General features: G+C 34.5%; 8 protein-coding genes across 13 annotated transcripts; 4 read left to right on the forward strand and 4 right to left on the reverse strand.

The window, feature by feature from the left end:
* The first annotated feature begins 20,959 nt into the window (after positions 1 to 20,959).
* LOC109003604 (HIPL1 protein-like) lies at positions 20,960 to 24,462 on the forward strand. The gene is made up of 7 exons (XM_018981816.2): positions 20,960 to 21,097; positions 21,196 to 21,353; positions 22,017 to 22,799; positions 22,909 to 23,125; positions 23,275 to 23,453; positions 23,573 to 23,799; positions 23,965 to 24,462. The coding sequence occupies exons 1-7, from the start codon at positions 21,001 to 21,003 to the stop codon at positions 24,371 to 24,373; spliced, it is 2,070 nt and encodes a 689-aa protein (XP_018837361.2). The 5' UTR covers positions 20,960 to 21,000; the 3' UTR covers positions 24,374 to 24,462.
* Positions 24,463 to 24,727: 265 nt separating this feature from the next.
* On the reverse strand, positions 24,728 to 29,373 carry LOC109003603 (pentatricopeptide repeat-containing protein At1g05670, mitochondrial). 2 transcript variants are annotated; one of them, XM_018981813.2, is made up of 2 exons: positions 26,520 to 29,373; positions 24,728 to 25,345 (listed from the first exon to the last, which is right to left on the reverse strand). In XM_018981813.2, the coding sequence occupies exon 1, from the start codon at positions 28,900 to 28,902 to the stop codon at positions 26,647 to 26,649; it is 2,256 nt and encodes a 751-aa protein (XP_018837358.1). In that variant the 5' UTR covers positions 28,903 to 29,373; the 3' UTR covers positions 24,728 to 25,345; positions 26,520 to 26,646. The 2 variants fall into 2 exon arrangements, with proteins under 2 accessions (XP_018837358.1, XP_018837357.1); XM_018981812.2 differs by having other exon boundaries at positions 24,729 to 25,351.
* A 26,671-nt stretch (positions 29,374 to 56,044) lies between these two features.
* On the forward strand, positions 56,045 to 57,440 carry LOC108980896. The gene is made up of 2 exons (XM_018951940.2): positions 56,045 to 57,055; positions 57,163 to 57,440. Exons 1-2 carry the CDS (start codon positions 56,170 to 56,172, stop codon positions 57,213 to 57,215), a joined length of 939 nt encoding a protein of 312 aa, XP_018807485.2. The 5' UTR covers positions 56,045 to 56,169; the 3' UTR covers positions 57,216 to 57,440.
* Positions 57,441 to 64,119: 6,679 nt separating this feature from the next.
* LOC118344201 lies at positions 64,120 to 64,991 on the forward strand. The gene is made up of 3 exons (XM_035684316.1): positions 64,120 to 64,160; positions 64,283 to 64,355; positions 64,458 to 64,991. Exons 1-3 carry the CDS (start codon positions 64,120 to 64,122, stop codon positions 64,989 to 64,991), a joined length of 648 nt encoding a protein of 215 aa, XP_035540209.1.
* A 3,936-nt stretch (positions 64,992 to 68,927) lies between these two features.
* Positions 68,928 to 72,885, reverse strand: LOC108980895 (hydroxyproline O-galactosyltransferase GALT4-like). The gene is made up of 7 exons (XM_018951939.2): positions 71,806 to 72,885; positions 71,428 to 71,660; positions 71,054 to 71,344; positions 70,857 to 70,985; positions 70,592 to 70,765; positions 69,514 to 69,621; positions 68,928 to 69,430 (listed from the first exon to the last, which is right to left on the reverse strand). The coding sequence occupies exons 1-7, from the start codon at positions 72,635 to 72,637 to the stop codon at positions 69,221 to 69,223; spliced, it is 1,977 nt and encodes a 658-aa protein (XP_018807484.1). The 5' UTR covers positions 72,638 to 72,885; the 3' UTR covers positions 68,928 to 69,220.
* Positions 72,728 to 77,131, reverse strand: LOC118344202. Its single transcript, XM_035684318.1, has 3 exons — positions 75,349 to 77,131; positions 75,187 to 75,232; positions 72,728 to 72,788 (listed from the first exon to the last, which is right to left on the reverse strand). The coding sequence occupies exons 1-3, from the start codon at positions 77,129 to 77,131 to the stop codon at positions 72,728 to 72,730; spliced, it is 1,890 nt and encodes a 629-aa protein (XP_035540211.1).
* Positions 77,132 to 102,047: 24,916 nt separating this feature from the next.
* Positions 102,048 to 104,529, forward strand: LOC108989403 (glycerol-3-phosphate acyltransferase RAM2-like). Its single transcript, XM_018962979.2, has 2 exons — positions 102,048 to 102,659; positions 103,630 to 104,529. Exons 1-2 carry the CDS (start codon positions 102,048 to 102,050, stop codon positions 104,527 to 104,529), a joined length of 1,512 nt encoding a protein of 503 aa, XP_018818524.1.
* A 6,446-nt stretch (positions 104,530 to 110,975) lies between these two features.
* On the reverse strand, positions 110,976 to 118,901 carry LOC108989402. Of its 5 annotated transcripts, none has more exons than XM_035684846.1 (10): positions 118,644 to 118,901; positions 118,098 to 118,313; positions 115,975 to 116,058; positions 115,353 to 115,835; positions 114,809 to 114,944; positions 114,404 to 114,566; positions 113,147 to 113,275; positions 112,606 to 112,800; positions 111,948 to 112,070; positions 110,976 to 111,812 (listed from the first exon to the last, which is right to left on the reverse strand). In XM_035684846.1, exons 2-10 carry the CDS (start codon positions 118,285 to 118,287, stop codon positions 111,714 to 111,716), a joined length of 1,602 nt encoding a protein of 533 aa, XP_035540739.1. In that variant the 5' UTR covers positions 118,288 to 118,313; positions 118,644 to 118,901; the 3' UTR covers positions 110,976 to 111,713. The 5 variants fall into 5 exon arrangements, with proteins under 5 accessions (XP_035540739.1, XP_035540738.1, XP_035540737.1 ...); XM_035684845.1 differs by lacking the exon at positions 118,644 to 118,901 and adding an exon at positions 118,416 to 118,517; XM_035684844.1 differs by lacking the exon at positions 118,644 to 118,901 and adding an exon at positions 118,416 to 118,507 and having other exon boundaries at positions 118,098 to 118,335.
* Positions 118,902 to 144,179: the final 25,278 nt, after the last annotated feature.

Consider the following 144,179-nt stretch of genomic DNA (forward strand, 5'->3'; position numbering starts at 1 on the left):
CAAAGTACAGTTTGTTTTTTAAACGACTAATTAGTTAGTTTACTCAAAAACCGAACATATTAATTTATCCTTAAAGCAAAAAACCTACCGATAGATTATTTTAGCTCAATGTTAACTCCCAAAGAAGTCACCTAAGAAAGTCTATACCACCTAAGAAACTGCACATAACGTGCAGTAAATAGAAACTATTAAGTATCAATTATCTCAAATTTTCTCAGCTATTAAACAGAAAAGAACAAAACATTATTAAACAGATTTTTGTATTCGAGAATGCTAAGAAGGAAGTTTGGAGACTGTGTGGTCAAAGAAAAAATAGTTGTTTGGACCCATCGTTGAAATGAAAATACTTCCAAGAAAATCCTTATAGAACATGATAAAATATTTTTAATTTACTATAAGCATTCCTGTACACCATAGAAAAATACACATGTTACATTATTTGTCGTATGTATATTCAGTTTTACCCAAAAAAAAAAAAAAAGAATTGAGTATTATTTATTAATAACAAATAATTAGATATTTTTTAAACATATATTATTTTTTTAAAGTGATTTGATTTTTAAATTTTTTTTTTCTTCACTGTCTGTTTCGCCCGATCCATCAGCATGGCTCTGTTTCGTTCAGCCCAGCCTGGCGCCGCTGTGCGCCGGCCAGCCTCACCGCCACCATCGCCGAGTGCCTCTCAAGCCGAAGACCAACCGGGGCGCCACCGATGTCCCCCACGCGCAGCCCAATGTGTCCGCCGCGGAAACCCATCCGAAATGGGTTTATCCCATTTCTCTCAACCGGCACCGCCGTACGTGGCCACCTACCGTCACGAACACCACAGGGGACTCCCCCTCACGCAGGCGAATAATCCAACCACCACTGATGCCCCCCACGCGCAGCCTTATGTGTCCCCCTCGGAAACCCATCCGAAATGGGTTTCTCCCATTTCTCTCAACCCGCGCAGCCGTACGCGGCCACCCAGGCCACCGCACGTCGACCACTTCACACCGGCGTCCACCACTTCACACCGGCGACAATATCTACCAGACCCAGCCACCACGCACACGGGCATTCGCACACACACGACAACTCTCTCTCTTCCTCTCTTCAAGCCAAAAAGAAATGAAGAAGAAACGAAGAAGAAACAAAACAGAGTGCGAAGTGCTGTGAAAAAAAACAAATCTCAAACAGCAAGGAAAAAAAACAGAGATGCAAAAATAAATCGAAAAAACAAAACAGAGATTGAAGAGAATTGCATATGCATACTAACGGTGAGAACAAATCTCAAATAGCACGGAATTTTTTTTTCTTCCTCCAGTTGATTCTGAAAATTGTTCTGCAGATGGTGGAAAAGCAAGAGACGTCGCATTTCATCTCTTGTATGAAGAGGCCAGATATTTGAACTGTCGCACCACGAAAAAGATCAATGCTAAAATGTTTCTAACTCAATGAAGAAGAGTAAAATCCTGACTAAAAAGAAAGAAATTTCGTTGAAGCCAACAAGAAAATAAAAAGAGGACGCTGGACAGAGATAGGAGGAGAAGAACTATTCATTACTGTAGATCTTATACATGCTTTTAAGTATAGGCAGGATATAATTTTTTTAAAGAAAGAGTCAGAATCATATATTCAATTAATTTAATTGAAAAGACACTTCTAGAGACTCGAACTAATACCTCCCTTCTCAAGGGAGGCGCTGGCGCCGGCCACTAGGCTAGGCGCGCGCGCGCGCGCACACATATATATATATATATATATACACAATCACTAGAAGGATATCTTGCAGATTGCTCATCAACATATATGAGAACCTCCTATCATGCAACAACTAGCTGCATTAAGTAACCAAGATTAGTCAATTAAGTATCTCTTGTATTGGCAATTACCATGCCTCTTCCAACACGAGTGAACCTACATCTTCCTTTGATTGGTCCAACCAAAATAATAAAGGGTGGTGCTACTCCCACATAGGGAATCCACTGAAACATTCAACGAATAGGCAATTTTGTTTTTATCTTTTTTTTTTTCAAATATTTTTTAAATTTATTAAAAATTTTAAAAAAAGAAATAAAAATTATAAATTTATTAAAAAATATTTACTTAATAATTAAGTAAAAAAAATTAAAAAAGAGAATTGGTGGCCACCATCGATGACCACCATCTGTGGGTTTAGTATTTCCCAATAATAAATCTTGTGAGTCCTCTTGCAATGAAACCTGCCAAATATGTGGAAAGAAGGGCCAAGTTGCTCTTAAATATTGGAACCAATTCAATCATGCTTACCAACCCGATGATGTCCCTCAAACCTAGCTATTATGACCCTTGAGAACACTTCCCATGACAACAGGTGGAGAAAACATGTGTCATTAATGGAAGGTCAGTGGAAAAAACAGGAGGTTGAGGCATGAAGGGTTCGATTCAAATCTGGAACAATATTATTGGAAGAAAAATGTTCAACCATAAAAATTATTTTGGATAAATAAAAACTAGGTTAAGGAAAAATGTGAAAAATCTATTTTCTCATGAGAACTTGATGGGTAAGGACATCATTTTTAAAAAAACAAATTCAGAATTTTCAAATTTTTAGAAAATCTCATGTGGCAAAAATTTCAAAGCTAGCATCGTAACTCTACAACACTAGCTTGTCTGGATCCGAGCAGCTCTAATTATTCATCCCTCTACAATTTCAATTAAGAAAACATTTTCTAGGTATACTGGTTATTGTGATCCTTTTTAATGATACCAAAAGGAGGAGAAGTTTAAAATCGAATACTATCTTATTTATGTTTTTGATATATGAATATCTGCTAATACTTGATTTGTTTTAACTTTTCTTGAACATTAATATATATATATATATATATTTATATATATATAATATGCAGGGAGTTAAGTTTATCTATATTTATTGCTAGAAAAACAAACGCACATTCTTAGAGGGAGTTTAAGCATTAGTGCATATATCAGAATTCTACTATAAGTGTTTATCATCATAAAAAATGAAGAGATTGTTGAATCCAAGACTTGAAGCATCATATAACTCTGTCACTTATGAATTTTGGTGACAATAAAGGAGTTCAACCATAAATGAGTCTCAAGTTATCAACATAATGAAGTCTTGAAGATCAAGGATAACAACAAATCAAGCATGAATAAGAAAGGGAACAAGTTTACAAATGAAGCTCTAAGAGTATTTTTGTACATCTCTTTCAAAATTTGAAAAATGGTTAAGACTCAAAAATATTTTTAATATATTCATGAAAAATCATTTTGCATTTTTTACATGTGCAAGACATGATTAAAAGTTTAAAATTTGAAGTACGATTGATTGTGATTTTTCAACACGTGCATAATATGATTACAAGTTTGAGATTTGAAAGATAATTGATTGTTACTTTTCAACATCAACAAATCAAGTATGAGCAATAAATGGAATAAGCTTACAAATGAAACTTTAAGAGTATTTTTGTACATCTCTTTCAAAATTTAAAAAGGGTTAAGGCTAAAATATATTTTTAATATATTCATGAAAAATCATTTTGTATTTTTCACATGTGTATGACATGATTAAAAGTTTAAAATTTATGTATGATTAATTGTCATTTTTCAACAGGTGCATAATATGATTAAAATTTTGATATTTGAAAAATGATTGATTGTTATTTTCAAAATGTGCATGATATGATTAAAAGTTTGAAATTTGGAATTTGAAAAATGATTGATTGAGAGTTTTCACATGTGCATGATATGTTTGAAATTTGAAAAATGATTGATTTTCATTTTTCACATGTGCATAATATGTTTGAAATTTGAAAATTTGAAATATGATTGATTATCATTTTTCACACGTGCATGATATTTTTGAAAGTTTGAAATTTTTAAAGGAAGTCTCACATGTCTATTAATTGCTCATTTGAGATCTTCAAAATCACACGTCAACTACAAGTTTTACAACGGTCATTCATCAAAAGTTTTCAATCTCTCTTTTCTAAAATTTGAGCCATAACACTTGTTCATTTTGAGAGAGATATAGCTTGTGTTATACTTTTTTCATTTTACTTATTGAGGAGTGTACTCTAAAAATCTACTCACCATCAGCTTTTGAATATATAAAAAAATGGTATGTGTAACCCTTGTGAGTGTGGTAGGAGTTCTACATAGAGAATAACTGAATCACTATTTAGAATGTGATCAAGTGTAGAATATGTTCTACGCAAATTCTTTGAAGTAGTGTTGCTCATTAGTATAATGGATTTCTATATCCACCTAAAAGAGGTTGAATAATGAATTTGGGAATCTTCAGGTGTAGCTTGAGGTAAGGATGTAGGCAATAGAGCTAAACCTTATTAACATATTGAGTTTGCAACTTTGTATCTCTCTCACCCTTACTCTATATATTTACTATTGTTTAATATTTTTTCATATTTTATAGTGTATTTGATTTATGATTGTTATTTTTTTTTAAAAGAACCTAATTTACCCCCTCTTGGATTAGTCATCTGAGCAACATGTGTAAAAGAAGCACTTGTGACATGAGACAAAGGTTGTGTTTTTATGTAGGGGTGGTTTAGGCTTGGATGAGTATGTGGTGTTGGTGGCAGGAGACTTTGTAAGGCATCGTGGGATTGGAGGTGGTGACTGCAAAATAAGGGCTATGAATGTGGCTGTTGGGGGCGATTTCCATGGTTTATTGTGGGGGAGGTCTTGGGCAATGATAGGGTGGTTACTTCCAGCAATGGGTGGCTTGTGGTGGGCTGGGTGTGAGGGAGATATTGTCGTGTGGTGCTTCATGATTGGATCGACGTGCATGGCATTGTTTTGCCATGGAGATGGCCAAGGAAGAGAATGACGAGAGGGCATGAATATTTTCAAATTTAATCCTTAAGGGCAAGGATGCTCTTGACGAGAGGGGGAATGGTAGGACCCCATGTTTTGTGGCCCATGGCCAAGCCACTAGCCATGTCAGCCGCATGCCAGCAGCCTTGCCAACAATGTCAGCCATGCCATGCCATGGGCCAGCCTAGCCCACCCATGAGCTCATGCATGCCATGGGTCAACTTGGCCCATGCCAACTATGTTATTGCTTATTGTTTATTTTAATTTAATTATTTATTTTTCAAGGGACCTATTGGGGGTTTCCAAGTTGTAATCTTTATAAATAGTACCCTTAGTCTTTGCATTTACATCTTTTGGCAAATTCTCATTGTGGGCAGATTATTTTGTTCTTGAGATCACCCTTCGGTGCTAGGCACTTGGGCTCTTTGGGGTGCAATAGGTGAATCTCCTAAGAGAGGATCACATCTTGCAATTCGTGAATATGTGTGATTCAATTTATCTTGTTTCTTTTCATCTTTAGGGTGCAATTCGTGAATCCCTAAGGATCTGTTAATCTTATAAGTGTTTTCCATTCCATCTCTTGTCTTCCATTTTCTGTCCTTTAATCTTATTAGTTTATGTGCATTATTCTTGTTGTGTTCTTGAGAATTACTTGGGTTGTTCTTGAGGCATTCTCGTGTTGTTCGGCCACAACCCATTCCATTCAACCATTTGATCTTTCCCCACTACTTAAGTCGACCACTATAGTGTTTTCCTTAGTCCACTTGCCATAAATTGCTTTGCCGCCCATCTCCATAAAAACCCTAGCCATATTTCCCACTTATCATTCTCAACCATTAGTGGTGCCTACTTTCCATAAGTGAACCATTCCCATAATTGCTCTTCATCCTTCACAAACCTTGACCTAACCGAAACCCTAATTGCCTCCCATCTTTCCATTCCTTCTCTTACCATATTCAGCCACCATAAGTCTATCCTCCATCAAACCCTAACCGTCCACCTCAAGCCCTATTAGGTAACTTATTTCTTTTAGGAGTCTTGACTTCCTCACATTCAAATTCAAATCCCATTTCAAATCCCTTAATTTAAGGAATTGACAATCACATTCAATCCCTTAAATCACTTTTCTTAAAATCTCTCTAGTCAACTATTGACTCGCCATCCTAGTTCAAATTCGAATTCCCCTCCTCCATCAAAGATTCCCTTCATCTTGCAAACCTTCCATATCCATTTGCAAATCTAGCCAACCTTCCAAAGACCACGTCAATCCTAATCCTACCATACCCATTTCGGCAACCCTAGTTGCCTTATACCTAAAACCCTAACTTTCCACTCTTTCACCTCATTCCCAAACCTTAGCATCATCCTAAATTCCAACCCTAAGCCAACTCTTCACAATCTCGAAATCAACCCTAGCCACCCCACAAAACCCTAGCTACACTTCACTATACTAACCCTAATTACCATCCAAGTGGCCCAAACACCAAGGGCTCCCTTCTAGCCGTTCACATTGCCTCAAACACTCATAATCATCACTTAGATCATCAAAAACCTTAATCTCGCCTCACTCATCCAACCCTAGCCCATCATCTTGGCGCCACACTCAAGGACAAGTCCCAAACAGCCCACATTGATTTGCCCTCCCTAAACACTTAGCCTACCCAATACATCATCATTTTCATCATTCCATCACCAAACACCAACCCTTTGTGGCAGGCCAAGCAAGTTGGCAAGGTCACTCGTTCATCATCCTCACCAAGACAAGCTCGTGGTCCTTAGTATTAGGGACAAGACTGGGATCCCTAACACTTGGGTAGTGGTTGGCAACAACAATCTTAGGCCGAAGATGGTGATTATGTCGTGTGGTCCATGTGTTTGGTAGGAGGGAAAGCTGTCCATGAATGTGTATACATATCACATATGTGTGTGTGTCTGTATATATGTATGTATGTATTTATTTTTTTTGGAAACCCTAGTGCGCTTGAAGAAGAAGGCATGGGCTTGGAGTTTTAAAAAAATGGATCTGGGGTCATGGGTTTGGTTCCATTTTATGGGCTTAACATATGGGTCTTAGGGTCTTATTTTGTGGGCTTAGAGACTTAACAATCATAACGAGGCGATCTTAAATTTTAAAAGGAGTCTAACTTATTCAGTAGATAAGTTTTGAGCTTTTAAAGAAATTCTTCATCTAGAACTTAGTAAATATGGGTTCGCTTGCTCTATAAATATTAAGAGGGCTTTAAATACATCACTAGGCCTGATAAAATTCCATAATCTATTTTGGATCAGCGAATTATTTGAAATTTTCCAATAACCCTCAATTGGGTTTACTATAAATATTAGCCTATTAATACTATCCAAAATCTATTAAGAAATAGTTTACTCATTATTTTCACACCATACATGATTTTTTTATTTTTTTCCCTTAACAAATGTGCGGTATCTAGATGATGAGTAGAAAAACTCAATTAGTTTAGTAGGAATAAAATTTAAAAAAGTTAAAAAAATATAACATATTTGGTGTGTAGTTTATGATGATGTGTAGTAAAATCTATCTACTAAACCTTAATAGACCTTAAATAAACTTTTGGGGCCTATGAGCTTAATTAAAATTCCTAGTCAACCTTAATGAATTGTAGCTTGCCAACTTATCTAAAACCATCCATTAAATCTAATTTAAGTCCAATAGAATTATCCTTATTTTCCTAATAACATTGGATTGGGTTGTTACTTCTCTTGTGGCCCAAATTTCCATCTTTCTTTTCTTAACTTTATATTTCGGTTTTTTCTTGTAATGACTTCAACTACATTGAATATTTGAGGGTGTTTCATGTTTGTTGGGCCCTCATTTTTTTTTTTTTACCTTGGTTATTGCTTTTTAAATATCCATCGTCCTTAAGAAAAATAAAAGAAAAGAAAAAGCACTCCCACATATTGCTCTTTGGCCATAACTAAACCATAGTAAATCAAAGCAAGGACATGACTCTATCTCTCACATGCCCCTCTCCTGAACCCCCTTTCCCTCTCACTTTCAACTAAAATTTTGAGCTCTCCCCTACATGCCGAAAAACAGACAATTTTACTTGAAACACAAAATATATGATGAATGTCCTTTATATGATGAATGTATTTTTTATTTGGTAATTTAAGTAAAAATAGTCATATTTTGGCTATTGATTCATGGGCTAATGCTAAAACAATAATTTTCTCTTTATGATAACAGATGGTAATCAAGTCTGTAATTGGTATGAAGCAGTGCTATAAACTACACTCTCATCTCATTAAGTATAATGTGATACTTTTATTATTATCTTTAAATGATCTTTTATTTTTTTAACAAAAATATAAAATTAATGAACAATATCATCTTATGAGATAAAAAGTATTAAGTAAGAAGTAATATAGAATTTTTTTAATTAGTGATCACTATAAAAGTAGACAATAGGAGCAAAAAACAAAAAAAAAAAGTTGTAAAAATGATGTTATCATTTATATTGCACTCTGGCCATGCGTAACAATCAGCTCTTTTAGAAAGACAAGTTCTAACTTCTCTCTAGAAAAGCCAAATCCCTTTGATAGCTCTCGCCGGAGAGGAGGCTCTCAATTTCCTTCTCATTTTCCTTTTCATTTCCACTATCTATGTGTGAATAAGCTTTCATGGTAGTTTTTTTTTTTTTTAGGTCTATTGCATTCCGCCCACCATTAATCGACATGCGCTCCACCAAGCCACTTTACAATCGCCGATCTACTAGAACGACGCCAAATTGCGTGCAAAAAATGTCGCCCGCCCCGACAACTCCACCAGCTACCCTTGCTGTACTAGCAGGTTCCCTACCTTCCGATCTTTCAGATCAGCCCCACCTCACTTCCAAACCACCGACGCGTGGTCCACACGCGCCACTACTAGTGCGTGGAAAGACTGTTGCTCTGCCGCATATATGTCCTTCCGATGCGGGCTTTCTAATATATTATCATTTTTCCTAACCGATGATCTTGAAAAAAAGACTACGAATCTCTCTAAAAAATATCCCAAGACAACTGACTGCAGTGCATCTACTTACACAGCTTCTAGCGATGGCTTACCAACAAATTATCTTTTAAGATGAAGCTCTCTTTGTAGGGCATGGGTGGAGCCAAAAAAATTGATCCCAAAATCTATTTTACTTTTCTTTTATTCATCACTTTTATACTATGATTATTGTATTGAAGTATTTGTTGAGAATCCCACCTCCTTATCGTATATCATCTTTTTTAATATTGAATGAAATCTTCTTTAAAAAAAAAAAAAACAGTCCCTAGATTTGGAAGAATCGGATCAAATCCTCACCTGTACTTCGTGGATGGAACGTATCATAATGTTCGACAAAACCTAATCAAAATTAATGGAGCCCACTTCCGGGGAATTATCAAGAACTTGTTGGCCCTACAATGGTGTGACAGTTAGGGGTGATATCGGTCTAGTCCGGTCCGATCTTGGACAATTTTGTAGACTGGACCGGACCTATTTGGTCCAAGAATTCTCCACCCTAGACCGGACCGAGTCACATATAGGACCGGTCAGGTCCAGGGTTGGTCCAGTCGGTCTGGACTCTCCTAAGATGGGCCATTCAGCCCATCTAAATCTGATTTTTTTTTTGGCCAAATTTGAATTATTTTCGGCCCATTTCAAATTTTATAGTTTTTTTAGCTAAAATTACTAAAAAAACTTATCTTGAAAAATACAATGATAAAAAAAAAACTAATCTATTTAAAAAAAAAAAAAAAAAAAAAAAAATACAAAACTTATTACAAATTACAAATTATAAATTATAATCCAAAACTTAATAACTTTAAGTACTTAACATATAACGGGTAATTTACAGAGCTTTGAAAGACCAAAATATTAGAACAAGGTTGAAAGTTCACATCAACAAAACTGCATTCCAAAGCTTTAATCCCAATTGACTGCATAATGTGGAAATTTTTAGTAATCTTCAACTCAGGACTGGCCTATATTTCTGTCTGAAATTATGGCACTGCAATATATCAAGTAGGGCTGCAACAAAAAAAGAAAAAAAAAGTATCAAGTAGGGACCAAAATTCTAGCTGCTACATCCAAACTAGCATAATCAATAACATTGGTAGAATTTAGAGATTATAAGATCAATACATAAAGTGTAAACATATGATCTTATATTTCAGGTAAATTAATTTCTTTTACCATACAACTAAGGGTGTTTTTTTTTTTTTTTTTTATATATAATTAGATTTTTTGTAATTTATCTTCACTAATTTTTTAGACCAAAATGATTAATTAGCTAGAAGCAAGATATGAACCCAAACCCCATCCCTCTCTCTTTTTATTAATCTTTAATTTGCATAATTTCTTGTAAAATACCACATGAAGATCAGGAGTATCACATGAAGATCAGGACATAATTTCAGAGCCTAGCTTATCAACAATCTTCTTACCTCTTTAATCTTTAATCATCATTGGGTGTAGGACTAGTAGGCATTGAATTTGACCCCTCCACAGAATCAGCAAAGTTCGGGTCCCTAACAAGTTCTATCCATAAAATCTTAAAATAAAACAAGTTAAATAAAGTTACATAACATAGAAAATAAAACAAAATAAACTACAAAAGATATCAAACGTAATTTTATTACATATCCTTATCCAGCTGCTTCTCAAATTCCTCAACTTCATCCATTAATGTCCTAAGACTTATTGGAGTAGAAGAAGAACGAAACCAGTTTTGTGCACATATGAGACTCTCAATACTCATTGGATTTAAACTACTTCGGAAAGGGTCAAGTACATGACCCGCAGTGCTAAATGTAGATTCAGAGGCCACAGTAGACACCTGTATTGCAAGAATATCGCGTGCAACCTATGAAAGTACGCGATATCTAACTGAACTCACCTTCCACCAAATTAGAAGGTCAAAACTATCATCTTCATCCTCACATATTTCAATTAGATATATATCAACCTCTGACTTACTTTCCAAACTATCTTCTAACTGCAACTGTTGTTTAAATTCAGCCATCATTTTTGCCTTTCTACTAGCCACCTTGTCAGCTGAAGGAGCTACATCTTCATGTTGGGAACTTGTGCGCTGAGGAGAATGCCCTTCTTCATTTTCCTTGTATGCCTCATATATGCGGAAAAATGCATTTTTCACCTTCCAACTGAAATCAATTTTTTTTGCATGACCATGTGCATACATTTTTCCCAACCCAAAATCAAGATATCGCATCTTGTAGCGAGGATCAAGAAGAACACCAACATAGAGCAACATATTCTAATTTTTCAAGTTCTCCCAATACTTGTCAAACTTTATCTTCATATTTGTAGTCATTAATCCCACCACGGGGTTTCGTTCTTCACACTCCATGTTAATGGCATCTTTAATAATAACAAAATCCGAGAAAAAAATATTAAAAGTTACATATTCACCCCCTGAGAATTTTAAAGTTGCATAATGAAATAATGCAAGGAATCTTACAAACAACTGTACCTTCGCCCAATCGGATGCATTAGGAGGCTCTAACTTCTTTGACTTTCTCGTATTCACCACATGGTCTACATTTTCATCATCGACATCGTCATCATCATCATCTCTAATACTACTAAGGAAGCACGAATCTTCTTCCTCCAACCGATCAAAGGCCCTTTTAAATTTTGAAGCCCTCTCCAACATAAGATATGTGGAGTTCCACCTAGTTGGTACATCTAGGCAAACTTGGCATTTAGATTAAATATCTTCCAACCCCACACATTTATGAAATGTACTCCACTTTTGAGGAGAGGATTTAACATACTTCACAACTCCCCTCACCTTCGCAATAGACTCATCATATTCTTTTAATCCCTCACGAACGATTAAGTTCAAAATGTGGGCACAACATCGAACATGCAAGAATTCATGTTCCAAGATCGTGTCTCTCATATACTTTGTTTTTTTTTTCAAATAAGAAACAGCCCCATTATTAGAACTTGCATTATCAAGTGTGAGTGCAAGTATTTTTGGTCACCCCCAATCATGCAAACACATCGTATTTTTGGTCCCTCCAATCATGCAAACACATCTCTATGTCCTTACTAAGGGTATTACCCTTGTAATTTTCAACCAAACGAAAGGAAAGAATCCTTTTGTGTAACTTCCAGTCATCATCAATAAAGTGTGTTGTAAGACACATATAGTTTAGGTTTTGCACGGATGTCCATGTATCCGTGGTGAGAGAAACTCGCTGCCCTCGAATAGCATTTCTCAACTTTTATTTTTCTTTTAAAAACAAATTACCTTGGCAACCGTCATACGGGATGGAATCCCTACCCACTTAGGGCAAATCACAAGCATAAACTTACTGAAACCCTGCCCTTCAGCATGCCTAAAGGGCAACTCATCAAGAATAATCATCTCTGTTAAGGCTTATCGGCAAGCCTCAACACTAAATGCATTAGGCACAAGTCTCCCACTTCCACTTCCACTTCCACTTCCTCCCTCCACCTTCCAACCTAGAGTCGTCTGAGATTTATCCGTCTTCTTAAACGGACATTTCTTACATTGGTGCTCAATGTGATACTTCATATTTTTCGTACCATTGGTCTTCGTATCACATGCATACAAAGTACCACAATAATTACATGTAGCCCTAGGTTCACTTGGATCACCTTTTGGAATTTTTATAAAGTGATCCCAAACAAAAGACCTAACTCTACCTCTTTCTGACCTACCAACTGATTGATCACTTACATTGGATGAGGGTGGGGGTGGGAGTGGGGGCATGTTTGGTATTGACTCTTGCACATTATTTGTTGAAAACTTCATCTATAAAAAGGAGTTAGGACAAACAAGACAAAATGACAAAAGAATTAGAAAATAAACATTAAAATATAGTATTAAAGCCTTGTAAATTCACAGCAAGACCATAATGACTGGACAAATTAATCTGGGTTTTTTGATTTTTCTACAAATTAATGCATCTCAACTATATATATAATATATATGAGTATATGTATATGTATGTATATACTATACATACATATATGAGTATAACATGTATATATATATATATACTATAAAAAATTAAACTATCGTGTGTTTGTGTATGTGTGTATATATATATATATATATATTTTTTTTTGGACAATTTATTTTTGTAAACTTGGCTGTCACAGACTCACATCTAAAATCAAATAAATTAAAAATTACAAACTTCCATTGTGCTTCGAGTTCGAATAAAATACAACTACAAGTCTACAACCAGAAACTGAGTTACCACAATCGGCGATAAAAACCAAAATCACAATCGGCGATAAAAAGTTAAAAACCAAAATCAACACTGAAGCAACGCTGCAACACCATCAAAATTGAAAATAAAAGCCAGAGAGAGAGAGAGAGTACCAAAATATGCAAGTAACGCAACGGAGGGAGGTGTCTGACGGTCCGAGGGGCTGGAGGAGGGGAGGATGCGACAGAGAGGGGCTAGGGTTTTCCTTCCCACTTCGCAAAATCGCCTTTCAGGAGAGAGGGGGGCAAACTAAGGTATAGAGGAAGTGGGGGAAGGGGGTGGGGGGTGGGGAGGGGACCAAAGGTCCAAAAGTAATGTTGAAACGGCGCCGTTTGGATTGAAATTGGGCCCAAACGACGCCGTTTCAACAGACGGTTTATTAAAAAAACAACTCAGTGAAACAATACCATTTCACGCAACTCAGTTTCAAAATTCTCCCCCTCCTGGACTTAAATGGCGCCGTTTAAGTCTTGTTTTATACTAAACGGTGCCATTTTGGCTTCTTGGGCCTTGGCTTATTAGTTCTTAGTGTTTATTATTGTTTTATTATTTTATACAAAATTTGCTTTATACATTAATATTTGTAATTGCTTAATTTGCTTTATACTAAATAACTAATAACTATAGATTATACCAATATCAATAGTGATACTAATACATTAGTAATTTAATACATTAATATTAATAATACTAATTTAATACTATAAACTTATACATTAATATTAATAATACATTAATAATACTCATGATTCATACTGGTACATTAATATTAATAAAACATTAATAATTTAAGTTATATATATATATATATATATAATAGATTAATAGTATTAGTATTAGACTATTAGTATGTATATATTTTTTTAATACCATATTAGAGTCTAGAAGTAGAGTCTAGACTATTAATATAATACTTGTATTAGTATAAATATTAGTATTACACTATTACTATAAAATTATAAATATTACTATTAGTATAAAATTATAAATATTAGTATTAGTTAATAATTACTTAATGGTGAGTCACTGAGTTATATACTAATACTATATTATAGTGTTACTGTTACTACTGCATATAGACTTATAGTTTGTGTATATAATATATATATATTATAATGATATAGTGATACTATTACTAATACTATATATTATATAATAATACATTAATATTATAGACTTATAGTGATTAGTTATTATCAATCATGATTAATAATTTAATATAACTTATAACTATATAATAGACTAATAGTATTAGACTATTAGTAACATAGTATAGCTATATGTTAGTAATATACTAATATTAGTTACAGTGATTTAGTATAAGTTATAACTATATTAGTATAACTATAACTATTAACTATAGTCTTAGTCTATATTAGACTATTAGTATATATATATTTTTTTAATACCATATTGGAGTCTAGAAGTAGAGTCTAGACTCTTAATATAATACTTGTATTAACATAAATATTAGTATTACTATAAAATTATAAATATTACTATTAGTATAAAATTAAAAATATTAGTATTAGTTAATAATTACTTAATAGTGAGTTAGTGATATGATTAGGTTTATTGGTCAAATGAAAATTATATATTTAATATATATAAATTATATATATATATTTTAATTCGGTCTGGTCCGGTCCAAAAAACTACCGGACCGTGGACTGGACTGAATGTATTCAGTCCTACGAAATTCGGACAGGACCGGACCGGGACCACTCCCAGTCTAGTCAATTTTTCTGATCCGAATCGCCCGATTCTCACCCCTAGTGACAGTTACAACACAACCACCTACTCAGTTTAGGGGTTTTTAAAAAAACAAATGCATGTGATTCGGATAAAAAAAAAAAAACAAAAACAAATGCATGTATTTTAGAATGGAAAATGATTTATACATAACGTTTTTTATAATATTTTATATAATTATATTTTAAATTAAGGGTATTTTTGTAAAATATCTTATAAAAGTAACATAATTTTATAAAAATAATCTCATTTTATAATATTATTATATAATATATTATATAATGCATTGTATATACATCATTACTCTTTTACAAATAAGGTAAAAGAAATCACCCAATTTCCAAGAAAATTCCTTTAAATAAGGTATAAAATCACCCAGTTCAATTGGGCCAGTTGTATGGGCCGTTCCCTTCAAAGAAAAAACAAAGTACCCAATTTCCCAATTCCCCCGGACCCCCCCGCATCAAGTTCAATACTGATGGACCTAATTTCTTGGGCTACGTTATTCAACATTTCACACCTTATATCATATATATTTAATTTTAATTTTAATTTTATTAAAGTAATTAAATTAATTTATTTATCATATATTTATTATAAAAAAAATAAAAAATAAAAATAAAAAATATATAATATATAGTATGTGCTCCAAAAACAAAAACATTAACAAAGAGAATTAAAAGGGAAAAAGTTCTAAAACATCATTTGTCCAAAATGCATGTGCCAGACCGTATAAATTGTCATAATAACGTTAACGACGACGTTTATAAATCCTTGCAAAAAGTAAGTTATTATCGATCTGAATATCTATACATATATTTCCTTGCAATTAAACTTTGTCCATGCGGTATTTTTCACGCTCGTTTAACGATGGAAAATCGTTTCTATATATTTCTCTCGAAGCCAGGGACGAAATCAGGATTATATGTTTGGAGGGGCTGAATACTTTCAGATTAGCATAAATTGTTGAGTTGAGATTTTTTATAAACGCCATTCATAAATTGATAAAAAAAGAAAGAGTAAAATATAAGAAAGTAAAATATAATATTTTTATATTTTACAATTAAAAGAAGCTGAAAAATGAAAAATGAATTATGTTTTATATTTTTCTTAAAAATGTAACATACCCAATATTTTGAATACCGTATCAGACGACGTACCGGTCAAGATACTGGAATGAAATATTTCAATATCGATACTATTTCGTGTACTGTTTCGGAATAGTCGATATATGAATAAATTATATATATAAATATATATAAATTATATTCCAAAATAATAGTCTATATATAAATAAATTATATATAAATATATATATAAATTATAAATAGCCAAGTCTGAATTGGAGGTAAAAAAATAAGCTTGTAGTTTGAAAAAATGAAAAAAAAAAAAAATTTCAGGCCGAAATATATATGATACCAGTACCGGCCTAGTGGCCGGTACGACAAATACCAGCCATATGTTAAAATCCCTAGGAAAGTGGTCTCGGAACAAGCCTCGACACTGCCCTTGGAAGGCAAGGACAGCACCACGGCTAGCCTACACGCATGCCTTGGCTTGTGCCGTGACACGCACGGGGCGCCCAGCATGCATGCATGCCTTGGCCCACGCGTTGACACGTACGGGGCGCCCAGCATGCAGGCCAGCGAGGTTAGTGCCCGCATGCCCATGCGCGCGCCCCTGCGCGCGCGTCAACGCACTCCCCCGCACACGCCCACGCCTCAGCACACGCACATGTGCGCGGCCCTGCGCGCCCCCATGCTCATGAGCCTGCGCGCCCCACTGCGCACGCCCTTGCGCGCACGCCTCGTTCAAGCTCCTGCGCGCTCGCCCTCCTGCTCACGGCCCAACATGCGCCCCACGCCGCACACCAGCGAGGCTAGTGGCATGCCTCATGGCATGCCATCCAGCGCACGACTCCAGCCTGTGCCTTGCAGAGCAGGCCAATGGCATGCCCACCAGGCATGCCATCCAGCGCATGGCTCCAGCCCATACCTTGTAGTCCAGCGCCCATGCCACCAGCTTGGGCCATGCAGCACGCACACATGGCTCATCATCATCAGGCCTTGCATGGCACCAGGCCATGCCCATCAGCAAGTCTGTGCATGGCACCATGCCATGACCATCAGCAAACCATGTTGTGCCACCTAGCCATGGTCCAACCCGAAGATCACCATGCACCATTCTAGCCCACCATGGGCCATGCATGTCACGGCCAAGATAGGTCCATGGCATTATCTTATTTCTTTTTTATTTATTTAATTATTATTTATTTGCAAGAGACCTATTGGGGGTTTCCAAGTTGTAACTATTATAAATAGGACCCTTAGTATTCTCTTTTACATCTTTTGACAAATTCCTTTTGGACGGCTTTACTCTTGAGATCAAACAATTCGGTGCTTAACACTTGGGCTATTTGGGGTGCAATTCGTGAATCCCTAAGGAGAGAATCACACTTTGCAATTTGTGAATAAATGTGATTCAAGTTATCAATCTTATGAGTATTATTCATTCACTCTATTGTCTTCCATTTTCTTTCCATTGATACTATTATTTTATGTGTATTGCTTGTGAATTGTTCTTGAATTATTCTTGAGAATATATTGAGTTCTTCGGATTGTTCATTGGCAAAATCCATCATTTGCCCCATTTGATCCAACCAAATACTTAGTGTCGCCCACTATAGTGTTTGCCTTGGTCTACATTCCATACATAGTCTTGTCGCCACTTCATAAAACCCTAGCCAAATCCCCACTTCCATACACGGCATTCCCATATTTACCCCATTTCCATCCTTGTTTGCCCTAGTCGAACACCATCACATTTGAATACAAGTTCAATTCTCAGCCAACACCTGCCTTACTTGGATTAACCCTAGCCGCCCACCTCCCTTTCTATATTGGGATTCCTATAACTTAGGGACCCTAGTTGACCATATTCTCCCCCATAACCGGCCATCTCTTTCCTTATTGGATTTCCAAGATTTTAGGAATCCTTCCTAAAGTCTCCCAACCAATCAATCAATCTCTTCCTTGTTGCCGTCCACCCTAGCCGCCCAACATCTTGCCCTAACTCCTTCTTCCTTCATCCAACCCTAATCCTAAACCCTAGGTGGTGCCAACCCTAGTTTCATCTATTGCCGTGTGCCTCCATCACCCATTGCAACCCTCACACGCCAAGCTAAGTCTAAACACCTAATCTCATCCTACCAAATTACCACCTTGGTAACCTTTGTTCACGAACCAAGCAAGAGAGGAATGTGTTCTCGGTCATTACAAGAAGATCCTACGCACAGAGGTCATAGTGTTTAAAGACTTAACCGGGATCCCTAACACCATACCAACCGGTATGGTACAAGATTAAAAACACTGAACATACCACTATCTAATGAAGGTGGGGTTTTTCATTAAATATGGGCTATATTAAACTACTTCCTTCAAATTTTACAAAAATATGGGCTTTACATAATCCATTGAGAATGCTCTATAATTAACTAATTTCACTACCATACAATTCTCTAAAACTTTATTCATTTATTTATTTTTTCAAGAGAAATTTTTCTTAGAAAATACTAACTTGTCCTATAGTTTTGTCCATTCATTTTGACCTTTCATATATTTTATTTTTTTAAATTCTTTTTACTTAATAATTAAGAAAGTGACTTGTCATAAATTTGTATATTTTTTTAAATATTTTAAAAAAATTACACTAGCAGTATGCCCAGTGGTGGCCAAATAGCACTATCCAATTTTCTTTACTTAATTAGGTAATATAATTAATTTGCAATCATTTTAGAGCATTCTCATTGGCTTGGTCAAAGTCCAATGATAGCTAAACTTTAGCCAATATATGCCAAAAAACCACCACATTGGATTGGGCATATTTATAAAATTTTAGACTTCTGCTACAGTGATTATTCAAATATAGCTAACTACAATTGGTTCATCAAACATTAAAATATTAGTTTCTCACTCCAAGCAAACAAATTAAATTAATTAGAATATAATTAACATTTAACATTTAGAATATAATTATTATTAACATTTAATAAAACTTTTTTTAATATTAATTTAATTAGAATATAATTATTATTAACATTTAATAATACTTTTTTAAATATTAATTTAACTAAAATATAATTATTATTAACATTTAATTGGTAGAACTATAAAATGTGATAAAAATAAATTGAATTAATTAATTATTAAAATAATAATATTTTATTATTATATAGAAAGTGAATGGCTAATCCAATATGAGGATTGAATTTAAATGGAATAGGTAAATGCAAAAAAGTGTGATATTGGCTAAATTTTGAAGATACATTTGGCCAAACCAATGAGAATGCTCTTAGAGAGTGATAACGAATTGTACTGTGTACCTTAAAACACATTAATTAAACATCCGGAATGTTAGAAAACAATTTCCATCTCATTCCATCTTATTTTATTTTTAAACATCATTTAAATATAAAAATTTTCAAACTAATCAGTATAATTTTTTCAAACTTAAAAAAAAAAAAAAAAACATAAAAGTTTTTCAAATTCTAAAAGAAAAATTATATTCTAACAATTTTTTCACTTTATAATATTTTTTATTTAACTTTTTTTCTCATCTTTCTCAAAACTCAATAATTACTTAACTACACAATATTATTTACAAAATATCTTATTACTAGTTATAAAATTTTCAATCTCCCCTCATTCCCAAATATTCCGTCTGACCCCTTCATAATCATGATTTGCATACTTTTCTGGCCAACCCATGCAAGCTCTTTGTTGCAAACATTGAGCAAACTTTCCTTCCTTCTTAATTTATAGTGGTCAGCTCCAGGCCAGGCAGATTAAATAGCTCCTGCCTATTTACATGCACGTACGCCAAACGCATGAATTCCAGACAACAGAGAAGGAGATTATAAGGTTGACTTGGAATGATGTCCACGTCAGACAACTATTTACACAGGTGAAAAAAATCTCATTAAAAAAAAGTTTAAATAGGGGCTAATGCATGCAGGTACTGCGCAAGGCATTATTTATAGATAGCTTTTCCCTATTTTGATTTTTATAATTTACGCCTTAATTTATTCTAAATTGATTTAATTATACTGTCCCCACACATAATTCACATTACTATAAAAACTAGTTGATTGGAATATGATGCTCAAACCACTAATTTTAATGTTTGGAATTAATTTATACTATGGACAAACATTATAAATCAATCAATCATGAATTAAGATGCAGATCAGAAAATGATTTTGTAACTTATGGTCATGAACAATTTTAATAAACTCTTTAATTTTTTTTATGTGCGAATAAACTGTATGCGCATGCTTGTGTCTTATGATCATGCATGTTATTATATATAATCAGTGCGGTCTTTCGTTTTTCAGATAACATTATAAATTTTAACGTATCTCTGTGTGCTGGCGGGAGTGCATCTCTCCACCAAAAATGGCTTGGCTCTCTAGTGGACCAAGATAAAGAAACGAAAAGAAAAATCAGCAGTATCCTGTTGAAAATCACCACCATGCATCACTCCTTTGGTGGCCTTTTTCTTTAATATATATTATTTGCCTTTTCATTTTCTTAGTCCCTGTTCTTATTGTCTGATATCTTTCTAAGAGCCGGTTTGTATTGGGAGATGAGTTCATTATTATTTACAACTATTTCCAAATTATCTTAACTCATCTATCTAATCCAAACGACTCTGCTTTAACACACTACAGTTCCGTCCTGGCTTAGATTTTGACATTTGCAACTTCTTTCCTTTCCCAGATCAAATTTTAAAAGAAAAAAAGAAAGAAAAAGAAAGTGGGTTATGGTACTTATTCTCCATACTGTCCCTCATTTTCTTTTCTTAGTTTATAAATCTTCCTGTTAAAAGTAATGTGATTACCTTCATATTTTCTGTCCACGCCACCCATTTAGACAATCAAGTCAACTTAACTTTTGAATTGTTACTTAGTTTTGGTATTGATTCTGTCGAAATGATAACTACTAAAGTTAGTATATTTTGTCCTCTCTGATTCAATGTCAAATGATTAGTGACTGATCTTACTGTATATGTATCGTTAGAGGGTTGAAGAGAAGGGCTAGCTATTGCTGTTTCTCTTCTTGTTCCTTGTATTTTTTCAGTTTTGGGAGGATGGAAGACTCTGTGGCTGTGACAATCCTCATTTTGTTTGTTCACTTCCTACTGCTTAATTACCCTTCTTCTTCACTTCCATTATGCAGTGATTCAAGTATTCTCTCACTTCCGTTATGCGCGCGCACGTTTTAGTTTAATATCTGTTTTTGGGTTGTGTCGCTGAAAAGCTTTTCTTTGATTTAACTGGCGTAGGGGCACCTCACATTCTAAAGAGACCTCTGGTCTTTTGTCCTTACAATGGAAGTGTGTGCTGCGACTCAGCCAAAGACCTACAGTTGCAGAAGCAATTTCATGAAATGAATATCTCTGATCCTGGCTGTGCTACTCTTGTGAAATCAACTCTCTGTTCAGTAAGTCTTGTCGATCATGTTATAGTGATAGCTTCGTTTAAATTGTTCAAACTCGTTAAGGATTGGTTATAAACCCCAAAGACGTTTTCGATTTGTCAGGACGCTTAACATATGAAGTTGACGGACCATCTTATGACCAATTGTCCTTAGTTTTACATACGGTGAAATCAACTAACTTCATGCCGACATTATGTCTAACCTGTTGTAGAGGCTGTTCTGTACTGGTATGGGAGTGAAATTTGTCAAGGCGACTGCTTCTTGATGTCCTGAAATAAGTCGTGTATTTCCATGGATGTAAATTATGCTCAGGTTTACTTGATAATGCATATACCTTTGTTCCACATTCTTGCTTTGTTTCCTATCTGAATAGACGAAAATGGAATGTGGAAACAAAGAAATATAAAATGATTCATTGGCAATTTATGGGAAAAATGACCAACACATTTGTCTTATTATTTTAGTTGTCCTTGTCTAGAAGCTTTTGGATTTGTCCTAAATTATGTCTTAGAGATTGTGGGCATATAGGTATTTAAGTAATGTGGGTCATCTGCCTTATCAGCTGTCATTTTAAGTTCAATTATAAGTTCAGTATAGCATTGGATACAGTTCAAATGAGAAGATCATCCTAATAGTTGAAAGCTTATGGAATTTTATTATTTGCAGAGGTGTGATCAGTTCTCAGCTCAGCTATTTAAGGTTGAATCGGGACCTCAAGCAGTTCCTGTTCTTTGCAGCTCCACTCTATTGCTAAACTCATCCCTGTCAAACAAGGCACCAAGTAGCTTTTGCTCGACTGTCTGGGATGCATGTCAAAATGTGTCTATACTGAGTTCCCCTTTCGCCCCTTCACTACAAGGTAGGGGTGGGGCACCAGTGGATTCAAGTCCATCCAAACTAAACAAACTCTGGCAGTCAAAAAGTGTTTTCTGTGATGCATTTGGTGGTTCTTCTGACAATAAATCAATATGTTTCAATGGTGAACAAGTCTCACTTAAAAAAACTGAAACTGTGCTTCCACCAATGGGCATGTGTCTTGAGAAAATTGGAAATGGGTCTTACCTCAATATGGTTGCACATCCAGATGGGTCTAACAGTGCCTTCTTCTCTGACCAATCGGGCAAAATTTGGTTGGCCACCATACCTGAGCAAAGTTCAGGAGCTACTCTGGGGCTGGACATGTCCAGGCCCTTTATGGATTTGTCTGATAGAGTCTTCTCTGATAGTAGCTTTGGGATGATGGGTATGGCTTTTCATCCCAACTTTGCCCAAAATGGTCGTTTCTTTGCTTCATTCAATTGTGATAAGGTCAAAACACCAGGGTGTTCTGGAAGGTGTGCTTGTAACTCAGATGTAGACTGTGATCCTTCAAAGATAGGTTCTTCTAATGCAGCTCAGCCATGCCGGTATCATAAAGTTATTGCAGAGTTCACTGCTAATGGCACATCGGTACCTTTCTCAGTAGATATCTATACCTTTTCGGTTATTGCATCTCAGCCATGACAGTTGCTAGGCGTCTTTTGCTTATTGACGTACTTGTAAATTATATAACTCCCAGGGATACAGTGCCAGCCCAATAGAGGTGAGAAGGGTTTTTACACTGGGACTTCCGTTTGCATTCAATCACGCAGGCCAGATTCTATTTGGACCTGCAGATGGATATTTATATGTTATGATGGGAGACGGTGGAAAAGGAGGTGATCCTCATTATTTCTCACAAAACAAGAAATCCTTGCTTGGAAAGATTTTAAGGCTTGACATTGATAATTTACCAAGTGAGTAATAATGGCACATAAACTATTAGAATGTGTAGGTTGTTCTATCATCTATGCCCTTTTGTTAGATTATTCAGTAACCAATATAACGTAAATGTGTACATGTTTGTGTTTACCATCTTTCTGGTCTTGTTGCTATCTAATTACAGGCGCAGATGAAATAGGTTATCTAGGTCTCTGGGGAAACTACTCTGTCCCTCAAGATAATCCTTCTTCTGAAGACAAGGACTTGCAGCCTGAAATCTGGGCTCTAGGTTTAAGAAATCCATGGCGCTGTAGCTTTGACTCAGAAAGATCTCTGTACTTCGTCTGTGCAGATACTGGGCAGGTTTAGAGACCATATTACTTTTGAATATCAGTTAACACGCATTTTATCGCTTCCCTATTTTTTTTTTTTTGTTCTGAATGTAGAAGATTTGATGCTTATTTATTGTCAAAATGCCAAAGGATCATTATGAAGAGGTAGATATAATCACCAAGGGTGGAAACTACGGGTGGAGTGTCTTTGAAGGTCCTTTCCCCTATAACCCTCATCAGTCTCCGGCTAACTCTACCAATCCAATCTTCCCTGTGTTGGGTTACAATCACTCAGATGTAAATGATAATGAAGGATCTGCAGCAATATCTGGAGGGTATTTTTATCGTTCCTTGACTGATCCATGCATGTTTGGAAGGTGGGTAATTTAAGAAAGAACTCTTCCAGATTTCTATCTAAAACTAGTATTTACTGACATGATCTTCTAAAGAAGTAGAAGTGGAATAAAACTCCTTCGAAATATTTGTGTTAAGAGTTTTACAAACATTTGGTAACAATCTTTTAACTGTCATTGTATGTTCAGTTACCTGTATGCAGATTTGTATGGGAGTGCTATTTGGGCAGCTGCTGAAAGCCCTGCAAATAGTGGAAACTTTACTTCTAACATGATTCCTTTCAGTTGTGCTCATGACTCTCCAATCCATTGTAGCTCCATACCAGGAAACTCTCTACCTGCTCTGGGTTACATATACTCATTTGGGGAGGATAACAGGAAAGATATTTTTATTTTAGCCAGCAGTGGTGTATACAGAGTTGTTCGTCCAAGTCGCTGTAACTACACTTGCTCAAAGGAAAATGTCACTGCCATCATCTTACAGACTCCTTCAAGTGGAAACCAGTTGACTAACTTCCATTGGATGCTCTTTCTGTCTCTCTCTTTTCTAGGCTTTTTGTTGTCAACTGAAAGTTATGTTCTGATTGAGAGTTTGTGAGGGATAATTGCTGTAGTCTACAAAACTATGTCCATACCTAGTCTCAATTTAGAGATACCTATAACATTTATAATTTTCGAAGCAAGAAAGAGACCCTCATAATCCCCTAATCCCATAGTAATCCAGTCCAACTGTAGACCTCTCCATGATCTAGTTTTCCAATCTAAACTTTGTAGTAATGTTTAATTTTAAGCAGGAAATGTAAAGGCCATGCCCATCACCTTGATAATTGCACATGATTGGAGAAACATAGCCCTCACAGGATACTAAAAAGAAAAATATACCCGTGACAGAGGACACCACATTAATTAGTATACACGCCGCATAAGTTCGGGAAAGGATCATATATTCTAAAGAACTATAGATTGCTACTCCAGTGCAGCGGATCTGGACAAGGATTAATATCTCAAAAGTATAGCCAAAATTGATAAGAAGAAGACAATTATATCTAGTAACGATGTATCAATGAAAGTAAAAATGGAACTTGCATCACGTACAATATTATAAAAAAGACTATCTATAGACAATTGGATGATGTACTCAAAATGGAGTACAGAGCTTCTACAAGAAAAGGTGCTTTGCAATGCAGTGCCAGATTTTGTAGAGTTATTGGACATTCAAACAACGGTCTGGCTCGTTGTAAGACCAAGTTAATGCTCAAACACCAATAAAGAGGAGTATCGCAGCTCAGTTGATAAGACCTCTTTTGCAGCTGCCACAAACATTACTGAAACCTTTAAGTCAGAAGATCATAAAGCAAGGACAGATAAGGTGATGCAAATGACACTGATTGTGGTCGCTTTGAAACTACTAGTCAAACTCATCTGTTCTTGCTCAAAAAATTTTCCTTGAAGTGACCGTATTGTCATTAAACTAGTAATGCCTAAAAAACCTGGTCGAGCTTCTCTTGGCTAAATGCCCTCACAGTAGCTTTATCTGGTAACACCAACTCTTCCAACCAAACCAAGAGTCCTGCATCTATTCAAGTAAATTAAGATCAAGAGATTTAATGACACTAAACAAAAGTTAAAAAATGAAGCAAGCCCCATGCAAAGGTGAGAATAAGGAGTGAGAGTTATATTTGGGCTACCTTTCTTATTCTTCACTTCCATAAAAGAAAACTATCATTGGAAACAACCACATTGATATAGCCTGTCTATTACAACTAGATTCCACAATTTTGCGGCCAATAAACCCTCCAATTGATAGTTATATAGCTAGGTCATAAATATGTAGGTCACTTGGCTAGAAGTTGGGATGGTAACCATGTAAACAACCTGATATAGAAAGTAAAATTAATGCATAAAACTTCAATTGAAACAGTGCTTTGGCAATGCAAATTCATTCAAGATGGATTAGAAAACCCAAAAATGACGAAATTAAGATTGACATCAATGTCAAGATCAGTACAAAACTCTGCATTAGCATTTGGGAGGACTCCATCAAACCAAATTTATAAAGCAATTAAACTCAAGATCCTGCCCCTCCCACCACCAAGAAATAAATATCACAAGAGAAACATCCTTCCATATATTCTCATAGTTCATATAGTTATTGAATATTATAAGGAGAAATTACACCTCTCACCCACAAATTACCACACCTTTTTCTTTTGCACTCTAAACTACAAATGTTTTCACTTTGCACCCTACACTACAAATAGGTTTCATTTTGCACCCTCCATTCAAATCTGACCATTAAGATTGTGCGAGCTGGATAATTTTTCACTCATCTTAACAGTCAAATCTTAACAAAGGGTGAAAATTGAAAAATATAGGTAGTTTAGGGGCAAATTGAAACTTTTTGTAGCTTAGGGTGCAAAGTGAAAAATAAGTGATAGTTTGTGGGTCAAATAAAATGTGCACACGCCTATGCCCATGTGCACGACTGTTCATTTTTATCTGTTTGATATGGTTAAAATGTGGTCAGTTCACCCAATATGGGGATCTTTCCACCCAAGCCCAACTTGAAATAACAAGCTCTGATGCCAATCTTGCTTGATGAAATTATAGAAGTCACATCAATGTCATAATGTTCATAAATACATGATGTCACAGAATTTAATAGTTACTAAGGGCTAGTGCAGTACATATGCTACATGTGAAAGATAAAGAATCCCAATGAAGAGGCCAAACATAAAAATTACCATGATTCTGGGTAGATCTGGCTAGTATGTCATAGCATCCCACCAGGCAAGCTGATGCAAACATAAATTGACAGTCTATGTCTGCAAAAAATCATACCAAATAATAACCCAAAAAGTCCAGCTCCAGTTATGTCGTTTCATTTTTGGCCATACCCACTAGACATTTCTCTATTGCTTCATCACAGAGCTCAAGAGTGAATTCCATGTTCCCTTCTTCAAAGTTCATATCAACAAAAATGTTATATATTTCTCTCTCTGCAGTCAACCCGTGCTTTCTCATCTCTTCAAATAGTTCCCTAGCCTCCATAAATTTTTTCCTCTTATGAAAACCTCTGATAAGGGCATTGTAGGAACTAGCTGCAACATCAAATCCCTTCTCAACCATTTCTCTGTGCAAAAACCACGCCTCTTTCATGTTCCTAGCTTTGCAATGCCCTTTTATTAAAATGTTATAGGTGTTGTTATCAGGCATCACTCTTTGAGCACCCATGCTCTTATAAATCTCAGTCGTGGCACGCATATTATTTCTAATACAGTACTGCTTCATAAGACAATTAAAGGTGGTGGCATTTGGCATTATACCCTTCTCCAACATCCATTTTAGCAGCCTCTCACCATCTTCCAGCATTCCTGACATGCAAAACCCATTCATCAGCACATTGAATGTCACAACTGTAGGTTGAAGACCCCTATCCAGCATCTCGCGCAGGAGCTCATGTGCTTTAGCCATCTCCCCCATCTTACAGTAAGTATCCATGAGAGTAGTAAAAGTAAATGTATCAGGATGGAAGCCAGCCACCTCCATTTCTTTCATCAGATTTACTGCTTGTGCTAGGTTTCCTGCTTTACAGAGACCATTTATAATGGAGTTGTAAGTGTATATATTCAGTTGGAGGCCCTTTCCACTCATCTCATGAAGTAGCTCATTTGCAGTGTCTAACTCACCCCTTTTACAGAGGCCATCAGCAAGTGCAGTGTAAGTGACAATATTTGGAGTAAGCCCTCTCTGAACCATCTGGTTGTGAAGATCAAAGGCCTCTTTCATCTCACCTGCCTTGCAATAACCATCAATAAGTGTTGTGTAAGTAACTTCATCTGGTTCGAACCCTCTACTAATCATTTCACGGAAGAGCTTAACCGCTTCCATAATTTTTCCGGTCAGACAAAACCCATGGATAATAGCGGTGTACGTTATACTATCAGGAATAATTTTCCTTGTCCGCATTTCATCAAACAGTCTATATGCAGTCCGAACATTCCCCAATTTACAGAATCCACTGACAAGAGTTGTATAGACCACATTATCTGGAACAATTCCCTGCTTTATCATCTCCCTGAATACCTCCTCTGCTTCAACTAGTTTACCAGTCTTGCACAGAAGAAGTATTAAGCTGTTGTAGGTATAAGGGTTTGGCTTCAATCCCTTTATTTTCATTTCTTCTATGAGTTTCAGAACCTTTTGAAGTTCCCCAACATGACAATAACCACATATTATAGTACTATAACTCACTACGTCAGGCATACAGCCCCTCAACTCCATTTGAAGGAGTAACTTGTGGGCTTCTTTAATTTTCTCTAATTGACAAAGGGAATGAATTATGATATTATATGATGCAGCGTTCCAGCAAACACCCACTTCAGGATATTCATTAAAAACCTTTATAGCCATCTCAATCCCATCAGAATTTATTGATAGACGAGTAAGAAATAAATTACAAGAATCTGTGGAGACAACTAACCCAAAATTCAACAATTTTTCAAAAAATTTTCCTGCTTCATTGAACATCCCAGCTTCAACAAGGACTTGAAAGAATATATCAAATATATAGGGATCTGAACCCCAGTCCTTATAAGTGTATATCAATCTCTCAACAAATTGAGAGTATGACGAGCTAATATCTCGATTGGGTTTTGCCCAAAAATCACAAATAAGTGCATGGGCCTTTTTTAGATCCTTTGATGCCACAGCAATTTGAACAACAATACAAAGGGCTTCTAGTGTTGGGTCTCTCCGTAGGCATGCCCAGTCAAAAAAATCTAAAACCAATTTATAATCATTCTTAATGTTCATGAGAACCCAAATTAGGTGGTCAGGCCTCAACTTTGATTCATAAGGCTTTAGAATGTGGCGAAGAGGCTCAGAGCGGCGTAATTTTATAGCAGTTGAGATCTGATGGACAAATTCAGAGTCTCTGATGGTAGGTTTTTTGGGGGAATAATCAGGAAAAGGTCTGTTATCAGTTGAGCATAGTGTGGGGCATCCTTGGCTCAAACATCTTCTAAAACATAAGAGAGGAAAATAATTTGAAGCAATACCCAAGAGGGACTGATAAGAGACAAGTCGAAAACGATGGTCTGAGAAGGAGATGGAGCACTTGCTCATGTCTGTCAGAGAAACCCATCAAAACAAGTTTTGATAATCTCTTGTTGATGCTGCAGCAGCTCTCCTCCATGTAGAAGCCCTCCTCATCACTCCATCACCTGCATCAGTAACAACGATGAAACTCGAATCGGGATACATACGAACAATCCCGCTACAGACAGGCGAGTTTGCGCACGAAATTGCGCACGAAATTGCGCACGCCCCAGACACACCAACATGCAACAAATCTTCTTTAGAAAAAAGAAAATCGACTCTCTATTTGTTTGCCGAGGAAACCAAATCCCAGTCGAGATTATCTAGAAATTAGTTTTCAAAGACGAAAACAACAGAGAAACCAGTAGATTCAAAACATTCTTCAATTTCTGTTATGGCCTCTCTGTGAAGGTATGATGGTGATGGCAGAGAGGGGATGAGTATCGCCGCAGAAGACACAAGGGAGATGAAGTGATGAGCTCTGTCGTGTTAGGGACTTGAGAGAGTTAGAAGGGAACTCAAAATGCGCCGTTTGAAGGCACACTCAAGGGCATCGAAACGCATCGTTTGAGGGCTGGGGAAAGTGGCATAGCAAGAGGCTTGAAGTTAGGGATAAAAATATGTGACACGACCTGTTAATCAAATACGAACACGACATGATAAAAGCGAGTTAAGATCTAACCTTAAAGGATTCGAATCAAAACGGGTTGACCCGTTAAGACACGATTGCTTAACGGATTATAACAAGTCAACTCGTTTTGACCTGTTAAGAAAGTTAAAATTACAATTATACCCTTATACCTAAAATAAAATTATCAAGATTTTAATTTCGATATTTTTATTGTTTGGATTGTAATTTTGGACTTGTAGTTAGTTTTATATTTTTTTTATAGATATTATGATTTTAACATTTATATAAAATTATGTTAAACTTAACTATTAAACTTAACTCGGTCAAACATGTTAATTTTTGGTATGTTCAACCTATTTACATAAATGGATCAAAACGGATTGACACTATACAACCCGTTATGTTAACGGGTCGTGTTAGGGTTTGAGATTTTGACATAATAAGCTTAACAGGTCAGGTTAGGGTTGACCTATATAATATAATATACATGTCTTGACACGACACGAACACGATCCATTAACACGATTTGACACCCCTACTTAAAGTGCACCGTTTCATTTGGCGCAGACAGCTGGAAACACATCATTTCATCGTTAGTGAATAAAAGTTTCAGAACCTTGTCTTCCTTAGTTGTTATTGCATTTCTTGATGTTATTTTTAGCACACGTGTCTTTTTTTTATTGCTTTGGTTGTTATCCCTGCATGGATATGAAGAGGGGAGAAAAATTTAAGAGAGTATCAGATTATTATCATCTTGAGTTAAACTTTTTAGGAGGTTAAGAGATTCCCTCGAAGAACCCTAATATCATTACTTTTATTCCAGAAATTGTCATTGTCATTTTTACAAACAACTATCGTGCATTCATCCTTTCCAACATCAAAGATACAACGCATACCTAGATTCATTCCTATTTATAATATTCAACCAACAGAACTATAACAAGTGGTATCAAGAGACAAACAATTCTAATGGCTGAGAATACTAGATCTAAACAGCAACAACAGGACATGCTTGCTCACCATGAGCAGTGTATTCAAGAACTCAGAGAACAGATGCACCAAATGACAAACATGATGTGCACTATGCTTGCTACTCATAACCAAGTAGCTCACTAAGAGGCCCCTCTGGAAGGTGACCCAAAAATAGCTGAGCAGCATAGATAAGGCACTAGAGGAATTAAGCTGGATTTTCCTCACTTCAATGGTGAAGACCCAACTGGATGGATTTTTAAAGTCTCCCATTATTTTTCATTTTATCAAGCACCTCCTGCCCAAAGGTTTCTTATGGCCTCTTACCACATGGAAGGAGAGACACTAATTTGATACCAGGATGTAATGGACACGGGTTAGTTCACTTGCCGGCAGACTTTTACACAAGCTCTCCATATGCGCTTTGGTCTTCCAGCATACGATGATCCCATGGAGGCTCTCATCAGGCTGAAGCAGACTTCCAATGTTGCTGCGTACAAGGGTCAGTTTGAAGCCCTCTCAAACAGACTCAAAGGCTTTTCTGAGACACACAAGTTGAGTTGTTTCCTTAGTGGACTCAAGGATGAGATCCGCCTTCCCCTTCGAATGTTGAATCTAGTGAACCTCAACGCAACATTTGGCCTCGCAAAAATCCAGGAAGTATTTGGTTAGTACAAGAAAATCAGTGAAGCCATGGGTGGATAAAAATAGTTCCTCATTTCCTACTGGGGGACAGTGGTCAACCCTTTATAGCAGTTCATCACAAGCCCCAAATTCACCAAACCCCACTAGAAAAATATACTCGGGATAGATGGATGATAAGAGGAAGCGTGGGTTATGTTACTATTGAGACGAGAAGTGGAATCTAGCTCAAGTATGTAAGTCTCCCAAGATTTACTTTATGCATGGCAATGACCAGAACAGTAAAGAAAAAGAGGAAGAAGTGTTCTATGACTCTACAGACTTGGTGGACACGGCTCCATGCACAGTACAAGCCGACAACCCTGTTATTTCACTCAATGCCTTAACAGGTACTCCTTGCCCTAAAACCATGAGATTATGAGGAAACATTGGTACTGAGTCAGTGGTGATTTTAGTAGATTCAGGAAACACCCACAACTTCCTAGACCCAATAGTTGTTAAGAAAAATAAATTGCCAATGAATGGGGCAGTACAATTAAAGGTGCAAGCAACTAATGGTGATGTTGTAATGACAATGAGATCTTGTAGTAAGGAGGTCACTAGAATTCAGGGTGCTTGTTTTGGACCCTCATTTTATGTGTTAGCACTAGCAGGATGTGACGCTGTATTAGGGGTCCAATGGTTGAAAACACTAGGGCCAATTATGTGGGACTTTTCAAACTTGTACATGCAGTTCCAGGGGGCAATGGATCTGAAGAGCCTAAAATTAGAAGAGACATCTTTTGGTGATTGTCACAAGTTGTTTATGCACTCACTTTGTAAGGGTAATGGTCTACTCTTACAGTTAACTTCCCACTCGGCACTAGAGAATGAGGTGCAATGTTCTGCACTTGGAAGAGTTTTGGCTGATTTTAAACACGTATTTGAATAAGCAACTGGGTTGTCACCTAAGAGATCCCATGACCATAAGATTGTGTTGAAGGAAGGAACCAGCCCCATTTCTACATGGCCTTACCAATACCCGTATTATCAGAAGACAGAAATTGAGAAGATTGTATTGGACCTCCTCAAAACAAGTGTTAGTAGACCTAGCTCAAGTCCTTTCTCCTCACCTGTCCTATTGCTCTAAAAAGCCGATGGAAGTTGGCATTTATGTGTCAATTATAGGGCACTAAATCAGGAAACAGTAAAAGACAAGTTTTCTATTCCCATGATTGATGAACTACAAGATGAGTTATACAAGGCTGTGGTATTTATTAAGCTGGATCTTAGATCCGGATATCACCAAATAAGGGTGGTGCCTGAAGATGTTCCAAAGACGGCCTTCCGAACCCATGAGGGCCACTACGAGTTTTTGGTAATGCCTTTCGGGCTTACCAACGCGCATTCAACTTTTCAGGGGTTGATGAACACTATTTTTAGGCCATTTTTACGAAAATTCGTGATAGTTTTCTTTGACGACATCCTGGTGTACAACCGCAACATGGATCAACATGTTGGGCATCTGACACATGTTTTGAGTACCTTATATGTGCACAACTTGTTTGCTAAGCTGACTAAGTGTCACTTCGGGGTGGAAGAAATGGATTACTTAGATCATATTGTATCGGGACAAGGTGTAAGGGCTAACGATAAGAAAGTGACAGGAATGCTTGAATGGCCTATTCCCAAAAACAGTAAATCCTTAAGGGTTTTTTGGGCTTAACAGGTTACTATAGAAAATTTATCTTATAACAGCCCCTTTAACTGAACTGTCGAGGAAACATTCTTTTAAAGGGGATGCTAAAGCTACCAAGGCATTTCAGACACTCAAGGCTGTGGTGACCAGTCCACCCGTACTCAAACTACCAGATTTTACCCAAACTTTTTACGATTGAGTGCAATGCAAGTGGTTGTGGGGTTGAGGTTGTATTAATGCAAGGTGGACAACCCATTGCCTATTTGAGTAAGGCTTTGAAGGGAATAGTCTTTTCCCTTTCTACCTATGAGAAGGATCTGTTGGCACTTGTTACAGCAACCCAAAAGTGGCGACCCTATTTATTAGGCCAGACATTCATAGTTAAAACGAATCAACGGGCGCTAAAATTTCTACTTGAGCAAAAAGTTGGCACTATTACACAACAAATATGGGTCATTAAATTGATGGGCTATGACTTTCGTATTGAGTATAAAAAGGGAAAGGAGAACAAGGTGACCGATACCCTCTCTAGAAGGCATGAACTAGGTCTGAGTAGAAAGGTTTTTTGGCTCTTATAACCTTTCCAACTCCAGTTGGGATTGAGGAACTTAAGGTCACTTACACAGCCTCACAAGAGCTAAGGGAAATTATGCAGAAGCTTCAGAATAACCAGTAGGCGCCTAAAGGCTTTGCCCTCCAACAAGGGTTACTCTTAAAGAAAGAAAGAATTCTGATAGATGTCTAGACCCAATTTAAGGCAAAGGTCCTCAGCTTTATACACTTAAACCCACAGGCAGGTCATTTGGGGTGCCTAAAAACCTACCAAATGGCCAAGAGGGATTTCTTTTGGAGGGGTCTGAAAAAGGACATCAAGAGATTGGTTCGTGATTGTGATATTTGCCAAACCAACAAGATTGAGAATGTTTTACCTCCTGGCCTCCTCCAACCCCTTTCCATACCAACACAAGCATGGGAGGAGATTTCTCTAGACTTTATTGAAGGGTTGCCAGTGTCACAAGGGGCTAGTGTGATTCTTGTGGTGATTGACAGACTGACCAAATATGGTCACTTTGTTGCTTTAACCCACTCATACACAGCTACAACCGTGACCCAACTATTCCTAAAGGAATTGTTCAAATTGCATGATCTGCCTAAGGCTGTTGTCTCAGATCGTGACCCCATATTTCTAAGTTCTTTTTGGAAAGCCCTGCTTGAGTTGTAAGGTTCTACCTTAAAATACAGCTCAGCCTACCATCCTAAAACTGATGGCTAGACTGAGGCATTAAAGAAGACATTGGAGGGTTATTTACGTTGCTATACAAGGGCTAAGCTGCTACGTTTGGGTAGTGAGAATACCTGAGAATTGTTGAGAATGTTTGTGAATAATTATGAGTAGAGATTAAAGTGGGTTTGTGGGTTCCATTGAGAGTATTTTGAGTTGTTTGGATGTATGAAATATGTTGAGTTGTTGATTTTTGGATAGATAATTGAAAAATGTTTGGGTCCCATCAATGATTGATTTTTTTTAATGATGATTTTATTTATATATAATAGTGATAAATATTATAGTGATTTTATTTTTTATTTATATATAATAGTGATAAATATTATAGTGATTTTATTTTTTATTTATATATAACAGTGATAAATATTATAGTGATTTTATTTTTTATTTATATATAGCAGTGATAAATATTATAGTGATTTTATTTTTTATTTATATTTAATAGTGATAAATATTATAATGATTTTATTTTTTATTTATATATAATAGTGATAAATATTATAGAATGTTTGTGAATAATTATGAGTAGAGATTGAAGTTGGTTTGTGGGTCCCATTGAGAGTATTTGAGTTGTTTGGATGTATGAAGTATGTTGAGTTGTTGACTTTTGGATAGGTAATTGAAAAAGGTATGGGTCTCATCAATGATTGATTTTTTTAATAATGATTTTTTTATATATAATAGTGATAAATATTATAGTGGAGAGACTTTCGTACGAAGATGGTTCATTGTGTTTGGCATGTGAAGTATTTTCATAAGTACGAGAATATTTGAAAAGTGTTGAGAAGACTTTGCTACCCAAACGTAACAGGTTGGGTTCAGTGGTTGCCCATGGCTGAATGGTGGTATAACATCTCATATCACACATCAACCAAGATCTCTCCTTTTGAGGCCCTATATGGGTATTCCCCACTTAGACTTATCATCTATCTACCAAACACAACTGCTAATGAAGCAGTAGACAAACTCCTATCTATGCGTGATCAAATTAAGGCATTACTCAAGTAGAATCTAGAATCAACTCAACAAAGAATGAAAAGCTATGCAGAACGAAAAAGACTGAATGAGAATTTGTAGAGGGAGATTGGGTTTACCTTAGATTGCAACCCTATAGACAGAACTCCATCTCGGCTCGACATAACCTCAAGCTCTCGTTGAGGTTCTATGAACCCTTCCAAGTGACCCAACATGTTGGTAAGGTGGACTACAAGCTAGATCTGCCGCCCACTTCTCGAATCCATCCTGTGTTTCACGTTTCATGCCTGAAACGGAAACTGGATACTCAGATCTGCCCCATTCCCACATTGCCTCCTTTGAACTCCAACAGGGAGATATAGCCCGAGCCCGAGGCCATCGTGGATCACCGTCTTAAACGGCAAGGAAACCAAGCAATGACAGAGGTCTTGATCAAGTAGGTTGGAGTCTCTTCAAAGAATAATAGTTGGGAACTTTTATGGAGGTTGAATGAGCTTTACCCACACCTTGTGGGCAAGGTCCTTTGAGAGGGGAGGGGGGGGGGGGATTGTTATGGCCTCTTTGTGAAGGTATGGTGGTGATGGAAAAGTGGGGATGAGTATCGACGTAGAAGACGTAAGGGAGATGAAGTGATGAGGTCTGTCGTGTTAGAGGCTTGAAATAGTTAGAAGGGAACTCAAAACGCACAGTTTGAAGGCACACTCAAGGGCATCGAAACACATCTTTTGAAGGCTGAGGAAAGTGGCATAGCAGGAGGCTTGAAGTGCACCGTTTCACTTGGCGCAAACAGCTGGAAATGCACTGTTTCATCCTTAGTGAATAAAAGTTCCCGAACCTTGTATTCCTTAATTGTTATTGCATTTCTTTCTGTTGTTTACAGTACACGTGTCTTTCTTTCATTGCTTTGGTTGTTATCCCAACATGAATATGAAGATGAGAGAATAATATAAGAGAGTATTAGACTATAGTAGGCCTAGATATTTCAAAATCATTGCTCTTACCTCGAGAAACTTGCAATAATCAAATTTCCATTAAAGGAGAATTAGCTTTGATTTAATCACGGAGATTTACTTGGACGCTTTGAAAGATCTATACAGCACACCACACACACACACAGACGAGAGAGAGAGAGAGAGAGAGAGAGAGAGAGAAGATCATAATGAAGATGGCGACAATGGATCGAAGAACAGAACCCTAAGAAAGGATTTGTCTAATTCAAAATTTGAAACTTTTGGTAATTTCCTTTTTCTTTTTTACTTTGAATCCCAATACAGACAGGCGCGTTTGCGCACGAAGGAGGGTTAGAGATGGATGAGATCGAGGATAAGATGGTGGAGAGGCGAACGAATCGCATAGGTGATATGATCCTCTTAGGGCTATGGAAAAGGAGATCAAAACGCACTACACTCAGGTGTCTTCCACGCACCATTTCATTTTTAGAGGGGTTCATCCGCAAGTTCGTCCGACTAAATGATAGACTATTCCTTTTTTTTTTTTTTTATTGGCATTGGTTGTTTGAGAATAGCGTCCCGACTAATTTTGGAGGTGCACAAACTCCTCGATAAGGAGTTTTTTGCAAGTGCACCTGGGATAATTTAAGGAAAAAATTCTCGATCCAATTATCCCTAGAAATTTTTTGCACCTAAGAGGATTCGAATCTTGGACCTGGAGGAGCATACCGCCAAGACCAATTTGGTGGTTTTGCTTATATATAACTAGCAGTTATTCAACTATAAAAATTAATGAGCATCTCAAATATTAATATGATTGACTAGGCATTAGAAACCTCTGCCAAAAAAGGTGATTAAGTGAATTGATCCAACCACAAGCATGTGAAGAATCCACACAAAACTAAGGTAGTACTGTAGTTCCAAATGTAAAGACAACTAACAGTATAGACCACCAACCTGATAACTGATTGTCAAAATGCATTTCAAAAGAAATACACCAATTTTACAGGCCACATCCTACTACAATTAAGGCTGCAACCTCGCTTGTAGTTTTCAAATAAGGTTGCAAGATTCCAATAAAAAAAAAGAATATGACTTCATCGGATTTCCACAATATATTAAATCCACAACTATCAAACTTAGGTACACATATGACCTTTTCACTGAGATGGGTGAGAATATAGCACTAACAGGCATTCTATCGAACAGGGCTTCGCAATGCCAAACAACCAGAATAAGCCATCTGTAACCTTCAAAATACAAATGCCCACCAAATAAAAAAAGTAGCCCAAAAAATTCCTAGTCAATCAGACAAGGAGACTCCGGTATGGTATTTGTTAGAATATTTTTAAATATGGACTTCATTTGATTGCATATTTTATAAAACGGGTTAGACATATATATATATATATATATATAGCTCACAATGGTATTTTGTTTTAACCCATTAAGTTGAGTGATCATTTGGGATTTATTACACCTTAGTAATATATGATTATATCATATTTATATTATGGTATAATTACGTATGTAGGCCTGGAAACTCAATAGTCTTTATTTTGAAATTTTTATAGACCCATTTGAATTTGAGTTCTTAATGGGTGGACTCCATAAGTTTTCATTTATAAGAGGTTAGGTCCCTCCTCCTCTCCATATGTCTATTGGCTTGCCCCATTGATAGCTGATAATTTGTGAAGAGCAAAAGATCTGTCTGTTTGCATTCTCCAAACATGGTTTCCGCAAGTGCATTTTCATCATTTTCGTATTCTGTATTGCCATTTTAGATTTTGGTTTTTAACATGTATTTTTCGTGTATTTTACATTTAGTATCAGAGCCACCATGCTAGGATTAGAATCTTTCGTAAGAATGCGATGATGCTGTTTTCTTGTTATTTTTCGGTTTCCTTTTCTCTATACAAATCGATCGCTCAAAATCAAATTTGTGGGATTTATTTATTATAAATCTTCAAACTTTTTGGGCTTTTATTTTCTCTCCATTCCTTCCGCAGCCTTACTGTTATGGTTTCACCATTAATATATTTTTTTTTTCGGAACCATTTTGGCAAGAAAATCGTATTACATAATCGATTGATCAAACTCATATCAAAATCGGTTTTTGGAATGTTATTTACTTGTTTTAGATGTGTTTAATCGTTGTTTTGTTTCGGTTTTGAGTTTTTACAAAGCTAGGGTTCATACCCATTTCAAAATTTGATTAATCTTCACTAAATATAGATACCCATTGTTTTAAAACATCATATATGTATTTTTTGGGCACTATATATTGTTTTCCTCATATTAATTTTGTTTTTTGACCTAAAAATTGCAAGAAATTGAGAAAAACCCATTTGAAAACCCGTTGACCCGAAATGCAGACTCGCGACCCGCTTTTAGACCCGACTGGAGGTTGAAGATGAATTCATGCGTATAGTCCCGTGAACAGTATTTTTCCTCATTTTTTTTCCAGTATTTATGTACTCGCCCTATTAAATCTTTATATATTTTTTAAAAAATTTTTGTAACATCATAAGACACTGTTTTATATTTTTGAATATTATTTACACATTTTTCTATGGGCTATAGTGTACTGTATATTATGATAATTTTGTGATGAATAGTCAGTATCTTATATGATCTGTGCATATATGTACTCTCTCTCTTAACATGTTTTAGATGCATGTTAATTTTGTGACTTGTTATAAGTATTTTGTATATATATGCTTTCCAAGTTCATATTTAATTTTAGACATATCTGTTGTCTTTAGACATATCTGTTGTCTTATGTGCTTGATCTATTCACACTATTTAGTCTCACAATCATATTTGAACTCTAACTTTGATTGTATCAAGTTGATGATTATTATCAATTTGTGATTGTAATTCATGGGTATTCAGATTATCCTTATTTTTTCATTAAATAAAATTTTTGAAATATTAGTAGGTAGTAGCCGCCAAAGTGGCACACTCATTGATATTTAAAAAAAGAAAAGGATATCTTTGTTTTCTAATTTATTGCACATAATATTTTGTCCAAATGTGTTACTGTGTGTGACATTTTAGAAAATGGTGTGAACTAGTTAATGAGATTACATTAGTCTAGAAATTTCCTTCTGCCTAAAGGTGATGGTATTTTGAAACTGATGTGATTTTATTAATTAGTTTTGTGATATGTTTTAAGAGTACCTTATAGCATGTTGTTTAGTCAGCCAAAAGGTGACTTTACAATGATGCACCAAGGCTCTTACCGTAATGAAGCTCATATGGTTCCGAGCTTAATTATGGATTGTCTAATTAATAGCTCATATTAATTAGAAAAATTTGATATCATCCATTAACTGCATGCATTATGTTTGGATGGTAATTAAACAAAATGTACTATTTCATATTTTCCACAGTTTTGAGTGTCTCCTCTATTTCAAGTCAATTATTTGCTATTGAATCTTTGACTGTGAATAATTATGCGAGATGGAAACGAGACGTAGAAATTGCTCTTGGTCTTTTGGGATTGTATTTTGCCCTGGAGGAGCAACCTTCAAAACCTACTGATAAGAGCACTGCTGAATATGTGGCTGAATTTCAAAAGTGGGATAGGGCAAACAGACTTTGTTTAAAGATCATCAAATGTTCTATATCAGATTCCATTGTAGGAGCTATTCCGGACAATGATAATACTAAGCAATTTTTGGGTGCCATAGGACAAAGGTTTATTGAGTCCGATAAAGCTGAAACTGGTGACCTCATGGATAGACTGATGAGTATGAAATATGATGGTTCTAGTGAAGTTAGGGAGTACATTATGAAAATGATACATATATCTTCTAAACTAGAAGCCCTCAAAATTTCCATTGCTGAGCCTTTTTTGGTTTATCATGTTCTTAACAGTCTTCCTAGCCAGTTTAATCAGCTAAAGGTAGCTAACAATACTAAGCGAGATAAATTGGATTTAAATGATTTGATAGTAATATGTGCCCAAAAGGAGTGTAGGATGCGTCGTGAGACTATTGAAACTGTGCAATTAGTTTTCAACCACAACAGAACAAGGGGTCCTTTCATAATCATAAGTCTAAGTTCCATAAGGGAAATAAGTCACACCAAAATCAGCACAGTAAAAGGTTTGAAGGTCAGACTTCTGGTGGTCCTAAAGAAACTATGAAGAAAAATGATCAATGTAGGTTTTGTAAGAAGAATGGTTATTGGCAAAAGGATTGTTTTAAGTTTAAACCTTGGTTAGAGAAGAAGAAGAAGAACTCGATAAGTACCTCATTAGCCTTAGTTTGTTTTGAGTCTTCGTTAGTAGATGTGCCTTTAAATTCTTGGTGGATAGACTCAGGTGTAAGTATTCATATTGCGAATTCCTTGCAGGGGTTCGTAAGCAAACGGAGGCCAAGTAAGAATGAAGTGAGCTTATGCGTTGGGAATGGAGTTCAAGTGAAGGTCGAGTTTATAGGAGTAGTAAAGTTATCTTTGGAGTCTGGTTTTTCTCTTGTTTCGGAGAACACAGTTTTTGTACCGTCAATGAGACGGAATTTGATTTCTATATCAAAACTTGATGAATCTGGTTTTTCTTTTAAGTTTGACAATGGAAAAGTTGAATTGTTCTATGATTCTCGTTTGGTTGGAAATAGTTTTTTGTGTGATGGTTTATATAGAATGTCATTAGCTTTTTTTGGTGAAGTCTCTTGTGTTATCAATGTAGCGAAGAAAATGTCTTTAATCCGTGAATCATCTTCTATGTTGTGGCATAAGAGATTAGGACATATTTCAAAGTTAAGAATGAAGAGATTGGTAAAAGTTGAAATACTTCACTCTCTTGATTTTTCAGATTTTAATACATGTGTGGACTGTATAAGAGGAAAACTGACTAAATCCACAAGAAAGGGTTCTACTAGGAGTGATGGTATTTTGGACTTAATACATACTGACATTAGTGGACCTTTATCTTCTACCATATGTGGGAATAAGTACTTCATAACTTTTATTGATAATTTCTCACGCTATGGATATGTTTACCTGATTAATGATACTTGAGAAATTTAAGATATTCAAAATGAAAGTAGAAAATCAATGTGAGAAAAGTATTAAAATTATAAGATCTGACCGAGGCGGCGAGTATTATGGGAAGTATGATGAGTCTGGTCAAAACATGGGCAATTTTGCAAAATTTTTACAAGGGTGTGGAATAGTGCCTCAATACACCATGCCAGGAACGCCTGAGCAGAATGGTGTCTCTGAAAGACGAAATCGGACTCTAAAGAACATGTTTAGGAGTATGATGAGCATAACAAATTTGCTAGAATCTCTATGGGGTGAAGTTTTAAAAACTGCTATATATATTTTAACAGGGTTCCCAGTAAAACTTTTTCAAAAACTCTTTTTGAATAGTGGACAGGCCGTAAGCCAAGTTTGGCTCATTTCAGAGTTTGGGAATGTCCAGCTGAGGTTAGGATTTATAATCCTCTTGAAAAAAAACTAGACCCAAAATCTACTCTTGGTTATTTTATTGGGTACCCAGATAGATCAAAAGAATATAAGTTCTATTGTCCTAATCGTGGCACCAGAATTGTTGAGTCCATTACTGCAAAATTTTTGGAGGATGATGTTGGTGTCAGTGGGAGTTTTGTATTGAAGGACCTATTTCCTGATCCTAATCCAGTTGTTGTTCCAGTTCTTGTTATACAGGAAATAGCTGTTTCTCTGCCAATTGAGATTGTTAGTGAAGAACCTGAACAACAAGAAAAAATTCCAACAATGGTAGAGTCAGGTTCTGAGCCACAAGTCAGAAGATTTCAAAGAGAAAGAAGGTCTGCATTGCCTAATGATTACATTGTCTATTTGTTAGAAAGTGATTTTAATATTGGGCATGTAGTTGATCCTATTACTTTTAAGCAAGCCTTGACATGTCCTGAGTCAGATAAGTGGTTAAGTGTTATGGAAGATGAAATGAATTCTATGGAAAAGAATAGAGCCTGAGAACTTGTTGAACTTCCTCCAAATGCTAAAGCCATTGACAACAAATGGATTTTCAAAAGTAAATTAGACTCGAAAGGGAATGTTGAACGAAAGAAGTAAGATTAGTTGCAAAATGGTTCACTCAGCGGGAAGGCATTGACTATAATGAAACATTTTCACCAGTTTCGTCTAAAGATTCTTTTAGAATTATCCTTGCACTCGTGGCACACTATGATTTGGAGTTTCATCAGATGGATGTAAAGACATCATTTTTGAATGGAGATCTTTATGAAGAAATTTATATGAGACAACCTGAAGGTTTTGTTGAGAAGGGAAAAGAAAACTTGGTTTGTAAGTTAAATAAATCTTTATATGGCCTGAAGCAAGTATTTCGACAGTGGTATTTGAAGTTTGATGAGGTTGTAACTTCACTTGGTTTTGTTGAAAATGTAGTTGACCAATGTATATATCGCAAGACTAGTGGGAGAAACTTTATTTTTCTTATTCTGTACGTAGATGACATTTTGCTTGCCATCAGTGACTTGGGATTACTTCATGAAACAAAAAAAATGTTATCTGCTAATTTTGAGATGAAAGATCTAGGAGAAGCTTCTTTTGTGCTTGGCATTGAAATATGTCGTGATAGAGCTCGTGGTTTGTTGGGAGTTTCTCAAAAAGCTTATATACTGCGTGTATTGCAAAGATTTGAAATGCATAACTATGCACTTGGTGATGTACCCATCATAAAAGGAGATAAGTTTAACAAAACTCAATGTCCCAAGAATGAACTTGAAAGGGAATCTGTAAAGAACATACCATATGCTAGTGTTGTGGGGAGTTTGATGTATGCTCAAGTTTGCACTAGACCAGATATTGCCTATGCAGTTAGTGTTCTTAGCAAGTTTCAGTCGAATCCAGGGCAAGAGCATTGGAAAGTAGCTAAGAAAGTTATGAGATACTTGAAGAAAACTAAAGGTTACATGCTCACCTTCTAGCTTTCAAATCACCTTGAGGTGGTAGGCTACTCAAATTTTGATTTTGATGGATGTCAAGATGATTTGAAATTGACCTCAGGTTATATTTTTATGCTAGCTGGGGGTGCTATTTCTTGGAAGAGTGTTAAGCAAACTCTAGTGGCATCTTCTACTATGCAAGCTGAATTTGTGGCGTGTTATGGAGCTACTTTCCAAGCTGTTTGGTTAAGGAACTTTATTTCTGAACTGAAAGCTGTTGATTCCATCTCGAGGCCAATTACTATTTATTGTGATAATAGTGCAGCGGTATTCTTTTCAAAGAATAATAAAAGTTCTAATGGATCCAAGCACATTGACATCAAGTATTTGGTGGTCAGAGATAGAGTTAAGGAATGACAGACAAAGATATAGCATATTAATACAGAGGAAATGATTGCAGATCCTTTGACTAAGGGACTCACTCCTAACGTTTTTAAAACACATGTTACTAATATGGGTATTGTGGAAACTTTTGATGTTTTTGGTTAGTGAGAGTTACTTATGTAAAAAGAACTACGTTTTGGCTTGATCCCTTTACAGGGTACGTAGGCAACCCATTTGTTTTAGGGTGCAGCCCCTTTCCAATAAAAAATAAATCTCCCCTATTCATACACTAAGTTTTTAAGCATGCATTTGGTTTATGTCTTTTATTATAATATTATTATGATCTCGAGATATATGGACAAAAGACATAAGATGAGTCTCTTTTAGAGACATGTGGCTTCATTTTGAAGCCTTATGAGGACTGATATGAATTTGCACAGCTTTTGATCACATTGGTGCTAAGTTCATACTACATACTACCACATTGGTCGGAGGATGGGGATCCATGTCGACAAGGATATTAGCATTTGTAGCTGTGGAGTGGTCTTACATCGTTTAAGTGGTGTAACGAATTCCATGTTTGATGTTGATATTCTTGTTAGACTAGATCATGTTTTCTAAGGTGCTATCATTTGAGCTATGTATTTGTGTGGCCACCTATGTAGTCTAACCTGAGAGTCATTTTTCAAACAAGTTTTATTTTATAGCAATCAATGTTTGCCCAAGTGGGAGAATGTTAGAATATTTTTAAATATGGATTTCATTTGATTGCATATTTTATAAAACGAGTTAGACATATATATATATATATATATAGCTCACAATGGTATTTTGTTTTAACTCATTAAGTTGAGTGATCATTTGGGATTTATTGCACCTTAGTAATATAGAATTGTATCCTATTTATATTGTGGTATAATTACGTATGTAGGCCTAGAAACTCAAGGGTGTTTATTCTGAAATTTTTATAGACGCATTTGAATTTGAGTCCTTAATGGATGGATTCCATAAGTTTTCATTTATAAGAGGCTAGGTCCCTCCTCCTCTCCATATGTCCATTAGCTTGCCCCATTGATAGCTGATAATTTGTGAAGAGCAAGGAGGAGAAGATCTGTCTGTCTGCATTATCCAAACATGGCTTCCGCAGGTACATTTTCACCATTTTCGTATTCTGTATTGCCATTTTAGATTATGGTTTCTAGCATGTATTTTTCGTATGTTTTACAGTATTTCCATATGAACTTGTTTTCTAATGTAGAAACTGACATTTACAAAGCCAATAATTTAACAGAAAGTGGCACTCAATGTACAAATGAAGATGACAACGGAAACCCATTGACTACAAAGGCGCAACCAAACGATTGTACCATGAAACCAAGGAGTGGCAGGGATTTAAGATGTCCAATACTTGCTTCAGCAGGATGACATGGGAATGGGATATGCATTTGGCTTCTAACAACGGTCTCAAAGTCGGACGGAAACTTTCTGTAGCGGGCTGTTCGGAAGAATGCTATGAATATGTATACATTGGCGACGAAAAATCTTGTCCCAGTGTAAGATGTCCTTAAGCCGGATAAGTAGAGTTTTTACGAGTTTTCTTTTCTCTAGACGAAGAGATAAGGGTTTCAATGTTATAACGAAATATTTTAATATTAGTATATTTTAATGTACCGCTTTAAAATAATCATGAATAAATTAATTATATATAGAGAGATTATATTTCAAAATAAATGGAAAATCGTTTTAAAGGTATACATACATATATATGAAAAAATAGAAAAAATATTGGAAGCAGCCATTGTTGGGAACAACCATTTTTTGTACACCCTACGTGACATCATCTAAACCACATATCTGAAATTAGAGAGAGACGATGACAGAGAGCTGATGAGACAGTAGAGATTAGAGAGACATCGAGATGAGAGAGAGATCATCAGAGATGAGAGAGAGCGAAGATGAGAGAGAGAGTCGATGAGGGATGAGAGAGAGTCGAAGAAAGAGAGAGACGATGAGAGAGATCTGATGAATGAGAGAGAGTCGAGGAGAGAGAAAGCCGTCTGGTTCGTTTTGCACAAAAAAAAAATGAAAAGTAGTCACGTAGTGTGTGTAATGTATGCACAACTACAATAACTTTGTCGCACTACTCCTGAAAAAAATCAATAATACCAAATATATTGAGTATTTTGTAGACATTTCCGGTTTTTTCAAGGTGGTGGGTTGGGGCAAGGGGAAAAGGGGATGGGTGAAAATGGCCATGAAGTTACAATTGTGCCATTACTATTCTAAGTATTTACAAAACTGCCATTAGATTATTGCAAGCAAGGCCAAAATAAATTATAATGTTATAAATAGTGTAAAGTTTCCGTGCAAGGAATTTTTTTCTTTTGTTAATTAAGGAATTTTTGTTAATTTCCCGTAATCCCTTAACAGAGACACAAAGCTGGCTTCAAAATAAGAAATTAAGTTGATTACGAATCACGATATTGTTTTTAATTTTCTAAAAGCTTTAACTATAATTTAGTTTATGAAATTGGATATAATCAAAATAAGTAATTAAAATCTCGAGGAAACAAGTTCAAGTCATGTTTTAAAAGTTTTATCTCAAAACATATAAAAATATTTATTATTTATCTAGTTTGGAAATATGTAGAAATTTCAATTTTTTTAATTTTCTAGATTACCTTTATTTTTTAAAAATAGAATAAGTTTTTTTATTGAAAATTGTGCTAGGTCTAATATGAAGAAAAATACTACAGCTATAAAGAAATTTTATAAAAATAAACTTGTAAGTTAACGTAATTTCATGTGATAAATTAGATTGAATTTACAATAAAAATAATTTTACAATCTAACATAATATGTGAAAGAAGATCAGTTTGTGAATTTATTTTTATAAAAAAATTTGTTACTAAAGCATTTCTTAATATAAAATATGATAGTTTAAGAAATTAAACCGTCATATTTTAATATTTTTATTTCAACGTAATCATGCATTTTTAACCAAATAAGATTATGATTTAAAAAATAATTAAAAGAGTAAACCCTAAGAGAAAATAGAAATTCTCACGGAAAGGGAAACTATAAAAAGAGAGAGAGAACCAAGGCATATATATACAATCATTTTCACAATTTTTTATATAATTCTATTTTAAATAAGGGATATTTTTTATAAAATAATTTATAAAATAAATATTATTTTATAAAAATACTCTTAATTTAAAATATGGATATATAAAATATTTTAAAAATAATTGCACGCGTATCTTTAGTCTCTATTCTTATAACCATCATATGAACCAAACTCTTAGACCACTTAAAAATCTTTAACAAAATAAATAAATGTTCACGTTTTCATTTGATAAAAACGCATGAAGAGTAAACACAAACTACGAAAAAATCCAATATTTTTCATTAGATAATTGTGGTAAAGTGGATGAGGATGGTAGAGTGAGAGGAAAACTAGATGGAGAGACCAAGCTGACCAAACACAAACTGCGAAGTGCAATTTACAGCAGTGAGAGCATTTCCATCCGATTTTCTATAAAACATTTTAAATTTTAATTAAAATACACAATTCTTAAAATGTTATCCTAAATTAGTAAATTTTACTCATCTTTTAAAAATTTTATATATCTCATTTCCTATCATTTTTCTACTCTATTAAAATAACTTTTTTCTATTATTTTTTTATTAGTTTTTTCTCTCACGTCTATTTTTATTCTTAACTATTAACTCTTTTATCTTTTTCGCTTGTTTTCAAATATTACATTCTACTAATTTTGTAAATATTTTAAACGAATTTTTTCTCGGATACAATAATACTTTTTAAATTATTATAGTATTACGAATAATAATTTTTTTTTTGAATATGTGGATTTTCAATGTGATTATATTTTTGAATATATTTTTATCCGCATATATAACGGTAATATTTGATTTGCATTGCATAATTGTAATCATTTTTGTCATTTTATCTAATGGTAATATGTTTTCCCTTCCTTTAACAGTAACACACCTTTTCTGCGTGACATAACATTTTATGTCCTTCATCCGACAGAAAATGTTATCATTCTGCTAACGGTAACATTTATTGTCGTTTCTCCGAAGGTAAAATTTATTATCCTTTCTCCAACGGTAATATTTTTTGTCATTTTTCTAACGGTAACATTCTTTTGTCTTTTCTCTAACGATAATATTTTTTTTGTCCTATTGTAACGATAACTTTTTTTTTTTTGTATAAATAGGGTTTTTGGTTCCATTCACATTCTCATGAACCTAAGTGTGATTTCATCTTAAAGAAAAATTTTCAAATTCCGGCTTTATCTTCCACTCTCTTCATCAAATGCCTCATTCATTCTTACGTAAGTTGTTAGTTAACTTATCTTCTGAATATGAGTTGGGTGGTTGTTATTAATGACGATGACGGATCAACATCAAGGCATGGTGGCAATCGCCAACATCGTAAGTATATTTGGCGTGATTTTATTCAAGGGCACGAACAACTATTTCACTTTTCCAACGATATTTTATTTGCAACGGATAAATAAAAAACAAGATTTGCAACGACATTTTATTTATAACGGTATTTTATTTGTAACGGATAAATATCCTGCCAGATTTATCAGTGATCGAAATGATCTAAACTTTAGGAACATTCGAAGGAAAGGAATACGTTAAGAAAAATTACACACTGGATAAACTGCAAATTCATTCTCAATAACTGAAATACAAAATTGAAAAGAGGTAAAATACATCTATAATATTTTATTAATTCTACATGCAAGTAATACTATTCTCCCTTCACACTAGCCCCAAAACACAAATTTAATGTGCGAACAATAAAACTATATTATAATTACAGTTACTAAAAATGCCCATACACCTAGTCCAAAAGTTTAGTACATGTTGCTATAAGATTGCTTAGAATTTTCCAAAATAATTTGCAAAAACAAATAACCACAGCATCGTAATCATAATAATCAAATTGGTTTTCTCCAGTTTTCTCTTACACCTCTCTAAATCAATTTCTACTCAATGTCTACTAGTTTGGATCTCCATTAAGGCTTGTATCATATAAAGTTCGATTTTTAATCGATTAATTATCTTTTGGCCATATGTTGGTATTTCTGGATCCTACCAACATAAAAACTTGTAAGCATGCCCAGCCTGCACAATTGACAAGTATTGAAATCTATAAGCACAATAGGACCATAACAATTCAGCAAATAAGACCACCAACAAATGCAAAATTACCTCATAGTTTTGGCAACCAAAAAATGGGCGCCCTTCCTTATCCTCAGTATGAGCATTTCATCGACATGCTTTAATACCACAATAACATACTGGGTATTCATTTTGATGATAGTTTACTGAGCATGAGATATTGTTAGTGCTACTACTTGACCTAAGCATTGGGTAGTGTTATCTTTTGTTCTGCTTCAAGTTTGTAGACAAACAGTGAGCATTTGCATTGTCGACACTCAACTTGCTCTTGTGAAGCCCCCAAACAAACCCAAACCATTAACTCATACAAAGTGGCTCCGGAAAGGAATGGTAACACATAGGAAAAAAGCAACATGCCCGAATGATTGCAACAATTAGTTACCTTTGTGATTGGCCGTCATGGTTACCATACCATGGAGTATGTTAGAACTTTCCCGTGTTTCCACTTAACTTTGTTATCATCACAGCTGAGGGGATACACAACTAAAATCATACCAAACAAGAAAAGCATCCAAGGGAAATATACCTTTAATTGAATAGAAAACTCATCAAAGTAATATAACTTTCAAAAAACTAAACAACAATTATAAACATACAATAGTTGGTAGAAATGAGTGAGCAATATATGGATTAAAACAGAATGTGCGTGTGTCAAATAAATGAACATGCTATGAATAAATCCTAGTCACTTAAGAAACAAATAGTGATAGTAAAGAAACTTGCACAATGCTAACTAAATAAGAGCATTCACATCCGGTTCCATAAAAAATGTGTGTTCCATGAGGCTCAGAATGATTTTTTTTATTTATAGCGTGTGTAAGACAGGATCTCAACATCGAATGGCTGCAAAACCTTAAACCCTAGTTGCCTTTTGTGAAAACTATCATAAAATACTTGGTGGCTATCCGATTTAGGATTACCCTATCATATCAATCAGGCTCCATTAACACTTGTAAATTAACCCCCTCCCAAATATAAATTAGAACCATCACCACAGACTTACACTAGACATGCAACCCCCCCCCCCCCCAAAGAAATAGAAATAATTATTGATCAATATCAAACATTGCAAAGACCCAACAGAGGAAGAACCAAACACGAGAGAATGAGAGAAGCAATAATTATTGAGAAAGAAAACAACAAAGCAAAAGAATATTGGAGAAGAGAGAATTAAAACAACAAAGCAAAGGACATGGAAATCAGTATGAAAAGAAAGATAAAGATAATAAATGAAACATGCTATAAATGATAAAGGTGGAAATCATCATGAAAAGAAAGATCAATGTGATAAAGGACATGAAAATCAGCATAAAATATATGTTAAAACAAAATATAACAAAACCATATGCTAAGCAAAACCATATAACAAAGCTTGGATAACAGCAAAAAAGCACAAGTAAAAAAACTGTCATCAGAACAGGGTGTAATCCTCTAAAATAAGCACAAGTTGCAAGCCTCATCATTTTGGAAACCAACATAGCAATAGCAGTTTTAGTGCAAAAACGAATCTCATTGCAAAAACATATCTCAGTGCACAATAGCAATTTCAGTGCAAAAATAGATCTCAATCATGTCCATCGTCAAGGGATTTAAACTAAATGTGTAACGCCCCAATGGAAGGCCCAAACCACATGGCCTATACTCTAAAATGACTAGTCAATGATACAATTGGAGCCCCACTAGAATCTTATAAAGAGCAAGAACTTCTCCTTCCCAAGCAATGTGGGATCCCATACACCACCTACCCTTATCCATATCATATGGGGTATCACAAAATGAGATGGAAGCCTACCACCATTCAATGAAATTAAAGGAAAATGGTAATGAATAGATGTTTGGATGTGATTTCCATATTTTATTTTATTTTCTAAGCCTGAGGTTAAAAACTGCATTACCGGTTGAATATTCGAGCATATAGCAAGTTATCAATCAATCAGATAGAAAAGTAAAATATAATTGCAATAACATTGCAAACCAATAATTAAAATTTCTCTCATCAGTGCACAATTTCAAAAATAGTGCAAAACCAGAAATAATGCAACCCACAAATAACAAATGCTACTATAGAAAAAATGTAGCTTACAAATATCTCAGAGTAAAAAAAGATATGGATGGCAGAGTTAATTCACAAAGAACAAAGAAACCCACAAAGATCAGAGTTAATTCACAAATAACAAATAACAAATAAACCCTAGCTTCCAAAGATTAGAGAAACTCACAAATGCAGCTTCGGATGGCAAATAAAATTGGAGATCCAAAAAAGGCTAGGGTTTTGAGTTAGCAAGAACATATCTCAATGCAATGCAATATATAAAAAATCCAAATACATACAACCAACAATATCAATCTCGAAATACATACCCTTAAAAAAAAATCCAAATACATACAACCAAGAACATATCTCAGATGAAGCATACGGATTACTTTTGGATGTGTGTTAGATTTGTGTGAGAGAGAAGGACAGAGTCCAGCCATGAAGGATCCCGATTCTCATAAAGTGTAGCCATGGAGGAAGCCAAAATATAATGGAATGTGCAAGAGAGAATGGGGAATCCGGCCATGGAGGAAATCGAGAGTGAAGGATATGAGGACTTTAAAAAATTGCCAATTGAGAGGATGTTGTCGATGTGGCTGCGTTGCGAGGGAGGGACGATATGGACGAGGGCACCCAATCGTCGAGAGAGAAGAAGACGCGGGACCAATGATGGGCTAGGAACCAAAATCAAGATTGGGGATGTATAATGGTTTTCCAAATATGGAGAACCATTGTAGCACTCGAAAATCTCATCCCTAATTTAGGGATCCGGATGGAGGGAGGTTTTGAGTGCAAACCCTAAACTATCCCCCAAAATATAGAGATAAAGGTAGATGCGGAGCTGAATGAGAATGCTCTGAGATAGAGAGGCTGGCGGCGAGACCAATTGTTGAAATATACAAAATCATATAGAGGAATTGGAATTAAAATCCTTAGAAGCCAAACAAAGGGCGTCATCTACTGTTAGTTGACAGTTAAGTTAGTTACATGTAGATACATTAGTTGGCCAGATATTAAGCATTGGATAGTCACATTAGTGAATCTTAAGTGTATAAATAGAACCATTGTATAGCTTTTACATTCACGTTGTTAATGAGAAGAAATTCAGATCTCTTTCTTCAAGTCCTTTGTTTTCAGCTTTTAGCAATTTTACACTAATAGTGGGTAGAGATATTTTGAGTGGCAACACAAATAAATACCTATATGTATATGTATATATAGGTCTGTTATGTATAATCACTTTTACTTATTTTTTGTACACTCCACTGATGTGATTGGCTAAAACAATTATTTATATTTAAAAAAGTGACGTAACTAATCACATTAGTGGAATACACAAATGAATATGCAAAAATGACTATACATAGATTTTTTTGTGTGTATATATATATATACACATATATATCAAGCCTGTCTTGCTAGTTTTATTTATGTTATTTCAAGGCATTTTTACATCACATCACACATTATCCATCTGACATAATTTGATCTGTGAGATTTAAATTTTAAAATTTATTTTTTAAATCAAATTATGCCACGTGATAATTTATGGTGTAAAGACTTTCAAATAAAATTACTCTTTTATTTAAATTTTAAATTTCAATAATGTGAGTGAGTCATGTTTAATTCAAATACGGACTTATAATACTAAGAAAAATAATATTTACAAACCAATTTGAACGACATATCCTCCCATCTCTGACATAATGTGATTAGATTTGTAAAAGAAGTTTCAAATTAAATACTCTGGCAAGTCAAAACATGATATATATATATATATATATATATATATATATATATAAACAATTAAAGAATCGCCAGCTTTTAAATAGTATTACATGCATGAATAATAAGCACATTTATGCCAAATCAAAAAAGCTAGGAAGCAAATTAAGGTGGCTAATTAAAACCGACACCAAATAGAAGTCATTATTGCCCCCATCATGACCATATGTAAATCATGGATCGACATGTACGATTCACATGATCGATCATCTAACATGTAGAACCACTAGAAAATTAAAAGATTCTGATCTTGCTTCTGTGAATTAGGCAACGTGAATGGGATAATCAGACCAACATGGCGTGAATAAAATATTAGAAAAATTTTAATCATCATCCTTATATCACATATCACACACCACACATAAATTTTTTATTTTTTTATTTTTTCACTTACCAAATGTATGATCTATAGATGATTAGTAGATAAAATCAATTAGTTTATGAATAATACAATCAAAAACAAAATAAAAAATAAAAATAAAAATAAAAATAAAAATAAAAATAAATATAAATATAATACGCGGCGTACGAGTAGCAAAGCTCAAATATTAATGGAGGCAGCTCTTAGGCCCATGTTCCACACATAAAGAGGCTTGGTAGTAAGAGCATTTTTTAACAGTACTAGAATTTTTAATGTTTTCAAAATTTATCATAATTTCTTTCGTAAATATTATAAAAATATAAATCAATTTTCAATTTCAACTTTTCAACTATTTTATTTAATTATTATCTAATTATTACTCAAAATAGAAATCATATAATTTTTACAAACTTCAAAATAAAATACAAAAATCAATACAACTTTTACAAACTCCTAAACCAAAAATTATATTAAAAATTATACTTAAATATTTTTTAATTTTATAATAATTTTATTCAATTTTTTCTCTATCTTTTTTCAAAACTCAAATAAACATATTCACTCCAAGCATCCAAACATGTCCTAAATCTCTATGGGTTAAGGGAAGCTATAACTTATATAAGCTTGAAATCAATCGGAATTTTCTAACTTAAATAATAATTAAAAAAAAACATATAATAAGACTTGACAGGAAAATTTGGAATATGAATGTACCAAACTCAGTTAAAAGTATTTATCTGGGAAGCAGCTGGTAAGCTTCTTCCAACCAAGAGGAATATGTATAAAAGGAAAGTCACTGAAAACTCTCTTTACCCTATTTGTGCACTGTTTGAGGAGACAACCTGCCACACATTATGGAGTTGTAATGTAGCTGCTGATGTATTGACGCACTTGCTAAGCATGTTTCAGAAAAGTAAGAGTATCTCCATCTCATTCCTCATATCACTATTATCTCTAAATTATAGGAAAAAATTTAAAAAAAAATTCAAAAACTCCCTCCCATCCCATTCCTTATTTTAGGATTTTGATTTAGGAAATAAACAGTAGTTTCCTAAATATAGAGAACTACTATTCATCCCCTAAATCATTTTTTATTAATATTTTATTCAAATAAATAAAATAAATTTTTTTTTCAATCAACTACGTTTTCTCTTATACTCATATTTATTATACTTTTAAATAATATTTTTAAAAATAATTTAAATAATTACTAAAATATAAAAATAATAATTTTAAAAATATTATTAAACCCTTAAAAAATAATTTAAATTTTTGTTTAAAATATTCACTATAATAATAGTTCAAAACATAAGAAAAAATAGTAAGTAGTTAAGTTTGAAAATGGAAGTGAGAGAAAAAAGTTAGAAAGAAATAATAGAAGAATATTATTTTAATAGAATAGAGAAATGATAGGGAATGTGATGTAGAAGGTTTTTTAAAAATGAGTAAAATTTAGGATAAAATTATAGGGAGTGTCCTTTTTAGCTAATATTTAAGAAAAAATTTAAGGAATCGGATGTGAATGCTCTAAATGTACAGAGATGGCTTTTTCAGTATGGACGGTGCTACCTCAGCTCCTCCGCTAGATCTACTACCGTTAGATATAATTAATTTTTTTTATTACCTGTATTTTTTTACATTTTTAAATATATATTTTTTTAAAAAAATTACAATATTATTAAAAAATATTTTCTTAATCATTATATAAAAATAAAAATACAAAAATAAAATACAAAATTCCAATGGTAACACAGAGATGTAAAAACCAGTAGTGAGAATATTATTTTTCTTAATTTTTAGGATAGCATTACAGCCACCGCTAGTTCCTGCTAGTTATTTTGATTTTTTTTTTACTTGTATTTTGTTAACATTTTTAAATATTTTTTTTAAAAATTTATAATATCATTAAAAAAATATTTCCTTAATCACGAACTAAAAAAAAAAAACATGCCAACAATAGCTCCTAGCGGAAGCTGGGAGCGGTGGGACTAATATTATCCTTTTAGTATATGGGAGGAGATGGTGACAAGATTACAGAAAAATGAACTAGAGGAAGCAGCTGCATGTGTTTTCAGAAGGATTTGGTTCAGAAGAAACAAATTATGTATTTGAAGATAAGTTTGAAAGTTCCAGAGCTATTTTTAGTGGTGAAAAGAATGGCTTGGAAGAGTATCAGCTGGCACAAGTTATGGTAAGGGAGTAAATAAAGTTATCAGATGGCAAAAATTAGTTAACAGTTTTTTTTTTTAAAGCAAATTAGATGAGTAGTTATTAGGAATTGGGAAGAAGAGTCTGTTTGGTTAAAAGAGGATCGATCCGGAATTAATTAAGAAATGTATTCATCATTAAAAGCATTGTATGATCGACCTTTTGTCTGATGAATGAAGAATGCTTTGATTGAAAAAAAAAAAAGTGTATATATATATATATATATATATATATATCACATTATATATATATCTTCTGTTTCTGCTTTTCTTCTGCGGCCTTCTTCATCTTGAGATGCAATGTACCTTCCATGAAAAAGAAACCTACGGTTACCCTTGTTTTGAGCTGGGGTACTGGTGAGGGAATTATAGATTATAATTAAAAATCATTATCCAATTAAAATTAAAAATAAATAAAATACATATATAGTTTATGAGTAAATCTATTCTTCTTATCTTTTTTTATCATCCTCTCATGATGTGTGGTATAAGATTATAAATTTACAAATAAAATATAATAAATAATCTTTAATTACCTAATAACACATCATAAAATGATGAGTGAACGATAAAAATTAAAACAATGAATATCATTAGTTTATAAAATAAAATAACAATAATTAACCAGTTTAAAGTAAGAGCAAGAGTAGGCCATAAGTGTGAGATTCTCTTATATTTTTCTTTGGGTGTCATGTTACTCTCTTTGTTCGCGGTCTAGTAAAATATTTTCTTAATAAAAAATATAAACATACAACTTTTTTTATAATCTTGTTTATATAATTATATTTTAAATGAAAAGTATTTATATAAATAATTTATAAAAATAACATTAATTTATATAAATATCATTATTTTAAACATAATTGTATAAATGATTGTGAGTGTAATATTATTTATTTTAATTTTAATTTTTTAAATTTGAAGATTTCAAATGAAAAAAAAAATGTAAATACATTTTATCATATTTATTATTATTTACTTAAAATTTTTAAATAATACTAAATATTATTTGTCAGAGAAGTCATCCAGTAAAAGGGTAAAAGTAAATGATTGGCTGCAAAAGCTAGGCAGCTGCATAACACCGAAAGTGAGAAAGCGATCGATCTCCCAATCCTCATATATTAACTCGATCGACCATTATGCAGTCCTTCCACCATCTTCCTGCTTCTTCAATCACAAACTTGCATGCTTCCGGTCTTCTACAACATCTACTGCCTCTTCACTAATTCCCGCTAGCTTCTCTCTCTTTCCATAGCTGTAAGAAAGAATGACGCAGAGCCATTCTCATTCCATAACTCTAATTACCTCCTTTTTCATTTATCTCTTCATCTTGATCTTACTGATCAATATACCCTCCTTAATCTCAGCACAGACCTGCCAAAGAACCTGTGGCAAACAAATCCTCAAATTCCCATTTGGGAGTGATCCCGGTTGCGGCGATCCACGCTTCCAGCAATATGTTACTTGCAACCAACAAAATCTCGTCTTAACAACTCATACTGGTTCCTACCCTGTCACCGCCATAGACTACGCCAAACAAGTCATCTACATCTCGGATCCTTCCATGTCCACCTGTTCCTGCACTCAACCAAGCAAAGGTTTCGGCCTAGACTGGGATGCGCCCTTCACTTTTCACGATGACACCATCTTTGCTTTATTAGACTGCTCAATCTCTTCCTCCCCGATATATACGTTGGATGGCCTATATGCTGACGGAAACAACTCCAAAGTCCCTCTCTGCGATAACGAGGGTACACCCATTTGCAGTGTTTTGTACTCTTGCAGGCCTATTATTACCATTAATCTCCCAATCTCTACTTGCTGCATTTACACTCCGGTGGATCTTGGACCGGCATTTGAAATGGATTTGAAGAAGTTGCAGTGCACTTCATATTCTGGGTTTTACAGCTTTAATGGCCAGGAATCTAAACCCGAAAACTGGAAGTACGGGATTGCCCTCAAATATAAGTTCAATGTGAATAATGAGTATCCAGGCTTGTGTTCTCGATGCGAGAGCAGCTATGGAGTTTGCGGCTTCACGGGATCGTACAACTCCTTTATCTGTAACTGTCCTAATGGAGTCAACATGTCAACGGATTGTTTCTTCACGGCGTCGTACAATAATGGTTTGAAGCTTCTTCCATGGAAGAACTGTACGTATTGTTCCATAGTTTTTTTTTTTTTTTTTTCTGGATCCTTACTTTTTGAACAGTCTTCGATTTTTTATGCCTAATCTCGAGTTAAATTGGCCTTGTTGCAGGGGCTTTGCTGAAATATTTTTTGGCATGGCCAGTGGTTTGGTTCTGGTTTTAGCTTATGCATGGGAGACCAAATCCAGGAACAGTAATGCTGAGAACTCTCAAAGGTACGTAAAGGAAGATCAAAAAGGGTTATTTTCTACTTCGTCGGTTAAAAAAAGAGCCAATTAAATCCGGCATCTCCCGGTACTGGCAGAGAAGTGTGCACATTACAGCAAACAGTAATTCCACCTGATGTTTTACATGTTCTGCGGTATTTAATGTATAAATTCTCATTTTATCTTGACGAGTACATATATATTTTCCAGCAATAATAATATTAAGTGTGGTCGATGAAATTATGAATAGAGCAAGATTATTAATCATGCTAGATTTTGGCATCATCGACCACACTTATTAACCTAGCAACGTGCTCGAATTCTAAATAGACAAGTTCTGCATATGCCTTTTATAAAAAGGGGACTCTATCTTGAAAAAGCTTTTTTAATAACATCCAGTATTTTATAAAGAATTTATCGCTTGTAAATATTATTGCTCAAAATAAATTTGTGCTCCAGCTTTGAAAGTGGAACTTTTTTAAGTGCAAAGGGGATCGATAAAGAAACAAGATTATGGAATAAGGTTCCTTCTTCTACGCACTATATGTGTCCTTAAAGAGAGAATCGCGCGCTTTCATGATAATGGTTCTCTCTAGGCCACTAGTGCTGCATTTCTAAGCTACAGAAAAGAGATATATAGGGAGAGCTAGTTAGCTAGCTTTGTACGCACCGTCACTTTCTGAAACCATTAGCATCCTCCTTTAGCTGCAGGCATAAAGATAATATATATACATATACATATATATATATTATATATATATATATATATATATATAGTAGTAGTAATGAAACGTTCAAGGTACGTTTATCCAGTGAAGAGAAAATACATATGGTAATTATATATATATGAACTATATATAGATAGAAATAAAAATAACACAATTGCATTATAAAAAAAAATTATATTTTCTCACAAATTTATAAATCATATAGCAAAAAAAAGGTTATAACCTATTCGCAAAATAAATAAAAAAATGTCAAAGAGAATAAATAATATATGCAACAATCACAGTAATATATATGCAAAAGAAGCTTGATATAAGTTTACAAAATGTAGTTTGGTTTAAGTTTTAAGCAATAACTAAAGTTTATGCTACAACCATAGTAACTAACATATCTCTTTCTCTTTTGCAGAATTAATTGATAAGATATTAAAATTTTTATGGCGTTATTAGTTCATCTGGTCTATATCTGCACGAAGTTCAATTATCCATTCTTTTTCTGAGATTTCTTTCACCATGCTTTCTAAGAATGGCAAATGCTCCTGCAAAAAATATGAACACAACTGTATCATTTGATAAAACCAATCATTTGAATTGAAAAGGTTTTAAAAATGTAATGTTATGTTACCTTACCAGTATGATTTATGAAATGAATTGCTGAATAACACAACATTTTTTTTTGCAATGTCGCCAAATACTACTGCAGCTAGCTGTCCTTTACTATCATCAACTCCAACATATGCTCGACAACTATCATCAACAAAAATATAGTTATCTGTTAGAATGTATAGAAAATATATGTTAAATTTTTTAAGCAAGTGATGTGAACTGAATGTTTAGAAAAAAGGTACATACCATGGTTGTGCAATGCTCATATGCTTACAATGATAACATGAAAATTTTTTATTGTAATCATAACCTGTTCCTTTATTACATCCAATGCAAGACATATAAAAGAAGATTTGTTGGAGATCAAGCACGTTTATCTTACCTTTTATCCAAAATTTTAGTTTCTGTATGATATTTATAACAAGTATTAAAATGATTGTGTTGTAATAATTAATAATTAAAAAAATATTGTTAAGAATATAATTTACTATTTCAGGTTGTGAAACCTTGAGAAGTTCTGCAACGTCAGAAATGTTTGTTAATTTTCGGACAGTATGAGCAGTGGCAGATGTGTGTGTTGGATCCAAGCATTTTATAATCACATCTTCAAGCAAATAGCATGCGAATCACAACAATACTAAATAAAAGCATTCTATAGCTGTAAGGAACCATTCACATCGAATGGCTGCCAAATCCCACCCGAACCCTGATTGCCTTCTTTGGAAAGAACCACAAACTGCAATATGACCATCCAGGAGAGGATTACTCTGTCATATCGATGAGGTCCCATTAAAAAACCCAAACCATCCATATGTAAACAGACACAAAAGTAAAATATAAAAGGATAGAAAAGTCAAAACACCAAAAAACGGAGGCAAATAAAAAGGCAGAACGAAAAAAGAGAGAGAGAGAGAGAGAGAGAGAGAGAGCAAAACATGTAGCTCCTCTAAAAAGATTTTTGTGAACCAAAACATTATGTAAATGTTTTGGTCCACATTATGCCAACCAAAACATAATGTTTGGTTCACAAAACCAAAACATAACGTTTGGTCATAGAACCAAAACATTATGTAAATCATAGAACCAAGCATTATGTAAATGTGATCATTATGCATATGTAAATCACAAAACCAAAAATAAAAACCAACATGAACTTATGAAAAAAAATACAACACCAAATCATAAGGAAAATCATATTTTCTTACAACTTTATAGATCACAGATAATGATACAACCAAATACAAACTTTACAATGCTGCATCATAAAAAAAACTATATAAAAAAGCCACAACTAATCAGGAAAAAAAAAATTCTTTTTTTTTAGAACAAACAGAATCACACTACAAAACAATGTAACAGAACTGACCAATTTATATATTCACTTAAACTACAACCAACAGCATGCAAATCACAAATAGTCATTCACATCAAATGGTTGCAAAACCCCACCCAAAACCCGATTGCCTTTTGTGGAAAATACCACAAACTGCAATATAGCAATTCAGGTGAGGATTACTGTGTCATATCGATGGGGCCTCAACAACCAACAAAAACTGCAAATACAAAATTGCATGTGCAAATCACAGAACTAACAACAAAAACCAACATCACATTGCGGAAAAAAAAAAGATACAAAGCTGGATCATAAGAAAAATTATATTTTCTTATGAATCTATAGATCATAGATAATAACACAGCCAAATACAAACCTCACAATACTAAATTATAAAAAATATTATATAAAAAACCATAACTAAGTTGAAAAAAATACAAAGGACACAAGAAATCGATCTTCTCACACAAAAAATACAAGAAACCAAGAAAAAGCAAACCCAAACAAACATACCAACAAACATTCAAAAGCATAAAAAAAACAACACGAAAAGGAGTTTTGTTTTAGCAAAAAATACCAAAAATTGAGAGCATCCAAACCCACAATCTTTGTTATAAACGAAATACCGTAAAATAAAGGTAGGAGGAAAAGAAAAATACAAAAAATTTTTAACATGCAAACTCATAAAACACAAAAAAACTCATGGAAATCCATGAAAAAAATACATTCTCAAAAAGATCCAAAAAAAATACACAACCCAAAACTCAAAAAATACAAGACTCCGAAGACCAATAAACACTTAAAAGCATAAAAAAAACACACACACACAAAAATATTTTCTTTTAGCAAAAAATGACAAAAATCGAGAGTATCCAAACCCACAATATACAAAATACCCAACACTGGATTATAAAAACACAAACAAACATACCAGACGAAGAAACCGCACGAGAAATATAGGGACTCACATGAAGTTGGTGCAAAAAAAAAAAGTGAGAGAGAGAAAAAATGCAAAATAAACACAATTTTTTACCAAAAAATACGATCAAACAACTCAGACAAAAACAAAGAAAACAAATCTCAATCATGCAGAGAACAAAACCGAAGAGATAATAAAAAAAATGGCGAAAAATGTAAAAAAAAAATAAAAACCCAGATCATGCAATAAATGTCACAAAAAATGCGAACCAATACCAGGAGCAAAATAAACAGCAGCACGAGGGGGGAAAAAAACCAAAAAAACCAAGAACAACCCCAACATTGCAGAGAACAAAAATGCAAACCAACAACACGAGGGGGAAAAAATAAAAAAATGAAAACAATTTTTTACCAAAAATGCGACCAAACAACCCGGATGAAAACCAAAAAAAAAAACCAAACCCTCCGGAGAACAAATCTAAAGAGACCATGGGGAAAAAATAGTTTTTTTGACAAAAAATGCAAAAAAAACATGCAAACTCAGATCATACAAAAAATGCAACAAAAAATGCTAATCAACAACAGGAGGGGAAAAAACCCCCATAAAACAACCCGAACGAAAATAGAAAAATGCAACCAAAAATGCGAACCAACGGCAGGAGAGGAAAAAAACCCACAAAAAAACCCGAATGAAAACGGGAAAAAAAAAAAACCCGACCTTGCAGAGAAGAAACCTGAAGAGAAACTACAAAAGTCAAAACACAGAGAAGGAAGAAGACGAAAATAAACGGCTAATAGAGAAACTGTCAGAAAACAGAAGAAGAAAGAAGAAAGAGATAGGCGAAGAAAAGGTGAAGAATAGAAGATAAAATAAAGAGAGAGAAGATCGAAGCCAAATGAAAAGGCGGAAGAGGAAAAAAAAAAAGTAAACGTGCCCCTAACACCAACAAAATAAAAAGACTAAATCATCCCTATGTAAACAAATACAAAAGCATAAAACAAAAAATGATAGAAATGTCAAAACACGCAAAAAGGGAGGCAAACAAAAAGTCGGAAACAAAAAAAAAATGCAAAACCTGCAGCCCCTGACACCACACAGTAAAAGACCAAATTATCCATATGTAAACGGACACAAAAGGAAAACATATAAGGATAGAAAAGTAAAAACACCCAAAAAACGGATGGAATGCACGGAGGACGACAATTTTACTGTTCACATATATCGACACTTATTTATTCACTATAGATATGAAATGATATTTACAATTGTGAATGTGTAAGATATATATATATACTTTCCCTTGCATCTTTTAACATCTACCTTCGATAATTGGAAGCAGCACCCGGCTGAAGAAAGATTGAGAAAGCAATTTTGCTGAACTCATCACAGGACATGAAAAACAATGAGTGACACCAGTTGAATTGGCAAGAAAAAAAATTTAAAAAAAAAAAAAAAAAGAGAGAAAATGGAAAGGAGAAAACCATCAACTAAATCTGAGAAAGTCAACTTTTGAGGAGGTATTTTGGGCCTTGTGGTATGCCACGCCTTACAGATAAATCCGAATTAAGTTTCTTGAAATTCTTATATCTACATATATACATATATATATATATATATATATATATATATATATCCGGATGCATAAAAGATTTACCTCAGAAATTGGATCTATTTCCAAATACATAGACTTATAGAATGATGTGGTTTTATAATACAGAATATGAGATGGGGTCATGAAGAGAGCCAGAAAAGTAGATATGGCCAAAACTTATGATAGGGTTGAATGGCCTTTTTTAGAAGCCATGTTGAAAAGAATAGGCTTGGGGGAGAAGTTGACCTGTTTGATTATGGAGTGTGTATGTTCAGTAAGCTACTCAGTCTTGACAAATGAGAAACATGGGAAGAAAATAACCCCATCGAGAGGACTATGGCAAGGAGACCCCATTTCTCTTTACCTTTTCATAATTTGTGCTGAAGGGTTGAGCCAACTCCTTAACAAAGCAGATTTGAAAGGAGACATAAGGGGTGTTACAGTAGCTAAAGGGAGAACAAAAATCAATCATTTGATATTTGCAAACGATTGTGTGATCTTCTATAGAGCAAAGAATGAGAAGTGGAAGAAAGTCCACTCTATCCTTAGCAGATACAAGAAAACATCTAGCCAGACACTAAATAAACAGAAGACATCAATCATGTTTAGCTCGAACATAAGGGTAGATATAAAGAATACGATTTTCAGTGAATTAGATTTTCAGTGAAGTAGGGGTTGCTGGGTGTGAAAACTATGAAAGGTACTTGGGCCTTCTAGCAGTAGTGGGGAAGGCTAAGTACAACACTTTTCAAAGTATAAAGGAGAGGGTATGGCAGAAGATACAAAATTGGAAAACAAATTTCTTTCTAAAGCTGGAAAAGAAGTACTATAAAGGATGTTTTACAAGCCATTCCCACATACTCCATGAGCATTTTTAGGCTTCCAAAGAAATTATGTAGGGAGCTGGAAGAAGTACTTTCTAGGTCTTGGTGCAGACAAAATAAAAGGGAGACAGGAATTCATTGGTGGAGTTGGGAGAAGTTGAGTTGCTCAAAAACTGTGGGTGGAACGGGTTTCAGAGATATGAAGTGCTTTAATATGGCAATGTTTGCAAAACAATGGTGGAGGTTGATGCAAATGAACAACTCACTAGTTGCCATAATTTATAAAGAAAAGTATTTAAAAACTGATCAGTTTACATAAGCCAAGCTTGGAAACTCACCATCCTTTATCTGGAGAAGTATATGGTCAGTGAGGGATGTGGTGAAGAATGGGATAAGGTGGAGAGTGGGGAATGAGAAGGATATTAAGATCTGGGGTTAGAAGTGGCTACCTTCACCAACATCTCATACAATACAATCACCCATCAACTCTCTTGAAGCCGACTCCAGAGTATGTGATTTAATTGATGGAGAAAAGAAAGAATGGAAGGTGGACCTGATTAAGAGGGTGTTTAACAAGGACGAGGCTGGAGATTATATGTACCATTCCTATTAGTCGATTGGGGGCAGCTAACAAGTATTACTGGGGCTTCACAAAGAATGGTAAGTATTCAGTAAGAAGTGCATACCATTCTGAACTTGAAAGGAAGAAGGAGAGGGTGGGATATCATATGGTGGAGAAGGAGCTGATCAATGGAAACAGATTTGGTCTCTGAATGTGCCTAGTGGATGCAAACATTTTGTATGGAAAGCAGTAAATAATATTCTACCTACAAGAGCAAATTTGTGCAAGAGGAGAATCATAGATGAACCAAGATGCCCTATATGCCAAAGAGAAGAGGAAACAGTGATCCATGCTTTATGGAGTTGCCCTGTAGCATCTTATGTATGGGCAGAAAAAGAGAGCCCAGTAAAGAAATGGAGATCCAATGGTTTTGATTTTGAACATTTGTGGTTGGATATGTATAGAGGGCTTCCAAAGAAAGAATTGGAAAAAACTGTTGCTATAATGAAAAGTATCTGGGGTAGAAGAAATGAATTGGTATTTGAAAATAAATTCTCCCGACCTTGCAAGGTTGTGAAGTTAGCAATGGCAAGACTGCAAGAGTTTCAAAAGGCTAACCATATGAAGGGTGAATGACAGAATCAAGGAGGATCGGTAAGGGGAAGGCGATGTTGGAAACAACCTGAGGGCAATACACTTAAAGCAAATTTTGATGCTGCTCTTGATATAAATAACCAGAGAATGAGAATTGGGATTATAGTGAGAGATAATAATGGTAATGTTCTGGCCTCAATGACTTCTCAAAGAAGATATATAGTTTCACCTTTTCTTGCTGAGTGTAATGCCATGTGGAGGGCTATGGAATTGTGCAAGAAGTTGGGGTTCCAAGAAGTCAGCTTTGAAGGGGATGCCAGAAGTGTTATTGAGGCTGTTGTGGATGAAGAAGTGGATGAGTCAGGGAGAGGGCAAGTGGTGGAGGACTTGAAGAAAATGCTAAGGTCTTGCTGGTACTGGACTCTGACTTTCACACACAGAGAAGGCAATGTAGTGGCTCACAATCTAGCTAAGATGGCTTTGTTTACTGAAGGGGAATTCTCTTGGATTGAAAGTGTTCCAAAAGAAATTAAACAATTAGTTGTAAATGACAGAATTTGTAATGATTTGAGTATATAATGAAATGATACAAAAGTTTTCTTCAAAAAAAGAAAAAAGAGAGACACAGAAAAGTAGTTGGTCTCATGGATTGGACACGAGGCATAAAACTATACTTAAAAGATAATATAAGGCATAAAATTGTACTTAAGATAACGAAAAATAAGTCTTAAACTACACAATTTTACTTAATCAATATATAATTTGTTGTTTTTATCATTCTATTTAAATATACACATATTTAGACATTAAGATAGATCAGTAAAATGACAAAATACATGTTGATTGATTATGTGGATGAGTGTGGTGTAAGAATTCTATGTAGAATTTTTCTTAAATAATATATAAATTTATCACTTTTCATAGATTTAACTATTAAAATAAGGAATAATTTCACGTGATATTAATTAAAGTAGGAGTCTTGAGTTTCAATCTAACTCCACACTTTATATAAAATAAATAGGCCTTTATTTTTCAATTGAATTTTTAACTCAAGTCATAATTCATTAATAAAACATCAGGCGTGCTAACTCTGGCGTGTAAAAATAAATTAAAAATCTAGAAAACAATTAAATAACAAAAATGAATTATATTCTAAAGTTTATATAACTAAACAACAATCACTCTTTAGTCCTAATTTGACTTCTAAATCCGGGCTGTCAAAACATGACTATTAAGGGTATTAGTATTGGTCTATGCATATATGCATATGTAAATTCATCTCTTTTACATAACTACTTTACCATTCAAGCAAAATTCTCACATTGATTTATGCATATTTGAGACAAAATAATAATAAAATATTTTTTTTTAATTTTTTGCTAAAATCAATTTTTTATATATATTTTGCAATTAACATCCACTACATACATGATTTGACATTAATAATACAATGTAATAATAAAAAAAATAATTTTTTTATATATTATATCAAAAAATATAATAAAATGAAAAATATATATAATATATTATAATAATAAAACGAATGTGCTGGTAAATGTTTGTTGTATTGTTGAAGAATAGAGAAAATGAAATGATTATGAGAGAGGGAGTGAGAGGTGAGAGAAATAATGATTAAAATATATTTTGGGGAGTGAATAGTTGTTATCCAAATTTAGATAAGCATTGTTCATAACTAGCTAAATATTTAGATATGCATAAGCCAATGTAAAAAATTTAAGAGTATTCACATTGGCTTCTTCAAATTACATTTCATCTCTAAATTTAAATAACTTTATCAATAATTGACCCACATTGAATTAGCCAAATACTTTTCATCTTAAATATCAGCTACAGTAAATTTATCTTTTTCTTCAAATATGAAAAGTACTATTTCACCTCCAAATACATTGTTTATTAATATCTGCTCTCTCCCGCGTCTCCTTTCTCTTTCTTCTTCCCTTTTCCTCTCCTGCGTTTCTTCTTCTCTTCTTCGTTCTTTTCTTCCATATTTCTCTCTCGCCTCTTCCTTTGTTCTTTTCATTTTTTTTTTTTCTCTTCTTCTCTTCTTCCCTCTCCCGTAGCTCTTCTTTCGTTCTCTTCTTCTCATTTTTTTTTCTCTTCTTCCGCAACCATTCTCTCTCGCGACGGCACTCCCCAGCACGGCACAGGGGCAGCTTTGATCCTGCAGGACAAGCACACGGTGAGCTTCAAAACCCTAGCCGAAATTTCACTCTTGATTTTTATTGTTTGGGTTTGATTCAAAACTGTAGCCTTGATTCTACTTTTGATTTTGTTGATGTTTGGGTTTGATTTTGTTGATGGATTTGAGTTCCTCGAACTATCGATTGAATTATTTGGAGCCTGGGCTGAGCTTCTTGAATTCTCCTAAAGTTTGAAACATGGTCTCAGGTAGTTTTAAATATGTTTGTAATTATGGTCTCGTGTACTGGGTGTGATCTCGCTTGTCTCTATGTTTGTAAATAATAGGATACCAAAATGTGAGGAGTGTGTTAAAAGAAGGAAAAAAAAATAGATGCTGAAATACGCAGGCATTCCATCCAGAATTTCCCTTCTCTCCACCATGTATTGTCGGATCATTTGTTGGACCTTTGTTAGGGAAACAAGTTTCTCTCTCTCTGCTATGATTGTGTTTGTGTAGCACTGAAACTATGAAATCTAAGAAGATGAACAAAATCAAAACTAATTGGAAAGATGTAGTATGGAGACCAAGAAAGTGGAATTGAAACAGAGAGATGCTCAAAAGTAAGCACCAAAAAACATAAGCATATAGCTACAATATAGAGTTACAAACAGAAAGGGAAGAGGAGGAAAAAATACCCAAAAAAGAGGGAAAATGAAATTGCCCATTGGATTGGATGCAATCATCTAATCAAAATTCCTTTTGAGGAGCTTAATCTCAACCCATATAGGAAAAGTTAAATGGCATCGATAATGGATTTGCTCTATTGAAAAGGGAAAGTCAGGTATAGTTGAAACTATTTTGAAATGACCTTTAAAAAGCTTCAATCTAAAAAAAAAAATGAAAACAAAATATATGGGAAATCCTCTAAGCAATCTACCCATGTCGTTTTAGATATAACATATTGGAACATATTGGAAATCAAGGAAGGTTGATATATGGGAAATCCTTCATGCTAATATAACATATTGAAACATTAAATGGCCTATAATTCGAATTTCTCTAACCATATAAGCCTGTTATTTAAAAAAGATAGACAACTATTTACTGCCAAAGCACACGCACCTATTAATTGTAACTTTTTGGGCACAAAGCCTATATTCATTATTTTTTGTGCCTTTTTAGGTAATATATTGTTTAATTATAAGATTTAAACTCATCCCACCTCTCGGTATATACAGTCTATATATATATATATATGAACTAAAAGTGAGTTCAAGACACCATGATGAGGTATTAGGAAGAGATTGGCACCATGCAGACTAGACATCGAGTAAATGGTATCAATAAAAATTAATTATAAAAATAAAAAATAATAATATTTTATTATTATAGAGAGTGTGATAGGCAATCTAATGTAGGCTTTATGTTTTGAATGGTTAGTTAAAAGTGAAAAAGTTACATATTTTTTAAAATTTAAAGAATAAAATAGCCAATTCAATGCCAATGCTCTAAAATCATATTATCGAAATATGATTTTGAATATATATATTAATAGACCAATATGAATGCAGAAGGCTGTTGTGACTCTCTATGAGGGTTTGGGCCACCACGAGGTGAGCAGCTATCTCGAGGTGGCTTGGTTGGCCACCACCATGCTTAAGAGTCATGCTTTGACAACGAAGAGTCATGCTTAAGAGTCATGCTTAACGTAAAATTAAGACTAAAGAGTGATTGTTGTTTAGTTATATAAACTTAGAATTTTAGTCATTTTACATAAATCCCTATACCACACCTATACATGATTTTTTATTTGTTTTTATTTTGTTTTATTCTTATTAAATTAAATGAATTATTCTTTTTATCATCCATATACTATATATTTGATAAAAAAAAAAATATATGTATAATATATAATATAAGAATGGTGAGTAAAATTTTTCATATAAATTGGTCGGATAAGAAATGGAGTTAATGCATGACGCACATCATAACTTGTCAATGACATGTTGATATTACAATTTAGGAAAATATTTTAACCACAAAAAAATTACACAAAAATAAACCAACAAACTAATGTGATTCAATATGATACGTCAAATTATAATATTATTTTTATTATAAAGTAGATCTAACAAATTATATAAAACCACATCAATTTATAAATTTATTTTGTATAATTTCTTTGTGTCTGTAACAATTCTCATACATTTATAAGTACGGTTCACTGATGAAAATCTGGGACTAATTTGATCATTCTACATATCAGAGGAAGCAATTTCTTTTTCTCTAGTACAGTCCAGCCTTCGGAAGGATGAAAATGGTGAGACAAAAGTGTCGAGAAAATGTTGAAATAATGAATGAAGTTGGGAAAGAAGCATGAGTTTTCGCTTCATTCCCCTTCTTTGATTTACGCTCTAGTTACAAAACTACTAAATGCTTTTAAACGTTTCCAGTATAGTTCACAGGTAGCAACTTTATTTCTATTAGTATCGTCAAGCCTTTAAGAAAAATGAAAATGGGAGAAGAAAAAGATGGTGAAAAGGTGAAATAATGAATGAATTTGGAAGGAGATTGAATTTCCCCTTAATATATAACCCGGGCTTGCGTATTTACAGAGGTATATACTATACTATGGCTGCAAAATTTGTATGGCTATCCGTCATTGCTATCTCATATTGCAGCACTTGGGTTTTCGTTGAGATTGCAATTTGTCCCACAAGCATGTCATTTGTCTTGGAGATTGGTAATGTGCTGTGTAATAATCTTCAATGCACCCAAACTGGCAGAACTTCAAGCTGTGCACATACTGCACTGGTCTTGAATTGTTGAACTGCTCCACCCACATTCCCACGCTCACATCTTCCATCTTGAACAACTGCAAATATGTGGACATCCATCTAATTAATCATCAAAAGCCATTACTGAGAGAGAGTGAGAGCAGAAGAACAAGCAACATACTCTTAATTTTTGCTTTTCAAACTCTGATATAATGAACTGTGAAATGTCGGATGATAAAATGTAACCCGGACCATTTGCATATGGAGGATAATCCTCCTCTGGCCATTCCTGGAACACACAAGAAAAGGGCACTACTTTGTGAGAAATGAACAACATATGAGACCCCCAAAATAGTTAATCCACATAGTCAAAAGAGCATTAAGAATCAAGCTGGTAAAGAAGTCCAAACTTTCTGGAATTTCAGCTCAGCAAAAAAGAATGACTATAGAGTTGGTCATGGTCATTTTCCGACCCAAACATCAAACTTGAGAAAGGAATTATTAATGCTATGGCTTCCTCTGTTCACAGCAGATGCAATGCCTTTGGGTGACAAAAATCGTTTAAACGCCACCTCTAGGTGAGACAATCGCACATTTAGCTATGAACTAGAGAATTCCAATTGATTGCCTAACCGATAAATAAAACATGCTAGCAAGATAATCATACAATGGAATGATTGGGTGTCTAATACCTATAAACAAGAAATAGATACTACACCTTAGATCACACGAAATAAACCATCATTAAACCTCGGGAAGATAGCTATATTATCCCAATATAGAACATTGACAAATTACTATGCTGAAAAGCAACTGAAATTCAAATCAGACATAATTAGGCATGGCATAACACTGCCTTCATCACATTACCTGAACATGAACATAAATGCCAACTACGATGTGTTAAAAAGGAAAATTAGAAGTAAAAACCAAGAAGCATTGCTTATTTGAGTCAAAACAAAAGCTATTATAGTGGTACTGGTACGTTAAGCAACCAAAGGAAACGAGTGAATGATCCATCAAGGATTAGAGAAGCAAGGGGGGCAGGGGGCGAAACCAAGAATTTCATTTTGAGGGGGCAAAACTACAAAATCATTTTTTTTTTTTTGGGGAGCAAGTGGATTTTTATAGGATTATTTTTTTTACAAGAAAAATAAAAGAATTTTTATAGGATTATGCTTATAAAAAAACCCTTAAAACTTCATTTTTTTTTACAGACCAAGTGTAGGTCCGCCCCTGGGGGAGGAAGGAATTCATACCTCATAGGTCACAGCCCATTTACCATGACGAAGGGGCTTGTGGTGGTAGTTCATATTTCCAATATAAAGGCTTGTATCTTCACCAACTTTCCTCGCTTCCTTGATCATGGCACCCACCCTAACAAATGTGTCATCATCACACTTCATAATATACTTGGCACCCACTGTGCGAACCTGTGAAGAGCCACATGCATTAACAATATAAAATTTATAGCTACAAAGAACAAAATGCATAATCAACTTTGGGGGTTTTCCTAAAACTCACCCCATATTCGCAGGTCGCTATGGTCTTCAACACTACAAGATCATAGTTATCCATATAAGGAACCATCACTATATCCCCAAAATACTCTGCTTCTTTCCTTAGCTCCAGATTTACTTCCATTCTCCCATGCTGTCAAAATATAGATGTAAAAATCCAATATAAAGCTTATGCATTAATTGTTCCTCATTAAAGCTTACCATTGCAACAAAAAAACGAGCCACAACATGTGAAGATTTAATTAATTTATTCTGCATCCATGACTTTCTCACAGCCATTCGCTCAGCAAAATGGTTTCCAGCAGAAAGGATGCCAATGAAAAGCTCCACATGCCCATTGGGAAGAGGTGGGGCTTTCCATTCAGTAAACATCTCAAGATGCATTTGTGGTTGGAGACTGGGGTGTGATGTGGGTAAGGAAGCTGCAAACACAGAATGCACGTCGACATCCCCATTGAGAAAAAGTCCAGTGGCATCTTCAAGCACAAATCCCTACGAACATTAGATAAGTTTCTTTTTCTTTAAAGACGTCCTGCATTCATTAAAATTTGAAGAGATATAACAAGGGTACTCACAATGCGATAAGGGAAAGAAGTGACATGCCTCCCATCTACATTGATATGGTAACCTTCCAAGCCAGCACTGAGGGTTAAAACGAACAACTTGCCCTCTGCAAAAGGGTATGGCCAGTCTAAAGACACCTTCTTCGTCCGCCCTATCAGCCTTTTCAACCACCACGTCACCTTCGACTCTTCTGAGTGATTGTTATCATCGCGAATCCACTTTTCACATTTCACTTGCTCATCAACTTCATAGAGTTTAAAAGAATCAACAATGTAAACAATGCCAGTTTTTTCAGACAGATTTAATTATTCTTGACAAACATAAAGCTTATGCATTCTCTGAAGTTAAGAAATCAGCAAAAACAAACTGAAAATGAAATAACCACCTACCGGTTTCTTCATCCGCCCTAGACTTCCACCCCTCGCACCTCAGCGGCGAGGCCCACTGCATCCTGTAACAGGTGTTCTGCTCGATCACCGGCTTCCCACTCCAGTCCCCCTTCAACCTAGGGTTGAAATGCAGAATTCTAGGTGGGTCCTCCCCGTCCACTGTCTTTAGCCCCTGCAACTCCATCATAAACTGCGACACCATCACCGAGTCGTCCCCTTCCTTCAGTAACGCTATCTTCGGATCGTACTCCGGGTGAGCCCATCGCGGCGTCCCCACCACGGTAATGTGGGACCACAGCGTAAGCCCGCACGGGAGAACCAGGACCCGGTTCCGGTGTCGAAATTCGATCCCGGATAACGAAATGGAATGCGGGCACGACTCGGACCGGTTCTCGAGCTGGGTTTTCGCATTAAGCTCGATCTTCCCGGACTCTAGATCGTCCCAGAGCTTCTTTCCAACTACCCAGGCGCGCTTTGCCGCCTTGTGAAGCTCCGAGATCTCGTCCTTACCGGCATTACCATCGAAACGATTTTTGTTCAAAACCAAGCCAGAGACTTTACCGAACACGCGAATACGCCGTTTCGGTGTCCGGTTCCGCAGGGCGTCATCTTCGGAAAATTCTTCTCCACTCTCAAGTGGCACTTGCCCGGGCAAGGCGTCGCCGAGAAGCCCGAATTCCTCTTCGTCCGAAACCGACGGGTCCCCGGTCCGGAATACCAGGGGGATTTCGAAGCTGACGAAGAGCAAGTAAAGAAACAGAACGCCAATAAAAACTTCAAGCAATCTGAGCCGAGTCGGCGACGTCAAAGTTTCAAGCTTTGCCCGCTTCATTGTCCCTCAAAAAGGTTTCCTCTTCTTTTCCAGGAGAAAGAGGAGTTCTTTGGGCCCCCAAAAAAAAAAAAAAAAGAAGGAATCGGAGAATCAATTGGGGTGGTTTTCAGGTAAAAGCTTCTTCCTCTTCTTCTTCTTGTTAATGGTAACCCTAGATTTGAAGGAAGTAGAAAAGATGGATCAGATTGATTGAGAGAGCTCAGATTCACAATGATGATTACATAAAAAAAAAAAAAAAAAGCAGTAGTAATGAAGAAGTTTCTAAAGAAGGAAGGAATATTTAAGTGGAAACTAGAAAAAGGGCCCTTTGTTTTGGGAAATTTCGAAAATCCTCTTCCAAAAAAGGAAATAAAAGATTATTTCGGACATGCACATGGACCGTCGTAAAGAAACGACACCGTCCTGCTGAATTTCCTCCCACGACGCCTGTCGTAACGGTCGGAGGCTAGAGTATTTTATTGGAGAAAATAAAATATTTTATAAACAAAAAAAAGTATTGAAGGAATGAATGCTTTGCCTTACGAATTGGTTGGAACTTTGGTAGAAAGAGCGTGAGTAAATTGAAAGGGTTGAGACCGTTTGAAGATGGCCCATTTTGATTCCAGAGAGGTGGGCAAATACACCATGAATTTGGATTCATTTGAAATGAATAAATATTTTAATAATAAAGAGATTTTTAAAAATAAATTTATAAATTACATGACTGAATATAATATATTATATTATAAATTTATTTTTATAGAATCTTTTTAGGCTTAAAACACTTATTTTTAATAAATTGATACCTCAAATTGTTTTAATAACATTAATTGTGTATATGTGTTTCAAATAATTCACTTCAACAATTATAAATATTATCTTTCATATTTTAAGTCTTTAAAAGAATGAACAAAAACTCCAAGAAAATTTAAATTTTGGCGAATTGTTCGACTGATTGGGTGGTTGGTGTTTTTTTCCTAATTTAAATATTTGATATTACTTGCCGTAATCTAACCATTATAACTAGGATCACAAGAAGAAAGTGTCAAAATATAAACCTTGTTTTTGGTTGACACATCAAAACTTTCCAAGTGATATGAAGAAACCGAGTCATAATAAAAAGTATTTGAACGACACGTCGCTATTGTCGTCGTCGTCGTTGTGGTAGTCTATTTCTACATTTTTAAGTTCAGAATTTTCCATTCAATATATGGAAATTTGTTGGGATAACTTATTTCTCCTTTTATTATTAAGATGATGTATTAATTGAGATTCCAACTAAATTGATATCTTGAATGTTTAGTTATTCATTTGTTAGAGGGCGCTCTTCAAATTGGTCATGTGAAGACTGTCTGCATTATAGAACTTAATGTAATTATAATGTATATGGTCCGGACCATGCTACTCAATCCCATCACTTGACCACTTTAATTTTTTTTATTTTTATATATAGTATAAACAATTTGAAATGCAAAAACAAAATGCAGGAATCAAACCGTGGATTGAATATATTCATCTACTTGAATTGGTCCCAACTTAATTAATTTGAGACTAATGAATGGTAAATGGACCAGTTGATTCCAACTTCACACGTTATGTCAATGGTCAAGCCATCGCCCACGGTAGGGTTAGGCGGCAAGCTCCCATAACCCGCTCCGTTTGTCTAACTAGGGGACTAGTGGTGTAGGTGCTGTTATTCTAAGGGGTGTGATCCAAAGTTTTGAATACCGTACCGGAAGCCGTACCGGTCAAGGCACTGGAATGAAATATTTCGGTACCGGTACAGTTTCGTGTACCGTTCCGGCATAATATTTCGGTCACGATACCGTTTCGGTACCGGTACCGTACCGTACCGGTACCGTTTTGTATACCGTTTTGGAATAATTTAAACTTGGATAAATTATATATATACAAGCATTAACTGTATTTCAAAATAACAACAAAATAAGTCAAACTCAATATTCTCAATACAAGTCTTAAGTTTTAAGTTACAACTAACATAAAGTTATAAAATATAAATACCAATATTATCATGATAAAATCAGTAACTTCACTACGTCATCAAAGATGATCATCCTCATCAAAAAGACAATAAGGATCAGGATTCGACATGTGAATCAAAATATTTTCATCAACGTCATCTCCATCATCAACATCAACACCAATATTATAATTGTCTTCCTCATTTAGTGAGGCCAATGGCTCCTCAATACTTGCCCAATCCAAATCTTCTCCATCAAGAAGCTCAGATTCTTCACCTACCCATTCTTCCATCAAATCAATGTTTTCAAGATTGATTGGATCTAAAGCATCTCTTCCCTTTTTTATGCTCCTGTCAAAATAAAATCAAACATAAGTGAAAATGTTATATATTTTTCAACAGTGAAAACATTAGTATTAAAAAAATTTACCTCTCTCTCAGCTTCAAGTTATAACGAACAAATACTAAGTCATTCAAACGTTTATGCACTAATCTATTTCTCTTCTTCGAATGAATAAAATCAAATGTGCTCCAGTTTCTCTCACATCCAGTTGCACTACAACATTGACTTAGTACTCGAACAGCAAACCTTTGAAGCGTTGGAACCTCGCAACCAAATTGGGTCCACCATGCAACTATAACAATAATACAATTATAAATTATTAATTAAATACAAGTAAAAATAAAATAAGATAAAATTTAAAGTACAAAGTCACACTATTTAACAAATGATATTGATAAATGATAATACCTGGATTAATCTTATCACGCTGGCGGATTGCTAAAGAATGTCCAAACTCACCTATTGCATTCTTATACAAGTCAAGTTCTGCAATGATCTTGTCTTGATTATCGGGATCAAGTTCCATTTTCATAACACAGCTGTTGAAGCCTCTTATAACTTCATTTTTATTTTTAAAATTGGGGCTATAGTAAATTCCAGGGTTAAGAAAACAACCCGCTGCATGTAATGGACTGTGAAGCTGCCTATCCCATCTGGAATCAATGATCCTGGTGAATGGACTGAATAAACTGACTTTGTTATTGCATCTTGCTTTTATGTTCTCTTTGGCTCTTTCCATTGCATCATACAAGTATCCCATTGCAAGCTTCTCATCCCCGTCAACAAGTCGTAGAACATGAACCAAAGGTTCACTAACTTTAACAATGAATTGACATTGAACCCAAAACTCTTTATCTTCTAAAACAATCTCAGCTATCCCTTTCCCTATACTGCTCTTAGAATGATTTGATGCAATCCATTTATCACAAGTAAACATTTGTCTGAGTTCTTTCTTAAACAAGAGCAAACATTGGATACTTAAAAAATTTGTCGCAAATCTTGTAATTGCAGGACGACACAAATCATGACCTTTGGTAAAGTCTTTTCTCATCAATGCCAAAACCCAGCCATGGTTATAAATGAATTTTGTTATCTTTTTTGCCTTTTTTATGGTATCATCAATAAGGGGAAAATATCTTGGATCAGAAAAATTCTCCAACATTAAATCTATGCAATGAGCTGCACATGGGGACCAGTAGAAAGAGCCATACTTCTGTTGTAACTTTTTTCCTGCAGCTTTATAACTTGCATCATTGTCCGTTATGAACTGCACAAGATTCTCAGCTCCAATTTCTTGAACAACCTCATCAAAGATGTTAAACAATGTTTCAGCATCTTTTCTAAGACCAGATGTATCAACAGACTTCAAAAACATTGTACCTTTCGGACAATAAACAAGAAAGTTGATTATTGATTGTTGCTTCTGGTTTGTCCAACCATCTGCCATTAGTGAACAACCGGTCTCATTCCAAATCTTCTTAATTTGTTGCAAATAATCTTGAACCTCATTCACAGCCATTTTTAACAAATTTCCTCTCAACTCATATAAAGATGGGCCTTTGAATCCTGGCCCAATGGTAGTCATGGCATCAATAGCTGGTTGATAAAACTTAGATTGAGCAGCATTAAAAGGCAGATTAGCATCATACCAACAGCGTGCTACAGCCATCTTTGCTTTTACAATCATCTCATTTGAACACATAGAACTCTTAATTGAAGGTTGGGCCCCAGGAGTTGTTCTTGGAGCAAAAAATCTACTCAATCCCCCCACTGACTCTCCAGTTCCAGATTCTTTCGACTTCCCCTTACCTTTTGAAAGTTGAGACTGTTCCTCCATACTATTACGATCGTCAATATCATCAGATGTTAAATCTATATCGCCTCCAATCTCTGACCTTATTCTCCTTCTCTTCTCTTTGCTTTTTTTCATTTCATTAAGCAACTCCTTCATTTGCCATTTTACATCTTCAGACACATTTTTACATGCTTCTACATCGCCTGGAATTCCAGCTAGATGATGCTTCAACCGAGTGATCCCGCCACCTCTAATTATTTTATTACAATATAAACATTCAGTATTATTTCTTGCCCCTGGCACAGCACGTGCATGGGCCCATGCTGGATCTTCTGATCTTACAGGAGCAAGTGATGGAGTTGAAGTCATACCACCAGTTGATTGACAACTAGACATTTATAACTATTAAAGTATAACAAATTAACACTTATAAGTAAGTCATTAAGAAGAAACTCATCAAATCTAAACTACTTATGCAATATAATCAAAAACATTTATAAGAATAAAAAATAAAAACAAACATCTATAAAAATATAATCTAAAACATCATCTATAAGAATACAAACAAACATCTATCAAAATATAATCTAAAACATCTATCAAAATAAAAACAAACATCTATAACAATATAATCTAAAACATCTATAAAAATACAAACAAACATCTATAAAAATATAATCTAAAATATCTATAAAAATATAATCTAAAACATCTATCAAAATAAAAACAAACATCTATAAAAATATAATCTAAAACATCATCTATAAAAATACAAACAAACATCTATCAAAATATAATCTAAAACATCTATCAAAATATAATCTAAAACATCTATAAAAAATTAAAAATACAAACAAACATCTATCAAAATATAATCTAAAACATCTATCAAAATAAAAACAAACATCTATAACAATATAATCTAAAACATCTATAAAAATACAAACAAACATCTATAAAAATATAATCTAAAATATCTATAAAAATATAATCTAAAACATCTATCAAAATAAAAACAAACATCTATAAAAATATAATCTAAAACATCATCTATAAAAATACAAACAAACATCTATCAAAATATAATCTAAAACATCTATCAAAATATAATCTAAAACATCTATCAAAAATTAAAAATACAAACAAAGTAACAAACATCTATAAAAATATAATCTAAAACATCTATCAAAATAAAAACAAACATCTATAACAATATAATCTAAAATATCTATAAAAATACAAACAAACACTATAACAATATAATCTAAAACATCTATCAAAATACAATTCTGATTTGTTTATCAAAAAAGTAACAAAAAAATAATTAAATTAAGTTATAAATATAAACAAAAAAAATAGTAAAAATAAAATACCAAGTTGAGGCCTGGTGGTGGTCGGCGTCGTGCGGTGGACTGCTGGGCCGCTGGCCGTTGGCTGCTCGTGCGTGACTGAGGCGTGGGACTGGGAGCCGTGAGCCTGGGCGCCGAAATGGTTCGGCCGAATTGAGTTCAGGATATTAGAAGGCAGAGATTGAGAAATGAGATTCTGGAGTCCGAAAGTAGGTTTTGATTTTGTGGTAAAATTCCAAAATTGCCCTTTATAGTTTGCAAAAATTACAAAAATGCCATCAACCTAACTGCTGAAAAGCGTACCGGCCGAAATTTGTGTTTCGGCCGAAATATAAAATACCGGCCGGTACAGTCATGTACCGGCCGGTACGGCCGAAATTTCGGCCAAAACGGAACACTTATTTTACCGGTACCGGCCGATTGGCCGGTACGGCATATACCGGCCGTACCGGCCGGTACGGTACAGTACCAAAAACACTGGTGTGATCACCAAACGGTGTACCCCTTGGAATGACATTCTCTAACATGGTGATGGTTCCCATGAGGGGTGATGTTAAAGGAAGTGTCAAGAGACACAACCTTTTGATTTAGTCAAAAGGTTGTGTCACTTCTTAAGGATGTGACTTTTGGGTTACCATTGGTTTACCAATGGTTATGACTTTTCACAATAGGGCCTTTTCACAATAGGATGTGTCACTCCTTAAGGTTGTGACCTTTGGGCTACCATTGGTTAACCAATGGATGTGCCATTTACCAACCGGTGCATGATGGCCTATAAATAGGGGTCATTGGTGCACAAACAAATGCACTCAATTCCCTTTGTTCATCACCAACTTGTGGGACAAATACCCTCACGGGAGTGTCACCATATTGTCGTAATTCCGCTTCTATTTGTTGTTTAACTTCTCTACAGTGGTATCAAGAGCCAGGTCATGTCAGAGGGAATTTTATCGCGCATTACAAAGACGATAAATAGGCAAGTGCTTGGTTTGGCAACCACACTTGCATATTTTAATCATCTTCGTTTGCTTGAAAATCCGAGAGAGAAACTTTTTCAGATCATGGTGGGGGGTTTAGAGTATACTGGTAATCTTCAAAATTTAGTAAATTGTTACTATTTTGAAGAAAATTATTGGTATTATTTTACACAAAGGAATAGTGATTTAAATAGCCCATTTGTCCACAAAGTTACTATTTCGGCCGGTCGCCGGAGCCTCTCACCACCGCCGGACGTCGTCGACCTCGGGAGCACGTCGGATTCGTCGTCGCCGGCCACCAACTAGTCGGACGGGAGTGAAGACACAAGCTTCACGGACGCTGGAACGCCTCTGCGCGAGGTTGAAGACGACCCAGGACGAAACCGTACCGTTTCGTCCAACGGTCGTCCAATTCGGATCTGGGAGGGGCTAAACGACAGTGTCGTTCAGCCCGTAGATCCAAACGACAACATCGTTTTGTCCAACGGTAAGGAATTTGAAATTCCACCTGGGCTAAACGACATTGTCGTTCAACCCAAGGAGCAAAACGACAACGTCGTTTTAGGCACTGAAGAACCACAACAGATACCTCCAAACGGCACCGTTTCACACCCTTCCAGCCGAGCCTCAAGCCGAGCCGCAAGCCGATCTCAGAGCCGAGCCGTTGACCGAGCCGCCTCCAGAAGCCGATCTCTAGAACACGGCTTGAACCGGCTCACCCGGTTTCCTGAACCGGTTCAAGGCAGAAATTTTGAATCGGGCCGTTCGAGATCATTTCAAGCCCGATTTGGTCCGTTCAAAAGCCGTTGTGCTCCAAATTTCAAGCCAAATTATTATAAAGCACCTATTGATCGAAATTACCGCCAGAAATTCTTTGAAAGAGGTGAAACATCAAGGAAAGGTCGTGGATATCCTCGATCGGGGCGTCGCTTTTATTATTCGCCTTATATAAAATATAATAGGAGAATTTCTAGGCTGCCACCTTAGATTAAACCCAAGGGTTATTATTATTACTAATTAAGTTTGTAATAATTTTAATTTTTCACAGTTGAACTATTATATTTAAATAGTACACATTTATTATTTCTACATTCTTCTTGTTGATTAATTTTTTAAGGTTTATTATTCATGGCACCGAAGAAAAGTATTGATCCCTCAGGGATAGAAAAATTGAATGGAAGAAATTTCCGGGCCTGGAAAAGGCATATAACTTTTCTTCTAACCCATGAAAAAACCTTATATACATTAACAACACCAAAGCCATGGGAAAGGAAATGTAGAAGATGATGAAAGTGAAAGTGTAAACAGCATTTTAAATGTAGATAAATGGATAGAACACAATGCATGGGCAAAAGCTTTAATTTTGCATTGCATGAGTGATCACATTATTCCTTTATTTGAAGACTATGAAACTGCTAAAGAAATTATGGATGCAATTGAAGCAAAGTATGGTTTAAGGTCGGATACTTATATACAGTTATTGTTGGATAAGTATAACCGGACTTGTATGAAAGAGAATGATGATATTGGTGATCATGTACTTCAAATGGAGTTGATGGCGAAAGAATTAAATGATGCCGGTCATCCTCTCAGTGATAAAATGCAAGTTACAACCATACTAAATAGTCTTCCTTCATCTTGGGATCACATTATTACTTCTTTAACACACAGTGGAAATGAAGTAACAATGATATCACTTCCAGTACTTTTAATACTTGAAGGTGAAAGGATGAAAAGAAGGAATAAAGATAGTGAATCGTCCAATTTATTGATGGCTCAGGACAAGCGTTCTACACAGAATAAGATGAAGCCAAAACAGTTTAAGAAAATGAAATGGTTGAAAAGGAAACAAAATAAACCATTTTCTGGAAACTGTTTTAAGTGTGGAAAGAATGGCCATTATAAATCACAATGTCCTAACAAAAGAAAAGTACAAGAAAGCAAGGAAATTGTGATGACGATCTCAGAAGTGATGCTAGTAGAACCAATGACAGAATCATGGTGGGTTGACTCTGGAGCAACAAGACATATATGCAGGAACAAAGATATGTTTGTCAAACTTGAAGATAAACAAACTGGAGAGCACAAAGTGTATATGAGCAACAATACATATTGCGATGTCTTGGGGCAAGGTACATGTAAATTCAAAGTGAATGGTTCCGTTATTTTACTAAATGATGTTCTATATGTACCTACTGTTCGTAGGAATTTAGTATCAGTGTCTGTACTAGATCAGAAAGGCTACACAGTTGAGTTTAAGTCTGAAACCGTTGTAATAAGTAAGGGTAATATGTCAGTGAAAGGCGTCAGAGATCATAATATGTATGTACTGAATGTTGATATTAATAAAGTACGTATTTCTGAGTATTTGAATGTGTCTACTGATTGTACATATTTATGGCACTTAAGATTAGGCCATATAAATAAAAATAAAATGATCAGAATGTATAAAAGTGGATTAATACCACAAATAAACTCAGATAATTTTGATATATGTGAACCATGTATCAAAGGAAAAATGAGTAGTAAATCTTTTTCAAAAAGTTGGAAATCTACGGATTTACTAGAAATTATACATCCTGATGTGTGTGGACCTTTTAAAACAAAAACTCATAGAGGAATGGAGTACTTTATTACTTTCACTGATGATTATTCAAGATATGGACAAATCTACTTACTCAAGCATAAATCTGATGCAATTGAGAAATTTAAAGAATTTAAATTAGAAGTAGAAACCCAGTTGGGTAGACCCATTAAAAGTTTGAATAGTAACAGAGGAGGAGAATTTGAAGCTTTAGACAATTTCTGCAAATTGAATGGTATAAGACATATTTATACTATGCCATATAAACCTCAACAAAATGGCATTGCAGAAAGAAGAAATAGAACTCTATTGGATATGGTGCGATCGATAATGGCATATGCTGATCTACCAATACATTTTTGGGGTGAAGCATTATCGACTGCTGCATATATATTAAATAGAGTTGAAACTAAAGCGAAACCTCTTACACCTTACGAATTATGGACGGGACATAAACCAGACTTAAGTAAGCTCAAAGTGTGGGGTTGTAAGGCACAAGTGCTTATCCCAAGGCCACTAAGGGATAAATTAAAAAGTAAAACCTGGGAATGCAGGTTTATTGGGTATGTAGAAAACAGAAGTGGTTATAGATTTTATCATTCTGAAAAAGGATTGATAGAAAGTAGGAATGTCGTTTTCTTGGAAAACACGAACCTTGTTACTCCTGTTGATCAAATAGATTTATTAAATGATTTAGAGAATCAACGGATCTCCACAGAATCTGACAATAAAAATAATGATATTATTCAAATCCAGAATAATAAAAGAAAGTCAGATGAAAATCAATTTTCAGGCATTGATGTTGGAGACAGTGGGAGTAAAAGATCCAGAAGACCATCAATATTATTTCAAGATCATTATGCACTAAATATCAGTTTGGAAAATTTAGATAATGATCCTGAAAATTTTTCTGAGGCAGTCAATAGTATTGATTCAGATAAATGGCTTGAGGCCAAGAAAGATGAAATAGAATCAATAAACAAAAATAATGTTTGGGAGTTAACAGATCTTCCAAAATATAGAAAAGCTATTGGTTGTAAATGGGTTCTCAGAAGAAAATTTAAAATTGATGGCAGTTTAGAAAGGTACAAAGCAAGGTTAGTGGCCAAGGGATATACTCAACAACCAGGTGTAGACTTTGTTGATACATATTCGCCTGTGGCGAAGTTCACATCCGTAAGGATCATCATGTCCATTGTTGCCAGGATGAATTTGGAATTACATCAGTTAGATGTAAAAACAGCTTTTCTCAATGGTGAATTAAAAGATGATATCTTTATGATTCAACCAGAAGGATTCCAAATTAAAGGACATGAAGAGAAAGTCTACAGGTTGAGAAAGTCACTGTATGGACTTAAGCAATCCTCAAGACAATGGTACTTGAAATTTCACCAAGCCATTTTGGAAATGGGATATGAAATGAGTCCACTAGATCACTGTGTATACATATGGAAAAATGATAATCAATTAACATTATTATCATTGTATGTTGATGATATATTACTGGCAAGTAATTGTCTAGATATGATGCATGCAACAAAGGAATTCTTGAAATCTAAATTTGAAATGAAAGACATGGGTGAAGCCGCTTATGTTCTTGGTATAAGAATTTCTAGAGATAGAAATTCAAATCTATTGTATTTAGATCAAGAGAAATATCTAGAAAAAGTACTTAAAAGATTTGGTATGGAAAATTGTAAATTTTTAAGTACGCCTGTTTGCAAAGCTCATACTTTAAATAAAAGTATGTGCCCAAAAGATGAGGATGAAATAAGTGAAATGCTTAAAGTTCCCTATGCTCAAGCTGTGGGAAGCCTCATGTATGCAATGACAAGTACCAGACCAGATATTTGTCATGCAGTTGGATTGGTAAGTAGATTTCAATCCAATCCAGGTAAAGAACATTGGCAAGCAGTTAAGCGTATATTGAGATATTTACAAGGTACCAAAAATTTGAAATTGTGCTTTGGAAACAGTGATCTAAAATTAATTGGCTATAGTGATGCTGATTTTGGAAGTGAAGTAGATGATAGAAAATCTATAACTGGATATATATTTCTATTTGGTGGAACAGCAGTTTCTTGGTTAAGTAAGAAACAGGGCTGTGTTGCTAAGTCTACTATGGAAGCAGAATATATTGCTTGTAGTACTGCAGTGAGTAATGCGGTGTGGATAAAACGTTTTGTTGAAAGCTTAAATTTGGGTACATCCACAGAACCAATCAATGTGTTTTGTGATAATCAGTCTGCCATTTCTTTGATAAAAAGTGGAATACAGAGTTCCAAGGGAAAACACATTGATGTGCATTATCACTATATTTTAGATATAGTGGAAAGATGTGAGGTCAAGGTTAATTTCGTTTCCTCGACCGAGATGGTAGCAGATCCAATGACCAAAGGTTTATCTCTGGAGAAATTCAGAGAACATGTAACTAGAATGGGATTGAGAGAAACCTAGGTGAAGCAATCTCATGGTCAGCATGTATAACTCAGCAAATTCTGGGGACGCCTAGAAAATTGGAGTTATAGAGATACCCAAATGAAAATTTTGGTCATTTGTAAAGTCACTGATAAGGTGATCAAGGAAAACCTCAGGAATGGCCTTAGGGTGAGTATTTGATAAAATTTCAGTGCAGATTGATTAATCAAGTAAAAGGTTGATCATGGTAAAGTCGCTGATAAGGTGTTAAGGAAAGACTCAGGTGAGTAAGTACTTAACGAAAATTCAGTGCCATTCACTAAAGTTTTAGTGAAATGTGATTTGATTACCCAAGTAAATGGTTAATCATTTGCAAAGTCGTTGATAAGGTGATTAGGAAAAAACCTCAGGAATAGCCTCTAGAGGAAGTACTTAACGAAAATTCAGCGCAGGTCGATACATATGTTATGTATTCGGCTGAAGTCGTCAATTGTGACAGATGTATGGATTGTTGATCCAGTCACGGAGAATTGATGCCATTCACTAAAATTTTTTTTAGTGAAATGTAGTCATCCATAATATGTGATCAGTGGGAGCACATATGGTAAAGGGTGCGGTCAGATAAGGTAATGACAAAAACGTGTGCACGTAGAGGCTTGTCATGCTCTAACGCCGATCTGCAAGAGTTGCAGATGAGAGTTGAGTAGTGGAAAGCTCATATTGGTACCAAGGTAAAATACTCAACTGGATCATCACCGTTTTGTGTGATCAAGTGGGAGATGTTATTCTAAGGGGTGTGATCACCAAACGGTGTACCCCTTGGAATGACATTCTCTAACATGGTGATGGTTCCCATGAGGGGTGATGTTAAATGAAGTGTCAAGAGACACAACCTTTTGATTTAGTCAAAAGGTTGTGTCACTTCTTAAGGATGTGACTTTTGAGTTACCATTGGTTTACCAATGGTTGTGCCTTTTCACAATAGGATGTGTCACTCCTTAAGGTTGTGACCTTTGGGCTACCATTGGTTAACCAATGGATGTGCCCTTTACCAACCGGTGCATGATGGCCTATAAATAGGGGTCATTGGTGCACAAACAAATGCACTCAATTCCCTTTGTTCATCACCAACTTGTGGGACAAATACCCTCACGGGAGTGTCACCATATTGTCGTAATTCCGCTTCTATTTGTTGTTTAATTTCTCTACAGGTGCAGGCAGGTTCCTGACTTGGAAAAAAGTGTATAAGGGCAGGGGGTGGGTGGCTACTCCATTTGCCCGAAATTTTACGTACCCTCTCGTATACTTAAATAAATAAAAAATAAATAAAAATCCTAACTATAAAATTGACATATTTCTCTCTCTCCTTTCATTTCTCTCCCTTCCTCTCCTCTTCTCTTCTCTTCTCTTCTCTTCTCTTCTCTTCTCCCCTTCCTTTCACCCCTCACGGTCCACCATCCTCTATTATCTCTCTTTCTCTTCTCCTCATCTTCTCTTTTTCTTCTCGTCCTCCTCTCAGCTTCTATTTCTATTGTAGTGGATCACGGTCAAGCCGTAGTCTATAACACTATGACCACGACTTGGTTATGCTTGGGTATCTACGACCCAAGACCACGTTTGCAACCATGGATTCAGCTAAAAACTCATGTTTGCAATCAGGGGTTTGCTAGTTTTATGACCCACAACTGCGATCTTGGGTCTATGGGATTTATGAGCCAAGGTCGTGGCCGTGGGTCATAGTCACAATAGTGGATTTGTAGTTATGTACATTGATATAAATATGTGTACAAATTTGAGACTTTTTGTTAGTTTTGATTTGTGGTTCTGTGCATTGATCTGAATATATGTGTACAAATCTGAGACTTTTTGTTAGTTTTGTGCTATTCTTACGATATATATGCGATTTTATTGTGAAAAATGTGTCATCGAGATGAGATGGCTAGGCGGTGGTGGTGTCAATCACTAACGGTTAGAAATATAGGTGGAGATGGGGTATGGGGTTGATTTAGCTGTCACCCCCCGTTCTTACACCCCACCTAAACAAGAATGGGTGCAGGATAAGTGGCTACAGGCGGGTAGAACCCCTAGCCCACTGTAGTTTGTCTCACTTACTTTCAAAAAATAAAATATTTAAAAGATGCAAACACATAAGCAAATACGAATTAGTATAATTAAAATGGGGAATACCCTGACGGGAGGGATGGGAGGAATTATGAATTAGTATATATGACTTGATTGTAACGTAACAAAAGAATCAAGGCCGGCTAAGGAAAGGGCACAAGTTAATTGGACTTTTCGAGGCTGTAATTGATAAATGAGGCGAGAGACAATAGTTTTTTTTGTTTCTATTTTTCTAATATGTAAATGAAAAATATCAAATAAGATCGATATAAATGAAAAATACCACATCTCTTTAGCCTTGACCTATAGTCGTTTTACAAAAAAAAAAAAAAATGGAACAGAATGAGAAAACACGTTAGTTCAAAGAGGAGAAAGAAGAGGCATGTAAAGTAATATAGTGTTATGGAGACTAATCTTAATTTTAGATTTTCTTATTTATTACATTCATATTTATTAATGTGAAATATTTTAAATAGTTTCATAAATGAACGACTTAATAAAAAATATTTAAAATATAACACCTCGATTGTTATAACTGTTAAAGACAAAATTTAGAATAAAAATGATTTAAAATATAACACATAAAATTATTGACAAACATATATCGACGGCTTAGAAAATAACATGCATGATGATAGAAAATAACACATCTCAATACTATACTGAAAATATAATATTTATTTAATAAATAATATTTACAAATAAATCAAATCTCTAGTGATTTTTCTTGGAATATTAAAGATAAATATAAGTTTGAGTTCGACTTACATTTTAAAAAAGTATTGAATATATCCTATTAAGAATATTACGAACGAAATCAATTGAGATAATAAAAAAATTAGTCCTTACTATTTTTTATAAGGATAATGATACGGTTACTATCTTTCTACTTCTATCTTTTTGTATTTAATTTCGTATTTAATTTTTTATTTTACTTAATAGTTAAGGAAGTAAATATTAGTAAAATTATGTATTTTGTAATTATTTTCTTAATGATTAAAGATGTTAAAAAAATATTTAAAATAAAATGATAAAAAAATAAAAAAAAACCTTCAAATACACTATAAGTAGTAAATAGGTAGTAAGAGAATAATAACTTTATCACTACCCCTTTTATAAACATTCGGTCTGCAATCTCTCCACAACCCCTGGCAAGCATTTGGCAAATGTGATAATGTGAACAACAACTATGAATAGGGATGGCAATTCATGTTTACATGAAGTGTTTTTATCGTGTTAAGTCATAAACATTTGATTATATGGGTCAATCTAAACATGACCCGTTAAGTTAAACCGGTCAGACTTTTAAATCCTAACACGACTCATTTAAATAGTGAGTTGTGTTATCTCATATGTTTTGACCCGTTTAATAATTAGTTAGAAATGAGTCAATACAATTCGACTCATTTCAACCCGTTTGATGTAAATGGATTGAACTAACCCGCATAACCCATTTGAACTGATTAGTATAATTTCACATAAAAGTTAAAATCTACATTTATTAATATCCACAATATGTAAAAAAAAAAAATAAGACTGCCCATTAAAAAAATATCAACATTATTTTAGATTTTAACCTATAATAAAACCAATATTACAAACCTAACAATAACAAATATAAGTATAGGTCAAGACTTATAATCAATGTTTTGAATACCGTACCGAAATCCGTACCGGTCAAGGCACTGGAACGAAATATTTTGATACCGGTACCATTTTGGGATAGTCGATATATGAATAAATTATATATAAATACACATATATATAAATTATAAATAGCCTAGTCTGAATTGAGGGTCAGAAAATAAGCTTGTAGTTTGAAAAAAAAAAACTGAAAGCTGAAATATCGACCAGTATCAGCCAAAATATAGGACGGTACAGGCCGAAATTGAGGCTGGTACGACTGGTACTGGCCAGTACGGCCGGTATTTGGGTCAGTATGAAACATATATGGTACCTATACCGGCCCAGAGGCCAGTATGGAAAATTTTAGCCGTACCGGCCGGTACGGTACGAAATTGAAAACAGTGCTATAATCCTAACAATTAAAACATAAGCATATTGAAAAATATCAATCTTACAATCCAATAACGATAAAATTTAAATAAGTTATTGTGGGTTGATTTTGGATTAAGTGGATTAATCCGTTATTGACCCGTTTATTACACTACAAGAAAATGTAGAATTTGCGGCTACTTTTATTTCCGGCGACGTAGATATTGCTGCTAAAAAGCTGATTTATTGTGTGAGTTATTTCTTTGTGTCAATCAGAAAAATCGTCAGAATAAATTACTATTTCCGGCAGTATAATATCGGCAGTAATATTTTTGTTGCAAATAATAGGTATGGCGCAATTCAACCTTTATCATTACAAAAGTGTCACCGCTACAAATCATTGTTACTGCGGATTTATGTCGCAGCAATTGAGTTATTCGCAAAAGATGAATTTCTTTCTGTATTTTGCTTATTACGGCGACATCTAATTCACCGTAATAAGTCCTTCATAGTAAAAAAAACCTAAATTTACCCCACGCCTAATTTTCCTATTCTTTCACCCCCCCGGCGCGCGATTCTCTCTCTCTCTCTCTCTCTCTCACTCAACTATTTTTGATTGCCTTCTTGCCGACGCCGGTGAGTTTCTTTTTCACTATTTTAGGCTCTACCGATCTCTCTCTCTCTAACTACCGCTCGGTTAGAAAGTGGAATCGTTTTCATAAAACCTACATGAATTTTTTTCATTACTATGATTTGGTTGAATTAGATTTTGAGAAATGTTTTCCATATACAGTGATGACAGAATCGAGTCCCTATGTGTCCCTAATTTCAACCTATTTTTAGCCTAATATCTGTAGTTTTCTTTATAATTTCGTGTTATATATACAGTGTTAGATAGTGTTTATAGTGATCATATAATTTTGTTTATATGAGATTATAATCACATTTGGAAGAGACCTACGACGAGGTAGTTCATTGGTATTTTGGGACTGCTTCTTAGGCCTTTGGACTAGAAAACCCAACAATAAGAATGTCCTATAGGTTTAGGAAGCCATAAATTACTTTCTCCTCACAAAGTGATGTAAAAAAATTGATAGACAGTGTAGTTTCTTCTAATAATCCAACAAAAAATTAGCAAGATTATGCACGTAAATGTAATAAAAGCAAGTGGAATCCACATAATTATCACCATGTCAATTATCACCTTCATCGTCATTATGTCAATTGAAAAAAACAGGCTGAAGGCTCAGACCATGAATTTTTTTTTCCTATTTTAGCACTTAATAGCCCATATGCCCCCACAAAATTATAGTTTAGGTGTAAAGTCTAGTCTTTTTAGGATATAGCACAAACATATACATGGTTAACACATTTCCTAGATCACTACAGCTAGATCACACACATGAAAATTTAAAATCTAAACCTTCTGTAAATATCTCAACTTATCCGTCCTGCTGATTTTTAAAATTTACTTAAACGAGACGAGGCAAGTGTGCATGGAAAGCGAAGAAATCAAAATATCACAAAATTACTAACACAAAGCTTAATTGTAAGCCATCTTTGTCAATTGCTTGGTTTCACTATCCTTTCACAGGGATCTCGATTTGCTCGATGTTCTATATGATAATGTTCCAAACATGGTTGTTTCTTGTGGTAATACCCTAGAAACCAGAAATAAAAATTAAAGGGCACCATGCATGGATGGTTGTTATATCTATATATAACAATATCACAAATATTTGTGATGAGATTCATATTCCAAATGTATGATTCATATTGGGCCGTTAATTCTTTCTATTATTTGGGGCAGCCTCAAAATATTGTCAATGACGGATTGTTTGCTCAAGCATATTTTTTATCTAGCTCTTTTGTTTTCTTTTTTTTTCCAGTAGATTTTTGCTATTTAGTTTCTATATGGTGTAATTGTTGATCAGTAGATTCTAAATTATTATATATGCTACTTGGCAACAGTAAGAAAAATCTGTTAACTAAAAATCAAATCATTCCACAAAAGGTGGGAGGAGGAAAAATTGATATTGTTTAGGTCTAAGACTATAATTAAATGGTAGAGATGGTGAAGAAACAAAGTCTAACCTCTTCTTTGAGCAACGACATCTACCATAATTGTAGGAATATATCTAGGATAGGTATAACTTACCCATGAAAATTACCTTAATCATAAGTAGTGAGGATTGAAGTGAATTACCTTAGTAGGAGTATGAAGAGGAATGATCTAACATCAAGAGCAGAGTTGGAATTGGATTACCTTAATCAGGTTCTAATTAACAAAATAAAAGTACCCTCTAACATCATTTCTTACCACTTATCGTCATATCTAAAGGTACCAAAGCTTTTGCCTATTATTGCACACCCCTAATAATATATATGCTCATAAGTTTAAGTACATATACATGTTTGCACCCGGACATGGTAGCCACAACCCACTCACTAAACAACTTTTTCCTTACTTTATTGAATTCTACTTGGCATTGTGCTGAATTTATCCCTTACTGAACAAATTTTCCACCTCTACTTGTTTCTAGACGGACAAGAGTTGGATGCAAATCACTGATAGATTTGGATCTAGGGAATATGCTAAAGGAGTTAAGAAGTTCATTATCTTGGCCCAATCTCATGGTACCAGTGAGGAAGTTCATTGCCTATGTGTCTTTTGTTCAAATAATTATTTCCTGCCTATAAGCTAGGTAGAGAGACACTTGTTCATTAAAGATATTGAGAAGAATTACACGACGTGGATTTTTTGTGGCGAGGAGGAAGATTTAATCATAAGTGATAATGATGATGATGATCTACATGATCCCAAAGAAGAGGATGATTACATTGATGACGTTGGGCCGTTGGGAGATTTCCTGATGTTCTCATAACTGAGTCATTCCATGCTGAGGGTTCGCCATCGGTCGATACTAAATCATTGCCAACTTTCGACCAGCTGCTGGCTGATTCCCGGCATCCTCTTTATGAAGGTGTACAAAGTATTATAAACTATCATTCACTGTCAAGTTGCTGCACATCAAAACACTTGGTAGTTGGAGTGTATAGTCTTTTGACATGCTTTGTCACTTGCAAAAGTCAGCTTTTCCCAATGCCCTTTTTCCAAACTCATATAAAGAGTCACGTAACTTGGAAAAAGGTATGGGCTTTACTTACACCAAGCTACATATTTATCCAAATGATTGCATACTTTATTGGAAGGAAAATGTAGATAAAGATGAGTGCCCGAAATGTAAACTCCCAAGGTGGAAATTCCTCATAAGGTTCTACGACATTTTTCTTTGAAGTCAAGGTTGCATAGATTGTTTATGTCTCAAAAAACAGCAACTGATATGAAGTGGCACAGGATCAGCACGTCATTTAGCAGGGTATTCTAAGTCATCTAGTTGACTCTCAGGTTGGACAACATTTGATGAAGAGCATGCTTAGTTCACGGAAGATCCAAGAAATGTCAGGCTTGGTTTAGCTAGCGACGGTTTCAACCCATTTAATAATTTGGCTAAGTCTTATAGTGTATGGCCAGTGATTCTTGTCCCTTACAACTTGCCCCCATGGTTATGCATGAAAGATCTAATTTTATCACTTCACTCTTGATTCCTAGACCAAGATCCCCAGAAAATAAAATCGATGTTTATCTTCAGCCTTTGATAGATGAATTGATTGATCTTTGGGATAATGGTGTTGATATATACGATACAAAGGCCAAAGAGACTTTTCGATTGCATGCAGCATTGTTGTGGACAATCAACGACTTCCCTGTTTATAGAAACCTCTCAGGGCGGAGCACTAAGGGGAAGATGGCGTGTTCATCGTGTAAGAAAGAAACAGATTCCATGTAGTTGACATATAGCTGAAAGCATTGTTACATGGGTTATCACCGATTCTTGCCTGTTAGGGTGTATGTGGAGATTAGTTTTGGAGCTGAAAATCGAGAAACAAAGTATTTGCTGAATGTGTATTTGAGCGAAGCTCAACCCGTGAGTTCGCTTGAGATGCACTCAACAGTTGGCTCAAATGAATCTCAACCCGTGAGTTCACTCGAGTTCTTCTCAACAGTGAGTTCAAGCAAACACTAGGGCTGAGAAACAAACCCTAGTGTTCGCTCGAACCCCTATTGACACCCCGCTCGAGCCAATGTTGATTTGGTTATTCGCTCGAGCGAAGAACGCAGATTTTTCAATTAGGGTTTCCAACGATGTTTGCTATATATTTAACATATTTGACTTGTGTTTGACGACTTTTAGCATATTTTGAGACAGAACAATTGTCAAGTGAGTGTATATTGTGTGAGAGAGCAAGAAGCCCTAAAGATTGTGAGTTGAGATTGAGTGATTGTAATCTCCTCTGGTTAATAAAATTCATGCAGCTCTGTGGACGTAGGCAATTTACAGAACCACGTATATTGTGCGTCATTTACTTGATTATGATTGCTTTTACTTTATTTATCATCGTTGGTATGTGTGTTTTGCACAAAATCTCACAAAAATTGGCATCAAGAACCAAGGTCAGATCTGAAGGAGAATGATGGCTGGGGATAAAGTGATCACTCCCGGGATCAAGAAGTTCAACGGCACTGATTTTGGGTACTAGAAGATGCAAATCAAGGATTATCTCTATGGGAAGAGGCTCCACCTTCCACTATTGAGAAAGAAGCTGGAGAGCATAGATGATGCAGAATGGACCCTATTAGATCGACAAGTTCTGGGGCTTATTCGGCTGATCTTGTCCAAAACAGTGGCACACAATATTAGTAAGGAGAGAACCACGATGGATTTTATAGCGACTTTGTCAGGTATGTACGAAAAGCTATCTACAAACAATAAAGTGCACTTGAGGAAGAAATTGTTCAATCTAAAGATGTCGGAAGGTATGTCTCTAGCCCAACACTTGAATGAATTTAATACGATCACAAATCATCTTTTACAAAGATTGAGTTTGATGATGAGATCAAAGTATTGATTCTGTTGGCATCATTGTCAAATAGTTGTGAGGCCATAAGGATGGCTGTGAGTAGTTCAACTGGCAAAACAAAACTGAATTACGACGACATACGTGACATGGTCCTTGCTGAAGAGGTACGTAAGAAAGACTCTGGTGAGTTATTAGGTTTAGGATCGGCCCTGAATGTTGATAATCAGGGCGAAGGACATGACAGGTCAAGCTCCAAGAGCAGGGGAAGAGCATGACGAGATTTGGGCAATAAATCACGTGCTAAAGTTGTGGCAAGCCGGGCCACATCAAGAAAAACTGCATGAATCAAGAAAGTGTTGAGGATGATAATATGAACATAATGGCAGAAGAAATTCATGATGTCTTACTTCTTGTAGTGCATAGTCCTATTGACTATTGGGTGTTTGATTCGAGGGCTTCGTTTCATAACTCTTCATATCGATAAATCATGCAGATTTATGTTGTTGATGATTTTGGAAAGATGTATATGGTTGATGGATAGGCACTAGATCTAGTGGGAGTGAGTGATGTGCACATCACACTCCCAAACAGGAGCTTGTGGACTTTAGAGTAAGTCAGACATGTTACAGATCTAAAGAAAAACCTGATCTCTATGGGACAGCTTGATAACAACGATTTTGCAGTAACGTTCTCTGGAGGAACTTGGAAGATCATCAAGGGTGCGCTTGTTCTAGTGCATGGTAAGAGATATAACTCGTTGTATTTAACATTAGACTCCAGTGATATGCAGGGAAATACAAAAGTGCAAAAAGGTAGGCATGATCGCGCGAGACATGTGAGGAAGCCAAAGGGAGTCAGCTTTGTCATTCCTCATGAAAACTTGGGAAAGTTGGCTAAGGTTGCCAAGATCGGTTCAAGACCGAATACTCATGGTGCAGTGGGAGTTGTGAGTCACCCTGTGGATGTGCTGACTAAGGGCGATGTACGTGGAAGACTAAAGCCTGGCTTGACTTCAGTGAGTCTTTTATCTTGAAACAGGAGCTGTGAGCTACAGAGATGATAGGGCTTGACTAGAAACAGTGTCTGGCATGTGGAGACCTAGTCTCCAAGTGAAAGATTGTTGGAGTGTATGTGGAGACTGGTTTTGGAGCTGAAAATCGAGAAACAGAGTGTTTGTTGGACATACGCTCGACGTACGCTCGACAATGGGTTCAAATGAAGATCAACCCGTGAGTTTGCTCAAATCCCGCTCAACAATGAGCTCAAGTGAGACACAAATCCTAGTGTTCGCTCGAGACGCACTCGACATGCCACTCAAGCGAAGAACGCAGATTTTGCCAATTAGGGTTTCTAATTCTGTTTGCTATATATTTGTCATATTTGAATTGTGTTTAACGACTTTCAGCATAAATTGAGATAGAAGAATTGTCAAGTGAGTGCATATTGTGTGAAAGATAAAAAAGCAATAGAGATTGTGAGTTGAGATTGAGTAATTGTAATCTCCTCTGGTTAATAAGATTTTTGCAGTTTTGTGAATGTAGGCAATTTACCGAACCACGTATATTATGCGTCGTGTGCTTGATTATGATTGCTTTTACTTTATTTGTTATCGTTGATGTGTGTATTTTGCATAACATTATACAACATTGCCACCGGGCCACATCTGGAGAAAGAAAAAGACTATGTTTAAAGGCTATACAGAGCATCGTGACCCACCTACAGTGTATTCAGGAGAAGATATACTGATTCAACTTCAAAATATTCTTGATGCAAATTTTGGTAAAAGGCATAAAGAAAAGAAAGCGAGCTATAGAGGAGTTTAATTGGACCAAAAACGTACCATGGGTTTTGCTTCACGTCACCGATTAGACGATGACATTTTCATAAAAGCCAGATGTAATGTTCTTAATAATTGCCCAAAGATTGAAGAATACCTTAAGTAACCAAACTATTTACCAACTTAGTAATTTTTTGTTCTAAAGATACTGATTTACATTGCATCCCCTACACATATTTATTAACAGCTCGAGTTCTTTTGGCTAGTGAGCACTACATGCAAGTAAGTGAAGAGTATCCTGATAATGTCAATAGTATGCATGCTGCAAAATTCCTAGACTGGTTCAAGTCACACGTAGGGAAATTCATTTGGAAGTTCACCCCTATTGAGTTTTGAATATGTTTGTTCTTACTTTATGCGGTTCCATGTTTCAACTTGTGATAGATTCAAAGACTGCTTGCTGATAATCCTGGAGAAGTTTCGGAGGATCTATGCCCTAACATGTGGTCCTGACCCATGGGTTGCATTCTATTCTAGTTACATAACCAACGGTATAACATTTCACACAAAAAATCGTGAAGAACATCGTCACACCCAAAACTAAGTTGTCATGGTCATTAGTGAACAACTAGTCTGAAAAGCTCGAGTTCTGTGGCCGACTAACAGACATTTTGGAAGTCCACTACATGGGTTGGCGTCGTGTTTACTTATTCAAATGTGAATGGTTCGACATCTCTGATTCCGAACGAGGGATACATCTGGAACAATATTTTACTCGTGTGAATATGTCTCAGACAGTTTCTAAGGACAACACTTTTGTTTTGGCGTACCAAGCTTCGCTGGTGTTTTACCTAAGAAATCGCAGCATTTATGGTGATTGGTATATAGTGCAAAAGGTCAAAGGTTGAATTGTCTAACAAGTCAACCTGTTTTGACCCGAAACCATTTATATCAAATTCAAATCTGCTAATTTTATGTCGTGTTCGTATTAAGTTCATAGGTCGTGTCATATATTGCCATCCATAACTGTGAGCACACCTTTCTCATATAATTGTTTTATACGAAATATACCATTTTATAAGCTACTCTTTTATTATATTTTCATTTATAAAAATGATACTATATCATATGAGTTCGTCCTCTCAATTTGACTGTTCTTGTATTTTTTTTTTTTTTTTTTACTTAATGATTAAAGAAGTGACTATTAGTATTTTTTTTCCTAAAAATGTTTGAAAAAAAGTTTAAAAAAATATACAATTTACACTAAAGGCAGACCCAATGGTCAAATATAGGCGGCATAGTAGCACAACCCTTTCATTTAAATATATTGATATGACATTATTTATCATTTTTATATAAAAAATAATTTAAAAACTGATAGACAATATTATATTAGCGAAAATTAAGTGAAATGCATGAGGTATAATTTCTAGTATTTTTCCAAGGAATTCTTTTCAAAATTTCAGAATTAAAACTTCAGAATTAAAACTTAATTTTGAAATAATGAAAATTACTATTAGCATAAAAAGAAAACGCTATTATTTTATAATATTAGAGTACTAGTAGTGGAATCAACAAAGTTTAACCAAATTTAACTAGAGAATTCACTTTTATAAATTTATCTAATCACTTTTCAATAACACCAAATAACAGACTTAACAAATCTATCACTATTCTATTAAAATATTGATTTCGATATTTTCATTTATTTTAATTCTAATTAATTCTAATTGTAATTTGAATATTTATTCATTATTTTATGGTTGTATTAAAGTTTATAGTTGTATTAATGTTTATTGTTGTATTAATATTTATTTTTATATTAATGTTTATTGTTGTATTAATTTTTAGTCATATATACAACAACTTGGTAAATATCTGACACAATAGAAACATCGAAAACGAACAACTTCAAGCCCAAGCATATTAAATCATCTCAAAAAATTGGAAGCCTGGTGAATTCGTGCTTCAAGGAATGCACGAAACAAAAGCATGAAGGAGATGAATTTTTTATGCCAAAATAATATTTTGGCCAGCAGTTGGGCTCAATAGATTTGGCTAGTAAAATTGATGAAAGCTAAAAATATTGTAGTTTTGTTGAGTCCACTATTAGTGCTTTTATAATTTTCTGATTAAAGCACTGGCATTAGACTAGCCAAATGTCAGTAAAATCCAAAATATAGCTAAGTTTGTATAAATGACATGTATTGAACTAGTTAAAAACTTTTAACTTAGACTTTGACCTGCAGTAACTCTAAATGAATTTCTAAAATTGGAGAGTCTCTATTTATCCATCAAATTCATATTTTATTCACAAATAATCAACGAGACTTTATTAAACTCTTCTTAAAACTTTTATTAGTAAACAAGGCTATATTATGTCCAGATTTTTTAAGAAATATTTTTTTGTAAACAAGGCTATATTATATTGGATAATTAGTTTGATATAAAAAATAGTTGAAAAATAATAATTTTTAATAAAAATTAAATTATTAATTAATATATGGAGTGTATTTGTAAAATATAAAAAAAATATCATTAAAATACATAATATTATATTATTATTTTGAATTTAAGATAGATAATTCAATGTGGATTAATATCTTCAATGACTTTGCCTTTAGCCAAAACCTCAACTTTTAGTCAAATTTTCGACATTATCAATGCTCTTACAACGGTCAAAATAGTATGACAAAAATGTGGCTTAATTGTTAGAAACTAGTTTCTAATAGGGATGGGCAGCGGGGTCACGTACCCTGCCCCTGTTCGCCCCGCTCCGCATGGAGAAGGCCTAGCTGGGGTGGGGGGCGGGATGACCTCAACAAGGCCCCGCCCTCCACTCCACTCTGCATATATAAATTTTTTTAATATTTATATATATAAATATATTGTATATATATATATATATACAATTTATTAAAGACTTGAAATTGTATTCAAGTCATTGGATTAGTTTGACCTCCTATATAAAGGTTGGCATAGAAGACTAAGATAATCTAAAATCTAACTCTAATTTGCTTAAGTTCTTTTTGTATTTATATATTTTAATTTATAATTTAAATTATATTATAATTTTGGTTTAAAAAAATATTTTTTGACCAAAAATTTTTTTTTTAGATCCAATGTGTTGGCGTAGGCAAGGGGGCTGGGCGAAAAAACTCCACCCACGCATGGTGCGGAGCGGGGTGTGGGTGGCGTGGAAGGGTACCCCCGCCCCACACCATGCGGATATTAGCCCTAGTTTCTAATGATTATTCAAGCCCTAATACATGAACAAAACTGTATTCAAAACCCTAATTAGGGATGTACAAAAAGGGGCAAAACCAGTCGTAACCGAGTCATGCCAGCTACTGGAGTATGAAACCGGCTGAAACTGGCAGGGAACCGGTCAGTCAGCAAATGCAATATCCCAAAATCGATGTTGGTCGGTTCTGTTCGGGTTTGAACCTGTTTAAAACTGCCGAACCTGCTAACCAAATATATATATATTTATTTATCTTTAAGTAAAACGATGTCCCTTAAGTTTAAGTGAAACGACGTCGTTTTACACATAACGAATGCAAAAAAGATATAAGTGAAACGACCGTCGTTTTACACGTAACGTATTAAAAAAATATATATAAGTCAAACGATGCCGTTCGGTATTAAATTAAACGCCATCGTTTGATTTTAGCCCGTCACCTTCCTCCTCCCTTCTTCTTCTTCGATTTCTCTCATTCTCTCTCATCTCCCAAACTATAGCTCTTTCTCTCTCTTCTCTTAGACGAACATCTACGCCATCGAGAACTGATCGAGAATCGTCAGAGAACTATCAAAATTGGTACGACCGGTATTTTTCCTCCCTATCAGCCGGTCCAGTCAGTTCTCCCGTAAAAATGACCTTCATCTGTCGGTGATGGTTTTTGTCAAAAGCCGCTATTGGTCAATTTTCACCCATAGCCCTAATCATTTCAGCATTAAAAATACATAATAATAATCATAATAACGTACAATATGTTTATCCTTGCGAAGTTTGCGTGTGTATATATATATATATATATATATATATGCGTGTATAATTTTTTTATAATTTTGTTTTAAATTGAGTTTAGTTTTATAAAATGATGTAATTTTTATAAATTATTTTATAAACATGACCCTCGCTTAAAATAAGATTATACAAAAAAGTATGAAAAGAGTTATATATATACATATCATATTCATCGTCTAAATTATGGAAAATTGCCATGTACATTGTACACTATTTTTTTTTTTTTGAATCAAAATATACCTCCAAATTTCATTACTAAGAGTCAATTACAACTTTGTCTTGTAGGACCAAACTGTACAGACCCTCAGGGCCATCTTCCATCCATATTACCTCTTCACTTACATTTAATGAAAACTTTGCTAAAAAATCAGCTACTTTGTTTGCTTCTCTAAAAGTATGAGTAACATGCCATTGAGGTCTATTGTGTAACAAACCCCGTATGTCTTCAATTGTCTGACCTCCCCACTCCCAGTTTTCTTCTCTGTTGTTTACAGCTTTGACAATGCTTAGAGCATCCCCTTCTAATTCAGCTTCACCTATCCGCAACTCATCACACATCTTCAGAGCTTTCCATAAAGCATTAGCCTCTGCTTGAGCTGCTGTCATGACACTTGAAAGTGGTATACATGCTGATAACAGAATGTCCCCTTCTTGATCTCGGAACACAATCCCAATTCCCATCCTCTTGCTACTTTTCAGAAAAGCAGCATCCCAATTTATCTTTGTCACCCCCTCCCTTGGTTTTTTCCATCTCACCTCCCTTCTTTCTACAATATTTCTTCTCGGGCATTCTGTATTATTTGCTGTCATGTACTCAATCCTTGTCATTTCAGCTTGCTGAAAAATACTAGCAGGACTATTAAAGCATGATTCAAATATAAACCTGTTTCTTCTTAACCAAATATTCCTCAAGACTATAGCAGACAAGTCCAATTCTTCCATGCTCAAAGATTGTGACATTTTCCTCCATACAAACCCAAAATCCACTTCTGCAGATGGCCATTTCTGAACTGGACTTCTTCTTTCTGCCCAAACATCCACTGCTGCAGCACAACTCCAGAGAACATGACAAATAGTTTCTTCATACTGATTGCATATAGGGCAGCAGGAGTTTTCGAGTATTTTCCTTTTAAACAAGTTCCTTCTAGTTGGAAGACAATTATTTAGAGCTTTCCAAATGAAGATTTTTGTAACCCCCGGGACTTTTAATCTCCAAATACCCTTCCACCCTTCATCTTCAAGAAAAGCCCTCGAGGATTCCCCTAGCAACCTTTTCCTCCTCTGCATTTCAAAGTGGTAAGCAGATTTCACATTAAAAACCCCACTCTTTGAAAACCACTTAAATATGTTTAGCTCACTCTTTATCCATATTCTCAACATTTACTTAAAGAGATGTGTGATCTATATGATACTACATCATATGTACAAAATAGATATTCCTAATAATGACTTCTATCTATATTTATTCATTTTTATAACATCTCTTTATAACTATAGATCTTCTCGAGATAAATAACTTAAACCTAAAATGCATCATTATTATCCCATATTATTTTTATTAGAAAATATATTTATAATCGTAAAATGCGTAAACGCCACGTAATCTCTTTAAAAAAATTTAATAAATATAAAATTTATATAAAATAATAATAATAATAATTTTTTAATAATAGATTTTATTTTTTTTAAATAATTATACAATATTTATGCAACAGCAGAACTCTAATCTTACTGACTTTTCCCGTCAACCCGATCACTGTCTCGTATTTTTCTTTAATTCCCTACGTTAAAGAACTTTCAACATAGTGATCTTCACGAGAAGTACCATTTAAGCTGGTTTATTTTCTTTCTCCACGTACGGAGTCTTCACGTAGCCATACTTAAATGATGTCTTTTAAGGTTTATTTTGTTATTTCTCCACATTAATATTTAAGTGCTTAGTTAGTGCATGCAAAATAATATTTAAGCTTCTGCTGTACGTCGAGCCTCATTATCGATTAATGTTTGTTATGGGTTTCTTACACAAATCTAATTACACAAATATTAATTAAAAAAATGCAAGCATTCATTGATTAATATAGTATATGAACTATATTTTATTCCAGACCGAAAGATTAAAGGTTTTCTAATATTCTAGCACCCAAATGCGGGGAAATTAATTAAATATACCTTAAAATACTCAAACGCAATATACTAAGAATTATTCATTAACTCACTAGATTTATGGATGAAAATTCATATTAATTTGGAGTTCAAATCATGATGTCAAGTACTCGATCGAGTTCATGTCCCATATGAATCAACCTTAACAGTAATCATTTAATTAATCAATGAGTTGTATCAGCTTCAAGTGATCTAATATATGTTATTTTCATGTATTAATGGATACGGTTAGTATTATGTCTCTGGTTTATGACAAAAGTTGTCACTTCTAAATATCAAAGGACATGTTTGGCTCGTATCAAAACCACTTCAAATCGTAAACAAATAAACTCTAATTTATTCCATAAAACAAGCACTTTAAAATCCTTAAGCTAATTATAAATTTGTTATTTCGTGTCAGAAGACAGATTATTCAAGTTGGGTTTGCGAATTATGATAAAAATTACAAACCCTTGTGTAATTATAAGAATTAGCCGATAATGACAAGTTAACTTCAACAAGGAAAAGAGATTTTTTAATCTAATTAAGCACTTAATCATGTGGAGAAATAAAATACCTTAAACGACAATGTTGCGGAAAAATTTTCCACGTGCGAGCGAGCTGGTGACGAGTCCCATGGGAGAGACATTGCAAAGCTCAAACTAAAAAACAAGAAATGGCGGACTAAACCATGGCATAATTAGTCAATCACGCACACCACATCATTTTGCTAATTCTGCTTCGAAAACAAGGATGTCCAACGTCTCTTGGATGTACAAGAAGCTGCCTAGCTAGCTTGTTTTTAAAATACTCTGTTTCCAGAACCATTGTTTTTATAAACAGTTTTGTCTTTGTATCCACTGCTCTCTCTCTCTCTCTCTCTCACAAATTCTAATTCTATATATGTACTGAAAAGCATAGACGTGAAATCAACCTCTGCAACTGCAAGGGCTCCATCAGAAGTTAGGGTCTCTCTCCTTCAGCTTTTAAGCCAACATGGCTGATGCACCCTTCCCAACCGTGGACAAATGTGCGTCAATCGGCCGAGAACAGCACACGGTGGTGGCTGACATGGATGGAACCTTGCTTAGAGGCCGTAGCTCTTTCCCTTACTTCGCTATTCTGGCCTTCGAGGTTGGTGGAGTTCTGAGGCTCCTATTCTTGCTCTTAGCTTCTCCACTAGCCGGACTTCTCTATTACTTTGTCTCAGAGTCTGCCGGGATTAAAGTTCTCATCTTTGCAACATTTTCCGGCGTGAGGGTATCGGAAATCGAGTCGGTGGCGCGTGCTGTGCTGCCAAAATTTTACTCGAGCGATCTCCACCCAGTAACATGGCGCGTCTTTTCTGCATGCGGACAACGGTACGTCCTCACTGCGAATCCAAGAATCATGGTGGAAGCGTTTCTGAAAGATTTCTTGGGAGCTGATTCGGTTTTGGGGACAGAGGTAGCAACTTACAGGGGTAGAGCGACCGGGTTTGTTCTTGAGCCAGGGATTCTTGTAGGGAAGAACAAGGCAGATGCTCTTAATAAAACTTTTGGAGAAACTCAGCCTGATATAGGCCTCGGGGATAGGCATACCGATGCTCCCTTTATGTCACTGTGCAAGGTTTGCCGCTATACATGACTCCTAATACAACACACTATTTTATGCATTAATTCATTTTATTTTCTTTCCTCTTGCATGTGGGTAATAATCAGATTAATTTATAAATAAGAGAATAATATGCATGGTCCCTCAAACTAATACCATCTAATTTGATCCTTCAAAGTATCGATTTTGACGATCACCGGCCTTGAACTTACCAAAATATTTAAATCTACCCTATATTAAAAAGTTTACAAAAATACCATTCATTAAGAATTAAAAAAATCAAAATAATTATCTTTTTTTTTTTGGGGTCGATATTTTTTATTTAGTATGACTATATTAATGCAAATTTTTTATAGTTTAGGTGTACGTACGTAATTGTCATAAGCGATATATAGTTTAGGGAGTAATTACTCGATTATATGTATTTTCCTGGATAATTAAATAATGGGATCAGAGACTGATTTTTTTTTATATAATAAAATAAGAAATAAGACATGCATGCTGATTGATAAAAATACATGCATGATTTTGTGTGGGAATTAATTAAGCTTCGACAGTAGGAAAAACATACTTCTTCTGATCTCTAGTTGAAATTTTGCATAATTTCTCTTAATTAATTTTGAGCTTCTACAATATATATATATAAGAGAAACAAAAATGCTAGATATACTTAAGAAAAATTTATAAAAAACTTAATTCTCCATATGTTAGTTATTAATACATTAAAAATCATAAAATTTAAAATTTAAAATTTAAATTTTAAAAGAAAACTAATAAAATGAATCATGTAAGTAAAAATATAAGTAAAACTGTAAGTACATGTATTACTATTCAGTTATGATATTTGTAATCGTAGAGTGCCGCACAATACCTTTAAACATAATTATTTTGAAAAATAGTAAAATTTATTATTTTAAAAAAAATTTGGTATTCTATATCTAATTGAGAAATATTTTACTTACAATTGAATTCAATACGTACGCAGGAGGCTTACATAGTGCCGCCCAAGCCAGACGTAAAGGCTGTGACCAGTGACAAGCTCCCCAAGCCCATAATCTTCCACGACGGCCGCCTCGTCCAAGAGCCGACTCCACTCATTGCACTGCTCACCATTCTCTGGATCCCCATAGGCTTCGTCCTTGCCTGTTTACGAATAGCCGCCGGAGCCCTCCTCCCCATGCCCCTTGTCTACTACGCTTTCTGGGCACTCGGCGTCCGTGTAACCATTAAAGGCACCCCTCCTCCTCCAGTCAAGAAATCCACGGGCCAGTCCGGTGTCCTCTTCATTTGCTCCCACCGAACCCTCCTCGACCCCATTTTCCTCTCCACCGCCCTCGGCCGCCCCATCCCTGCAGTCACCTACTCCGTTTCCCGACTCTCCGAGATAATCTCACCCATCAAGACAGTCCGGCTCAGTCGTGACCGAGTCGCAGACGCAGCCATGATAAAGAAACTTTTGGAAGAAGGCGACCTGGCAATATGCCCCGAGGGAACAACTTGCCGGGAACCATTCCTGCTGAGGTTCTCAGCTTTGTTTGCCGAACTGACGGACCATCTTGTACCGGTAGCCATGGTGAACCGGATGAGTATGTTTCACGGAACCACAGCTCGAGGGTGGAAAGGGATGGACCCATTTTACTTCTTCATGAATCCTAGCCCGGCATACGAGGTAACGTTTTTAAACAAGCTTCCATTGGAGCTAACAAGCAGTTCTGGGAAGTCCAGCCACGAGGTAGCAAATTACATACAGAGGGTGATCGCCGCAACTCTTTCCTATGAATGTACCAGCTTCACCAGGAAAGATAAGTACCGAGCGCTTGCTGGTAACGACGGGACTGTGGTTGAGAAGCCAGCACTTAAGGCCAACAAAGAAATGGGATGCTAAAATAAGATTGGAGAAAACCCGAGTGTTTTACAAGCTTTACCTTCTGTGTCCCGTCCAAACCTCTTGGTTGCATTGTTAATTTTAATTTCTAAAATTAAGAGTTGAAGAATATAGACATGCACGATCGAGGCGTGTACTTGTGGACAGAAGGTATATAAATAATATACACCGTATCAAAATGTAGCGTCTTTTTTGTTCGGGGAAATTAAGAAATGGTTCATGAAGTAGTTGATTTTCACAAATTATTGCCTGGTGTGTAATATTATCATAATTTCTTGTCTCAAGCTTTATAACATGCATGATAGCAATACATATTTCTGGAAAAGTACGAGAAAATAAAAGAAATTTTCAAGAAAAAGAAGTTAGTGTCATATATGTTAGTATTTAATGTAGAGCTGAGATTCTTATCTCATATTATCTAATTTTAATTAATAATCTTATTACTATTCATAAATCATCTCAATTTATTTCATCTCATCTCATTTAATTTTAATTAATAATTTTATTATTATTTATAAATCATCTCTACTTATCTTATTATATTATCCAAACGTACTAGCTCAATCACGAATATAATGCTGAGTACAGGCCCGGGATCACCTGGAAGCCTGGCTATCGTAAGATGATGAGAACATGGAAAAAAGATATGATCGAATATAATGGGGTCAAATTGAATTAAATTGTTTGGAGGGATAAGTTTTAATAAAGCAAAACAAAAAAAGGGCCAGATTAATAAAATAAAACAAAAAACATTAAAATCTCTGGTTTTTCGACTTTTCATTTTGAATTCATGACTCAATTAGAGTAATAAATCGTGTTTTTAGGTCGTGTTGTTCGTATCGTATTAAGTCATTAATATTCGATTATATAGATCAATCCGAACTCGATCCATTAAGCTAAACGTGTCAAACTCTAACTCAATCAATTTAAAAAACGGGTCATATCTTGTTACCCGTTTTGACTAATTTAATAATTAATTAGAAAGAAATTAACACAACACGATCCATTTAAACCCGCTTCATGTAAATGGGTTGAATTAACACACCATAACTCATTAGACCTGATTAACATAATTTCATATAAAAGTTAAAAATCTATATTTATTAGTAGCAATAATATCTTAAAAAACATATATTAATATTTTTCAAATTTTAACATATAATAAAACCAATATTACAAGCTATACAATAACAAATATGAGCATAAGTCTAAAATTACAATCTCAACAATAAAAAAAAATAAAAACATTAGTATGCTGAGAAATATCAATATTACAACCTAACAATAATAAAATTTAGATTTTGAAGTAAAATCAAAACGGATCAAAACGGGTTAATTTCGTGTTAAGCGGGTTGACTCGTTAATAAATTGTCTTAACGAGTGAACCCGTTTTTACCCGAATTCGTTAGCATCAAACTCAAACCCATTAATTTCGTGTCGTGTTCCTGTTGGATTCACGGGTCGTGTCACATATTGCCACTCTTAAACTCAATGCCCTCAAAACTCCAAAAACTCTACAGTAACAATCTAGTTGAGTAAGAGCATCCTTGGCTTAGCTGATGTTTGGAAACATGTTTCATCTCATATCATTTCATTTCATCTCATCTTAACTCACTTCATTTTCAAACAATATTCAAATACAAATATTTTCAAACTAATCATTATTACTTTCCCAAATTTCTAAATAAAAATAATTTAATTTTTTCAAACCTCAAAATAAAAAATAATATTAAAATATTATATCATAACAATATTTAAATTTTATAATATTTTTTATTTAATTTTTCCTCTCTCTTTTTCCAATACTCAATAAATACTTAACTCAAACTATATTACTACTATTCACAAACCATCTTATTACTATTCACAAAATTATCATCTCTACTCATTCCTCAAGCATCCTAGACATTTGGTCCTTTTACTCAATTTTGGCTTGATATTATCATAATTTACCTGCATAGAGGCTAGGGCTGTAAGACTATCAGTTCGATCGATTTGGACCAAAAAAATCGACCGGACCAATGGTCTTATTGGTCGTTTTCGGGGTGTGGTTTTTTTGGATCGGACCAAATCGAGACCAATTGAATGTATATATATTTTAAATATTTATATATATAATATATTATTTTATATAGTAGTTATATAAATTAATTATGTAATTTTCATTCAATGGATCACTATTGAACATATATATATATATATAAAATGTTAAAGAGATCACTTAATTTTAATTTTACTAATTAATTAAGTTTTTGTATTAACTTTTCTGTCAAGAAAAGGAAAAAGAGGAAAAAAAATATTCATGGACAGAATCTAATCGAATGGACCCATTGGGCCGATGGCAGTCCGGTCTAGCAAAAATGATGTATCAAAATTTTCAATTTGTGACCCTCTAAACTGGACCAGACTGATTACACCCCTATAGAGACAAAGTTAAATTGAAATGACTTTTAGTTACAGTGATTTGACATAGTTTTTTGGACCTATGTCTTTAGCAATAAGTTAAAAGAATAATAATACATGTACCATTTTTGTTATGATCTTTTATACAATTATATTTTAAAATAAAGATATTTATGTAAAATGATGTTATTTTTATAAGTTATTTTATAAAAATGTCCATTATTTAAAATATAATTATATGAAAAATTATAAATAAAACTGTATGTCTATCATTTTCAAAATTTAAAACTATTATTTTCTCTATTCATATGAATTCATAACGTTGTACCGGACCCCATTTTCATCGTCTCAACGTCCATGCATACACATATTGTAACGTCCTAATGAAAGGTCCAAACTATATGGTTTATACTTCAAAATGACTAGTCAATAATACAATTGGAGCTCCATTGGAACCTTATAAAGAGCAAGAACTTCTCCTTCCCAAGCAATGTGGAATCTCATATACCACCTATCCTTATCCATATCTTATGGAGTATCACAATCTACCCTCTTAAATTTTCAACGTTCTCGTCGAGCCTATCCATTATCGGTGGCACGGCTCAAGTCTCACATTTATGGTTGAGATAGTCTCTAATACCATTTGTAACGTTTCAATAGAAGGTTCAAACCATATGACCTATACTCCAAAAAGAATAGTCAATAATACAATTGAAGCCCCATTGAAACCTTATAAAGAGCAAGAAATTCTCATTTCCAAGCAATGTGAGATGTCATACACCATCTACTCTTATCCATATCTTATGGGGTATCATACATATATTGTTAAATCTACCCATAAGTAAATTTGTGTATATATTGTTGAATTTAATTCCCCATCTGAATTGGCTTCAAAAATTGGTTAAGAAATTCTGCATTAAAAATGAAAGTAAAAATAAAAAAGTATATAAAATAAATATGTATTAAGAAAGTAGATAAAATAATAATAATAATAATAATAATAATAATAATTTATTATTATAAAGAGTGATGATTAATTCAACGTGGGATTCAAGTTTTGAGTGGATAATCAAAGGCTAAAAAGTGACACATTAGCCAAATTTTAGCTAAAACTTTGCCTAAACCAATTCTAATGCGCTGACTGGTGATGTACCAGATATAAAATATTTAAAACAAAAATTGCAGAGAATAATGTTGTATTTCTCAGTGAATTGTTTACAAGATGTGTGAGTATAATATACAAAGTATGCTAGCAAAATGAATCCCATGATTTGTGAGAATATTAATTTTACAAAGTTGACTTTCCATTTATGCATGTCTCGACAGGCTGTATGGAATCTTCAGGATTATCTAATATGGCTAAAGTTAGGGATCTAGTTGAAGTTCTGGGATATTTATGTTCTTATGCTGGAGTCATGAGATCTATGTTAACATCCCCCCTCAAGCTCATAGGGAGGGCACGAATCAAGAGCTTGTCATGCAAATGAAGAAATTGAGCTGAGGAGAGAGTCTGGGTGAAAATGTCAGCCAGTTGAGCATGAGTGGAGATGTGCTTGATGATAACATCCTTACGGAGCACCTCACGAATGAAGTGGTAATCCATTTCAATGTGTCTCGTACGAGCATGGAACACGGGATTAGAAGCAAGAGAGAGAGCTCTAGAGTTATCACTCCAAATGGTAGGAGGCGAGTTGATGGATATGCGAAGGTCATGAAGTAACAAGTTTTCCATGTCTGCAGTTATGTGAGTGTTGGCTCCATTATCAGCCAGCTAGGTTTGATCTCCTTGTTTGGAATTGGACTGAGCAGCAATGGTAGCAAGTTGGGAAAGGGATGCCGACCTTGATAGGAGTAGTCCATTCTATGAAAGCAATCCAAGGCTTGTTGTCCATTTTTGCCACAAATTTGGAAATGTGCTTGATGTTAAGATATAAAATAATAAAATCTACCTCTTCCCATCAACTTAAGCTTTTGGGACAAGTGGTGATTTCACATGGTATTATAGCAGAGATCCTGAGTTCGAACCCTGACTCTATACTATATCCCATTTAATTAAATATTCCACTTGTTGGGCCTATTCATTGAGAGAAGTCTGACCCACAAGTGAGGGAGAGTGTTAAGATATAAAATAATAAAATCTATCTCTTTCCATTAGTTTAAGTTTTTGGAACAAGTGGTAATTTCACAATTGATGTTAGATGAGTAACTACGAGAATTGGAGGAAGGTCGAGAAGCATAATTTGTGGAGGGTGCAAAAGTAGGTTTTCCCTTAGAGGATTGTCGGGAGGAGTTGCCATTTGAGGACCATTGAGAAAATTTATTATTTTTAAAATCAGTTTTTGCTTATTGGTATACAAAAGTTTAGGACCATTAAGAAATTTAAAATAGAGATTGCAGAGAATAATGTTGTATTTCTTAATGAATTGTTTACAGGATGTGTGAGTATTATATACAGAGTATGCTAGCAAAATGAATCCCATGATTGGTGAGAATATTAATTTTACAAAGTCGATTGTCCATTTATGCATGTATCGACAGCCTGTATGGAATCTGCAGGATTATGATCTGATATGGCTAAAGTTAGGGATCTTGCTGAAGTTCTGGGATATTTACGTCCTTGTGCTGAAGTCATGGGGTCTATGTTAACACCAAAGAGCATCGGCAAGCTGTCAAAGCTTGCTCCACTTGCCCCTGCATGAAAATAGATTATTGAAGTCCCTCCCCCTCCACGCCTTGAAAGCTAAAAGATCTGAAAACGCTATCTCTTATATGAAAGTGAAATGGTAATGTCCTATATAGCATTACTCCTAACCCATTTTGGTTGGTTGTGGGTTTGCAAAAGCTTGATCTTTCAAAAGCAATTCTTGAGTGAGGGAAAATCCCCGATCATTGATCGACCAATATAATAGCCATTTCAGTTATGTGCTCAGACAACAACTTTCTTGGGAGCAAACCCATGTTCCGGTCAAATGCAATGTCTTGGCTTTCTAAGGTTGCAAAATAAGAGTCTTAACCAGAAGGAAGGATACCCCCAGGCCCCCAGCTTTGGATATCCATATCTGGTCTCCCTGCAAATAGTTTCTCTGCAAATAACCACCTTGGTCGACCGTGATGATTTAACATGATATGGTTTTAAACTTTTTGGTATGACTGTGATTTGACACAATTTCCTCTATCTTTGGAGAACTTAATAGCTATATCTGGCAAATTCCAAAATCAGTAAGTTAAGTTTGGCGTAATTTGATTCAAGTAAGGGCCACTGCCTTATGAGATGTCATCCCTCCAAAATCTTCAACACTTGAATATCTTTAGTTCAACCTTTTAAATCTCTCCATCATCCTCCAGTGGCTGGCAGTCGGCAGAATTGCCTCGTGGAATGAGAATCCAATGCAAAATCCCAGATTTCTTGCAAACTACTCGGAAGTCCAATTCAGGAACTGGACTTCATCAGTTGAGCATGCATCTCTCTAGAAACATTCCCGTATGGCTTGGAAACCTCATTAAATCTATCTAGGAACTCAGTAGAGTCAAATATCCCTGGCTCGATCGGTTACACGCTTGCATGATTTGGGTGTGATTGATCTCCACTCAAATAAAGCTAACGAGCACCATAAACCAAGTTTTCCTTATAGGGCAGAGGTTTCCTAATGGATCAGTGTGTGTCTGTGTGTATTTAAGCAGGTCCATCGGTACAAGAACACAACGTGGCTATCAGTTTCCTCATATTATCACAACTTTTTGGAAGGTAGATTACGTTAGTGCTGGTATGTTTTGCACGGGTGATTTGTTTAGTTTAATGTATAGGTGGTTTTTTTATTTGTTTAGCTTATTGTCTAGATTTTTTATTATATTAGTGTTGACGCATGGGATGGTCTTTTTGAATATCTGTAAATCCCAAGTGTCTTGTTTATTATCACGGTTTTCCTCCGCCATAAGTGATGACTATTAATAAAATTGGAGTGCTGTCCTCTTCTAAAAAAATAAAAATAAATAAATAACAGAATACGTTAGTGCTGTTGATATATATCATTGTATCCAGAAAATTATAAATGCTTGTTCACTTCAAAAACTATATTCCCCACGTTTCAATGTGTCAAAGACCAGAAAGAACATTTATTCAACTTAGGAATCATGACTGCCTAAGTTATAAATGATACACAACGAAGGATCGAATATGCGTACTTAATCTGTGACTTTTACAAGAGTTACAAATTAGGCAAATGAAAAACCTGTCTTTTGTGCTTCTCAGACTAGTCACTATATTGTTTGGGTAAGATTTCATCCATTTCCATCACAACATCTGGCAGTATAGCTATGATCACTACATAGACCCATCTACTCTTTCGCTCTCTCTGGACCAGAGATGTTTTTGAGCAACGGTCATGCACCAATTTGCATGCCAGTGAACATAGAGATCATCGGAGAGGGAATGCTTTTACCATTTGTGAAAATTGCATGGAGTACGTCCTTACGCTTGTGATTCATGCACAGTTGCTGCCTTCATTTGTTGCAGATGACGGGAAAATATGAATTTAGATCACTTAGGATTCAGAGTTTCTACAACACCTCTAGAGCTTTTAGAATAGGAGAAAGATAGACACATGAAGTGAGCCTCACAACATATGTCTATCTCTCTCCCATGTTAGGCTCTCCTAAGGGATCTGAATCCAGAAAGTATACAAACAAGCACAAAATGCAACAGAAATTCTCAGAAATTAGCCTTCGTTAATTATTAACGTTGTCTTACACTGTTAATGTACTTGGTAGTAATCTTAAGGGGGCTATTGACTAAGCCCCAGTTGCTGGTAATTTGTGTAGTCAATTCCATTTAGTCGTATACAACATAAGACCTGCTCTGGCAACTCTTCAGCTTTGTTCGCCTGTTTTAGAATTCATAGATAACGTATGGATGAATAGAGCTTTTAGATAGCCAGCATCAAAACCAAATTAACATTATAAAAGGGAAGTCTTTTTCTTGGGGGGAAAATCCATGGCAGAGGAAAAAAAAGACTTGCCTGAATTGTGAGGCCAACATCCAAGATGCAGTGCTTTAGTCTGTCTAGGAATACCTCAAACCCTTTCCTAGAGATATAACTGAATCTGTGCATATCTAAATCAATCTCGAAGTAATTTTCTCCCTGTAACCAAAGAAGCAAAGGGAAAAGATATGTCAGTAATATTATTCTTTTGTTATCTGATATGATTTGGATGTTGTCAAATAGATTTTTAAAGAAAACACTCAGAACTGAGACCGGATTAAATGGTTTTACATACTGAATTGTACAAAGACTGGCATACTCGCTCACACATTTGAGTAACTTTTATCATTATGTAGAACACGATGAATTATATCCAAAAACTCCTAGAATATACTTTCCACAATCTACAACTGAGTGTGCTTGCTTGCTTGATATATCTAGTGATGCAAACCTTATAATTAATATACAAGATCAGAGGCTGCACATGGCTCGGGACCCCATTTAAAAAAATGCTCTAAATTCCTTTCAATATTTAAAAACAGATCTTAGTAAATGCAAGTCAAAACTGCAAAAGACATTCACTGATTTCCACACCTGATTTAGATCATCTTTAGCTTCACTAAAAGGGAAGAAATCCATGAATTTAATACGGAATTACAGTAACGATGAACTAGCTAGATGGATGCAAACTTACTGAGTAGAACTCATGTTGAGGACGTGAAAGAACAGGCTTTTCATTGTAAGCATGCATAATCTTCCGCTCTGGCGCACTCAAATGAAGATCTTCCACATTTACAACACGGCCCAATATCTTCAGCCTTTCCCGAAAAGGTACATTTGTATCCATAGGAAAACCTTTGACCTTTTCAACTTCATCGTCCATGAACCTCTGTTTTAGAAAACAAGGATGTGAAACAATGAATCATACATCATGAGCGAGAATTGAAAATTACTTCCCTCTTATTATAAGTTCTTGAAGTCTTATTGAACATAAACGGGGAAGATACTGTCAGACAGAAAGCACCACAGGGAAATTTCAATGTGCCTCAAGTTAACAGATAGCATTTTCAAATTTAAAAATGCTACTCTATAAGAAGAATGCATTAGTGTGAAATTATAAGGCTTATCTTCTCATTATAAGAATCAACATGACTAGAATGCAAAGTTCATTAATGCTCCATCTTTTTTCTTTTCTTTTCTTTTCATTTTGGTGGTAACACATGCTCTCCTCTTACTCTGATATATTCTTGAAAATTGGATGGAAGCTCCTTTGAGTAATTATCAGAGAGCTTGAAGTATAAAACGAAACTCATTCCCTCTCCATCAGTTTCACCCTGAAAAAGTGCGGGAGGGTACAAGGGTATCTGTAAAGTCCATGAATACCAGTATCAGAATATATGAAGAAATAATTGAAAGAATTTTATCTCATGCAAGTATGCAGTAAGAAACTTCGACTGGTATTAAAGTTTAAACAGTTCAAAAGCCCATGCCTGTTAGAGGCTCAAGGAAACTTTCCCTAATTCTATGTTATAAACATATTTCAGGACCCAGTCACTAAAAGAAAAAGTACTTCCATGGTTTGAGATGCTTGGCTAAGGAACATGACATACATAGATACAGTGTTTTGAGGATGTTGGGAAAAAATGAAAACAAGCAGGAAACTTGTAGAGTGAAAAGTGTGATCCCTTTCCTTCCTCCACCAGAAAGAAAAATGAGGCTGTCAAATATGGTTTGTTCATGTGCAACAAAAACTATGATTACCAATAAGAACTAGAGCAGGGAATAATAATGCCACAAGAACAAGGAAAGTAAACAGAAAATTTGGGGTTGGGGGGTTGCTTCCACTCCTTTAGGAGACTAGAATGGGTTTTATATTCTAGTTTATTTAGGGCTTTGTTTGAGTTAGCTTTTAAATGAAGAAACTGGTAGAATGCAAGCCTTGTTAATTTCATGAATGAACTGAAGGTATCTAGATTAACTACCCACCCCATCTCGATTATAAATGCAATAACAATGAACAAATTTAATAACCCAAAAAAAAAAAATTTACTACACTCGCAACTTTTGAACCTGAAATATAATAAAACTTAAGATACCCAGAGAAGGGTGATAACAAGGAAGATGTATTTTCCATAGTGGGGTACAGGGATGGGTTGGATAGGTCTAAAGCTGGAATCCTGCTTGGCCAGAACAGTGAAAGACACAAATATTACTCTCCAATGGCGATGTTGTTTTCACAGACTAAAAACTATCAGTTCTTCAAAATATGTTTTGAACTGCAATTGAAAAAAATAGTTTGTCTAACTTTTGAAGACACAAGCTGGACTGACTGCAAAGTGCAAAGATTTGCAAAGGCCGTATCTACAACAGGGTCAAGCTTATGAGGAGCTTTAACACCATCTTCACCCTCTAGCCCTTAAAATCAATAAAAGGAGACAAACATGCACATATGGCATGCTCACAACATAGAGTGCAATCAAAAGAAGTTATACCTGGACATTTACAACGAGGATAGGTGGGAGGTTTCCGGAAGAATTAATAACAGGTAGCTCAACAAAACGAGCAATATGCTCTATTTTCCGCTGAGATAAAAATACATCAACACCAAAGGGATAATATGCAGCATAATTGGGAGCAAAATCCTTCTTCTTGTCCCTGTCACATAAAAGACCAATTTCCAAGTGAAATTGTTAACGCAAAAAACTCAATTAATAAGGTATCCAAGTAGAAAAGTCACTTTCTTGGACTTTTACAAACTTTGCATATAAGTTCATGCTTGCTTCAATACAAGAACTAGGTTAATATGTAAACATTGTATATGCAGTTATGTGTGTGTATGCACATGCCTGTAATTTTGCACATGCTTGCATATATAAAGCAACTAATCAGAGTCTTACCTAAGATAATTCAAACCCCGAACTTTGAAAGTATTAGGATCAATAGATGACCAAGAATCAAACATTTTCTTTTCTATTGGGCAAAAAGGTACTTGGGAACCTGCTATTGGTCTTTGTAGAAGCATTTTCGAGGAAACTGAAATCATACAAAGAGATAATAAGTTAAAGTGATTAAATTCACACATTATACTTCTTTCTAAAGGGCGCAAATTGCTTAAAATGTAGCACTGCTAATCATGAAAATAAAAGTACCCATAAGAGTGTGCATGTATATATGTATGTGCATATGTCTGTATAACTAAGCATTATCAATATCAGTATGATTTAAGCAGGGAAGGAAGAATTTGGAGTGGAGAATAAACTGATTAATAAAATCAAATTACTAATGAACTATGATATACTGCACTCTGACAGAGTATAACAAACTGCACTTTCATATGATCTAAACGATATCCTACCAATACAAATATGTATTTTCCTATTGTATCCACGTTTTCATCCAAATGATATAATGTATCAAAAAGTTGAGAGTTTTGATACTCACGTAGAGTGCTATCTGCATTTCCTTCTTTCCATTTGAAGGAAAGTTTCAAGGTTCCCTTTTTTCTTAAACTTGGTGGACTAGAGCTCAATGATCTTCTCTTTTCAACAGAGGGAACAGTGGATGGAAGACAAGGTAAACAGTTGCTTGGAAGAATCCCACAATTGTCTAACATTCCTTCCTCCTTGCCAGGACTTCCCTCCAGGGATGAGGAGATTTCATTGAGGAATACAGGTCGGTTTGCTTCATTTGAACTTCCATCACGTTTTGATTGTGAATCAACATCATCCAAATTCAAGACTTGAACATTCGAGGTTTTAGAAACCTCACCAACAGAGTTATACGCCGAATTCCTCGACAAAACCCCTGGTTTATGCATATGACTGCTGGAAGAAGTTTGATGGTTATTGACACTATAGTCTCCATGATTGGCATCTCTCAGAGATGAAAAACTTGATCTGGCTACACCTTCAAAGCTACTCAGATCTGCAGAAGACATCTGTAGATATCAGTGGTGTGCAGAAGTCAACCTTAGAAAAGTCAACTATAAACATATATCATCTATTAGGACGAGGAAAAGAAATCTCATACATAAAATCGATTATGAATATGGAAAGGATCATACCATCTGGAACACTTTGGTAATCTTCATCACAATCAGACTCCAAAATTGCTACTGAATCAAACCATGCCTCTTCAGTGCTTCCTGCTTATGAATTAAATTGAACAGAAACGGGGAAATGATATAAGAAAAATTGCAGAATTTGACAATGAGATGCTTACAAAAAAAATTATGGACCTAAAATTTATGTTGAGAAAAACCCGTTCAGAAGAAAAATAGAGAGGAACAATAAAGCAAACGACCTACAATAAAAATTCAATTTATATGATGCTTTGGAAAAAAAAAAAACCAAATTTTTTTTCCTTTCCGGGGAATAGAAGCAAAGGATCATGCTCCAATATCTTCCAAGTGACTGATGAGTAGTTTTGTTGGAGCAGTCAATAAGCATCATAGAGTACAGATTAGTATTTCAGCAGCATTTAAACAATTGAAAGGACTACGAATAAATAATGATCATGAGATAGATCTCTAAGGACTATAACCCGCCTAAAACAAGTGTCCCAATAAAAAATAGATTTGAGGTGTAGATCCTGAACTGATCTCAATGCAACTTAGCTTTGAACTTCTTCAATTGGAACAACTCATGTCATTGTAAATGTTTTCTGATTCCCCTAACATTCCTGATCCATTTAGTCTTTATCTTTGGAAATGTTGTCACTGCAAGCAACGCCAATGTCACATCCTAAAGAAGCTCCACCTTTCTAAATCATTACCTCATGTTACATGCACACCGCAAAATATTTACATTCTCGGCTGTTTACTTAGCAAGCCACCAACATTATCAACTTTCTTTGCATAATCAGCAACAACAGTAGTTATATGGTTAATATTAATAACGCATTCAAAGTTCAACAACACCATCTTGTAGGTATTTACTTACAATGACTGCTACTTGCCCAAAACTATTGCAACATTTCAAAACTTCAACACCAAAGTCTCTTAGACAGGCTAACCATGTTTCTTCTAGATCCAAGCACTTAAACTTCAGAACCAACGCGAGTTTCTTTCAATATCAAACTGTAAGGTGTCTTCTGCAAGTAACCTCCGCAAAAGACTATTTCTGGTTCCTGGCACATCATCCAATGCTGAGATGGGCGGGCTGCCAAACATGTTGCTTACAAATTCAACAAGAGAACTTCAGAACCAAAAATCCAGAAGATAAACCCAAAGAAATCTCTCTTGGAAATAATATCGAATTGGTACTTAATCATTATAACCTCAGGCCGGGGCGGCGTGGAGACCATTTTTTGTGCTTAACAAGGCAATTAGCCTGGATATAGACTCTCAAAAGCCCCTACTGAAGCCCACTAGTTATCAAGCTATAATTGCTAAACATCAGACTTTCACTTAGATATTCTAATCTCCCAGTTAAACTGAAGCCCACTAGTTATCAAGCTATAATTGCTAAACATCAGACTTTCACTTGGATATTCTAATCTCGCAGTTAAGAAGAATGTAAGCCAAGAAGGTGATCTATCTCCTCCAGCTCTCAAGAACAATCAAATTCATAAAAACTGCCACTGGGTCAATGTTGAATTAAAGTCTAACCTCCTCCTAATAAACTACATTCTCTTTAGTTATCAAATTGACCAGAAAGAACTCGAATTTATCCGCAAACTACAGACAATTTGCAAGTAAAGAACACTGTAGATAACTCCGATCTTATGGGAAAGATCTAGCTCACAACCCCTATGAAAAGAATATCTTGCTTTGCATAAAGCTCAAAGCAGAAGGCAATAACTACTAATTTACGTATTCTTTACCCCAGGACACTATCATCACGCAACGCAATAATTGCCCCGCTTTTAGAAGGAAATGACACTTCTTCACGAAACTCTCCCCCTTTTACACAATCGTACATTTCATGCTAAACAGATTAACTGCCTCAACACCATTTCCAAAAGCTATACAATACAAAACCTGCCTTCTAATCCAAATCATAGACGCATCCATCCAACAAAAACAATCCACAGCGGAACTCATCAAACAAATCCACTAAAATAACGAACCCAGATTTAAACTTAACAAGAATAAAAGTAATAATTAAACCCCAAAAAAATGCTCTTCGTTTTACAACTTCCATGAAAGATCATGAGAGAGAGAGAGAGAGAGAGAGAGGGGGGGACCTTGGAAAGTGGGGTTGTTGTAGGATCGATCAGAGGTAGGAGGCCTATCAACCTTGTCTTGTGATCGCTCAGACAACCGAGAAGGAACTCTTTGTTTGAATACTGCTCTCCTCCTTTTACGGGTCTTGTTCTTGGAGGACCTCAATCTCCCTCCCACGCAACCCTCAGGCGTGGACATGCACGCCCCCATATCTCTCCTCTCTGATCAATCACGCCCTGCAGTCACCACCATTACCTCCTTTAACAGAATAAACAAATTTAGAGAGAGGAATAGACGGTGAATTCTAGTGAGAGAGAGAGAGTTAAAGCTTAAGCTACCGTTCGTAAAAATTCTGTCTTTTTTTCGCTCTTTAAATTCGGGTTCGCAGAAAAAGCAAAGCTTTCTATTAATGTTTTTTATTCATTAAAGTGGGTTAAATGGCAGGAACAGGGAAGGTAGTCGTTGTTGTTGGCAGCGTAAGGTATCAAATATTGGCAATAGTGGGAGGGGGGGAGGTTGTGGGTGGGACCGACGTGTGGGTGGCTAAAATCTCTGGGTCAGCGAACCTGTGGGAGTCTGTCACCCAGTTCGTGGATGTGCTTTGTTGGGAAGCTTTGACCGTCTACGATTTGTATCTGACGACGTCGTTGTTGTCGTCGTCGTCGTTGTCGTCTTCTTACTTTCACCTACAACTGTTATCCCTTCATCATCCATCTTTGTTTCGTTTTACATTCTATAACCAGCCCGAATGTGTCTGTCAGATCAAAAGGCTGTGCAACAAACAATCTCGTCAACCACAACATGGTCGGCCATATCTGTGATTACGAGGAGGGCCGCAAATTATCAGCAATCCAAAAGAAAATAAGAATCAAGATGCCTCAGAGTTTGTGTTCAATTTGTTTAATGCTAGACAAATTTTATTCCACTCTAAACTGACACAAACTCTAAGAAATATAAATTAAAAATATATATATTATTTTATTTTAAGTGCTATCTATTGAACGGGGATTATAATTATTATGTATATATAATTTTGATAATATCGTTCATGGGTAAATAGTGCGGACTATAGGTATTGATCGTATTTTTTAATAATAATTTTGAACGAAAATTACTAATTAGATCAAACAACTCATTTCTATTGAAATTCACATATTTATCATATTATATGATAATATGTCTATTTCTTTTAAAAATGAAAGACGGGCTGCCGAGAGGCGTTCTCAAGAGTTCTCACCGATAAATGCAAAATGTACTTTTTTATTTTTTTATTTTGTGTGTTTTTTTCAAGTATTTTTTAAATCACTTTAAATATTTAAAAGAAATTGCAAATTCATAAAAAAAAAAAAAATATTTCCTTAACTATCAAGTGAGAAAAAAAAAATCAATCTGTATAAACTCTCAAGACAATTAGTCGGTGGCTTAAGCATTTTCCTGTGGTTAATCACTTATACATCATAAAAATGATTTTTTCATGCCTTGTAAGCAGTGGTTAAACGCTTTAATGTTTATTCTTTCATAATATATATTTATATATGACTTTTTCTTAGGTATTGAATTCCCACTAAAACAAATGGTGTGGAATAAACAAATTAAGTCAAGTATTTGTGCATGCGTATGAAAGCAAAACTTGTACGTACGTATGAATGGAAAAATGCACTTTCAAAATAAGGCCGAAAAGCAAGTGTTGAGAAATAGCATTGCGAGATTAGTATATAAATGCAATCATTGTGTTTCAAATATGCAAAAAGGGTAATACTATAGAGAAGTTATTATAGGAATACATACTTTGTACTTATTGCGTGGCTGCTTCTAATTGATTGTTCTCAACACTCACTTGAGGAGATGTGTGGTCTAAATGATGTCACATCATATGTGCAAAATGGATGCTCCCAATGGTAGCTTCTATTTATATTTATTCATGCAAAAAATGAGTATGCAAATACTAATCCATCTAAATCAGGATTCAGAAGTTGGTTGGAGTGGAAAAAGAAGTCATTGTTAGGTCCGTTTGGATACAAAAATGATTTTATCTCATTTCATCTTATCGTTATAATTTTTTAAAATTTTTACACAAAATATAATAAATAATTTAATTTTAATAATAATATTAAAAAATAATATTTTATTTAATTTTTAATTTTTATCTAAAATCTTCTCATCTAATTTTATCTCACTATTCAAATAAGACCTTAAATAAATAATAAGATAACATACAAAATAAATAATTTTAAAGTGGTCCATCATCTACCGCCGTCACGTCCCATCTCTATGTTTATCCCTTTCACCGTTTATCACCTTAGTTTTCAATCATTATCATCGTAATCATATAAAGGTTTCTTTTCAAAGTTTGAAAAGTGTTTAAATGTTAAATAACATAGGGAAAGGAGGAGGTATCTTGTACGTAGGCTAGATTTCTAACTTATATAAGTTGGATAATTCGTCATTAAATTAAAAAAAAAAATTCAGAAAATAATAAATTTATTTTGCATTTGAACCTCTATAGTTATTCATACAACTCACAGAATTTAATTTTTATAATTTAATATTTTTAATTGTAGCTGAATCCTTATAAATACTCTTGTCAACAAGATTTTGTATTATATATTGACTGTTCGCATATATAATTTCTAGGCATAAATTTAATTAGGCCATGTCTGAAATGATGACAATGATCGCTGTCCCATGTGGTGAAACTGAACATACGGTGACAAGGAGCGGCATTTTAATAATCTCATTTAAATGATTCAATTTCAGAGTGCGTATGCTATTTGTTTACATCGCGAATTATCTACGTAATTTAATTAATAAGATTTGAATTTTAAAATTTATTTTTTAAATTAAATTATGTCACGTAAATATAAAAAAATTTTAAATGGCATAATTAATTGACTATAATAAAATTATTTATTTGTGATCAGTTAATTATAACAAAATGACTATTTATAATTAAAATTAGTTATCAATAATCTTTTAATTATAATAAATTGATCACAAAAACTCATTTTATAAATTTCAAATTTTTATTTACTAAATGTATAGACATATATAGACATTACCATCCTCTTATTCTTTCACGATTAGATTGGTCATTTTCTTTTTGTCAAAAATATATAGACATAAGTATTTTACCCTTTTTAAATCAGTATTTCATAAAATGTTATTACTTTTTAACATTTATTTAGATATTATTTAGCATTGATGAGTTTGATTTAAAAATAATAATATTTTATTAAAGATTTAGTTTAAAACTTAAAAAACAGTTGTATATATTATTTCTTTTTTCTTTATAAAATAATGTAAGATCTAGGGGTGTAATCGGTTCAGTCCGGTTCGGTTTTGGATAAAATCTAAAACCGAACCGGTATATATCGATTTTTCATTTTTCAAAACCGATTACGCCCTGGTTACCCTCCTAAACCGGTACATCCGATTTTACCGATTTCCGGTCCGGTCCGATCCGATTTTTCAATTTTTTTAAAATGTAAAAAATATATAATAAAATGTTACTTTTTATGATCAAATATTATTAATAATTTAATATATATATATTATGTTTAAAGCATATGATCAATTAAATTTTCATTTTTAAGATTAAATTTTTATTTTATAAATTATAATAACATTATCTTATATATAATTATTTTAATAACATATGATCAAACAAATTACAAATATTTATATTTAAGATTAACACTTTATGTTATAATTTATAAATTATAATATAAAATTATTTTATATATGATATATAATTATATATTATATATAAAAATTTAATATATTATTATATATTATATTTACACCCCTAGTAAGATCTGACATAGTCAGTTCTTAGAACGAACTCTAATAAATGAATCTTGAATATATAAAGTTTATGCATGATCTAGTTTTGATGATTTGAATCTAACACTTATTTCGAATCTACAACTTAATCCTTCAACTCCTTCAGTAGGCATGAATAAGTGAGAAGAGCTAAATCAGAATCAGTTTAGATTGGAAAGTGAGTTAAGATGATCTCGACTCATTTTATTACTATTTATTAATATTCATAAATCATCTCAATTTATCTTATTTTATTTTTAAATTTAAAAAGAAAATCTTACAAAAATATAAATATATAAATGGATATAATTTGACACGAGAATGGTCAGGTATATTTTATATAATTTTATATGATTCGTTAGATTAATTTTATTTTAAAAATAATTTTATAATCTAAGGTATCATATCAAGTCACATTATTTTATGAGTTTATTTTTTTATAATTTTTTTATAGTTAAAATATTTTTCTAAAATAAATTTTGGAAAGTAATATATTATGTTAATTTATAAATTTATTTGGGCCAACTCCTTATTTCTCACAAGACCAACAATCAACTTTTTGAAAAAAAAAAAAAAATTTAAAAACTATATGACAAGACCATCAACACATGTATATCAAGAATAGCATTAAAAAAAAAAGAATAAATATAAATAGAAGTTATTCTTGAGAGTATTTATTTTATACACATGATGTGACATCATGTAAACCACATATCTTTTTAAGTAAATGTTAGAAATAATCAACTAGAAGCAGCTACGCAGTGAGTATAAAGTATACACTACTATAATAACTTCTATTTAGCATTACTAAAAAAAAATGGTCAAGTGTGTCTGTGAATTGTAACAGCTAAGAAATTTTTAGGGAAAAGGGAAGGCCACTGAAATGGGGACCACCCTACGTATGTGGTGCATCCCTCTGAAATGAATGCACCAATATCCCCACCTCCGATGGGCATATTTTAATTTAAAGTAGAGAAATGATATTTATAATTATGAATATATAAGTATTATATAATTATTTTAAAAAAAATGAATAAATATGAGATTCATATAAAAAGAAATTAATTTTTTTAATAATGAACATCACTCTTTTTTAAAATAATTATATAATATTTACGCATTTTACGATTATATGTATTACTCTTTAAAGCAAGCTCGATAAAAAGGGCATGGCCGTTCTCTTCTCACATCACTTCTCAATTGGATAATATTTTCGAGATTATAATGATAGCATAATAATTCTGATATTTTCTTTATGGGAAAAAAGATATTCATATTTTGGCTGACATTAAAAATATCATAAGATCATTAAAAATATCTAATTCTGATATTTTGGCTGACATTACATATTTTCTCAATGTAAGAACCGCAGCTAAAAAAAAAAAAGAAAAAAAAAATCCAATTAATTAGTGGCACACATAAGTTGAGTTGTCCTTGTCCACGACCTGCTCAAACATTCAAGGCCAGGCTATTTAATTTGCTCAAAATGTAAAATAAATATCTTAAGACCGCACCTGCACGGTTCTTCTTGTTTATTTTTAAAAATATATATATATTTATAAGTTGGAAATAATATAAAAGTTATTATTTTATAAATTAAATTTTATTATTTAAATGATATATTTTATACGACTTGAAAATAAATTAATTTATTTATCTCAATCAAATGATTTTGGTATGTCACTTCCTTCTCATATATCTTTTAATTAATGAAAAGGTGCTTATTTAAAAAGCGAAAAAAAAAAAAAAAACCTGCACTCATAAATTATTCTCTTACTTTTTTTATTTTTAAAGGAAAAAAAAACTGCAATCTGCCAAATTGCCAAGTGTATAGGGAGGAAAATACATTTCACGAGACAATTAAATTACTCCATTAATGTTCTATGGGTTTCTGTTGAACCGTATATTCACACCAGGTTTCCAAATTCTTTATTCAACGCTGCCGTACCCACCCTGGACAGACTCTGCTACGCCTGAATTTGAATGGAGAGAGAGAGAGAGAGAGAGAGAGAGAGAGGTCGATACTGTTACGGCGGTACCTTGTATTCGTCGGAACTGATCCAAGGCCGCAGGTTTGGATTCTGGAAGGACCGAAATTCAGCTACAGGAAAAAGTCGAGATGCATTTTCAAATGTTCAGATATTGAATTAAGTTGGGTTAAAATATTATTAAAATATTATTATTTATTATTATTATTATTTTATAATTTAAAAAAATTGAATTGTTTATTATATTTTATATTAAATTTTAAAAAAATTATAATAATAAATTGAGATAAATTTAAATTCAAAACGAAACATTAATGATATATAACTTATAAGATGGGCATAGTTTATGTATATTTTAATATTTATATAATATTTATATATTTCATAATTATACGTAATATTATCCTATTGAAAATTAAATCTTTTAAGAACTTTCTTTCATATTATTAACAAAATTTTAAGAGGTATTTACGTTTTCAATTTCAGAAATGCTAAATTCACCGGAACGGTATCTCAAAAGTGTATCTTGAATTCTCTCTCTTTTGTTTTTTACTTAATAATTAAAAAAGTATTTTTAAATAATATTATGATTTTTTTATTTTTTAAAAATGTTTATAATAATTAAAAAAATATATAAATAAAATAAAATATACTTTTCGAGACAGAATATATTTTCGATAGGTGTAGTTATACTCTTCTAATTATCTTCAGGTTAATTGTAGACCAATAAATTGTCGGTTGGGAAGTTGTACAATAAAACGTGGCGTCCAGGTAAGGCGGCACAACTACCCAACTAAAAGCTGCCTTTTCTGTATACACGTGAGCCGGCTGCCGGGCCCTAGACGGAACGTGCAAAGTTCAAACCCAAAAACTGTCTTCTCTTCCTTCCACATTTATCTTCTAAATTCTAAACTGAACACAATATTAATGCAATGCAGCTCCCCACGATGCGGTTTTAAATTTGTGACGATGCCTACTTTTGTAGAGATTGACTTAACCCCTAAAAAATGCCGACATATGAAACTAATTAAAATATATCATATCTATAAATATGATTAAAAATAATACTATGGTCAATAAATAAATAAATAAATAAATAAAAAGAGTTCGATTTCTACAGCGGACCGAACACCAGGTCCACAAAAGAGAATTTGGGCATTTTTCTTGGGACGCTGTGACATTTGTAATCGAAGTTTGAAAAAGTTTTGATTCTCTTTGGTGGTATTAGGCAGATTTTGGCATCATCTGTTTGACTTTCTGAGCAAAATCTCTTCTAAAGCATACAAGTCGTCGTTGGATTCAATGAAGGAAAATGTAATGTAATTTCAAGTTGAGCTCATCAGCCCAACTCAGGTTAGCCTGGGCTGAAGACGAATGGGATGAACCCGTCACCGCAACAACTAGTGCTTAAATTACAAACCAAGTATGCTTGGACAGCCCCAAAACTAAGTAAAATGGGCTCAATTAACCATTACCCTACTATTTCACCCAATTTACGTATCGTAGTGAAGTGATTGGCACTTGAATCTCCAGAAATATATGATCATGAAAATAAATAATAATAATAATAATAGAGAAATGATAGTTGCAGTCATTAGTATGTAAATATTGCGTAATCACTTTTAAGACTGTTCATCCGGGCCGGATTTTTGTTTTTGTTTTTTTTGTTTTTTTTTTTCCCGACTCGGTCTGAAACCCGGATACCCGTTTTCCGGTTCCGGCCCGGATTTGATTCGGATTATAAAACCCGGACCTATACGGTCCGGATGCGGGTGACTTAAAGTGGTTCTGGATTTCCAATCTGGTACCTGCATTTATACCTAAAAACAAAAGGCTTCGTCGAGTACCAATTGCCTGTTCATCTCTTTCTTATGTTTAGCTTTCAGCTGTCCCCCCTCTCTCTTCGAGTTCATCTTCTTTCTTAGGTTTAGCTTTCATCCGTCCCCCCTCTCTCTCTCTCTCTCTCTCTTCTTCGAGTTTCTCACTTGTGGCTCCGTCGTCTTCTTCTCTCTCTCTTCCTCTCTAGTGCTGAAACCCTAGCTCTTGTCACTCTTCCTCTGCCGATCGAAGATCTGTTCCACTTGACCGTCGTCTTCTACTTTTTCGCTTCGTCGTCGACTTCTACAACCAAGGTTAGTTTTTCTCCATTTCACATACTCTCTGTGTTGGTGCTATTATTTCGATTTGGGTTGTGAAATATTGTCTCTATTTTAGTTCTTCGTGACAAACCGAAGGTTCGTATTTCTTTTTTTGGGAAATATCCCCGAAACCCATACTTTACACTTCCAAATCTGTATTTTTTGACAGTGTTTTAGATGTCTAAGCATGTGAGAAATGATTAGAATCTGTCTTGGGTTTGTTTTTAAACGTGAGGTTTTATTTATTTATTTGGGTCTGTTATATGCTGTTATTTTGCTAGATCTGCTATTTTTTCATGTCTTGGCTTGCTTTATGCAACTGGGTTTTTGTTCTCTCCATTGATTTTGGGTTTATTTTGATGTGAATGTTTGAATGGAGTAATCTGAAAGAAAACAGAGCCAAACTCTGTTCCTGATGGTAGTTTTTGATAGTTTTTCTGATCTCCTTGGCATAAATTGACAGGCACCAACCGTGCAGGTTATTCAAAGCCTTGTAGATCTTGAAGCACTTCAACCCACAGGAGACATGTCATCTGTAAGCTCCACGTCATCCCTATAAACAATCAAAGTGTAATTGATTAAGCATATTGCTTCAAAGAAATTGGTATGATCCATCTTAGAATTTAACCTGTTTGTTCTATTCCTAGGTTAGGAGATCTGTGTAGTTTTTCTTGGATAATTCGTTAGGTCAAAAACCAGATCAGCAGCAGACTTTGGCTGCAATTGGGGAGGTAAGCAAGGATTTGATTACCGACTGTATAACCATATAACCCTTATCATCAGATATAAGAATGGGATTATGGATGTCTTAATATGTTGCAACTAGTTACTTATAAAAAAAAAATATGTTGCAACTAGTTTATTTTCATTATGAGTAAGAAAATGTTCAGTTACAAAAAGTGGTAAAAAAAAAAACCAAAAACCTTGTACTCAGTTGAATAGAATAGTATTTGGTTGCGTAGATCATTAGGTTTAATGAAAAACTGTTTGGTTTTGAATTAATTCTAATTAATATTGCTCCAGTAGTGACTCATTCTTTTCTATTGTCCTTCCAAATGACCCTTACATGTCCTACAGTTGAAGTATATGGAGTTTTCTTTTTGTCTCAACGGATTTATTTGCCATAGCACAAGATCAGCCTTTTCGGTTTCCATCCACCTTTACCTTTGTCTTAAGAGCATTTTCAACCCTTGAAGGTACTCTCTCTCTCTCTCTCTCTCTCTCTCTCTCTCTCATGCTTGCGTAAATGTTAATACACATTCAGTTAGAATGAGCCTGGTGTAAGTGAAGCTCTCACCGCTCAACTAATACTTTATAATGCTTCTTTCAAGCAAAGAAATCTCACAACTAACTTGAGGTCTCTGCTCTTTCCTGACTATAGAAGTCTTTGCTTACAGGTATAGGATACATCCTTGATCCAAAATTTTCCTTTGAAAAGATCGCTGATCCTTATGCACAGGAGTTACGAAGAGGTAGTAGTCCTCGTCTTCATGTTCCCTCCTTAGAATTTCTATTCTGGGTCTCTCTCTTTTTGACATTGAAAGCATCCCCACTCCCTGTTTTTGAACTCAAAAGTTTTTATTTTCTATTTAATTATATTCTATTTAAGTTTCTTTCTGGGTATGTTCTCATTCGTCTACTAATTCATGTTTTTGTAAAAGTGCACGTTTTTGGTCCATTATGCTCAGGGAACATCAGCGATTTAGAATGTCTCAGTCTTGATGGAAAATTATTGATATGGAAAACTGTACCATCTTTAGTTATTTTTGTCAGGTTTATGTTTACATATTATATTGCTTCTAGTTTGTACAGGTGGTAACAAATGCTTGTTTCTCATATGACGTGCAACAACATCAAATACTATTTTCTGATTCAGCCAAGAGAGCTTGTCAAAACCACTATCAAGTGATTGTTGGAATAAGAGCTAATTGCTAGTAAGATTTTTGATTTTTTTTCAAACAAATTGTTGTGTATTAGAATTTGATTAAAGCAATGTATGTATTTTGAATTCTTAGCAAATTAGTTCAAACAATGTAATATGTAGTTGATTGCATCTTGTATGTTGCATGCATTTTACATTATGAATATTGATTTTTTTATTATTTATACATGCATTTAGTTAAAAAGTTAATTAATTGTTTATAGGCTTATGTTGTATTAAGAAGTAAGATTGAAAGATATATTGGTTTTCTATTGAGAATATGATTTGAAATTCTAAATGGAGACAAAATATTTGAAATCCAAGTAATAATGAAAAAACCTTTTGTAAAAAAAAAAAAAAAAAAAAAAAAAGACCCAAAATTTGGGTTTTGAAAAATCCGGATTCACCTGGGTTTCGGCCCGAGTCTGATCCAGACCAATCCGGTCCAGGTTTTGGCTCGGGTTTGAAACCTGGGTCCCGGTCCTATACCCGGGTTCCTGGGTTCCAACCCGGATGAACACCCCTAATCACTTTGAAACAAATGAATAAATACCGGATTTACATGAAAAAAATTAATTTTTTAATAGTGGATCTCACTCTTTTTCAAAAAGACTGCACGACATTTGCGCATTTGCGACTATATATAACATTACTCATCTATACATACTTTTTGTATAAGAAATTTTACATGTTGATATGAAAAGAATTTTAAAATCGGATAAATGACATTAAGATAAAAATAAAAAAAAGGGCAAACCTTTTACCAAAATAAAATATATTGTAAATATATAAAATAAGATATAATGTTACCCAAAATATGCAATAGCTAAAAAAATATATATCATTATAAGAAAAAATGTTAAAAAAAAAAATATCATTATAAGAAAAAATGTAAAAGACAAAAATTAAATTAGCATGACTTGTAATCTTTATATACCCACTTTATTGCTTTTTCTGACACCTTACATCCCTCACAATATATTATCCTCTGTTATTTTCACATCATTCATAATATTCTTCTCCTATTTTCTTTGAATTAGGTGTAATAATTGTCATCAACCTAGCTAATTTTAGTTTATTGCTACTACAAGTTTCGGATTTCTTCTAATCATATTTCCAAATTCTTTTGTTCAGAAATTTATATTTCAATCTACTTTTCTTTTATTACACTTGTTTATTTTAAAAAAGTCTGGTAGTGAATATGAATCTCGCTATGAGAACCTAAAAAGAAATATATTGAAAATTAGATTTTTATTCATTTTAGAAATTGCTCATAAGCATTAATCATCCCCGTTGCTTCTACATAAAGAAGTTTTTTAGAAACTAAAATTATAAATTATATTTAGAGAAATGATATTTGTAATCGTAGAATGTGTAAATACCGCACAATCTTTTTTAAAAAAAAAATGAATAAATACGAGATACACATGAAAAAAAATTAATTTTTTTAATAGTAAACTCTAATCTTATTCAAAATAATTACACAGAACTTATGCATTTCACGACTGTATGTAGCATTACTCTTATATTTACGATCACTTGTCACAAGATTGTATATAATGAATGTCATATTGCCTATTTAAAATGGTATATGCTAGAAAAACTTGAATACAAAGACAGCTTGATTAGTAATTTTGTATCTAAAAAATCAGGAGGAGTTTTGGATCTTGTGATTTTTTAATCAAAAGATCATCTCGTATAGTTGCTCGCGCGCCTTAGATCTCAAAAACAAGCCCAAGCACATCAGCTTGTTACCATTTGATAGCTCCAATTGCATTTTAATCAAGCTATTAGTCACTAAGGTCAATACTAGTCCAGCTGTCACAGTTCTGTACCTGCACAGTATTGGACCGAAGGCATTGGGGCTTAATGGGCTCAGTTAGGCTTGGGCTTGTTGGCTGGTGGTCATTTATTTTATTTACAAGTTAACGTTGATGTTAGTGTGGATTTGGGCCATGGCCCATATAGAGATATTAGGATTATATGAGTTGTTCTTATTTTAGTGTTTGGTTAAGATTGGCCTTTGGGCCATTAGTTAGTAAGAGCAGATAGAGTCTTTGTAGTGGTGTTGGATTCATTGTGAAAAATCATCCAGAAACTTAATGAAAATATTTTCCTATTTTATTTTCTCTCTCTTTTCTCTTGGAGGCTATGTCAACTTCGAATATGACATTTTCTCTTATATTTTCTAATCATCCAAACAACCACCGTGTTAATGAGTTGTGTTCGTGTCGTATTAAGTCATGTATATTGTACTATATAGATCAATTTAAACACAACCTATAAAGTCAAATGGGTCAAACTTTCAAATCCTAATACAACCCATTAAAATAATGGAATTGATATGACACTACCCGTTTTGACATGTTATTAATTACTTAGAATTGGATTGACACAACCCGACCCATTTTAACATGTTTCAACCCATTTTATGTAAATAGGTTAAACTGATCCAAATAACATATTTGACCTAATTAACATAATTTTATATAAACGTTAAAATCACAATGTCTCCCAAAAATGTAAATCTAACTAATAATGAAAAATATCAATATTTTTCAGATTTCAAAATATAATAAAATAAATATTAAAATCCAATAAATTAAAATCCAATATTACAGTTAGGGTTAGGATATTTTGGATTTTAGGTTTTAAAGAGGATATAACTGTAATTTTTAGTAAAAATCTTAACGGATCACTAACGGGTTAAGCGGGTTGACCCATTAGTGATCTGCTTATAAGTAATGTCTTAACAAGTTAACCTGTTTTGACCATAATCCGTTCACTTTAAACCTAAACTTGTTAATTTTGTATCGTATTCGTATTGGGTTAACGAGATGTGTTACATATTGCCAATTCTATTTACCACCTTCCAAAAGCATGCACAGTTGAGTGCTAGCTTCAACCCAACACTAGGAAAAAAAACTTGAGATACTATCCAAAATGATCATTTTGAGTTATTTATTAAACTAAGTAAAAAAGGCATAGCTGTCTCAAATTTTTTTTTTCAATCTTGATATCTAAACAAACCCTACTTTTTCGAGTTTGATGTGCACATTCAGAAAAAGAGGTCAGATATGTGTGTTTTCAAAACAAGCAAAATATTGAATAAAGTAGAACAGAAATGCCAACTAATGAAATGAAAGGGTGAAAGTAGAGTAATCACATTAATATAGATATGGATGCATGACCCCATGCATTTGAAGTTTAAAACCGTCGACTGTACAAGCTGCTAAGGGTCACAATCTAGTGATCAATAACTTATCATATATGTTCCCTCATGTCTATATCCTTTGAGCGAGCTGGCAAAGCCTCTCTTTCTCTCTCTCTCTCTCTCTCTCTCTATATATATATATATATATATATATTTCTGCCTTATCTTCCAAGTAAACAGTATTCACTGTTCTCAAAATTAAATAGCCTTTAATATTGGCCTGAGATCACCTTAAAGTTTGATGATTGGTACGACCGTACAAGAGCTCTCTCATATCTTCAAAATTATTGGTTTTGAGGGTCCGTATATAGCAACTCCACTGCCTTGCAGCTGGCTGCAGCTTGTCTCATTAATTCTTTTGCAGACATATTGCATACCAACAGGGTAAAGCCAGCATTAGCTTTTTCATTTAGAAAGTATGCAATAAATTAGCTACGGATCTCAATTGATCTTTAACTCGAATCATTGTAGACGACGACCTTGTTTAATATATATGCATGAACGAATTCTAGCTGATCAAAATTTAAACCAATAACAGATTTCATTTGCTTGCTTGCGAGCTATCTCGATCGTCATCCATGAAGAGGGACCCAAACACCTCAGCCAGATTGGACTGAGGAGCTGTATGCCTCTATACATTACATGATGTATATAAGCATGCATTAACACAAGATTTAACACTTGGACCCGACATCTTACATATATAATTGTCAATCACTAGTACTCATGTACAATCCCAACCATTCACGCCATATTATATATATATATATATATTAAAATTAAAAATATGCATATTATATAGTTGTAATTGCTAGGTAGGTAGCTATATATTGATTAATTAGGCATTAAATTACCTCCCATTAACGAAGAGTACTGCCAACCAAAAGTGGTATTCATTGCTTCACACCCAAAATACAAATTACAAATTGGTGAAACTCCATCGATCACGCAGGTAAATGCATGAAACTAAATATTGTTCGGTGTGGATTATTGTAGGCGCCGTTACCATTTTAATAAGTAACTTTCCCACACGACATCGATCTGCATGCATTGTGATCATAACACGACCATGACGATGGTCTTGATGTAACAGTGAAACTGCCACGCATGTCGATCGATACTGTACGTGTTTCTGCACATGATGCATGTCGTTTTAGTACCATGAATGAATCCATATATCTATGATATTCTAAGTCGCATGCACTGCATTCGAAATGGACGTATCGATGGATGGTGTGAAATCATGCATCATCCGATGGATGGTGTGAAATCATCATCATCACTTGTCTCAAAAGTTGAAGAGGTAGATTTTATTATTTATTTTATATCTTAACACTCCACATCATGTATGAGCCAGACTCTTTTTTAATAGATGGTCTAACACATGAAATATTTGATTAAATATGATAAAATGTAGAGTCAGACTTCGAACTCAGAATCTCTGAAGTGACAAGGTGCGTGGGCATACGTATATATGACTTAATTTGCCTAATTCAAGTTTCTGATCATCCGTGCATGTATCTAGAAATAGGGTCTCTTCCATTTCTCACCTGCACCAAACTTTAGATCAGGCGTCAATCTGTTTTGAACCCCTTTTCAAAATGGAGCATCAGCCAAAACTATTTGAAGTTAAGGTGATATATATCTTTTTTACAAAAAACATAAAAAAAAATATATATATTTTTTAATTAACCAATTTCTCCTAACTCAATACTAGTTTTCCTGACTTAAGTAATAATGAGATACTCTAACGTCATTGCTTCCTATCTAGGATCTGCAGCGTGTGTACGTTCTACTTCTAAACACAGATTAGCATTTTTACTTGGTAATCAGCAGTGGTCGGATACCCCGAAGACGTTAGTGATATTGGAGTCGCGTAACCATAAATATGATCAGAAAAATAACGATAAATAGAACAAAATAAATGAGACGGACATTTATGTAATTTGACACTATGACCTAAATTTTGTCCTTAAAAGTTATATTTTGGGATGAAATTTAAAAAAATTGACGACTTTACAGAATCGTTCGAACGGATAAATATCCATTCCAATAGTATTTTCTGTGATGAATTAAATCATCTCAAAAAGTTTTTTTCGTTCGAACGGAAAAAAATACGTTTGAACATAAAATCCTTGGCGGGGAAATAATTTATTATGCTAGAGAAAGTTTAAAACCGTTCGAACGATAATTATTTTTGTTCGAACAAAAAATATTTGGTGGCAAAGCCTGGCGGGAAGGTTTTTAAACCGTTCGAATGGAATATATTTAATTCGAACATATTCAAACATCACATTTATACATTCGAACGTATAATATTAATCTCAGTACGTAACTCAAAATATATATATATATCACATATACAAATTCATTAATTAATTTTATGTAATTAGTTTAAAAATAATTTAAATGATTTTTTTTATATTAAATAAGATTTTAAGTTAAATAAATATTATCAGTCATACACCACATAATATAAATCAATAATTACTCCAGAAAAGATAAAATATTTAATTTACAACTAAAGCAAATTATCAAAACACCATATATACTATCCATAACTATAACAAAAAAAAAAAAAAAATTACTGTAATGCGAGGTCTCTACACACATCCTCGATTGCAGCTAATTGTCTCTCTACTTGTGTTAGTCGAGTACTGAACGTGACCTAAGTTACATTATTGGCATTAATCTATGTACGTAACTCATTAATCTCTGTACGCAACTTAGACATGGCAGTATGCATTGCATCGATCAACGCTGATGTGTGTATGCCGATCTCAGCACGTAGTATGTCGGCCATCTCCTCGTGAGTAAATGTGCGTGATGCCTCGGCCTGTGTAGATGCCTCATCAGCTGATACTCCAGTATCTCTTAGTTGTGCATCTCTCTAAATATTAGCCCTGTCAGGAACATGTTCACGAAAACGAAATCTCGAGTGTCCCGTGCTCCATGACAGGGTGATCCTGTTGATCGGTCTTATCGGCTTCCGTGCACGCTCGGCAATTTCTGGCACAACCCTAAATGTAGCAAAAATCGAGTGATCAGGATCCCAAATGGCAGTATATCTGTCATAATGTACCGAGCCTCTGATCGGATCCTCTCAAATATATACCCCATGAGGTCGATTGGAATGCCACAAGCGACCTGTATCATAAATCTCGCTCTATCCATGTCAACCTCGGTCTTGTACTGTCGAGGGTCAATATTGCTGTTGATGATCAAATTCATAATCTTGAAGAAAGAAGATAAATTTGCTTGCTTAATGCTCTTCGCCCCATCGTACACTGGAGCATCTGGACCAACAATCAAGTCTTTGACCTCACGATTAGTAGGTGTATCGATCTCATCTGTGTAAACTGGTCCCTTGTCTTGAAACATCTTTGCATCACCTGAAGGATCAGAATCTCTAGGCGGCAGGTTCAGATAGGCATCGACCAGCCTAGGAATACCGAGATATGCAGTGAGTAGGTCCGCTGAAAATGTAACAGGAGCTCCTTGAACACAGATCCTGTATGCCCCTCCATGGTCTGGGTTGGCACCACCGAACTCTTTATAGAACTCAGTAACGATATCAATGTAGGAAATGAACTCCACTCCTTCTCGCTGATCTAAAATTGGTGCCCAACCACAATCAATGAATACTGATGGGAGGGAATGACCCTCCCATATATATGATACAAAATATATGATATATAATATAGATTACTATATATATGATAGTATATATTATTAATATACATGATCTTATATTTTCCTTTCTACTTTAGTATAATATAATATATATGATACTATATATATGATATATAGTATTCCATAAACAGCGGAGAGAGAGAGGGGGACTGAAGAAGAAGAGAAGGCAAGGAGAATATGATAAGTAAGCACAATAAAATATGCACAATTAAGTGCAGGCGGTTAAACCGACCATATGCATGTTATGCAAAACAGAATAAAGTACAGGCGGTTAAACCGACCATATGCATGTTATGCAAAACAGAATAAAGTATATGAACAAAATATCATTAACATAAATGATAATGAAATTACAAGTGAAACAGGTAGTGCTGATTTACACTTACAATTTTTTGAAATAGGGTGAGAGTAAACAAGGTGGAAGGGAGAGGGGGTGATTAGAGAAGTGGAGAGAATGAGGCGAGTGAACTCTGCCTTATTCTGAAGCAAGGTCCTCCTTTTATAACATAAGGAGTTCCTGTTTACAATAATTAAAGTGAAACAGTAAAAGCAAGTCCGTGAGTGAACAGTGGGTACTGTTTTAGAACGGGTATGAACAGGCTGTCATCTTTATGTCTTTAGCTGTCTGATTGACTGCTTTCGGCATGTAGTGACAGTGTGGAAATCATCATTATGTCGGATTGTGTCTTTGCTGCTGCTTTTGACACAAAACGTCAAAATATCAAAAGAAGGGCTTGGGGCTCGATGAGTCTAAGAGACGGTCAGCCTTTTCCCTGCCAATTTTGTTTGAAGAGCTCGATCAGTCTGTTGGACGGTCAGTCTTCAAAAATTAATATGGTCAATCATCAGATAGCCTTGGAGTATCTGGTGAATCATGACCAAAGAAATTGTATGGATAATTGGTTGAAGTCTCTGAAGATGCTTCTGAGTTGTTATCTTCTTCAGAATCATTTTCTAGAGATTTCTTTAATAATTGAACTAAATCCCGCTTTGAGAGTTCTTCAAGAACATTCTTTTTCTTGGAGGAACTTTTCTTGGAGGAAGTGGCGGTTGCCTTTCCTTTCTGGGAAGTAGTTGGTGAAGTAGGAGCCTGGAGTTGTGGATATCCAGTTGAAACAAGAGAACCATATGTAATTTCGGGAAATTCCTTTTTGTTCTGCAAATCTGGAGCAGTTTGGGGAAAATCTCTAATTGCATGTTCAATTATTTGTTGGGTATAGGAAAACCTATCCCACCATTTTGTGCAGCAATAGCAAACCAAAATATCAACATGTCGTTCATAAGTCCATTTCATTATCCAAGGTACTTTGTATCGTTGGCAGAAATGAAGGATGTAGGAAAATTTTTGCATATGCTGATCAATTTTTGGGTTTGCGAAAGTGCAATAAGATTTGAAAGCTCGGATGAGCTCATCAGGAAAATTTTCAGGAATAGGTCCAAATTGGTCCCACCATTTGAGGAACCAGTATGGGAGATTTCCTTTAAATTTTTTGTCAAAATTAAAAAACCATGAATGACTCATATCTGGGAGCTGGAAAAACATGAATCGATTCCAAGCAGAGATATAATCATAATAATTGAAAGCAGTGTCTGTTTTGGCCAGTCTTTTAAGAGTGGATGGGTTTGTTCCCCATTCTTCCTCATTAATGACATGGAGGATGTAGGCACTGTGAAAAATCAATTTTTTGGGATCAATTTTATCATAAATTGGTTTTATGATAATCAAATCAATATGGATTAAAATGCTGGAATAATATTGGAGATTCTTGGAGGAATCTTCAGGGATCCAGTGAAATCCTGGGGGAAAATAGGAAGAAGCAATTTTGAATGGATCTGTCTGGGCAGATCTATTCGGTTCAATGTAAAATAGGTGAATAGGATTCACCTTTTTAATGTACACAGCTTTTCCTTTTGGGAGGAAATACTGGGTAGCAGAAGCAGAAGGAGAAGTAGTTTTAGACGCAATTGCCTTGGCATAGGGGTCAAAACTACTAACAAGTGTTGAAGCAAAAGTAGGTGGTTGAATTACTTTACCAAGAGGGGTAAACCTGTTGGCAATTTGTAAACTGTTTGAAGCAGGGGTTGAAGCAGTTTCATTCTTGATATTTTTCTTATCAGGAATGGGAGGAGGAGGAGCAGTTTGTTTATCTTTTCCTTTTTTCTTGCTCATCGTAAGGATTTCTGCAAGAATTCACGGGTAAGAAAATCAGGAATAGAATTTTGAGATCCTTTGATGTATTCAATATCAAAGTCAAAAATACCTAAAATAGCTTGCCAACGTGCAAAAATATGTTTTGATGCAATGTTTTTAACATCTTTTTCTAAAACAAATTTAGCACTCATGCAATCAATTCGAACCAAAAATTTTTGATTAAGTAAATCAGATTGAAATTTAGAAATACATAATACTATTGCCAGAATTTCTTTTTTAATAGTACTATATTTTTCTTGTGCAGAATTCCAAGTTCCAGAATGGAAGCGAACAATTTGTTCAGAGGAACCTGGTGAAACACATTGTTTCAGAATGCCACCATAACCAATGTCAGAGGCATCTGTTTGAACAATTTTGAAAGAATTAAAAGTAGGGATACCATGGCACGGGAGAGTTTTGACATGTGCTTTGATCTTCCTTACTAGATTAGTATGAACTTCTGTCCAAGGAGGAGGATTGGAAAGGAGTCGTTTGAACAAAGGACGACACTGTTTTCTCATATCCTTGTAGAAGTCAGCAACATAATTGAGAGATCCTAAGAACCTCTCAAATTGTTTTTTGTCAGTGATGACATCAGGAAATTTGTTAGCAAATTCAATGGCTCGTTGGATGGGCCTGATTTTGCCTTCAGAAATATCATAACCAAGGAATCTAATCTTGGTTTGGAATAATTTTATTTTTATTGCCGAAACAACAAGACCATTATGTCTAATGATGTCAAGAAACGAATGCAAGTGTTTCCAATGTTCATCAATAGATTTGGAGAAAATAAGGACATCGTCTATGTAGACAATGGTGAAAGTAGAGAACGAATTGAAAATGTCGTTCATGATATTTTGGAATTCACTAGGAGCATTTTTGAGACCAAAGGCATCACATTCCACTCAAAGTGACCAAAGGGGATAACAAAAGCAGTCTTCTACCTATCTGACTCGGCTATCTGGATTTGCCAAAAACCGGACTTTAGGTCAAACTTGGAGAAGACTACAGCATCACTTAACCTATGAATTAAGTCGTTCTTATTGCGAATAGGGTACCTAATCCACTCTAAGACTTTATTCAAAGGTTTGTAATTAATAACTAGACGAGGAGTTCCTCTTTCTAGTTCAGCATTTTTCTGGACATAAAAGGCAGAACAAGACCAGAGAGATTTGCTATCCCTAATAATGCCCTTATTTCGAAGATCAAAAATTTCCTTTTGACAATATTCCAAAGTCTGTCTGTTCATTTGAACAGAGGTGGCTTTTGTTGGAATATCTTTTTCATCAAAACCTTTAATGTATGGGAGAGAAACTATGTGTTTCTTCCTATACCAGAAAGCATTGGGTAAATCAGAACAAACATCCTTTACAAGACGTTTGTTAAAATCATCAATTTTTGAAATCAGCAGAGAAAAGGATAATTGTTCAGAAATCTTTTTGTATTTAATTTCCTGCTGGAGGAAATTCAAATGTTTTTCTTTTGCTAAAAGCAAAGATTTCTTACTCTTATCCGTATCAATTTCAAGACGGAAAGCAAAGTGAAATTTTACTTTTTGACCGAAAGGGTCGGTAGTGATACCGTCTTTTTCAGTCATGAAAGGATATAAAGAAGAAATAAAAGGGATTCCCAAAATCACTTTGTCAGACATGTTTTTGACTAAAACAGAAGGAATCCGAAAACAAACATTATCCTGGCAAACATGAGCATTATTGAGCTCATAATTAATGGTCATCTTTGATCCATTTGCCGAGAATAACCTTTCTGTGGATTTTTCAAAATATTTGCTAGGGATGAGTCCTTCCTGAATACAATTCAGGTCTGATCCGGAATCAATCATAGCAACAACAGGAAATTGGAAATCATGAGAAATAACAATAGTAACTCGTGAAAACCATTTTGGAGGAATAGTGTGTCTAATCAAACAGATTTGGTTGTTCTCATGTTGGCTAGAACTAGCCTCATCTGTTTGCTCATTATCTGAAGGAATATCTTGATCAAGCTGTTTATCAATTTTGAATAATAAAAATTCTTGTTTCAAAACTTCATTTTCAGATTTGAGGTTGTTAATTTCTGATCTGAGTTCAACAAGTTCTTTTTTAACAGAATTTATTTCATATTGTAAATCAGAAGTAGAAATATCCTTGGGTTTTTTCTTTTGAAATCTTTCCAAGGTTTCTTGAAAATTAATCCTTTGTCTAGAAGTTTCAGGTTCCTGACGAACCATCGTCTTCTTCAGCTTTAGAAGATATTCTTCTTTAAGCTCAGGATTGGTAATTTGGGAAATGAGGGTTAGCAAGAGATTTTCTTGTTCCTCAGCCTTAGTTAAGACATTAATTGTCTTACTAGGAGGCTTACAACAAGTAGAATTACAGTTGCAACCCAGCTTTGGATCAGAGGGCTCAAGAGCCTCAGTGTCAGAGTGATATTCGGAGTCACTAGAACTGAGCTCAAGGGTATCCGATGATGAAGACGAGTCTATTTCTAGGAGTCGAAATAGTTCTTCTTTATCATAGTTACCAATGTCCAACTGACTAAGCTTCTTTTTAATTTTTTGGGCTTTCTTGGGACATTTTTCTGCAAAATGTCCAGTCTTGCCACAATTAAAACATTTTCCTTGAGAAATTTCTTTGGAATTTTTGAAATTATTTTTCTTAGAAAATGGTTTAGAAAAAGGTTTTTTATAGGTTTTCTTATAAAATTCATCACGGGGTTTTTTCCTAAAACCACCATGAGGTCTAGAAATTTTATGCTTTCTCTTAGATGGAGCAATACTAGGAAGGCCAAATTGTTCACAAAAAGTTCTCATTTCATATTTGGCTTTCTTACTATTTCTCATCTGTTCACGAAGCATTCTTTGATCATTACACATACTAATACCAAGTTTCTTAATTACGCTGAAAATATCACCATAGGTGTAATTTTCGTAATTGAGGAACCCAGAGGTATCAGTAAGTTCTTCCTTTACTTTATAAGCAAACAATCGAGGTAAGCTATCAATAAATTTCTCTTTCCAGTAAGGCTTTTGACTGTCGTCACGAAGCATTACTCGAGAAATAAAAACATCATGGTACCATCTATAATCTGACATCTGATGACATTGAAGATTGTTTAACTGGTCGCTTACACGACTAGTTATGTTAGATGGTGTTCCAATAAAGTGTTTTAAAATGGTATAAATCAAAGTATTAACACCATCAGGATGTGCCATCCCAATAGTTTCATCAAAAATAGGTAACCCTTCTTCATTACGCCTAACTGCGTTCTGAATGGTTTCCTTAGTTTCATTGGTTAGATGTTTGTCCCACCAATGTTTTAAAACACCAGAAAATCCTTGAGTTAAAATAATTACAATATCAGGCTGTCTGATATTGTTGTTAACATAAGCACTTGCTACCAAAGACATTTTACTCATGGTATTAAGGATTTCTTGTTCAGAGAAAACATCAATATTCCATTCGTAGACTTTGTCAGCAGAATAAGAAGATTGGTTTTGAAAAACTTTTTCTTCAAACTGTAAATCCGGGGGAGTAGGCCTTGAATACCAGTTCTTCGTCAGACTCATTGGTTTGGGTCATTTTGAAGAGAATCTGGCTATTTCAGGTTTAAAATTATCTTGAAAATTCTTTTCAATTAAATCAATATCCTTTTCCTCAGAGGAATCGTCTTCAGATGATTCTTCTGTGGTTTCAACAAGAATAGCTTCCTTGCCATTGCTATTTAAAGCACTGGTAGAAGGTTGTTCTTTCTTGAGATCAGCTATCATTTGATCTATCTTTTCCAAAGTTTTGGCCTGAGAAGTTTTTAAATCAATTTTTGGCCTTTCTTCTGGTAAGATGATCAATGGGTTTTCCATCTTTTTCTTTGGCTGATCTTTAGGGAAAACCAAAGGATAATCATTTTTAAAAACAGGATTTGAAGTGAAAACTGGCTTCTCAACCTTTTCTTCAATCCTATCTAACTGTTGTCCAATCGAGTGGAGAGCAAGGTTTACAAAATTATTTTGATGAACAATCTTTTTTGTTTCTTTCAAAACCTTGTCTTTCTCAGGATCTCTGGAAACAGCTTCAGGGATTTTGAAAGGAGAAGCAACTACTTATGATCCTTTAAAGGGAATCAGAATTGTCTCTAAAGGTGGATGACTGGCTTGTATGACAGTCTTGCCTTCTTCCTTGACAAAATCATTTTTAACAACATTTAAAGTATTTTTTGCAATATAAATATTTTCAGCAAAGTCTAGAAGAGAAATATGCTGTTGGAGCCTATTCATCTCTTCTTTCCATTTGCGTTTAACACGTTGTTTTTCTAAATCAGAAAATTTTGCAAGATAGGCTTTTCGCCTTTGCTTATTTTCAGGTAAAGCAAATTCATTGAAAAATTCAATTAAATCAAGTTTAAAGGGTTTGTTTAAAACAGTTAAACTATGATGAACAGGTGCAACAGGGGCTTGCATATCTGAAGCAGTTGGGGACATAGAAGAGTTATCTTCTTTGTCTGCTTCATCATTTATGTTTTGACCTTTGGAAGATCCAGCACCTTGTGCAGTGTAAAAAGCAGAAGTAACTTGAGAGGACGTGGATTGTCCTTTCAGTTTTAAAACAGGTTTAACAGGTTTAACCGTTCGTACAGAATCTTCAAGGAATTGATTAAAATTTGAGTTATTCCTTGGATTGTTCCGGACGGAATCAAAACTAGCTTTAGACCGGGAGCCAGAAAAAGAATTTCTTCTTTTGCTTGAGCCTTCAAGTCTATCAAAAGAAATTTTAACAGTTCCATCTAAATATTGTTGGATGATGTCAGCATTAGCATCCGGGACAATATTTTTTGGGGGAGGAGGAATTTCTTGTTCCAAAATCCATTCAGTGGGAAGGGTTATGTCTTCCCAATAAATCCTTTTTGGAATTTTAATATCAACATCTGAGGAAGTACTTTGGATCAGTAAAATATTTTTCCCAGAAGGTTTTACAATAGCTTTTGGATCTAAATTCGTTTTTAAAAGACGATAATAAATCCGAAAAATCAAAGCAAGTGGTTTGCTTCCTTCAAGCATTTGATAACCAGAGGTCAAAATATTCAAAATTAAGCATTTTAAAATATGTTTGTCTGTTAAAGACAAAGTTAAATTAGGAAAACAATCAAAATGAACTGGTCCTTCCGAAATGGAGGATTGAATCATTCCGAGAATGCTATCCTCAAAATTGAGGAATCTGCCGTCTCGTAAACAGAATAGAACAGAGGCGTTGATACCTAACCTTGTTAGGGGCTTAGCAGCAACTTGAACAGAACCTATATGAATATATTTATATCCCATGTTTTGATATTTAAGAATATCTTTTTCGTTGAAAAGAAAACATTTTTCTTGGGATTTAGATATACTATAGGTTTATTCGACTGTTCGAACATTCAAAGTTTTCAAAAAAGTATCTTTAAACCAAGAAGTTTTGTAAATTGAATTTGGAGCAATCTCTGGGATCTTCCATGATCTCAGAGCAGGAGACAGCTCTTCACCAAAAGAGCAGTCTTCTTCATTAACAATGTCAGGAGGCAAAGCCGACCTGGAACTAATTGAAGAATTACTTCTCCACATCCTAAATTATTTGCTCCTAATCTACAGGGAGGATTGCATCTCAGTCACCTGGGAACTTACCATTTGAGAGGTTACCCCTATTGTACCACTATCTGCCCTAAACGCCACTCCGGCTTGCACGGGTCTTACCTGGATACTATAGAGCTACTCTGACCTGATCTTGAACCTAGGGAAAGTAGAAAGTCTCGCACCGAGTAGAAGAACAACAAATAGAATAAAATGTAAGAGTGTGTAATTAACAACAATTAGATACCAGAATGGCTCTGATACAATAAACAGCGGAGAGAGAGAGGGGGACTGAAGAAGAAGAGAAGGCAAGGAGAATATGATAAGTAAGCACAATAAAATATGCACAATTAAGTGCAGGCGGTTAAACCGACCATATGCATGTTATGCAAAACAGAATAAAGTACAGGCGGTTAAACCGACCATATGCATGTTATGCAAAACAGAATAAAGTATATGAACAAAATATCATTAACATAAATGATAATGAAATTACAAGTGAAACAGGTAGTGCTGATTTACACTTACAATTTTTTGAAATAGGGTGAGAGTAAACAAGGTGGAAGGGAGAGGGGGTGATTAGAGAAGTGGAGAGAATGAGGCGAGTGAACTCTGCCTTATTCTGAAGCATGGTCCTCCTTTTATAACATAAGGAGTTCCTGTTTACAATAATTAAAGTGAAACAGTAAAAGCAAGTCTGTGAGTGAACAGTGGATAGTGTTTTAGCACGGGTATGAACAGGTTGTCATCTTTATGTCTTTAGCTGTCTGATTGACTGCTTTCGGCATGTAGTGACAGTGTGGAAATCATCATTATGTCGGATTGTGTCTTTGCTGCTGCTTTTGACACAAAACGTCAAAATATCAAAAGAAGGGCTTGGGGCTCGATCAGTCTAAGAGACGGTCAGCCTTTTCCCTGCCAATTTTGTTTGAAGAGCTCGATCAGTCTGTTGGACGATCAGTCTTCAAAAATTAATATGGTCAATCATCAGATAGCCTTGGAGTATCTGGTGAATCATGACCAAAAAAATTGTATGGATAATTGGTTGAAGTCTCTGAAGATGCTTCTGAGTTGTTATCTTCTTCAGAATCATTTTCTAGAGATTTCTTTAATAATTGAACTAAATCCCGCTTTGAGAGTTCTTCAAGAACATTCTTTTTCTTGGAGGAACTTTTCTTGGAGGAAGTGGCGGTTGCCTTTCCTTTCTGGGAAGTAGTTGGTGAAGTAGGAGCCTGGAGTTGTGGATATCCAGTTGAAACAAGAGAACCATATGTAATTTCGGGAAATTCCTTTTTGTTCTGCAAATCTGGAGCAGTTTGGGGAAAATCTCTAATTACATGTTCAATTATTTGTTGGGAAAACCTATCCCACCATTTTGTGCAGCAATAGCGAACCAAAATATCAGCATGTCGTTCATAAGTCCATTTCATTATTCAAGATACTTTGTATCGTTGGCAGAAATGAATGATGTAGGGAAATTTTTGCATATGCTGATCAATTTTTGGGTTTGCGAAAGTGCAATAAGATTTGAAAGCTCGGATG

The sequence above is a fragment of the Juglans regia genome, chromosome 13 (genome assembly GCF_001411555.2).
Source record: "Juglans regia cultivar Chandler chromosome 13, Walnut 2.0, whole genome shotgun sequence".
NCBI classification, from domain to species: Eukaryota; Viridiplantae; Streptophyta; class Magnoliopsida; order Fagales; family Juglandaceae; genus Juglans; species Juglans regia.

What these genes read in the sequence shown, in the direction of transcription:
- LOC109003604 (XM_018981816.2), top strand. Translation starts at nt 21,001, where the DNA reads ATGGAAGACTCTGTGGCTGTGACAATCCTCATTTTGTTTGTTCACTTC. An exon ending in TGAAATCAACTCTCTGTTCA is followed by an intron (nt 21,354 to 22,016) that starts GTAAGTCTTGTC and finishes TATTATTTGCAG; the next exon opens with AGGTGTGATCAGTTCTCAGC. An exon ending in TCACTGCTAATGGCACATCG is followed by an intron (nt 22,800 to 22,908) that starts GTACCTTTCTCA and finishes TATAACTCCCAG; the next exon opens with GGATACAGTGCCAGCCCAAT.
- LOC109003603 (XM_018981813.2), bottom strand. Translation starts at nt 28,902, where the DNA reads ATGAGCAAGTGCTCCATCTCCTTCTCAGACCATCGTTTTCGACTTGTC.
- LOC108980896 (XM_018951940.2), top strand. Translation starts at nt 56,170, where the DNA reads ATGACGCAGAGCCATTCTCATTCCATAACTCTAATTACCTCCTTTTTC. An exon ending in GCTTCTTCCATGGAAGAACT is followed by an intron (nt 57,056 to 57,162) that starts GTACGTATTGTT and finishes GCCTTGTTGCAG; the next exon opens with GGGCTTTGCTGAAATATTTT.
- LOC118344201 (XM_035684316.1), top strand. Translation starts at nt 64,120, where the DNA reads ATGAACCAAGATGCCCTATATGCCAAAGAGAAGAGGAAACA. An exon ending in GCCAAAGAGAAGAGGAAACA is followed by an intron (nt 64,161 to 64,282) that starts GTGATCCATGCT and finishes GGATATGTATAG; the next exon opens with AGGGCTTCCAAAGAAAGAAT. An exon ending in GGGGTAGAAGAAATGAATTG is followed by an intron (nt 64,356 to 64,457) that starts GTATTTGAAAAT and finishes GGTGAATGACAG; the next exon opens with AATCAAGGAGGATCGGTAAG.
- LOC108980895 (XM_018951939.2), bottom strand. Translation starts at nt 72,637, where the DNA reads ATGAAGCGGGCAAAGCTTGAAACTTTGACGTCGCCGACTCGGCTCAGA. An exon ending in CTCGTTTTTTTGTTGCAATG is followed by an intron (nt 70,986 to 71,053) that starts GTAAGCTTTAAT and finishes ATATTTTGACAG; the next exon opens with CATGGGAGAATGGAAGTAAA. An exon ending in TTGAAAAGCAAAAATTAAGA is followed by an intron (nt 69,431 to 69,513) that starts GTATGTTGCTTG and finishes ACATATTTGCAG; the next exon opens with TTGTTCAAGATGGAAGATGT.
- LOC118344202 (XM_035684318.1), bottom strand. Translation starts at nt 77,131, where the DNA reads ATGTCTAGTTGTCAATCAACTGGTGGTATGACTTCAACTCCATCACTT. An exon ending in GCGTGATAAGATTAATCCAG is followed by an intron (nt 75,233 to 75,348) that starts GTATTATCATTT and finishes TTATTGTTATAG; the next exon opens with TTGCATGGTGGACCCAATTT. An exon ending in GAGGTTCCAACGCTTCAAAG is followed by an intron (nt 72,789 to 75,186) that starts GTTTGCTGTTCG and finishes CTTCAAATCTAG; the next exon opens with GGTTACCATTAACAAGAAGA.
- LOC108989403 (XM_018962979.2), top strand. Translation starts at nt 102,048, where the DNA reads ATGGCTGATGCACCCTTCCCAACCGTGGACAAATGTGCGTCAATCGGC. An exon ending in CCTTTATGTCACTGTGCAAG is followed by an intron (nt 102,660 to 103,629) that starts GTTTGCCGCTAT and finishes ATACGTACGCAG; the next exon opens with GAGGCTTACATAGTGCCGCC.
- LOC108989402 (XM_035684846.1), bottom strand. Translation starts at nt 118,287, where the DNA reads ATGGGGGCGTGCATGTCCACGCCTGAGGGTTGCGTGGGAGGGAGATTG. An exon ending in TTACCAAAGTGTTCCAGATG is followed by an intron (nt 115,836 to 115,974) that starts GTATGATCCTTT and finishes TGTCTTCTGCAG; the next exon opens with ATCTGAGTAGCTTTGAAGGT. An exon ending in CTCAACATGAGTTCTACTCA is followed by an intron (nt 112,071 to 112,605) that starts GTAAGTTTGCAT and finishes CTTTGGTTACAG; the next exon opens with GGAGAAAATTACTTCGAGAT.